Source organism: Cucumis melo, chromosome 7, assembly GCF_025177605.1.
Source record: "Cucumis melo cultivar AY chromosome 7, USDA_Cmelo_AY_1.0, whole genome shotgun sequence".
In the NCBI taxonomy this organism is placed as follows: Eukaryota; Viridiplantae; Streptophyta; class Magnoliopsida; order Cucurbitales; family Cucurbitaceae; genus Cucumis; species Cucumis melo.
Genome location: NC_066863.1, coordinates 25,695,241 through 25,810,109, shown reverse-complemented (window position 1 = coordinate 25,810,109; position 114,869 = coordinate 25,695,241). Strand labels below are relative to the sequence as shown.

The window sequence follows — 114,869 nt, the reverse complement described above, 5'->3', positions numbered from 1 at the left end:
AATAAAATACTATTTTAACATTTTTTCTTTAACATGTCAAAGTGAAAAATTGAATGCTAGTCGGTAAATTTATGATCCTTTTAACATGAATATTGTATTACGTACCTCCATTATCAATATTTTAGTTTTTGGTACAAAATTTTTCAGAAAAAAATAATCATATTTTATCTCTTTTTTTACCTTAAATTGGGAGTGTATGTTGCAATTTTTACTATACAATCACATTTTCTGTCAAAATTACCGCAACCCTTAACAAAAATTTAAAATAATAATGACTAAAATTGATCAAGTTTACCAAGTTGATGGTGAATTATGTGAATTATCACGTTATACAAGTTTACCATTTCATGGTCCAAAAATTGAATTAAAAGAAAAAACTATTATAAAAGTCAAAAAAGAATGAAAAAGAAAAAGAAAAAATAATCATTACCAAAGGGCATAATAGCTTCTTTATTTAGGATTGCAGCACTATTCATGGATTTTTACAAAATCATAAAGTAATTTGAATTTTTTTTTCCTCTCTTTTTTGTTAAGGAAAAAAAAGCAAATAAAGTGAGCGAAGGACTTTTAGGGGTTGGTAGGGCCCAAAGAGTGAGAAGAAAATAAAAAAAAAAGCAAAATAAATAAAACAAGAAGCATGCGTTGAAATGTTTGACCAATAATCCTTCTAATTTGTTATTATTACATGGTATTAAATTTTCCTCCAAATATCAACAATTTCATTAACATTTTCACATTTATTTATATGGATTCTAACAAGTATATGAGACATTAGCAATAAATTTGTCTCTCGTATAAATATAATATAAATAATAAACTATTCTACTTGTAAGCTCGGAATCTTGATAATTTAAACTTTGATTGCTACGATAGTTTTTAGTTGTTTTATTCATAGAATAAGAGTATGTATTTTTATATTTCCTAAATTTTTAATAATCAATTCACTTCTTTTATGAATCTAATTAGTAGGCATATTATTTAGGTAGATTTGCAAATTAAAAATATATTTGGATTTGGTGTGAAAAAGAAAAGAAAATTAAAATTTGAGAGATAGTGATGATGAATCTCCAATGATGACCACCTCCTTAATTATTGGGTCCCATCCCATGTAATCATGGGACAATTTCTAGTGCTTTGGCTCCACTTCCTTCATATCTTCACGCCTAACCTCTTATCTAATCACTCCTTTTCATTATTATCATTTTTTTTTCTCTCTTCAAAATTTAGTGGATGCCTATATATCTATACTTAGCATAGCATATGCATGAGATTGCTTTTTCTTACTTGGAAAATCCATTTTTTATTTTATCGATTTTTTTTACCAAGAAAAAATTGATAAACTATTTACTAGAATTTTTTATGAAATGGTAAATATTCTGTCAAATGTTTTTTTTTTTTTGCAATTCCAATCTCAATCTTCTTGATTTGAATTTATAAATATTTTGAAGAAAAAAAAATATCGATATTGTTCTAACTTCTATGTAAAATTAGACATGACTGAATATGCCGACAGTTTGAAAAAATGTTCAATTTAGACTCAGATAAATTTAAGATTAATTAGTCATTGATTCGATCTAATATAATCTTAACTCGCAGAACAAGAAATTTTTCATTTTGTTCTAATTCTAAAAAGAAAAAGTAAACTCGTATTCTACGGAGCTTTGCCTCATTGTGTTTTTTTTTTTTTCTTTTGTGTTAGGTTTTTTATTTTTTAAATTTTAAAATATTAGCGATATTGTATGAGGTTAAAATTTTGTTTTTCAATTTTAGTATCATCAAGCAACTTAATGGAAGAAAACTTATTTGCAGTGTGAACATTCATTTTTAAAACAATGATTAGAGTGTTGAAATTTGAATTTTAGACATAACTAAAAGAATTACTAACTAATTATTATTATTGAGTTTCCACACTTTTCTGGAGTCAATGTATGGTGTTGAACAGGAAATTTTGACCAATTAAATCACGCCACGTCATCACAGCAAAATTGAGATAATTATAATTTGATTGGATTTGGGTAGTCAAGTTTTCTCATACCCAACCTAGTTCAAGGCCCTAAAAAAAATTGGGCCAAAGAAATAATGGACCCGAGCTTGCGCAAATAAGTGGGCCGAGTTCGAGCCCACCAAGCAAATGGATCCAAGCCCAAATCGATCGAGCAAATGGGTCTGAGCCCAAGCCTGTCAAGAAAACAGGTCCAAGCTCAAAGCCCAACAAGCAGATGGGTCCAAGCCCAAACCCAACAAGCAGATGGGCCCAGGCCTAAGCCCGCCCAACAAGCAAATGGGCCCAAGCCCACCTAAAGCCCATCGAGATTCTCTATAAATAGAGACCTTCTCATTCATCTTGAGGGGGGGACCTTTGATTGAAGAGAAGAATCGAAGCTCTGAAGAATTGAAGACAAAAACTTCTGAAGACTCTCAAGACGCGCAAGTTATCATCAACCTCAAAATCAACCTTCTGAAAGATCGAAGACTTGGAAGATCAAACTTTCCTTGAATTCCAGAAGATTGAAGCTTGAATTGACTTGTAGTTACAACTTCTTGAAGATCGAAGACCACGAAGTTATAAATTTTATTTTTCGTATTCGAGAGAAAGAATCAAAGGAGTAAATATTAGAGATTGTATCCACAATACATAAATCAATACAAAGTTCGATTCCACGAATTAAATTTCTCCTGAAATCTCGTGTGAACAATTTGGCACGCCCGGTGGGACATTCTCTACCTTTCATCTCTTTCTCTTTTCGAAGAACATCCAAAGAAAATCATGACATCTCAAGGCAACACTTCCAAAGCTCTCAGTGACATCGGCAAACGGCCAAACACTCGTAGCCGCTCAAGGGAGATTCAGTCATCTGAAGATATGCCTCCTTTTGACGTTGCAAAGAATATTTGGGAGCAAATCTCTAAGCCACCAAAAGGTGGAATTGTAATCAAAGAGAATCCTGCGATGGACGAACACAACTCGTTGTCTGAGCGCTCAAACGAGGAGGTTCCACAGCCAAATATAATGTCAGTTATGGTAACTGATGTGGATACAAGCGAAGACAGAATGGCAGAGCTCGAAAAAAAGGTTAATATGCTCATGAAGGCGGTTGAAGAAAGGGATTTTGAGATCGCATTGTTGAAGAATCACATTGAAAGTCGTGACGCTGCTGAATCAAGTCACACACACACTATAAAAAATGCTAACAAAGGGAAAGCGATCATGCAAGAAAGCCAACCACAAAATTCGACCTCAATTGCATCGTTGTCTGTTCAACAATTACAGGAGATGATTGCAAGCTCCATCAAAACGCAATATGGTGGACCTGCTCAAACTTTCTCCTTGTACTCCAAACCATATACGAAGAGGATCGACAATCTCAGAATGCCGAATGGATACCAACCTCCCAAGTTCCAACAGTTTGATGGAAAAGGCAACCCAAAACAACATGTTGCTCACTTCATCGAAACATGTGAAACTGCTGGTACGCGAGGAGATTTATTGGTCAAACAGTTCGTTCGAACTCTCAAAGGAAATGCCTTCGACTGGTACATCGATCTGGAACCTGAATCCATTGATAATTGGGAGCAACTTGAGAGGGACTTTCTCAACCGTTTCTATAGCACCCGACGTATCGTCAGCATGATGGAGTTGACAAACACAAGACAACAAAAGGGAGAACTAGTCATCGACTACATCAACCGATGGAGAGCTCTGAGTCTTGACTGTAAGGATCGACTCACCGAACTGTCTGCAGTGGAGATGTGCACCCAAGGCATGCATTGGGGACTTCTTTATATTTTACAGGGAATAAAACCTCGCACGTTTGAAGAGTTGGCGACTCGTGCCCATGATATGGAATTGAGTATCGCCAATAGAGGAGCAAAAGATTTCTTGATTCCAAAATCGAGGAGTGACAAGAATGAACTTGATGACACTAAAAAGATTGCAAATAGTGTCATAAAAGAGTCAATGGTTGTTCATGCAACTCCTTTGAAATCTTTCTCTAAAAGAAAAGAAACAAAAATTGAAAGAAAGCATGATGGCGATGAAAAGCGACAGTCAACTCTTAAAGAAAGACAGGAAAAAGTTTATCCATTTCCTGACTCTGATGTTGCAGACATGTTAGAGCAGTTGCTAGAGAACCAACTTATTCAGCTGCCAGAATGCAAACGACCAGAACAAGCAGGAAAAGTAGATGATCCTAACTACTGCAAGTATCATCGGGTCATTAGTCACCCTGTTGAAAAGTGTTTCGTGTTGAAAGAGCTAATTCTAAAGTTGGCTCGTGAAAAGAAGATCGAGCTAGATATTGATGAAGTAGCTCAGACGAATCATGTTGCGATCGAGATGACTTCAAATGTTCCGCCATTAACACAACTTGATGATAAAAGAAAAAGCTTGATTTAATTTGGGACTTCTGCACCTATACTTGTTCTATTCCAACAAAGGATCGTGGCGATAAACTCCCAAAATAAAGAAGCGCATGGTAAAGATGATGGCGAAGGATGGATAACAGTCACTCGTCAAAAAGGGAGTCAACCAAATTCCATTCAAAAGGAGTCGCGATTCCATCAAAAGTATGCAAAATGAAGCATCTCCTATAAAAAGAAAGGAAGAAGGAACAAGAAGATGTGGAATCCTAAGCCCATAAAAGGAAAAGATGAGGACTTCCTCCAACTTCGACGATCGATAACTTTGGCAGAATTCCTCCCAAGAAGTTTCCTTGAGGATCATCCAGAAGAAATACTTGAAGTCACTGCATGTCATGCTGCCAGCATAGTAGAAGTCGACAACAATTATGGATCTTCTAAAGAAGTCAACAATTCAAATGAAATTAATCAAAGGACCTCTGTCTTTGATCGTATCAAGCCTTCAACTACTCGATCTTCAGTCTTTCAAAGATTAAGTATGGCCACGAAAGAAGAGGAAAACCAATGTCCAACATTTATTTACACTCGAACTTCAACTTTCAAAAGGCTGAGTATCTCCACATCGAAGAAAGATCGACCTTCAACATCTGCTTTTGATCGTCTAAAGATGACAAATGATCAACAACAAAGAGAGATGAAATCTTCGAAGGCAAAACCATTTTGTGAAGAAAATGATGACGATAAGATTCACAGTTGTGCCCCGTCACGCATGAAGAGGAAGTTGTTTGTTGACATAAATACAGAATGTTCCTCGACTGTGAAACCAAGATTTATTATCTTCACCAATCCTACAAACGAAGGAGATGAACAAATTCTTGTTGAAAATAAAAATTGTTAAATATGCAAAGCTCCTTATTGCAAGAGCCTAAACTGCATGGTGCTCCTAGCCCACAAGAGATTAAAAGGTGAATGGAAAAAAAAAAAAAAAAAAAAAAAAATTGAACTACGTTATGACTTGATCCCTATGTTATAAAAAGGGTACGTAGGCAGCTTAAAATTCACTTTAAGTTCAGTCGCACGTAAAAAAAAAATATTATTCTTCATTGTGATGATGTAAGCGCATAGTAAATGATGCGTAAATAGTATAAAATGAAATTTAGGAGCAGTCACACCAGAATAAGAACATTCTCATCACCATTCAACAAATTCTTGTATTTACAAGAATACAACTAAAGAAAAAAAAAAAGAATGGGGGCAAAGGGGGCAAAGTTAAAGCCTCCACTTGAAGTTCTTAAATTCTTCGCGTGTAGCGTTCAGGCTCTTTTGAACCGTAGCTAGCGCCTCTGTGGCCTCTTTTGTGACAACAGAGATGTTTAATTGTTTACTTTCGTAAGGTGCGGTTTCGCCTCTTCTCCAAAATGTTGACCAGCGAACTCTACTCCTCTTTGATATGTTGCAGACAAGGATCTTTCCATGTGTTGTGCCCAAGAGGATCTTCATCTTCATCTTCTCCCATGTGTTGCAGCCGAGAGGATCTTCATCTTCATCATCTCAAATATGTTGCAGCCAAAAAGATTTTTGTCTCAAGTATATTGTAGCCGAGAAAGTCGTCGTCTCATATATATTGCAGCCGAGGATGTCGTCGTCTCAAATATGTTGCCACCGAGGAGGTCGTCCCCTCAAATATGTTGCAGCTGAGAAGATTGTCGTTCTTAAATATGTTGCAGCTAAGAAGATCGTCATCTCAAATACGTTACAACCGAGAAGATCATCATCTCAAATATGTTGCAGCCAAAAAGATTTTTGTCTCAAGTATATTGTAGCCGAGAAAGTCGTCGTCTCATATATATTGTAGCCGAGGATGTCGTCGTCTCAAATATGTTGCCGTCGAGAAGGTCGTCCCCTCAAATATGTTGCAGCTGAGAAGATTGTTGTTCTTAAATATGTTGCAGCAGAGAAGAGCATCGTCTCAAATATGTTACAACCGAGAAGATCGTCGTCTCAAATATGTTGCAGCCAAAAAGATTTTTATCTCAAGTATATTGTAGCTGAGAATGTCGTTGTCTCGTGCAACCCAGAAAGTCGTCGTCTCATATATATTGCAGCCGAGGATGTCGTTGTCTCAAATATGTTGTCGCCGAGGAGGTTGTCCCCTCAAATATGTTGCAGCTGAGAAGATTGTCGTTCTTAAATATGTTGCAGCTGAGAAGATCGTCGTCTCAAATATGTTACAGCCAAAAAGATTTTTGTCTCAAGTATATTGTAGCCGAGAAAGTCGTCGTCTCATATATATTGCAGCCGAGGATGTCGTCGTCTCAAATATGTTGCTGTCGAGAAGGTCGTCCCTTCAAATATGTTGCAGCTGGGAGGATCTTCACCATCATCATCATCTTCAATGTGTTGCAACAGAGAGGATCATCATCTTCATCTTCAATGTGTTGTAGCGGAGGAAATCATCAACTTCATCTTCTCACAAATGTTGCAGCCGAGAAAATCATCGTCTTCATCTTCTCACATATGTTGCAGCCGAGAGGATCATCATCTTCATCTTCTCACATATGTTGCAGCCGAGAGGATCATCATCTTCATCTTCTCATATATGTTGCAGCCAAGAGGATCATCATCATCATTTTCATCTTCTCACATATGTTGCAGTCGAGAGGATCATCATCTCATTTTCATCTTCTCACATATGTTGTAGCCGAGAGGATCTTCACCATCATTTTCATCTTCTCACATATGTTGCAGCCGAGAGGATCTTCATCAGCATGTTCATCTTCTCACATATGTTGCAGCTGAGAGGATCTTCATCATCATCTTCATCTCACAAATGTTGCAGCCGAGAGGATCTTCATCATCATCTTCATCTCACAAATGTTGCAGCCGAGAGGATCTTCATCATCATCTTCATCTCACAAATGTTGCAGCCGAGAGGATCTTCATCATCATCTTCATCTCACATATGTTGCAGCCGAGAGGATCTTCATCATCATCTTCATCTCACATATGTTGCCGAGAGGATAACCATCATCATCTTCATCTTCAAGGCAGCGCAGCGAAATCATCATCAACTCCATCTTCAATGCGGCACACTCGATAAATCATCATCGTCTATAGAACAATCGTCGTCGTCTCCATGCGGTGTAGTCGATAGAACAATCATCTTCGTCTCCATGCGGTGTAGTCGATAGAACAATCATCTTCGTCTCCATGCGGTGTAGTCGGTAGAACAATCATCTTCGTCTCCATGCGGTGTAGTCGATAGAACAATCATCGTCGTCTCCATGCGGTGTAGTCGATAGAACAATCATCGTCGTCTCCATGCGGTGTAGTCGATAGAACAATCATCGTCGTCTCCATGCGGTGTAGTCGATAGAACAATCATCGTCGTCTCCATGCGGTGTAGTCGATAGAACAATCATCGTCGTCTCCATGCGGTGTAGTCGATAGAACAATCATCGTCGTCTCCATGCGGTGTAGTCGATAGAACAATCATCGTCGTCTCCATGCGGTGTAGTCGATAGAACAATCATCGTCGTCTCCATGCGGTGTAGTCGATAGAACAATCATCATCGTCTCCATGCGGTGTAGTCGATAGAACAATCATCGTCGTCTCCATGCGGTGTAGTCGATAGAACAATCATCGTCGTCTCCATGCGGTGTAGTCGATAGAACAATCATCGTCGTCTCCATGCGGTGTAGTCGATAGAACAATCATCATCGTCTCCATGTGGTGTAGTCGATAGAACGATCATCCTCAAATTTGTTCAAGCGGCAATCCATCCTCAAATTTGTTCAAGCGGCATCTCGATCCTCAAATTTGTTCAAGCGCATCATCTACACACTTCACTCTATGAAAAAAGAATTTGTGGAAAAAAAATTGGAGTAAAAGAATTGAAAAAAAAAAAAAAAAAGGTTTAGCTTCACTTCTATGAAAAAGAAGGGTAAGTAAGTAAAAAAAAAATTGTTAAAAAACATTGGGGTAAAAAAAAAATTGCAAAAGAAAAAGTTTGGAAAAATGGGGACAAAATGGTTGAATTTTCTTTTTAACAAAATTGTAGGAAAAAAAAAAAGGAAAGAAAGAAAAAGATAATAAAAAAAGAAAAAATTTGAAAAAATTGAAAAAAAATGAAAAAAAAAAGAACAAGGAAAATATAATAAAAAAAAAAAGGAAAGAAAAATGGAAAAAGAAAAGATAAACGGTAATAAAAGAAAAGGAAAACGATAAAAAAAGAAAAAAGAAAAAAAAGAACTACATCTGCTGCATAAAAAAAAAGAGAGAGAAAAAAAAACAAGAAAAGAAAAAAAAAAGTTTTAAAAAGAAAGTAACTAAAAAAAAAACTTGAAAAAAAATGTTAGAACAAAACGATTTAAAAAAAAAAAGAGAAAAGAAAACTTTTTCTAAAAAAAAAAAAACAAAAACAAAAAAAATCAAAAAAAAAGTAAAAGAAGAAAGGACAGGAAGAAAAAAAAATGAAAATGAAATAAAAGTAAACAAAGAAAAACAAAACTAAACTAAAAGGAGTAAAAATGTAAAAAAAAAAAAAACATATATGTATATAAAAAAAAAAAAAAGATGAAAACGTGAAAAAAAAGAGGGGAAAAAGTAATTGAAAAAAAAAAGAAGTAAGAAAAAAAAACAAAAAAAATGAAAAAGAAAAAAAATAAATATATATATATATATATATAGAGAGAGAGAGAGAGAGAGAGAGAAAAGAAAAGAAAAGAAATAGAAGAAAAGAAAAAAAGAAATAAGAAAAGAAAAAAAAAAAAAAAAGAAAAGGAAAAGAAATCTCTCCAAAATTTAAAAAAAAAAAAGGGGTTTTTTTTCTCTCTTCTCTGTCTCTTTTTTCTTCTTCATCTGTGCTCTTCCTTACCAATTGAATGAAAAAAAATCTGTTTTTTTTTTCATCTATCACCTCTTCTTCCAAATCATGAAAAAAAAAGAGAAGCACATCGGATTTTTTTTTCTCTCCCAAATAAAGAAAAAGAATTGGAGGATCAAACACATATGCAATGAAAAAAAAGTTAGAGAAGATGAATTGGTGTGAATTTTGTTTGCAAGCTTCTTCCCTATTTATAAAGGATGGAAGGTAGCAAATCAAATCTTTTCTCAACAAACTAAATAAAAATCTTCTTAACAAATAGTTAGATTAGGTGAGATTATAGGAGAGAATTCCTAACCTCCCCTATTCTTTTCCTTTATTAAATAAAAAAAAAAAAAAAAAAAAACCTCCTCTATTGTTTTTTTTAAAGATTAATTAAGAAAAAAAAATGACATTCTGTTTTTTTTAAAAGCGTTAAAAAAATTTCAAGTCTTATCCCTCCCATATCCTCTTCATAATTAAACCTTAAAAAAAAAAAAAAAAACCTCAAATCTTGGAAAAAAAAATCCCCCGATTTTCTTTTCTCATCTATTAAAAAAAAAATGTTTAAATTTTATCCCAAATCATAAATGGATTTGAAATGAAGTAAAAAAAAAAATGGCAAACTTTTTAAATTTTATCCCAATTCGCTAAAAATTCAAATTAAGAGAATATGCAAAGGAAAAAAAAAACTTTGACTTAAATTCATATTTTGATGAATTGGCAATATTCCAATTTTATAAATGTTAAGTCTCAATTCTTCCATTAAATTCATTGGTAAAAAAGAAAAAGTTCAATTTCATTCAAGTTTGGCTATATTCCAAAATAAATAAATAAATTGTGAATTAAAATCAAAATTCACTACAAATTTGATATTGGGCTGTATCAAAACTTCATTTTTAATCAAACTTATGTCCAAACGCATAGTTTGATTAATTCGACATATTAACTGGAGCAAAAGTCAAGAACAAGATCACTTGTATTTTTTGTTTCAGCTTATCATTTTCGAGATTCATCCACCCATACACGTGTACAAATCTCGAAAAGGGGGCATTTGTTGAACAGGAAATTTTGACCAATTAAATCACGCCACGTCATCACAGCAAAATTGAGATAATTATAATTTGATTGGATTTGGGTAGTCAAGTTTTCTCATACCCAACCTAGTTCAAGGCCCTAAAAAAAATTGGGCCAAAGAAATAATGGACCCGAGCTTGCGCAAATAAGTGGGCCGAGTTCGAGCCCACCAAGCAAATGGATCCAAGCCCAAATCGATCGAGCAAATGGGTCTGAGCCCAAGCCTGTCAAGAAAACAGGTCCAAGCTCAAAGCCCAACAAGCAGATGGGTCCAAGCCCAAACCCAACAAGCAGATGGGCCCAGGCCTAAGCCCGCCCAACAAGCAAATGGGCCCAAGCCCACCTAAAGCCCATCGAGATTCTCTATAAATAGAGACCTTCTCATTCATCTTGAGGGGGGGACCTTTGATTGAAGAGAAGAATCGAAGCTCTGAAGAATTGAAGACAAAAACTTCTGAAGACTCTCAAGACGCGCAAGTTATCATCAACCTCAAAATCAACCTTCTGAAAGATCGAAGACTTGGAAGATCAAACTTTCCTTGAATTCCAGAAGATTGAAGCTTGAATTGACTTGTAGTTACAACTTCTTGAAGATCGAAGACCACGAAGTTATAAATTTTATTTTTCGTATTCGAGAGAAAGAATCAAAGGAGTAAATATTAGAGATTGTATCCACAATACATAAATCAATACAAAGTTCGATTCCACGAATTAAATTTCTCCTGAAATCTCGTGTGAACATATGGTTTTGATTTCTTATTCAAATCATTGCATTAAATTTATGTCTATGTATATTAATCCAAAACAAAACATGTGACCATACAATTACTATAATTTCTTAATTTGATACATATTGTACAATTAGGATTATTAATCTATAGCATGTATAAAAAGATGTAAATGGAGAAAATTTTTAGTTCCATTTTATCTTTTTATTATAATCTTCTTTTAGTCTTATTTTAGTAGTAATTTTGTCTTTCACATAGATTTAATGTTTGTGGTTATTTTCATAATAACTTTTAATGTTTGCTTTAGGAGAAATGATTTTTTTGAAACTTTTCATCTTCTTATTGTAATTTTTCTCAAAATTTAAAAAATTTCTCTCCAATTAAGTATGTCATTTAAATTTATCCAAATCCATTCATATTTCTTCCTTCCTTTATCTTCTATCTTCCAACTATTCACATTTCTTTCTCTCGTATTAACTCTTTTCTATCTTTTTCAACCTTTCAAATTCTTCATTTTCAAATGTTTGGATATGAATATCTCATTTATTCATGTTCACAAGTCACAACGAAATACTAAAAGTGAAGAAGAATCAAACCATGCTTCTCTTTTCTCTTTTAATTTTTTTCTTTTTTATTTTGTTGTCTATTCTTTTATACAAAAGTATGTTTGTGTATATTCTTTCATTCATAGGTTTCTTATTAGTACACAAAAAAAAAGGTTTTGTTGGGAAAACTTAAACCACCAACTTTTGATATGTATATATGTTTTTTATGTTCTTTTATATTTAAATCATATAATATTGAGAATCTTCTTTTAATGTAACCGTGGGAATCTTGCTCATGTATTTTTTTCATTTAATTTTTTTATTAAAGTTATTTTATTAGTGAAATGTTCGAGTAACTTATACACTGATTTTGTTCAAACAATGTAATTATTATTGTAATTTATTAAGTACACACGAAGATAATAAAATGTGTAGAGCAAGAAATAGTTAAAGTCTTTCCTTTAATTTTTTACCTACAAAATCATTAAAAATTACGATATAATAAGAATTAAGTTGTTCAAGTACTAATTAATGATTTGCCTAATGACATTTTTTAGAAAAAAAAAATAATAATACAATTATGATATTTATTTTATTGAATACTTTGTTTTGACCGTAACTGTGCATAATTGATCGGAAAAAAAAAGTTGTTATTAAGGTTTATGTTAAATGGGAGTGTATGAATATGTTAAATAACTTTTTATTTAATAGTATATAATTAAGTTCACAATTTTGAGGGAATAAAACTTGTCATTGCTTGAGTTGTAAATATATATTAAATCTTTGAAGTGAAAATTTGAAATGAAGAGAAAGAAACTAAAATATTAATATATTTGAAATAAGACATTAATTAAATATTGAGATTGAAATAAAAATGGGAAAGTAACAATTGAAGTTGAAGTTGCCCACTTTTGCATGAATGTTGCTAGCAACCTAAAACCTCCAATTTTTATTTTGTTCTTGATCACATACCACCTTTGGGCTTTCTCTTTAATTTGGGCTCTCTCATTTTTCCAATAATGATCAATTTTGATTGGAATCCTATGAACTTATGGGATCATATAACTGGCAACTATATAAAACATCAAATTTAATATAAGAATGTTACGTTCTACACTCTTTTTTTTTCTCACCATAGGGTGTTCCTCCCTCTTCCACTTAATTAAAAATCAAGTCCACTCAAAATATAAATTAATTAGAGGACATATTTATGTTTAGGGACAAATTTTCCATGGAGGTATAAATAAAATTTCTTTTAGTGAATAATGGGTATATTTGGCAAAAAAAAAAAAATTATTCTCATCTATACTTTTATATATATAGTATAGATTAGTTTTTAATTAATGTTATTGACTTTTATTTAGGTTAGTGCCTCTTAATTAAAAAGAAAGATGGTCTAAGAATATAGTGGGATGATTAAGTAGACTTTATTTTTATAGAAAAGTATACATTTCAAATCGAGCAATTGTTATAGATCGTCAAAAAAAAATTAAAAATTATAAAATATATAAAAAAAATGTTCAAATAGGCTAAAATGAGTTTGATAGATTTTGTAAATATTTTTTATATTTTATTAATTTTATAATATCTTCTTATAATTTTGAATGTTTATTCTAAAATATTTATTTAAATTTTAATTTCATAAATACTTATTTCCAAACTTCATCCTATTCATAAAATAACTCAAGTGAATTATTTTTAATATATCAAAATTTTATTGTCGATATTTATGAAAAACGTAATAAATTACATCTAACAATATTTTACTATATTTATAAGTATTTTTTAAAAACGGTGTCATTTAAAATAAATTTCTAAATAAATATAACAAATACGAGTTAACATCGTCACATAAATAAGCCGGCAATTTATTTATGTATCTAAAATATATGTGTACACACACACACACACACACACACATATATATATTATTGTACGGCCATTGATTTGATGGCTGATTATCCGACAAGTATTATTATATATATATATTCTCATATTTTCTTGTAGAAATAGCTTTCATAATTTTATAAATTATATAATGAAAGACTATTTTGGATATTTGTATATATAATTTCAACTTGCATGAAAAACATTAAATTAAAAACAAAAACAAAATGGAAATAGAGAAAGGCCTGCAATTTTCACCTCTTTATAACAATGAGCATGCCAAATTATAATAAATAAATATATTTGTTGCATTTTCACCAATAAATTAATATCTTTATATATATAATCAATTTCCTTTTTTTTTTTCAATTTATATTTTCAGCGATTGAAATTGCATAGTGGAACATAAATTTCATTCGATGCCAAATGTATGGTTTTCTCAAATATATTGTTTTTCTAAAAACTTGTTATAAATATATAATAGTAATTTAATTAATATGCCTAGTTTTAACGATGAATTTTCTTTAAAATGAAAGAAATATATTATTAAAAACGAGGATAATGCATTAAAACAAGGTAGATCGTCATCTTAATTTTATTAAAACGATAATACATTAAATTTTAGCAATTTGAATTTATACAAATTCTCGTAATTGTGTGCATTTCTTTTACTTTAATCTATGGAGCACTTGTAGTTATTAGTATTAAACTGTTTATCATATACCTTATTGGGGTAATATTTTATCATTAAATTAATTAAACTATGTCTGTGTTGAACTTAAATGATATAATAATTAGTTATAGTACTAATTAATCGCGTATTATTTGACTTTCAAAATTTTCCATCCTTTGTCAACCCTGACCTTTTGTAATTTTAATTTGGAATTATATGAGTTTACAAGAAAAAGAAAAAGGAGGAAAAATCAATATATCAATCTGTACATTATAATATAATTATAATAAATGAAGGAGACAGGGAGGAAGAAACAAATTCAAAGGTTGTTTGGTTATTAATTACTTAAATGATTAAATTAGTACGATTAATATAGATGCTTAAATACTGCCATCTGTCACAAGCCTATTCAACACTAGAATTCACTAGATGTTCTTTTTCGAATTTTTTTTTCTCATACAATGTTTAAATGAATCGGTAATTTGAATAATTTAGATTACTCGTAAAGATTGGATCGAGTTGGTTTTGTTTTCAATTTGTATATGGTTGAACTTTTTCTATTTTTGTTTAGATGATTTGGATTGATTTTGAATAGAGATATTTAAAATCAATAAGTTAGAATTAGATAGATGGATGAATTTGTAACTCTTTTATGTTTTTTTCTATAAAAAACTAACTTGATATCTTTGTTTAAAATTAGTAATAAGTATCATAGGCATTTGATAGGATTTTCTAAAATAATAATAATAAATTATTTACATTTCGTGGCAAAAACCATCGGAAGACAAAAGTCTACTAAATTTGATTTTGAAATAAAGTATAAATATTTTGCTAACTTTGTTAATTTTGATAATTTAATATTTGACTTTTATGAAATTTTAATAACCTCGTAGATAAAATTAGTATTTTGAATTAATTAAAAAAAAATTATAAACCAACAAACCAATCCAAACTAACCCAAAATTTAAGGGTTTGGTTAGTTGGAGACTTTATCTAGGTCTTCCAATTGGTCAGGTTGGCTATGCGAAAGATTCGAGTAAGTTGTTAGATCCATGTATACCCCTAAAATCTACTATTATGAGATTGAAAATAGTCCATCTTCCATAGCATTCTAAATGAAATCTAACATATCTAGTGAAACTTTAAATTTAAGTAGTTTTTGTTTGTGTCTTTGCTAAATAAAACTAAAAAAAATGTGAAGTTAAGCTTAAAAGCAACTAAGTATATAAGAATCTAGAGAAGAGAATAAACAAGTACAAAAGTTTTAAATGATGTTTATCAAACTTATAGTTTGTATGCTTCATTCATAAGGCAAAACTTTTTTAGGTTGACATGAGGCTTTTATCTTTTTTTATAAGAAATTATTGATGTACTTATTTAAAATGTCCTATATTTAAAATAATTTGGTATTTAACTTTACTGAAATTATAGTTTAATGTAGATATATATAACTAATGATGATCAACTTAGAATTATTTGTTTACATTATTATAATAATTTCTATTTGTTACATATAGAACCTTTTTATACCTTTAATTCAACGTTTTAAGTTTAAAATTTTAGTAGCTCATCTCAGATATAAATTATTACACTATAGTTTTTTAAAGTTTAAAGTTCAACCTATATTTCAAATTTGTTAACTTATATTCTCAAAATCTCTTCGTATCGATAATTATTTAGATCAAACGTAAGAAAATGTAAAAATAATAATAATAAAAAACACGTTTAGTTTTTCAAAATTTGAATGTTTATAAAAATCTTAGTTTTTAGATTTAAGTTTTCGACCACTATTTTTATTCTTAAGTTTTTCTACTTTTTTTATCCATATTTTACGCAATATTTTTTAAAATCGAATCAAAATTTGAAACTAAAATATAGTTTTTCTAAAAAAGTTGAAACTTAATTAAGAATTGGAGTTTAAATAGTATGAAAACTATAATGGAATAATATAGGTGAGAAAAGAAGCATACAAACATTTATTAGTAGCTATTGTATTTTCTTTTTTTTTTTTAGGGGTGAAATTAGGACTAAAGCACTAAGGTTCAAAAAGAATCTTAAGAACTTAAAATATAATAATCATAAAAGTTTAGGTAGCTTTTATTTTAATCATCCAACTTTATTAGTAGCTATTGTATTTTTGTTGATGTAATTAAATAATTTTAGATATATTATTTATTAATTTTGTCACAATAATATAAAATTAAAATAAAAAAAGAAAAAGAAAAAGGAAAAGGAAAAGAGAGAAAAGTGAAGTAGAAGTAATTGGGTGAGTGTTTGGTGATCTTTAATTTGTATCCTCCTTTTTTGGACCGTACAAAGTTGATTATACTATTCCATTTCCATTTGGTATTTTATATATATATATATATATATATATATATATATATTATGAAGAAACATTTGGTATAATATAATTTTTATTGTATTCTTTTTCCTTTAGGAAACATTTGGTATATAATATTATTAGTAAACCAAGAGCTTTTCTAAAATATCCCAATGTCTCCAAAAGGACAGAATTAACATGTAAGTATTTTTAAGTACACTCATTATTTCAATTCTCACTCAACATTTCTCTAACCATAAGGTTCCTTTTTGGTATCCCCTTTTTTTAATAAATAAATAAATAGTACATTTTGTTTTTTTAAGATTTGATTTTAGATTTGTTCGTGGTATTTTGTTTTTATTTTCTATTACGAGACTTTTAACTTTGTTTAACTCGTAATGTATTTATATGAAAGTCGAGAATTACAACAAAAAGTTAGTGAACCTGGCAACTCGAGCTCAAGACATAAATAAAATACGAAACTTCAAAAGTTATAAAACAAGACATTATTCTAAAGTATACACCAACATACTAGAAAGATTTTCAAAATAAAACACCAAATTTAACAAAAACTCAAGGGATGAACCTACGTGAATTTTCTCAATATTTAACAAATGAAACACATCAGTGACTAATTATAAACAACTTGACAAATCACTTGTGGAGGACACGAGGTATATAGCACCATGAATCAAAAGATTATATTATTCTTAAACATAATAACAAATGACAACACGTCATGCATGCTACTTTCCAAACATTTCATCTTGTCTTATTTCCAACACTAAAATGATAAATCCAGTTAAAGTGTGTGACATGTTAAAATCTCCTATGAGATCAATTATCCTACAAAAGCATACATCCCAAAGAAACGAACACAATGTCTCTTATATGTTAACACCAAACTCAATTATAAAAGAATGAATGTGATCTTTAGAATATTATTTTCAAATCTAAAGATCGAGATTAACTTAGCTTAACCGACCATAGTGTGCCAAAGGATTCAAATTAAAAAGTGCTTTTTTATATAAAATAAAGATTAAATAGATACAATTATCCCACTAGACAAAATTATCCAAATCCGAACTATATATATTAGAATAATCTTTTTAAAGATTAGATACATACAAATTATCCAAGTTAAAACTTTTTATATATATATATATTTCAATTTAGCATAAAACAATTTCTCTTTTTTTCATCCATATATTTGTTCAATTTTATCGCATGCATTAAACCTACCTTAAATGGAGAAGATTCCTTCTCTAAAAAACAGTCAAAAAAATGATAGAAATCTGAATAACGAAATGCCTAAAATAATAATGTGAAAGAGATAAAGTTATAATATATAATGATAAAAAGAGGAATGGTCATTTCAAACCTTTCGTGTATAAATAATCTCCAATAAATCAAAGGCTAAGAGAACCAATTTTTATATGTTGAATATAAGAATTTTCGGCCCCCACCAATTTGGATGAACCATTTAATTAGATCCATCAAATTTGTCACCTAAACTCATAAAGTGAATAATCCATTTGACATTTCTCTTTTATTTAAACCAAATCTCAACTTGTAGATACACTAACCCGCACCCTATCTATCAACTTTTGATCAATACAACACATCTCCGAGAATGAACTTCGACCTCTAGAGAAGAAGGTCGTGTCAAACTGTTGATAGCGTTAGCAAATGGTCCCACCTATTTTATTTTATTTCAGTACATATTTTGAATTGCTTATTTGGAAGTTAGCTAAGGGATTGGTTAAGATCTTCCCTTCCAAGATGGTCCCACAAGCTGTTAGGATTATGCCTGGTAACATCCTAAGAGAGATGATGGGTGGGTGAGAATATATACCTGTCACTGTAAGTTTTTCTTGATGACGAACGAAAATAAGAAAAACCGATAGAAGAAGATTTCATGTGGTTTTGAGCTTGAGTTGAATACATTCTGATTAGTGCATAAATTAAGGAGAGATTTCTCTGACCTTCTTACATGTTATGATTATTATGTTATTTCATAATTAGTTCTAGGACAGTACGTTGATAATAGTGTAGAGTGTTGTTTCGCTAGTCATAACTATGTATTCAACATCTATTATATTATTGTATTCATAATATACACAATCTTTTATCCTGGACAAACAGCCCCCCAAACCCCAGATGTAGATGCATATTCATCGAACGAGGTTAACAAATGTTGATGTGTTGCTTGTTTCCTTTCATGTTACTCTAGTTTTATTGTTTGTATACAAGCGTAGTTACAACTGTTATGCATCACCAAGAGCCGTTCATTTCTTAGATAGTATTAAATATCAAGGTCCACATTCTGATCTACACAAAAAAGAAAAGGGAAAGTTTTCAATCTCAAACGGTATGTAATGACTTCTTTTTTGTTTAACCAATCATAGAGTTGGGAGATTCAAAGTACTTTTAACCTCTTGATCTTGATTTGATACTACATGTCTACACTAGTTGAGTAATTATATGTTGGTGGCTATTCCAATGCTTAAGTCATTCCAAATATGTCCAAAACCCTAATAAACTTCAATTATAAATAAGTAGACTTTTTTTAGTCTCGCAAACACTCTTACTTAAATAATATTGATATGACACACTTAATAAGATTCAATATAACTTACGATAAGATTGTGGTAATTAGATTAAGTAAAGATAGACCACTTCAAAATTTTGGTAAGTATACGTAGTTTAGTTTGCATCCATTTTAATCTATTGTTTTCAAATTTTAAAGAATTAAAATACATAAACATTTACTAGGATCGAAACATTTAAATAGACTATATAAAAAAAAAAAAAGTGGTACATTCAAATATTTTTCCAAAATAAATGGATGTAATAGTCGTACATCTAAATCATATTGAAAAGTGAAAAGAAATGGGGTTGGAATTTGGAAGAGATAAAGGAGAAATGGACATGCATAGATGAAAGTTTAGTCAAAAGAAAAACCTTTTTATTATTCCACCTTTTACATTATGTTATTTCATTTGTCATTTATGTGACTTCTCTCTTACTTTATTAATTAATCCTTTCATAATAAATCTTTATCACATAATTCTCTTTTCACCTAATTTTATACAATAAAAAGAATTTCTTTTTCTCCTTTTACACTTTGTTTCTCAACAATAAATTACTGTTATCATTCTTTAGTTGATTATAAATTAAAGGAATTTCGCAGTCAATAGTATTAAATACTACCTAACGTTTCTTTATGTATTTGTCTTTAAATCCTTTGTGTATACTCGACATTTATATCACTTCAAAAAAAATGAATGTTTAAAGTTTGTTTGGAATGACTTTTCAAATAGTTCTTGTCTTTAGAAAGTCAATTGAACTTTATTTGGTTGACTTGTTTATATTTGATGAGACGGCCTTATAGTTATTATTCATGAACCTAACATTCAAATTGTGAAAGATCTCATTTCATAATTATTCAAATTTTAAAACCTATGTTATTCGTTTTAATCTTCGTTATTCACAGTAATTCTTCTCCTTATCTTGAAAAAAAAAATTGAAATTCATCCGTTAAATTCTTTTTTTATAATAATTATAAATTAATTGTCGCTATTAATTCTCAAAAATCATAGGGTTAATATAAACTAACTCTTCTTTTTATATAAAAAAAAAACTATATATCTGAAAATGAGTCCATTAAATTTTGTACCCTTTTTATATTTATAGATAGACATCACAAATATAAAGAATGGAATTCTGCAACATACTATTACTTGAAAGGAATAAAGATGTCCTAACTACTACTACTACTTCACTAATAATAGGAACTCCTCCTTCTAACTATACATCTCTTATAAGTGCCCAAAAAATAATTAAAATAAATAAATAATACTCCACTAAACACAATTAAAACATATTAATCCAAACTCAATGTATTAACAAATACAATACAATATAGCAAAATATAGATCATATCGTTGGTTAAGTCGACTAGTGAAGAATGATATAAGTAGTAGTAGGAAGTATTACTATATTTGCAATATTCTTTTAAAATGTTTGTTATGGATGTTAATTAGTATGGCTAAGTTGAGTAGAAATCTTAATTATTAAGGTTAAAAGAGGTATGAATTCCAACCCTTATATCATTTAAGTAAAGAATCAAAGGTGCAAATCACCACACTTTTTCCCTCAAACTCAAAATATGTTCTCCTTATTATTACCAAGATTCCACCTCTTGGAAGACCATTCTTTGCCATTATTCTAATCACCAATAATTTTTTTTGTTTCATTTTCTTTCGGTATATATTTATTTATTTATTTATATTTATTTTCTCTCTTTTTTTGCCCTTTTTTTTTCTGTCAAAATCAAACCGCCTTTCCTCTTTAATATAATTTCTCCTCTCTTCTCCTTTAAATTCCCCACCACATACCCACTTTCCACCACCACCAATCCGCCCACCGGAATTCCCCTACTCCCTCTCCTCCGCCGTCATTTTCCGGCTAAAGCCCTACGCCATGAGCGGTCAGAAACGTAACTTCACGACCACCACCGCCGTCGTGAGCCCCGTTGGAAGCCCTACCTCCGGCAACATCTCCGACAGCTCAACAAAAGAACAAGACAGGTTTCTTCCGATCGCAAACGTGAGCCGAATCATGAAGAAATCTCTTCCGGCTAACGCGAAAATCTCGAAAGATGCTAAAGAAACAGTCCAAGAATGTGTGTCGGAGTTCATCAGCTTCATCACCGGGGAAGCCTCCGACAAGTGTCAAAGGGAAAAACGGAAGACGATCAACGGAGACGATTTGCTGTGGGCTATGACTACTTTAGGGTTCGAGAATTACGTCGGCCCTTTGAAGATTTATCTCAACAAATACAGAGAAACAGAGGAAGAAAAACATTCTTTAGCTAGACAAGAGGATCCTTCTTTGTCTCCGGCAAAATCATCCGCTGAACACATTATTGGAGGGAAATCGGCGAACTCGGTGATGGATTTTCAGAATTTCAATTCTGGGTTTTATTCATTGGGGAATCAAATTCAAAGTCAGGGAAGTCAGAAGAGTTTCAACATAATCGATGGCGTTGGATTTGGGGAAAATTTGAGGGGTTTCAATATAAATGGAGTTCATGAAAATGGAGAAGGGAATCGAGCTCGAGCCATGGCGGCTCATCTTCAACAGAGCTCCGGTTGGTGATTACAAATTTTAATATAGAAACTTAGAATTAAGTTTATAAAACTTCATAGATAGTAGTAAAAAAAAAATTCATAAATAAAGTATTAAATCCTAAATTTCAAATTATAGTCACTAAATTTATCATTTTAACTCATATAAATATATTCTAAACATCAACTTGAAAGATAAGGAGGGAAAAAAATAGATTGGTTTTTTTCTTTCTTTTTTGAGTTAAATTTCGATGTTATTTTTAGATTAAATTAAGGAGGATTTTACCATAGTTTAAGTTTTTTTTTTGGGGGGGGGGGGGGGGGGGGGGGGGGGGGGGGGGGGGGGGGGGGGTTATAAAAGTGATGGGATGTGGGATTTGAATCTAGAATGAATACTTTAAAGTAAGAGTGGTATTTGTCACAATATATTATGCTATTTGACTTTATTCTAAATCACATTTAATTTCTTGGTCTCAAGGTACTTACTTGGTTTCTGCTTAAGTTTTCTTGTTATCGATTATGGGAATATATGGTGGTAGTTTGACCACGTTCTAATTCCCTTTTTTCTTTCCTTCTTTTTTTTGGTTAGAAAATATTTTATTGTGTTTAATCTCATACATTTATAATTGTTTGCTTAACCAATCAAAACATCAATCATTATTTGACTTGTAATATCATTCTAAAATAATGGAAATAAAATAAAATTATTTTTATGTAATTGAACGTCAAACATAGATAAGGGTAAGTTTTGATGAAGTATTGTATAATATTGATGTCGAACATGATGTAACTCGTGAAAGATACTACTTATAAAGCTCAAAGTTTGGACATTTTAATTTCCCATGGACTATCAAACTAAACTAAAATCATTCAAAAATATTGCCATAACATTCATCTACTTATAGTCCGTCCTTGCTTTTTATTCAACCAAAAAATTAGCATGTTCTGTTGTCCTTTCCTTATATATAGTCAATTGATTGAATATTATGATTGAGAAGCAATCTTCTAGCATGTATTTAGATATTGAGAAAATCGATTAGTTTGTAAAAGATACGCAATATAAAAACATTTGCAAATATAGCATAGAACAAAATATATATAAATATATATATATATATCAATAGCAAAATTTAAATATAATTTTAGGAATCTATTATCAATCTAATGAAATAATCTATCGATGATAGACTACTAATATGAGTTTATAAATGATCATAGTTGATTTACAACTCTACAAAAATATTTCTACACTTAATCATGAATTCTAAAAAGTGATGCTAATTGCAATTGTCCTGGAGTACTATATAAATGAGGATTCTCTTCATCATTGGTAATTCTTATATGATTATATAAGAGTTTCAAAAACTTGAAGTGGGTAAACTGGAGCTACCAAAAAACGCCATATCAGTGTTTGACGTTGAAGCTGAGAGAAACATGTTTATAATATATGCATTTGGACGTTTAAGAAGTAACATAGACCGCCCAAATAATATTTGAAAGGGACCACTACAACTAATTTGATAAATAGAACACTAAAATTAATCCTGCCATCTAAGTATACGAGCAAATAAAAGGGCATACTATATCGAGTAACGATAGCTTTCTGGTTGTAAGGAAGGAAACAAAGAAAACAAACACAAACTAATGGAAGAATTTATTCTTGGAGGTTGTAAACAATGTATATATATTTATATCCTTCAAAAACCAATGAACAAGTCTGTTCTTGGAGGTTATAGAGGTCAGACTATGGTTATACAAAACTGAAATGATGGAATAATTAACAGAATTACACCAAGATATTCCAACTAAGAGGTGAGTGAGATTCTAAGTCCTTTTTTTTTTCTGGTAATGGAAATAGGAATTTAAGAAAAGAACGAAAAAAACGATTGAAGACACAAAGCGTGATCCTAATTAGTACAGTAGCCTACCTAAAGAGTTTGGAGGGTATTGCTCTAGATCCCGTCATTTTTTCTTGCAAGATCAATAAAAGAAGTCAATAGGCATTGGCGTCTCATTTTTGGCACAACAGAAGCAATACCTTCGAATGTTGAGCAAGATGTGGACCGAAGTGGAGCTTCATATCAATTCCTATCTTGTGCCGGCCATGGTATGAGATATCACAGAACTTCATGAGCTTTTCCATAGTACCTATTTATAAATGGAGCCTGGAAAGCCCTAAATGTTAGCGTACATTGCAGAAAATGAAGGTAAAACCATGTGAGAGGAAATTACTAATTGAGATTATTGAGAATGTATCATTGAAATATTGGAATTTATGGCTTTAACTCTTTCCTTTTTTAGTCATTTACAATTTGCATTGATATTTATCGACCAGTAGGTCAACCATGCTCGATTGTAAATGTGTATAAGCTTAAATGAGTTTGAAGGCAAAGCAGCTGGATTATTGGTTAAAGAGGTATTAAATTCATAGCTATAGGCTTATGATGTACGCTGGATGAGCTAGAAAGAGTACTTAAAGAATGTCAGCTGATAAGGAGTGAGCTTCAAAAATCGTAAATAAGTTCGGGTTTGGAAAGGATGAGAAGCTCTCTAATATTTTGTAATAGTTGATAGTTTGAACGCATTGTTGGTAAATTGAAATGAGGTTTATAAAAAGATGCAGTTCAAGATCAAACTTCTTTCACTTGTTGTTAGCCAAGAGGACTTAAAGCAGAGTTAATCTTACCTTAACGTTGGATATATCGGGTGTATCAGGTGTTTGTACAGGGTAGAACTTGTAAAATTTCATCTTCTCGAATGCTTCTTTAGTTTCATTGCTCATTTCCTCAATGGCCTTTTTCCGTGCTTCCCTAGCCTGAAAGATAATTGAATAAGATCTGTATGCAATTGTAACTTTATTACAAAACAGGTATAACAATATGACTACAACATTTACCTCTCTATTAGCTTTCTTGGTCTCTCTAACTTTCTCCCTTACAAAATCCTATTAATCGAGAACAGTCATCAGGTAAGCTTTTATAAAGATAAATGGCAGTAACGTGGCTACAACACTTGACAAACTATTACCTTGAAGGCATCCTTTTGACTTTCAGATAATTCTTCATTCTCAATCAACTTATCCGTGAACTCCTGAAGACACATGGAAAGAAAACATAAAGATAAAACTCTAGGGAAATTTCCTGTGATAGAGAACTTTCAGAAACGATCGGCAACCTAAGCTATTAATAGGTAATAATTAAGACAGTCATTTGAATCAATAACTTGTACCTCGAGTTCATCTAATTCCCAATCAAACTCACAGAAAACCTGCAGATAACAAAAATGTTAAACTTACATATAGATTTTGCAGTACTCCTGCATGATCATCCTAATCCAAATGGGCATCAAAATCTGAAAATATAAGCATATAAATTTCAGATTGTGAAAAAGATGCTCATGCTCAACTAATCTTATTCCCTACATACTATGCATTCATGAGCCTTTTTTTAAAAACAGCAAGGATTAAAAGCTTACTGGCTTTGGGTCTACTGGGAAAATAATTGGAACCTCAGTGCTTTGTTCAAATTCATCATCCTTAAAGGGTTGGTAAAAGTCTGCCAGAAAAGGAAGGTAAAAATCAGCATGAGGCATGTACATGACAAACTTATATAGACTTAAATGATAACCATTAGTCAGATTATCTAGATGACATTAAAAATCAGCAGAATGCCTGGGTGTAAAATTACAGCTAGAGATCAGTTTTTCTAATCAAGGAGATATTCACTTTCTCTTCACAAAAACTTTCAGCTCTTCCCCTCTCATGCAAAAAGATTATCGATCATTAAATTAGCAACCAAAAATGGTTGAAGAACTTACAGGGTAAGCAATACTCATATTTCTTGACACGATCTATTTTTAAATGCTTCAAAGCAGCTCTGCAAAAAAATTTACACAAGCATCAGGCCATTTATAAATAAGAACTAAAGGTTAGCAATAAACAAACTTTTGTCGAAGTAGTATTTCAAAAATAATAACTACATCAAAAAAGATGTAGTCATATTTGTACCTTCTCTGAGTGCAGCTGAGGATGAATATTTGAGATTTCAATTTATCAACTCTTCTATCTCTGAAGAAAAATTAGATTGCATGATCAATAATAAAACTTATTTAGAATCTAAAAGATGCTATGAAAAATCACAAATTAAGACCTCTTCTCCAGAGGAATATAAGGAACCCAGTCCATTTTCATCTGCTTCATGGGAACTATCTCTTCAGCTTCTCTTTGAACAGAATTGATGCCAATTTTATCAGAAGGTGGGAAAGGAGATGCAACCTGTAGAACCATAAAACAAATAGCTGTAGGATTTAAATTCCATGGCAATACAGTGGATGTAACAACTGAGAAAAGTAAAAACTAATTGATAATTTCTTTCAGTCTGGTATTGTATTTGTTATACGGTTGTTGGTGAATTAACACGGCTATTATCAGAAACTAACTTGACATGACAGAGTGCAAAAGGCAAGAGACATTGCATAAAGGAAAAGATTTCTAGGAAATCTCAGTATTAATCCTGCCATCTAAATATATGAAAAGATAAAAGGACATATGAAAAGGAAAAAGTTCCAAGGCCTTCTTACCACCTAGATCAAAACCCCACTAACTAGACATTTCAAGAAGCATTCACGTATGGATTATGTATAAAAATAATAAACAACAGACACCATAAAAATATAATAGAAATATAATGACTTACGGCCACCACAACAGGTATGATTGTAAGTTTATTTTCTCCTTTGAAAGGAACCAATTGAGCTGCACAAACAGTAATCAACATAAATAGACTACAAAAAAGAAAGGTAAGGAGAGAACTTTTGAATGGGGTTGGAATAACATAGTAGATCTTGATAAAGTTATCTTGTATATATTTGTAACATATAAAATAAAATTCTTAGTCAAGCTACTTACGCTCTGTACAACCAAATAGATAAACCTTCTCGCCGTACAACTTTCCTCCCTCTTCAAATGCATCCTGACATTAATTGCAAATGTTATATCACCTATTATAGTAAATTCACCCAAAGAAAGAAAAAAAAAACAATATTGGACTGAGAGATTATCAAGCTCACTTCCAGATTTGAGAAATTCCAGTTGAATTTATAAACCGAGTCCAATTGATCCCACTGAAATAAAAAGAACAAGTAAACGTATAAGCAACCAAACAATGCGACTTCTGACAAGAAGAAACAAGCACCATCGTTTACACCAGACCTCTGTCCCAACAGGAAATGCTGCTTTCCACAAATCTTCCTGCATTCAGTAATTGCTATTCGTAAATCAAGAGAAAATATCAATTCGCAAACCACATACAGTCAAATTTTCCAAAAAGAACCCCAATGCAGGTAACTTCCAAACTACTGAAAACAACCATCTGGATCCAAAAGCCTGCTAAAAACATTTTTTTAAAAAATCCAAACTTTGTTTCCAAGTTCAAGCAAATCATTAACAAAGCAAAATACAGAAGTTTATTGAAGCTCGTACTTTCTAACACTATATCATTCAAGAAACCCAGAAGAGCAAATGAAACTATCCCAACAAACAATTTGCCACCTACCACCATCCATTTCAGTACTTAGACACAACCAACATTATCCCCTGCTCAATTTTCTACTAAAAAAAAAAAGAAAAAAAAAAGTGGAGAATAGAATAATTCATAACATTGGAAACCCAAGACCCATTAAAGAAATTAAAGAAACCCCAACAAAATAACAACCAAAACCAGCTAAAGACTCAAAAGAGACTGCAATACAAAATCTTATAGTAAGAACAGCAGAATATAGAATACCATGTTACGCTTATCCTCAAAATACTCGGGTTCGGATTCGGGTTTGGGAAGCTTAGTCCGCTTGGCTCGAGGTGGAGATTTCTCGGGCTTAGGTTCCGCAGGTTTATCCTCTTCCTTTCTAGTTGCTTTTCTTTTAGTACCCTTCCTCATTGTGTTCGGAAACTGAGTAAGAAAATGAACGAGAATGCGAATAAGAAGGAGAAGAGGATGGTGCGGCGGATTGAAACCGAAGGATCCGGATTAAAAATTACGAATGTAGAGGGAAAAAGGATGGAGATGATAAGTGAAAGAGAGAGAGAGAGAGAGAGAGAGAGAGAGAGAGTTAGGGTTTTTGTAATTGGGGATTTTGAGCGTAAGATCAACGCCAATGCTTCTTTCCTTCTACCACAGAGGCGGGACGTCTTTTGCTTGAAATCCAAAATAATTTCAAATTTTCTTTATTATTTTATTGTTACACAGTCACGCTGTCTAAATTATTTTTGTTATTATTATTTCCTTTTTTCCTTTTCCTTTGTATTCGGTAACTAAGTATATATTTTGTCAATAAATCACTTTTGTCCCTTTCGAGGTATTTCCTTAAATTTGAATTCGGTGTTCCGTTACTAATTTTCATTAGAATTGATTAAATAACAATAATGAGATTTGGTCTCAATTTTATAAATTTTTTTAATAAATCTTAAATTTAGTTAATTGGTTTATTGTTTATTTTAGGTATAACAATACATTTTTATTGTAGATTTTCAAAATATATTCATATATTGTAATTTTCTTACGTCAAAATCATTGTTATTTAATAAGTTTCGGTAAAAATTTAATTTGATGGACTAAATTTAAGATTTATTTATAATATAATGATTAAAATTAGATAATTGAAAATATAAAAACTAAAATTGGATAAATTTCAATGCTTGGACTAAAGTGATGTTTTAGCGTAATAATAATTTTCATGTAAGAAAATACGAATAGGTTAATGTATTCTTAAAACCGATGAAAGAAGTGTTTTTTTTAGTACAACGGATAAGGAGATTTTATCTCAATATCTCATGTCCAACTGTCAATTGAACTAAGTTCATGTTGACAATAAAAATGATATTTTAACATATTTATTTTTAAATTTTTCTATACGGAACTCAAACTTTAAAACACGGATATATCATAGCACGCATTGCAAAATTTATTTTTAAGTCGAGTTTGAGTTTATAATAACACCCATAGAGGCTGCTACAAAGTTATTACAAATTATAAAAGTAAAAAGATGATTGTTAGGGGGGTGATTTTGGAGCAAGGAAAGAAGATCCAGGGCCAAGTTGAGACAAGTCTGGCTAGATACTATGAAGCTCAAGGCCCAAACTTAGAATGGCCTTCATGAAACCCAAGGCTCAATTAAGAACTTAGAGGGCACCCATTTCCATGTAAGATTTCTCCTCCTGTAACTATAACTCCCCCAGTTCTGTTATGTCTAAGATGAAATCCATTCACTGTGTGTATTCTTACTCTCTTCCAAACTGTTTTTCTCTCATATCTTCCCATTATCAGTAACAAAGTAAAGGCTTTCATCTTCCATGATTATGGTTACATCTCCTTTCTAATTGGTTTTATTGCTTTTATTTCAAGTGCGACTTTATCTCGCCTTACCTTATTTTTAAATAAATCTATTATTAGAAAAGTTAGAATACGTTGAAGTATAAATGTAAGAAAGTAGGTGCAATTAAAGTTATTGGATAAATGTAAAAAAGTGAAGAAATAGTAAAAAATAAATTTATCTAGTCAATGTGAATACGTAAAGTAAGAATATATACAGTGGTAAATATGCAGAATGCCTTGAGATTGTATTCAACATTGATCATACATTTGATAGACACATCTAAGACTACTAAAATTCGTTGATATCTTACTGAGTTGGGTTTAAGATTCAAGAAAGTTTAACAAGTAAATTATGAGTTAAATTAAAATGTTTATGAAATACCGTGTAATTTAAAAATGTGTTTAGAATACATTATCGATTGTTTAATTAATAAATTAGGGTATTTGATAACTATTTAAAATAACTTTTAAAGTGTATTTTGTAATTTTCTATAAATAATAAATAAATAAATTAGAGTTTTTCAGGTAAGAAAATTGGAGGATAATAAAAAATAGTAAAATAGACAAACAATTTATAACTTACGACAAAATCAAATATAATAAGTCATAAGCGGTTTTTATTTCTTAATGTATAAATAGTTTGTATGTTTTATTACTTATTAAAAAACTCCAACAAATTTTTTCTATTGTCGGAATTCATGTTTTTTGTGTGTATTTAGTTAATCAATGCATTACTAAACTAGAGTTTAATTTATTAAGTATGATATTGTTAAATTATGTAATAATAAGTATAATATCATAATTCTTATGATGACAATACGATTTGAGAGTTTAATTATATATAACTAATTAACTATAATATATATATATATATATATATATATATATATATATATATATATATATATATATATATATATATATATATAAATAAAAACAGAATCTTAGAAAAACATTTTAGACAAATTAAATTTGCCCTCTCATATCTCTATTAATTAATCTATGTTCTCTTGTAATTTAAATGTAATAAATTATGCTTTTTGCATTTTTTTTTTAAAATAAAGCTAACAGCTTATAATTAAAATTAGATTAATTATTTAATCTTAAAATTAATTCAATTATAGACATTTATACTATAAAATTGAAACCAACTGCAATGTACTGTTTTATGTTTGCAATTAATTGACGGGAGTAATTTGGTGAGTAAATTTTTGGTATTTACTAATTAAGTTATAGTTATAAATTAAGAATGAATTTAGAAAAGCAAAACGTTTGTATAGTCTAAAACTTAATTTATAAATACATAATATTTGTTAATTCTTCTATTGTATGTCAATTTATTATCTCTTGAAATTTAAAGATTGACGAATGTATTATATGTTTATTAATTTTTATAGTGTAGTCAATATATAGTTTTTTTTTTTTTTTTGCAATAATAATAATTCCATTGTTCAAACTATTTTATTAATTTAAGATACACAATTTTACTCGTGTGAACTTAAAAATGCGTATTATTAAAAAAAAAAAAAACTTAATGAAAGTTAAAATAACAAGAAAAAATTGGAGATAAAATAGTTACTTTCACTTTTGATTTTAGAAATCCTATCTTTGATGTTGTCATTAATTATTTAATAGAAAAGCTAGAGACAAACTGAATGATTTTCTAAACTTGAGTCTTTTAAAATCAAGCCATGAACATTATTCCAATTTATTGCTTTCTATATTTTGGTGTTTTCAAAATCAAAACAAAATAATTTTGAACCACAAAATAGTTTTCGAAACTTTTTTTTTCTTTTGAAGAATAGCTTAGAAATCAAATGCCGGTCTATATAGAAAATGTGAAGATCGAGAAAATAATCACAATTTACAATAACCAAAAATAAAAAAATATATATTAAGGTTTTATTTTATAATTATTTTATTTTTAAATTTAAAAAATAAATGTAATTTGTCTCGATTCAATCTCTTTATCGTATTTGCATATTTTTTCGATACACAGAGTTGAATTCTCAATTAAATTATTAAAAAAAGACAAGCTTAACCATTTTTTCTATTAAAAAATATCTTTTAAAAACGATTTCTTTTAAGGTTTGTTCTGTAACTCTTCATTTTATTTTATTGTTTTTGTTAGTTTTTAAAATATGAGTTTGTTTAATAACTAATTTACGATATTTGTTTTTAAAATAAAAAAAAATTATTCTTTTAAATTGGAAGAAAACTGAAAATGAAAAAAATAAGAGATTTGTTTTTAAATCGGTTACCAAATGTATATGGTTTTTTATTTTAACGAACACGAATTTAAAAACAAAATAAAAAATAAAAAAAGAATTGAGATGATCGAAAACTAGCTTTTAATTTTGGTGTGATTTTCTAAAGTCATCCTTAAAAATTTTGATAACTGAACATTAGAAAAATTGTAGTAGATATTTAAGGTTATTTAAAAAAGAAAATAATGGGACAGAAGTTTTATATTTATAATTTGATTTATCGAATTTAAGATAAATAGATAAGCGAAGTGTAAACCCCAAGCTTCAACCTGTCTATATGTTAATAAAACAAATCTCAAAGTATTATAATATTGTGATTCAGGGTGTTTAAAAAATAATTGAAAATCGAACCAAACCGCAAATCGAACTGCAATTGAAACGAAATCGAATGCATATGGTTTGGTTCGGTTTTGTTTAAACTAAAATCGGTTTTTATGGGTTTGGTTCGAGTTAAGAAATTAAACCAATTTTAAAATTGAACTGCTTTATTTAAAGAATTATATATATATAACATAACTAAAAGCATAAGCTTTCATCCCGTTGGCACTCGTGTCACTAAGGCCCGAGATCCAATAACTAAAGGCAGAACAATATTTATGTATTCGATTTCAATTATAATATTTATACTTTCTCCCTCCTTTCCCCTTCTCTCTCACTCGCTTGTCTTCTTCGTCATCCTCAAAATCCCCACTCTTCCTATCTCTCAATTTTCATTTCTCTAAAATGAAGCAAAAAAACCCTATCTTATGAGATACCCATCTCACTGATCCACAGCCATCTTCTTGTCCTAACCCTAACAACGTCAAAATCAAGGACGACAGACCCCTTCGGAAACCCAAGTCATCTTCCAAAGAAAAGGCTCCACCGTCCCATGGTTCCCAATTACATCATCAATTTTTTTCCTACCAATTTCTTAATAATAATTCAATATATTAGAGAAATATTTATCATTCAGCTTTAAATCGATGAATCTCAACTTTATGAAATAGCCAAATCTAAACGATCGTGAAAAAAAATAAATGATCGTGTACCAGAAGAATTAAAAAAAAAATCGTTTAGCCAAATTTAAACGATTGTACTAAAAAAATCTTGAAAAAATAAACGATTGTGTAAACAAATTTAAACAACCGTGAACCAAAAGAATCTTGAAAAAATCCATTTAACCAAATCTAAACGAACGTGTAACCAAATTAAACGATAGAATTGAAAAAATAAATTGTTTCCAAATCTAAACGATCGTGTACTAAACAATAGTTAAATCTAAACAATCGTGTACAATCGTGTACTACAGTTAAATCTAAACAATCGTGTACAATCGTGTACTACCAAATATATTACGCGCGTTGTTGACAGTGGTTGACAGAGCATTTTTGGTATTTTCCATTATGAGTCTGTGGACTTTTTTCGTTTTCGAAATTGTTCTAGTGTAAATATTTTGCCGCTTTGTTATATTTTTTAAAACACTCCTATTCTTTATATTTATATATGAGGAGATCTTTGAAGAAAATATTTTGGTGTTCGGGTTGTTCTTCTTCTCCAAAAATTTGATTTCTTCTGAGACAATATTTTCTTCAATTCCATTTCTTACTCCAGTGAGTTCATACATGAGTTGTTGGCACCCCAACTGGCACGAAAGTCGCTCAAGGCAGCGGTTCGTACGACAATGATTGACATTTATTTTTTCAATCACAATAATTGAAATTTGTTTTTCCAACGCAATAATTGACATTTGTTTTTTTCTAATCACAATAATAGACATTTGTTTCTCACTATTCATGAGCTTTCTTTCTCTTTGAATCAATTGATAACTATTTCTCTTTGAAACTTAATGAGAAAGGAGAGCATACACCATAGCAGTTTCCAAAATACCACCAAAGAGCTTAAAAGAGTTGCAATTCACCCAAGACATCATCGCAATTTGGTTTTGTAAAATCTGTCCTAGTTTGAGAACAAACAAAATAGCTATTCCAATACGATTGTTTGCAAATACGAAATATTTGTTTAGTCGATATGTCCATATCTTTTACTGAAATGCAAATACAAATGATTTCTTTGAATATAACATATACATACGTTTTTATTAAAATTTGTTTCTTATTCTTTCGAATACAATATTTTTTAGGATAATATATTTGGTGGAACAATAATTATTTTGAAAACAAATTATTTGTTTGTATTTTTTATGCTTAAATATATATATTTTTTTTTGTAGGAAAGAAACGTAGGTTTAGATCGTAGAAATTAAAGTAGATTTTTAAATACTTAATAGAATATTAAGTGTATTTTCATCTTTTAACCATTGGTTGTTATGATTTGAATTTTAGATTTGGTATTTTTAGACTAATTAGTTTAGTTTTTAGTGTATTTTCATCTTTCAACTATTAGTAACTAATGACCTAGAAATTGTTTTGCTATTTTTCTAATTTAAAAACATTTTTTTTCTATCTATCAAAACTAATCTTCAAATTTTGCTATTTTTCTAGTTACTTAGAAGTATTTCAACTCGTGGTATGAACAATCTTAATAATTACAAAAATCCAATCAAATCATCCTATTTAAATAACATTGGATTTAAGAGAATATCGAAGAATTATGCATTTATCTTCGTAATACAAATAGAATTGAAGAAAGAATCTCATAACTATGAGTATCTATAATTGAGCATGGCATAAAATTAAGTAGTCCACTAATATTAAAATAATATGAACAAAAACAAAGACTTAATTTAATTTAATTTAATTTAATTTAATTTAATTTAATGAGACGATAATGTGGGAGTGGTGCAAACTTTTTTACAAATATAATATAATTGGGCAGCTTTTACTTAAAAATATTATTAAATTACAATTGCCCAGCCGTTGTCCTCTTCGTTGACCGCCTGACCGCATTTTCAAAGTGTTATATTCCCAAAATTTTATATCTTCTTTCTTTTCAATATTACGGAACTTTGGAGCAACAAAAGTGGGGCCAATTTTCCAAAAAGGTATCCCCAATTTTGTCCATTTAAATCTTCATATTCTCATCTTATTTTAATTCGAAAAATACACTCCATTCATTATAATAATCAACTCAGTTCAGTTCTCTACAAAGTTCAAAATTTTGTAATTGAGTGGTACAGATTTTGAGAAGTTATGTAGTTAAGTGTTAGAAATAAATAATTTTAAAAGTTCAAGATAGTTTGTACATCAAAGTGGAAGGAAGTTTAAAAATATGAAGACCAAAATCGATATTTAAGCCACCATTAATATTTTATTAGGAGTTAGTTTGACCTATTAACTTAGTAAATAGTTCAATTACTTCACTAATAAGTGTGATACATTTATCGAGTTACTTCATCTTTCAATTTTTCTTTTAATATGTGTTTTTTACCATTATCGAAAAACTTAATTTTATAACTCTACATCCTAAACACTAATTTACTATAATTTCAATATATTAATCCAAAACTCGTTAACTTAGCTCACTGGATCTAAAGTCGCACGTAATTCTTCAAATGTTCCTCGGCTTTTTTTGTCTTTTCACATCTTACCTCTTATCCTACGTGATGTAAAATACATTACACGTTGTTCAATTCTCCCTAGCACATGAAAGACACCCACAAAAACCCTCCTCTAAAACAAACAAACACAACCAAAAACCAAAAACACAACTACCTCATTTCATAAGTGCCTACGTCTTTGACGTATAAAGAGATAGATTTACGTGAACCACATATTTTTAGGAATAACAAACTTTTACATATCTTTGCAACTATAAATACTATAATTTCCATTTTACGGATAATTCTCGTGACTTTTCTTTTTCAGCCAAAAAGCCTAGTATCTAGCCAATGTGGAACTCTAGTTACGCTGTAACATCAAACCATTTAATTCATAGACCCACCATGAACCCTACAATGTATAAAATCAACTCCTCCACAGATTTCTTTAATCGTTGCTGTATCCTCTAGTTTTGTGAAATTGTATGCTTTTAACTTGAAATTTTAGTTTATATTTTGTTGGGAGAAAACTAGGGTGACGATTGGATGGATACATTATACACACAAAAAAATGAGTAGTATTAACTTGAAGTTTCTATGCATTTTTTATTTTTTAACTTGATGATATTTTTACAACTTTTGAAGATTTAGAGATACAGACATTTGTGGCGTTGAATTGGTTATTATAGTTTGTAAGTTATGATAATCTATATATATTTTGAGTGTAAATTATTTTAATTTAGACAATAATAGTTTGCGTTTGAGTGTAGATACAAAACAATAAAAATTGTAACAAATAGGAAAATAGAAGATGGGTAGAAAATAATTAATACTACAACAAATAGTAAGTATCGTAACAAATACAAAAGTTGAAATATTAATCATTGTAATTAATTAATGATTACAATAGCTAGAATCACCAACTATTATAATCGAAGCCTCGAACATAAAGTGAGTTCCAACAAAAACCACTTCACTCATATGAAGTTGATGCATGTATCAAACACTTCTTAATCGTTTCTATCCAAGATTAGCTGTAATAGTATCTTTAAACACGTAATAGCACTTTTTACCCTTTAAAAAAATTCAATGATATTTTAAAGGAATCGAAAATTTTGGATTCTATCAGTGATAAACACTTAGATTTCTGTTTATCAATATAATTGATAAGAGCATATCAGTATCTATCATTGATAAAATCTAAAATTTTGCTCTATTTTGTCAATACCACAAGAAATCTACTCTTTATTAGAATTCATACACGATCAATTAGGAACAGTTCAGGGAATATAACTCCGGCTTCTCTACCTACCACCACGACAACGCCACCACTACTAATATTATAATTATTACTTAAGGTTCTGTGTACTTACCTAAAACCACAATAAAACAAATTCTCTTTATCACATTGCGTTAGGTTTTCACTCTCAATTCAAAATCTTCTAATTAAATTTTAACTATATATTTTATAAGTTTATTGATCACATGTATAACCAGTTTCTTTTTCTAATTTTTTTAAACATTATTATATTTGTCGTTTCTGATCTCCTTCACCTTTTTTCAGAAAACCAATTAGAAAGTAAGTAATAATTATATATGAAGGTATCGAGGTTATATCTGTCCAAATGAGAGAATATACTACTAAACATTGAAATTGAGATTCACATTATTGTCTGCTGCTCAATGCTCAATGCTTAATGAATTACACTATCTACCACAGTACTATTTTGAGTTTGTAGATGCCACGAAACTGACTCTCCTCCCCTCACTGCACTCCCTGATATGGTCATAATAATGTTCTTCACCTCAAGTTTTACTGAGGCTAACATTTACTCTTCCTCTCCAGTACTCAAATAGTCTTTGTTAGTATACTGTCATGTTATTTTACTACATTTCCTTGTTTGCTTCTTTAACTTCATCTCCTCTCTCTCCTCTCGCTTCTTTTGTAAGTAAAGATCTATGGTTAAGAATGGATAATAATACTACTCCCTATATTTCCTTTTTGTTTCCCTTCATCTTTTCACACATTTTCTCTATTTTGTTTTTAAATACTTTGTTGATTTCCTTCCAACGTAGACGAAGTTCTTACGACACAAATTTGATACTTACCTAAGAAAGTGTTAACAAAAAGTTAAATGGCAGAAACCAACCGAAAACCCAACTCACATGAACTTTGTCTTTGGGGTCTAAAAGAACCAATTCCTTCAAAAGTTTTGTTGATGATTTTGTATAATATCTGGATATTATGACATTATTCCTTTAAAAGATGAGATAATTAAAGGATAAAAAGATATTATCTAAAAGATATTATGAGATTATTGTTTTAAAAGATAAGATAATTAAAGGATAAAATATCATCCTTTATTTTAGGAATCTTGCTAATTATCTTTGAAGAAATAAGATCTATACATATAAATTTTATATGTATAAATAGGACTTTCAAATACAGGGTTCGGTAGCGGATAAATATTAAAAAGATTATTCACGGCGGAAGGTTAATGAAGAACTATTTGCAGCAGAAGCTGCAGGAACGAAAAGACAGTATGATCTTATGAGACATAAGATATCGTCAAAGGCATGTTGATCTAAGTTGATATCGTTGATGAGTAATGAAAAGAACGAGACAGTGGTTTGCGTGATCACAGTAATCTTTAGAAGTATATAAAGATATCGTCAAAGATATTCACTTATGCATTCAAGGGAGCACGAAGTCAGACATCATTGAGGAGAGTTACTCATGCATTCAGGGGGAGCCTGAAGTTCGAAGTCGAGACACATGTTATATAGTCATATTGTTGAATAGAGTACAGATATATCGATGTATATTGACTAAAGTTAATCTTAATAAAATTACTCATCAGGGCTGTGCGCAGCTCCCCAGACGTAGGCAATATTGGCCGAACTGGATTACAAAATCTCTTATGTTATTCACTTCTGCTGTCCCTCTAGCTATTACAGCTATTATTAGCTTTAATTAGCATTAACCGAAGGTTTAATTGACTATCTCATATTGTTTTTTCAAGCTTTTAACATTATTCAGGCCTTTTCATAAATGAATCTAAACTAATATGGGAATAATATATAAATCAACTAGAATATCGAATTTTAGAATTACAAAAAATGGGAATGCAAATTGAACACTCACATTATTCCATAGTTCCATTCCCACCCACATATTTTAAATCTCAAATTGGTACAATAAAATGTAGATACGCTTCAAGGAATCAAAGTATTTTTAAAACAAATTATAAAGTTTGGCAATTATTTATATATCATTTATAATTTCCCAAAAAACCAATAAAATAGTTTAACTGATTTTCTTTTCCCTCTTTGAATATATATCAAATTAAGCAGTAAATTATGATTAAATAATTTGGTAAGGTGCATAAAACTAAATATCAAAACGTCTTAAATTTATATTTTGCTACTTCTAACAAATAAATACAAAGACCTTACTCTACTTGTAGACATAGTTAATAGTACGTTGTTAATAAACGACGTAGATCTTATCAATTTTCATTTGCTTAAAATTTATTTATTTATTTTTATTGAATTTCTTTGAATTCACTACGTGACATTACCTACAATCTAGTAGTTTAAAAAAATGCAATATAAAACTCTCTAATCTAATTACATCCGTATTGTATGAATTATATATTATTATCCTCATGTTTCATTGATGTATCTAATACATCAGTAACGATCTTTATACATTTTTTTAGTATTGTTTGATTGGTGATTTCGCTAAGATATTTAATTTCATAACAATTTTTTTTTTCCAATTGCGTCTAAGTAATTTTTTTATTCGATTTAGCCTCAATCATCGCAGGCTTGGACATCGCCCAAGGCTATATATATACCATATATTCATAGACAGTGAATATACAACAAAGTCACACCCATAGCCTCTTGCTTCTAATTATTACTCATTTCTCAGTTCTTCCTCTCTCCATGGAATCCGCAGCTCACGTTGCTCTTATTTCCAGCCCCGGAATGGGCCATCTTTTTCCCGCACTCGAGCTCGCCACGCGCCTCTCCACGCACCACCGTCTCACCGTCACTGTTTTCATCGTCCCCTCCCACTCCTCCTCCGCCGAAAACAAAGTCATCGCCACCGCCCAAGCAGCCGGTCTCTTCACCGTCGTCGAACTTCCTCCCGCCGACATGTCTGATGTCACTGAATCTTCCATTGTCGGCCGCCTCGCCATCACCATGCGCCGCCATGTCCCAATATTCCGCTCCGCGGTCTCCGCCATGACCTCCCCTCCCTCCGTCCTCATTGCCGACATCTTCGCCGTCGAATCCTTCGCCGTCGCCGACGAGTTCGACATGGCGAAATATACGTTCGTTGCCTCTAATGCATGGTTCTTAGCCGTCATGGTTTACGCCCAGGTGTGGGACAGGGAGATCGTTGGGCAGTACGTGGACCAGAAAGAACCGCTTCAAATCCCAGGATGCGAACCGGTTCGTCCATGCGACGTTATCGACCCGCTTCTGGACCGGACCGAACTACAGTATTCCGAAATATTGAAATTGGGGATGGGGATAGCATCGAGCGACGGCGTTTTGGTTAACACGTGGGATGAGTTGCAACACCGCACGCTCGCGTCTTTAAACGACCGGTATCTGTTGGGTAAAATCTCACCGCCGGTTTACTCTATTGGACCAATCGTGAGGCAGCCCGGTTCGAAGAAAGGCGGTTCGAGTGAGTTGTTTAACTGGTTGAGTAAGCAACCCAGTGAGTCGGTGATCTACGTGTCGTTTGGTAGCGGTGGAACGCTGTCGTTTGAGCAAATGACAGAAGTGGCTCACGGTTTGGAGATGAGTAAGCAGAGATTTGTTTGGGTGGTACGCGCCCCAAAGGTAAAATATAATTAACTAACAAATCATGTTTAATTATGGGTTATTTTTAAAAATATAGTTGTTTGCAAAATATAATAAAATATCACTTGTCAGACAAATATAATAATCTATCCATATAATTTTACAATATTTAAGTAATTTTGTTGTTTAAAGTATTTTTTTTATTAATTATTTATTTTTTTAAAAGTTAAATTATTATTTGAGAAATATTGCACATTTATCTCTTCTTTGATTGCAAATTTTAACTACAAAAGGAAAATGTTTGAATAAAATAAATTATTTTTATCATAAAAACAAATTTTATCACATATAAATTTGTGGTTGGAACATATCTGAATTGCACAGATATGGACATAATCGAAAAAAATGTTACATCTATTTTGTGCAACTTAACGAACTATTTTTAAAAAAAGAAAATGAAATGGTTAGTTTGAAAGAAGTGAAAAGGTGGGATCAAAAGCTACGTAGTTTTGTTTTTATCTTTGACTTGGTAAAAAAGTAGGGATATGAATTGGTGTGGCTAGGTCTAGGTTCGTCTAATTTTGATATTTTATTCTCACTTCCACGTGATGGGTTTGAATTAATTAACCATATATCTTTTTAACTTTTGTTCCATTTTAATTTACGGAAAAAAATCATTTTATATCCTACAAATTTGAAGTTGTATAAATTTAAAGCTTAAACTAATAATTATATCCCTTTGGACTTTGAATTAATAATTATTTTAATTTAAATTATAAACTTTTATAAATATACTAATTTAATTCATAAATATATTAATTTAAGTTTTAAATTTTTTAAATTGATCAAAGTAGAGTATTTGAAAATTGATAAAATCTATAAATCAAACCTATAAAAATTCAAGTTTAAATTATACCTTTATTAGTTTAGAGTTTAAAAGGATATATAACGAAGTATAGTATAGTTTGATAATTGACCTCTAATTTATGTAATTCGTGTAATTAAATAAATCTTGATTTTAGAGTTTTTTGTGATTTTATTTTTAAAAAGTATTAGTTAAAATACTATTTTGAACATTAGAGTGTATTTAAATTTAATACTCTCAAATATTTAAATTAAGGTTTTGTAATATTATAGGTAAGGTCGGACGGTGCGTACTTTACGACGGGGGACGGGAGTGAGGAGCAATCATCGGCGAAGTTTTTGCCAGAGGGATTTTTGGAACGCACGAGCGAGGTGGGGTTCGTGGTATCAATGTGGGCGGACCAGACGGCAGTGCTGGGGAGTCCAGCGGTGGGAGGTTTTTTCACGCACAGCGGATGGAACTCGGCGTTGGAAGGGATTACGAACGGAGTACCAATGGTGGTGTGGCCATTGTACGCGGAGCAACGACTGAATGCCACAATGCTAGCTGAGGAGATCGGAGTGGCTGTCCGGTCAAAGGAGCTGCCAACGAAGGCATTGATTGAAAGGGAAGAGATCGCGGCGATGGTAAGGAAGATAATGGTGGAGGAAGATGATGAAGGGAAAGCCATTAGAGCAAAGGCTAAGGAACTTCAAAGGAGTGCTGAGAAAGCGTTGGCAGAAGGTGGCTCGTCGTACCACAACTTTGCTCGTGTTGTGAAATTGTTTGGTTGTTAAGGAAATATATATATATATATATATATATATATATATATATATATATATATATATATATATATATATATATATATATATATATATATATATATATATTGTCTCGTGAATTATATTTCACTGTTTCATTGCTTGTCAAAAAGTATATATATGTGGTAGTGGGAGTAATGTTTTAGAGTGATTTTTCTTCTTTCTTTGGCTTCTTTGGTTTAATAATGTCGGATAAAATTTCATATCATTTTTGTAAATTATATTAAATATTTTTACTAACCTTCCCAAAACTTAGCTTTTCCAATCTTAGATTTCTTAATTTCTGTATTTCTGGTTTCTTTGGTTTGGGTTGTTTATGTTTTTCTTTGGTGGTTGCTTGTTTTTTTTTTTTTTTTTTTTTTTTATGGTTATTGGTCATATTGTAATGTAGCAATGCTTTCTTGTGAAAAAAGATAGAAGTATAATTAAGAAACATGGTTTAAAATGTTAAAGATGTATTATCAACGCTTTCAAAGTTGTCAAACTGAAAAGAGAAAAGTTAAATTATACAATACTTTGAACAACTTTAGGATAAGTTTCAATTATACCCGCCAAGACTAAAACAAAAATTTCATTTTCTTATAATATGGAACTTTAGAATTATAAATGTATTACTAATTAGAAGAGTGGAAATTTTATTTTTGTTTTTAGATGAAACTTGACACAACAATTTATGTTTAGAATAAAAAGATCACATAATGATACTATTTACAAAACTATATACAAAAATTTAAACCATTGATACGAATTATTCCCTTATTAATTGTCTCTACCATTTCAATAACTTAAAAAACATTGTTGTGATCTTTTATTTCATTTTAAAACCTTTATATTTTTAAAATTTATTTATATGCACGTTTTTTTAGGAAACACAAAGTCGTGATTAGAAGTGCATACAAAATCTCACGTTGATTAGAAGATAAAGTGATCATAGGTATACAATTAATACCTCTATTTTTAGATAGTATACTAGAAGTAAAGTCACAAGAACTTATAATATACTAGAAGTAAAGTCACAGGAATTTATACCCAAAACGATCAATATCATACTATTTGTGTAGAGATATGCCGAGAGTTTGATTTCTTATCAAAAGACAAGAAACTAATTAAAAGAATTATATCACTAGAACCTGCTGAGGGTAAAGGAAAAGAAGAAAACCAAAAGCTTATTCTTTGATGCCTTCTTTCAAATAATGGAAAGAAAACAATATAATGTCCATGTCTATTCAACCAAAATATATTCCAAACAATATAATGTCCATGTGCCTATTCAACCAAAATATATTCCTGTTTATATCCCCACCAGAGCATCCAAATTATTTGAAATTTTCATTACTTCAAGAATTTTCACCCCAAATGATCTTTCAAGGATACAACGTAACCCACCAGAAGAAGAGGAATAAGTTGTTATCACGACTTAGCTTTCTCGCCAAGCTTCAAGCCAACGAAATACTCGATCGATATAAGCTTTTCAATTGAAACACTAATATATATTGTCGTTGTCACCAAATACTCGGAACAACACATGTTATTTAAAAACTCTTAAATTTGTCGCGTAATAATTACAAACTTCTCTAGATTTTAAAGAATATCTCTTTCGACGATTTAGAAATAGAAGTCCATGTCACTCCACTCATTCTTATCGTAAGTTACAAGACATAAAGTCAGCCCAAAAATTTCGTGTTATTGACACTCCCAATTAAGCAGGGAGATAGTTTTAATTTCTTACACATTGATTATTACATCTCTATTTTATTTTAAGAGTGAAGTATTTTCTTTTTCAAAATTTAGAGACATAATTAAAATCGACAACTAAACTGGTAATTATTTTGTGTAATTTAAAAATAAATAGAAGAGATCGAGACCAACTACGAGATATTAAAAAAACGAAAGAAAGAGAACCAATGTAAGAAGACAATAATTTTGATGTGTCCAAGAGGATAAAAGAAAATCTTAGCCAACTTGTGTTTCTAAGTTTAATTTAATTCATCATCTTATTTTCAGAAACAAGTTGCCAATATTTTATTTCATCCTCTTGGACACATCAAAATTATTGTCTTTATATATATATATATTATTAAAAAGTTACAGTAAAATTTTAAAATTTATCAATTTTTATCAAAATTAATATCTATTATTTATAAATTTCTAAAATTTTGTTTATTTATTTTTTAATAAAATATCGATCTATATATATTACTAAATTTTGAAATTTATATTAATAAAATTTTAGGATAATAATCCTATCAATTTAATTATAAACCAAAATTTTAATTTAAATTGCTTAATAATGATTTACAGCTACTTTTACTTAGTTGTATATAAAACCAAGCTAATAAAATTGTTGTTTTGAAAAAAATATATTAGGGGAAGTAGCAAGAACAAGTCTTATGTCATTCTTTCTGAATAGGCTGAGAAAAATAGAGGAAAACAAGTAGATGAAATGTCTTCCAAGTTTTTCTTTTTTCTTTAAACATCACTAAAAGTGTAATTTGCACTTTTTTTCTAAAAAAAAAGAAGGGTATGTATTTTAAATTTTTTAGAATAATGAAAAACTCTACTTTTGAAGCTTACTTCCTCATCTAAATTTTTTCCATGTAGGTTTATCAACAAACTAGTATTAATTAACCATTATTTAAATTTAGAAAAATAAATAAATAAATAAAATTGAAAGCAATAAGAAAATTAAGGAATTTTTTTAAAATAGAAGAATTTGACAAACTAAACTTTATATAACAAAATCGGTAGAAGGACAAAATTTATTACATTTTTTCTATAGAGTGTGAATATTTGGTTAAATGTTCTATTTTTTATAATGTTCTAAATTTAAAGGACTAAAAATATCTAAAAATATCCAAAGAGGAGGTAAAACATATATTTAAAATCAAGTTGTATATCTTCAAATTTCAAATATTCAATTTTCATTCATATAATTTCAAGAAATCTTAAGATTTTATATAATGAACCAGAATCGTAAACATTAATACATTTGTTATATTAGATAATTATCATTTTTATAAGGAAACTGCATCCACAACAAAATTTAGAAAAAAACAGAATATAACATCCATTTTTTGATATCGTGAATATGACAACTACGACAATTAATTAAACATATTATATGGCTATCAAAGGGATATCAGAGAGTTATCCCCTTTTAATTTTATTACTTTGTCAATTTAAAAAATATAGTGACATAAATCCTATTATCATAAATTTCTTTACTATTAATAATCTCTATTGACAATCTCTTTGTAAGTTGTAAAGAAAAAAACAATCTTTTCTTTTCTTAAAATTATTGTAATAAACTTTATTACAAACACATATCGAAGGATTAAATTTAAATTTTAAGTTAAGATGGACATAATTCAACTTACTGGAAACTTCAAATCCAGATACTCGATTTCACCGTCTTAGATATTGTAATAAAAATTTGAAAAGAAAAAACAAATTTAAGATTTATTAAGAAATTAAGCTCAAAGTTTATTGAAAATAGGGTAATTATAATAGGTAGCAATTTTTAGAATAATTATTAAGTATGTAGCAATATTTTAAAAAAATTGCAAATATAGCAAAATCTATCAGTGATACACTTCTATCGTTGATAGACTCTTATGGTTTATCGTTGATAGACTCCTATCATTGATATATTTTGACAGATTTTGCTATGTTTGCAATTTTTTTAAAATGTTGCTAGATAATTAATTATTTTGAATATAATTGCTAAATTTGCAACTATCCCTTGAAAATACCCACTAAAATTCAGAAAAAAAGGTACAAAACTAAAATAAAACCCAAAGCATGAAGAGCTACATGATCTTTCCTCTTGACTTTATCCATAATTTTAGTTTTTTTATTTATACAAATTTTATTCTTTTAATGATTCCTTTTGGTTCCATTTTGCCTTTTCCAAAGCATTACAAGAAGAAGGAAAAAACAGCAAATAAAGAATTACTTGATTTTATCACATTATCAATGAGGATCCTTTCGCTTTTTCATTCATGCTGAACTTGCAATATTTTACAAGCAAAATAGATATACATATAAAAGGTAGTAATCATAACCCTCATATAGATACAAACCTCACATATTTCACCCAATTGAAAAACAAAAAAAAAACTATATTTAAATAAATACACCCAAAAAGCCAATCCAATGAATGACACAAGAAAAAAACACCCCTTCAGGGAGTTTCCATGTTTTCCCCATCCCTTGTCATGAAAAAGACAAGACTTCCCTTGACACCTGAGTTTGTTAGTTTTCTTTTCCCTGTTAAAAGCCTTTCAATTTTGTGTTTGAAACCTAAAAATGGAGAAGCCATCACTCATATCGATTATTATGTACGCCTTCTTATGGGTGAATCCTTAGACACAGCCTTCATGTTCTGTGAGTCTCTAAAGCATACGAAGTGCACAAGTGTTTTCCCATTTGGATAGACAGCGAAAACGCTCGTCCCTATTTTCTTCTTGCAGAGAGAGCACATGCTATCACTGGTTATTTTTATAGCAGGTTTCCGTTGGTTATAGAGCTCGTCTCTCACCTGTTCCACATCAAAATAATCATAGTATATGAGATGATATCGTGGTTTCACATGCAAGTATCATAAGAATAGATCAATCTCAGATATTTATTATAATGAAGCTCAAATAGTGTAAGGATGAAGACAATTCAGCAGACGAGTTACGAGTTGTGAGGAAGAAACTTGATTTAGTTTGGCTGATGCTGACAATAATGTCATGTCACTTAGTAAAATGGTTAATAGATCACCATGTGAATGACAATAAGAAGTTGAGGCTAATATCTTCCCAACTTCAAAATAAAAGCATATACCATGTTACAATAAGGTTGCGATCAAATTCAATGGATCACCATATGATTTGGAGGGTAGTAAGTCAATCAAATAATGCAAGGACAGACAAATGATGAAATCAAGAAATCCAATGTGGAATAAAAATTGTGATTTGCAATGGAATCACTTATGAACTTATTTTGATTTTTGTTCAGTGCATACCTGTAAGTTTTCACTTTGTCGCAAACTCTTTATCACTGAAGAGTTCCTATACGCCTCACTGGATTTCCTTAAAAGTGGTCCAATAAATTGTAGCAAGTTCTGCATTTTAGGATTAAAGAAGATGCTAGTGATGAAACTAGAAAGAGATTTACAAGCATAACTATCTATACAAGATATCTATATGCATATATAAGTTCAAGGAGAGAATTTGGATCTCTATTAGATCTTTTAGTTTCAATCAATTACATTTTTGCTATTTAATTAATTCAAATTATTCAAAACTTTGTATGAAGTTTAGGAAAAAATACTAACAATCTACATCTACAGTCTATAGTCTATAGTCTAGATATTAAAGAAGGCTTAAATGGTTCGATTTAAATCAGAGACAGGAACATCCAAAGATAATTTGAGACAAGATTAGATAATTTAGGAGTGCACGCATAAGCATGGGGTGAGTTCTAGTGTTTTCTATCAATCTTTATTTTAAGACGTCTAATGAAAATAGCGATTACCTGTAACTTTGTTTCCTTAGGTAAAAGTTTGAGTGCCTGTGCTCCATTAATTCTGTCCCACCTTTGGCTCAACAGATTCAGAGCTTCATCAAGCATAATTGAAGAGCTTCCTTCTTCGCCAGGTTCATCAGTGTCACCATCACTCCTGCTACTGTCAGTGTTACTAAGACTAACTTTTGTGTCTTCTGCACCTTCTATTGCAGCAATTTTCTTAGCTGAACGACCTCCTTTAACCTTGAATGAAGGACCTGACCCAAGTTTTGGAGTCCCCATATTTTGAGGAGATGTTAAGTTTGTAATTCTCTTCTCAAAATTTTTTGTTGTTCTGCGGGGATTAAGGTATATTTGTAAAAGAGTCAGGTATATATTGCCAGAAGATTTTGTTGGTTGCTGGTTAGCTACAGATTCATAAACCCGGTCACAGTAGGATAGTGCCAACTCAGGAACATGAATCTACAAGAAATGAAGAAAAATACTTCATTGCTTTGAATTAGTATAAAAATGGAAGCTAGTGGCAACTGTTGTCAACTGAAACAAAGAGAAGGTTGACGGTGCAAATCTAGTTCAAACAGTCAAAGGTTACCTTATGAACGTAGAGAGATAAGGCAAGCTCATGCTGGTTCATCTTCCCCAATAAAATTGCTCGTTCTTCAGATAATGCATCTGAAGGAAGGCGTTTTAATAGAACCTCCGGCTGATACCCTGAGATTGACTCCAAAGCAGACAACAACTTCTTTCTTGTGGAGGAGTAAATTTTTTCATCCCATTTGTTTTGAGCACTTAAATCTGCATACCACTCAAGAACTTCCGAAAGATATATTTGAAGCTGCAAGAAGTAGTTTTATTGATCAGTACCATTTGGAATTAATGAAAGGACACCATGATCAGTCCAAATCAACAGTAAGTACAAAAAATTCAGCTAGGGTAGTTTGCACATACTATTGTGGAAATTCTTATATCATGAAAAATAAGTAAATGTCATGTAAAAGGACATGAAATAGAGCCCTATCAAACTCAGCAAAGCAGGTTCTATGCCTCTGTATGCATTTACCATTTCATTTTGGAGATTTCCAGAAATTGAACTCTCGTTCATTGCAAGCATAAGTTCCAAATATGTTGCCTGCAAGTTTGGAGCATGTTGCTTCAAATAGGAATTAACCAAGTCTGCTGGAATATTCCCTGAAAGAAAGAGCTCAATAGTTTGCGTGGGACAGCTTTCAAGAACGGTCATCGAGAATTCCAGGACCAGCATGGGATCAGTTCCACAAAGAGGCTGTATGAAAAATTATGTCAAAACTATAGAATAATTTAAGTTCTTGAGCTTATGAGATTAAAAACAACCCCCCCCCCAAGAAAAAAAAGGAAGCAAAACATTTGCTAATTTTCATTTGGATGTCGATACCCTTACCGTACCCATATTAGATATGAAATCACTGTCGCACCAGAGGCTCACAACTGGAACCTTAAATTTAAAATTATTAATCAAATGATATTATTCTATGTCACTAAAGTGTACACCTGAAATGGGTAAATGGTGGAAAACCCATAAGCTAGGAGTAATGTGTTTAATGGGCCTGATAGTTTTTGGCTAGTTAGAAGGGCTACAGTCACAAAGGGTGGAGGGAAGGTTTTTTATTTATTTCTTTGTGAAGAAAACATGAGCTCCTTGATGAGAAGAAATTACAAAAGAAGGCCAGCTATGTACCAAAGGAATTACAAAAAATAAATATTTCTATTAAACAATGGAAGAAGAGAGACTATAATCACAGAAATAAAAGAATACTTTACACCAAGAGAAGTTAAATGTTAAGAAAAGAGTTGAATTCAATGGCTTTATCCTAAAAAATATGAGGATTATGCTCCAACTAAGCAATCCAAAGGAAGAGTTTGTTATGGGAAAGGTTATGTAGCAAAAGAGTAGTGAGGGGGGCTGGGTATTATCTTTTTGGCAATTCTGAAAAGTGTGGAAGCACTCAAATCTCCTCTTGTCTTGTGCTTTGTTAACAAATAAAATTGATTAAATCTTATCAAGCCATATCCTATCCTGAAAACATTTAAATAATCTACAGTCTAAAGCCAGCCATTACAGTTATCATGCAGTGAACACAAAAAAATCCATCAAGAGTAAGTTTCTTCTTCAAGTGGTTGTGAAAACTTACCTTAAGATAGTCAATGATCATTTCAGGTTTGAACTTTTGGAGTTCAGTTTGAGACTCGTTGGCTTTTGACTCTTCTACTAATTGATGCAGAAGTTTTAGAGCTTCACGATGCATAGAATTGCACCTATACAACTCTAACAGAGCCGAATAATGTTTATTTTTCTGAAGGATCTCTTCACATATTTTTACGTCACAATAATTCAGGCCTTTCAATAATTCCAAGGCCGCAAATGATTGTCCAGTAAAAAGCAGAGCTTGAAGTAATGCTGTATCCAGTATAGCTGCCATCTCCCTAGCACCAGAGCTGATGGGAATATTCCCTCGTCCCTGTAGACGAAAGATAATTTATGATCAATTGATTAAAAAAATTGAGTAATCAATATGGACTTTATTAAACATGTCAATCACTACAGACAAAGATGTACTGGTTCCTTCCAAGTTACCCCAACTCATTGTGAGTAATATTTTGGGGGGAATTGTGCCGATGATCCCCTTTTCGAATGTTCTACTGCCAATAAAGTTGGAACCTGATAGAACACCAGTATGGTGATTCTACTTTATTGATATTTAAACTTAATTACAATAGGAAATTAAAAAAGAAAATCAAAGAACACTACTAGGATAGCAATCCTTCCCTAACCAGAACACAAGACTTTCAACAAGCAAGGAAAACAAGACCAAAACAGAAACATAATTATATAAAAAATAAATCAGAACAGTGGAACCTGATACTACTACTCCTATCTTTCAAGGAGTGAGATAGTCTTGTTTTTCCTCCACAAAATCCTCCCCTTTCTCTCTGAATCTTCCCTGTTAAAACTCCCCCCAATCCTAACTGCTGGGCCCACCATTCAGTTCACCTATATTCTGCATTTCCCTCCTTCATTTCACGTGCCAACTTCCCCTTATTTCTACAGTTATATGTGAAAAGTATTGGTGGCTTAAACGAAACCTATCATGGAGTTCGGGTCTTGTACAACTTGGAAACTGGATTTGAATGATTACCTTCATGGCAGAGTGCGACCCCCATCTTAAGGAGGTCAGATTTCTATCAGAAACCTCTACCCTGAATGTTTCCTTCTCTAACTTCTCTAAGCTCTTTGATCAAACTGGATCTCAAAACAATTTCGTGGAAAATTGTAGGTGCAGTCAACAACAGATGGAACTTGGGCTTTAGGAGGCATCTTAATCAAAAGGAGATCCCTGAACGGCAAACCTTTCCTGTGTCTTACGTAAGAGAAATAATTAATTTTTCTGGCAGTTGGTAAATGCAGGAGATTCCTATTCAAAATTGTTTTTCAAGCATTTCTAACCTTCTAGGACAACCAACAAATCCATCCTACCCACATTTTCTAGCAAGTTTATTTGTCCAATTTTATTTGATGTACTGAAAGGGTCATCCTACCCACATTTTCTAGCAAGTTTATTTGTCCAATTTTATTTGATGTACTGAAAGGGAGTCTAGTTAGGTGATTTGCAGGGCGAATGTTCTAAAAAAGGGTGAAAACTTTATTTATGGACTGTCTCTCCAAGATGGCGGCAGTGCAATTTCAATGAAGAAACTGCAATATAACAAGTAATTCGAGGTGCTAGCACCAACCCTCTTGAGATCTCACCCGATCCAAATTCACTCACCAAATGCCCAAGTTCATCCCTACCCAGTCTCTCAATTTATAGCCACTCCTCCAAATTACTTCCCAAACTAATTACTAATATACCCATATAATATCCCTAATTTCATTCCTAACATTATCGACGCCTGACAAATGCATTTCGTCCTCAAGGTGTGGGTTGTATAACAACCATTGAATTGCAAGCACTAAACAAAATACCCACTCCCAAATCCAATTTGAACATTACAATACCAGCAAACCCGCTACTAAAAAATATCCAGCCCTTGTTCTTTTGCACTGGGCCAAGCCCACATTCTTGCAATCCCAGCTTAAACGATGACACACCCATTTGCCCTGAATGTTTTCCCCTTTTCGACTACATCTTCCTCATTTGATTTCCTCTTCCCCCACCAAGACTCCTTTGGGCCTTTGACATCAAAAATCTTGTAACAACCATTGACCTCAACCTCAGTCACTAACTCAATATTCTCCGCACAATTTTGTCTTCCTTTCAGTGTTTTGATTTAAATCCTTGATCTCCCTCTATACCTCCAACAAATTCTTGACCACAAGATTGAGCATATCTCGATCCAAATCCATAGCCAGAATGGATACTCCCAAGTTAAACATGCTCCAATGCCAGTTTGTCCGGTATCCAAATACAGAAAATACACAATAACATTAAGAAACTACAATAAAGTAACTTGAGTTACTTGAATCCTCCCTCTTGAGATCTCTCCCAAGCTCTAATTCACTCTCCAAATACCTAAGTTTATCACTACCCACTCTCTCTATTGATAACCAACTCTCTCTAATCATAACCAATCTCCTTGACAACTTTCTTAACTAATTACTAATCTTTAATTGCATTCCTAACACCTAGGGATGAGGACCACCCCAGGGATTGGGATATTCTCCTATAATCTGGTCTAACATTGCGGAAACTACTTTATGGACTTATTGCCTCGATGAGTCTCGCCAATCCAAGCATCTTTTCATAATTTCCTAAGCCCACAATTCCTCCCTCAAGGGGAAATGGTGTTCTCTACCAAAAAATTCGAATTTATTTTGTACATATGTATGTATGTTCTACAAAAGCTAAGATAGTAGTAGTTTCAAGGAATCTCTTTCCCATTCATACTTGGGTAGTTAACACAAAATAACTATAGTTTAACTGAAGCTTGGGAGCAGCCACCCTGGTATACTCTTACTCCCTTCACTGGAGTCAAATAAATGATAGTTCTGTAGGGGTATAAAGGTTCCTTAAAATAAACAGAGTAATCTTACGATGAAGTAAAAGACTTAACTATGCAATGAATAACACCACGCACTAATATACATGCTATATCGATATTATATTCATACAAATCTTACTCATGATGATTTTATCTAAATCACCAGTTTATAGGGCCAACATACTTTGTTTCTCTCAACATCCATCATAGTCAAAGATAATGACGTAAATATAAGATCCAAACATTTGAAATTATCTTATATTCAAAAGAATGTTGACCACTTTCCAGGAGTAAGAAATGGAATCCTTCACAATCAAAACTCATACAAGAACATGGTGTCACTGTCAGAAAAATAGATAAATAAAGAGACTACAATACTACATGAGAGAGGCAAAGATGCAAAGCACAGACGCAAAGAAACAAATATGTCAGGACTTTACCTTATAAGATTTCTTATACCGGTCTCCAACAGCATCTAAAACTACCTCTTCTGTCCCTTCAGCAGTGGCCTTTTCAATAATGCTGTGCCTTTTCTTCTGCAAAAACTTGATTAGAGCCATGAGAGTATTATGGTTCACTTTTTTTGACTCCAATGATGTGTTCTCATCAGATTCCAGTAGCTGGTGTACAGGCGACTCCATGTCATCTGAAAAACCTGAAGAACCTCTTGAAAGATGAGGATCATCCAAATCCACCAATTTCTCTGTTTCAGTAACCAAAGTTGTCTTTGGAAGGACAATTGAAGGATAAAAGGGAAGCACATAGGTTATATCCACTTGCGATGCCAAAAAGTGTTCCATTGCCTCTTCATAGCTCCCATTATCAAAAAGATAGTGAGCATATCTGAAATATAAGAGAGAACATATTTTGAAATAATTTCTAACAGAAGTTGTTGGAAAGAAAATAAAGGTCTTGCAAAATTCTCCTAGTATTAACTGTGATCAACCCATGCAACATGTTCCAAAGATCTTCACTGTGAGCAAATGCAGGGAGGATGATGGCTGCAGGCTACTGCAGGCTTGAAAAATTTTGAATAGCGAAGGAAGATGATTTGTGATCTTCACCCTAACCACAAAAGAAGAATTGGAAGATGGAGTTCACAAGGGGTCCAACATCTTCTTCTACCAATAGTAAGATATCCGCACCCAACTGCCACAATAATGTCTCTTGAAGTTGAAGCTACTTGACTGAGGCTAGTTGGAAAGTTGGAAACAAGAAAACCCTAAACAGATCAAATTCTCTTGAAGTTGAAGCTACTTGCCCAGGAAACTTGTGGGATATTTAATCCTATATAAATGGCATCATGGCTTGAACCCACTCTCTAAACCCCATTTTTATTTATATTGATCCTTGATGACCATTAGGTCAATCCATGACAATTCAAAATTCCCCTGAACTATAGCAGTAAATGGCTGTATTTCGAGAAATTTGGTTAGGTAGAAATCAGAGAAGTTTTAATGTTAAATATAGAGAATTCAGAATGGTGATTGAGAGAACATTGCAGAAACAACTTAACTTTTACTTTCTACTTGCATACTCTGTCTATAAGTGGTGACTGTGATTCTTTATTGGTTTCGGTTTGTATCAATTTGAGCTCCTGTAAGCTCGTGGAAAAAAAATGGATTTTTTGGGGAGATAAAACTAAGTTGTTTCTACTTTTCATATCTGGAATAAAAATTATATGACTTCCTATTTTTTCAAAAAATAAGAATGATAATAATTAAATGGATACTAAGTGATGCTTAACAAACAATGAGCACTGCTAAATTGGAAAGAAGAAAAACCACAGCCACAGGAGTAGGAGTAGGTTTCATGGTACGACAACCCACCTGATATGGATTGAACTCTCCTTTGCAGATCGAAGACTTGAATCTTCAGGTGGAAGCAACTTGCACAGAGCCAACGCTTCCTCGAAGTTACCAGATGCTGTTAGTTGTACTATCTGCAACCCAAAAAACGGTTTCTTACATGTATGTGACATTGTAGTATGTTTGTGCTGTTTCCAGATTTTGAACCATATAACCAAATAATCCTTCAAATTTATTTAATAACACAGGATAGATGGAATTGGAAGTACCAAAAATACTGAAACTATTACTTTCGTATTCAAATCATAAAATAATCTAATTTTGTAAATATTTCCCTTTTGACAATCAACAATGTGAACACAGACAACCCAAACTACAACCACCCACAATTAACATGCTCTTGTAAATGGGCTGAAGATCACCTGTGCACCAAGAGGAACAGGAAAGAGGCCATAAGCAGAATTGTCTAATCCAACAACCAGAGCATGCTTACTGTCAATAAGATGCCGGCCATTTCGAAGGACAATCGTTTGTATCAATGCATATGGAGACCGGAGAGACCGAATCTGCAAATTTAAATGATGGAAGTATGTGTAGAAATTTCAACAATGAAGTGTTTTAAATTGCTTACAATGGATCAAGAATACCTCAATATATCTTGGCAACAAAGCAACTGCATAAGGATTTTGTATGACAACGACAGAAGGAGCCTCCGACCAACAAATCCGGCCTTCTTGAAGCAGTTTCCCATTTTGGTCCACGAAAACACCAATGTTATCCTAAAAGTGAGACATAAGGTGTCCATTACTTATACATGAAAGAGAATGAGTACAACTGGTATTCAATATTGTTTCGTCTTTGGAAAGAAAGAAATAGTAGGGTGTTTGAATACAAGTGCTCCTTTTCTTTTCCTGTTTTTGGTGCAACACACGGCTTCTTGGTGATGAGAAAATTACACAGTAATCTTTTGTCATTATAAAATTTTGATTATTATTAACCATTGGAAGGCTCTCCTTGTCTAACTCTTTGGAAGGGGTAATCTCAACCCCTTGCCCTTAGGTTTTTTGTTGGTGCTTTTGATGAATGTACACACCATTGTTTCTTATCCCAAAAAAAGAAAGATAATGAAGTAAAAATTTGTCATATTATGTTGCCTGTTGTTTTTGTTTCTAAACTGAACAAATTTTGAAAAATGAGCCAACTGCCGGGTCTAGAATTAAGATACCGGCAAAAAAGTCCAGCTGTCTACTACATAAAGTGCCTAATCATGCATGAATAATCTCATATACAACTATCATTTGGTAGAGCGCTGTAGTATACCTATTCTGACATCCAAATTCTAAAACTTTCACTCTCCACTGACCACTATCTCTCATTCTATGGTTTAAACGCTTATTTATTGTAGGAGTTTTCTGTAATCTTACTTGATTTGGGTTGAGCCTCCTCACCCCTTTGCAATTTCATATGTTCGGTGAAATCCGTTTACTACAAAAGAATGTACTTTTGGCCCATATCAGTTCCATTCACAAATGCACCTCCACTGACGCTTACACAGTCATTATGACATTACACAATTTTTATCGTCTCCTCTTCTCTTCCACATGTTAGCAAAGCTCTCCCTCGGCATACTAACTAAACCAAGGAGTTCAAAAAATAAAATTTATTTTAGTAAATGCAAACAATGAAGTAACACTACCTACACTTTATATGTGAGGGGCTGACATGGCAACATATCGTTAGGGAGTAAGAGAAACCCATAATTCAAGGGATTTTTAAAGTTAGAGTATCAACTTCAAAACCATACTACTAAGAGGGTATGAATGTCCATGTTTCATCCCTTTTTCTGTAAGAAAAACAAAAGATAATTTTCCAAAAAAAGCAACAGGCTAGTGGGGGGGATGGTTCATGTTTCATCCCTTAAACTGATTATTTACATTCCATAGTTACCAATGATTTAATTCTATGCTCTGCGTTAGAATGAAACTCTTTGTTCTTTTTCAAAAGCAAACAGACGAGCAGAAGAATGTAAAAAGTAAATTACATGATGGATACATACCTTTCCAAGAAGAAGTTCTCCAGAAGGTAAGGAGACTACCAAAGGCGGGGCTAGCCTCCCAGAAGGAAATACATCAGTCAATGCGCCACTGGTAGCATTTAATATCACGTATTCTCTTTTAATTCCTAAACATATATTTTCTCCACACCAAGACATTGACTTCACTGTGTCAGGGACGCCAAACTCCTTAACCTCCACGAATCCTCGTCCCCCTACATTGCCAAAAACATCTTAAATTCCTTGCCGCAAATTATAACATATCTCGAAGATGGGTAACATTTATACTAAAATTTTTTGCAAATGTTCCTTCAAATTGCCGAGTGACTGAACAAGATTAAAAGGGCAAGAATTTAGACTCCATAACTAGATACTGCTACAGGTTACATCTATTCCACGAAATAGAATCCAAGCTAAGCTAAACTATTTCTAAATCGAACCAAATTTAAATTCGAAGTATACGAACTGACTAAGAGAAAAAGAAAAAAACGGTGATTGAATAGATAATTACCGTCATGTCTGAAAATACAGACCCTCTTTTGCCTAGCGAAGCACAAGAAGCCTCGGCGATCATCCCAGGAATAGGCATTAGCACCCTTGGCCTTGGTAATTACAGCGAGAGTCTCCAAATTGGGAAGTTTGTGAAAGGCGATTGATTCAGAGAGAGTCAAAAGGAGCTCCCTCGAATCAATGACCTCCATTGACACCAAAGATCGCCGGGAGAACCCGGACACGTTCTTCTCCAGTACATATGGTTCCTTTTGCAGCTCCGTCGACCTGGGGTGGAAATCGGAGGAAGAAGAGCGGTCGGAAGCGGAGGAATTCGGGGAGTAAATACGAAGGGATCCATCGGAACAACCGATTAAAAGTTTGGAGCCATAAGATTCAATGGATTCGATTTTGGAAGGATTATCCTTGAGTAGCTCGAAGGAATCGTAAGCACTGTGCACCATTTCGTCTTCTCAATTAGAACATCTTCAATTGTTGTAGGATCAAATACATCTGACTTCTTCATTTTCCTATTGCGACAATGGCCCCTTTTCAAATAACGGAGTTGAACCCTACTCGATCACCCATTATTTTAGTTTCTATTTTACTTAATTGGTCACTCCTAATCTCATAAAGTTATTACCTATTTGGAGTTGGTTGTTGTTACATTCATACATTGTTTGGATGTGATGTAAAGGTTTAGGAAAATTGCTCTTTTTACCCCCAAAAAGCCTTGTTTTTTAAAATTGATTTTAAGAAAAAATAATTCAACTTTTCGAGAAGCATTCCGAGGTGAATGTACAAGTTTGTCCATCGTATGTATTCAAACATCATCCTTGCTTCACCTTTCTAATAAGCTAGGGTTTTCTCGTTTTCTTCTTGTCGTTAAATTAGTTTTTTTCGATCAAGGTAGACCATCTATTCTCTCAATGATTCCCCTTTATAAGACTCGTCAACCTCTCTAGAATCTTCGTTCATGTTTTTTGGACTTTGTTAGCTTCCATTTGTGTTTAACTTTTATTCCATTTTGAAAAAGGCATGCAAATACCTTTCCATTTTATTTCCTTATCGACAATTGTGGACTATGTTGTTTTATAGGTGTATGTGTGATTTGTGGTAGGAATGAAGTGAAGACACCCAAAAACATATTTGATACTAATTTTAACGAATTAGAGATTTCACACGCTTCCATAGTTTTCAAAAAGTTAAAAAGAAGTTGTAAAATACGTCTTCAAGAAAACGAGGGAAAGGATTTCGCATCCGCCTAAGTTTTGATTTCACGTTTGTTGGATATAATATTGTATTGTATCAAATGTCTCGTAAAATTGTCGTGAATATTTTACATAATAATTGATAAAATAACTTTACGAGAACCCAAAGTTTATGATCCAAACCCCCAATGTCTCATAAAATTATGTTGTCATTTGTCTCTCATGTTTAAAACTCCTATGTTACCGCTTGTGTAGTTTCGTTCATCCTCATTCCAAAATAACGTTGTAGCAAATAAACAAGCAAAACGTTTCGCAAATGAAGATAAAACTTATTGTTGGGAATATATATATATGTATGTATGTATGTATGAGTTTGCAAGAAAGTTGACCAAGTAAGCTTTTATGACAAAAACCTCGGTTTTATGGGATTTGTCCAACTAATTAGGTGAAATTTACGAGACACTTGTATTTTTGTCCCTTGTCTCACGTAGTTTACTTAGTTTAATTTACGGAACAAATCATATAAAACCATGGTTCCCACATTGAATCATCTTTCTTTTTCTTTTTCCAAAACTTTGATAACTCATTCAAAATTCTCAGAGGAGCATAAAGATTTCGTAGGTTATTGAAAACTCTCCATGAAAAGTAAATTATTTACTCTATACGTTGGGACCTTAAAGTAAAGCTTTTTTTATGTAGGTTGTTTGAATTATAAAAGGGAATCAACTGTTCTTATTAAGTTAGAACCCTGAAAATTCAATAATTCTTCTAAAGTTGGGACCTTAAAGTATAGGTTTTTTTAGGTAAACAAAATGTAAACCTAAGTTCGAAATTTCTAACTCAATATATGTGTGTGCAAGATTGAGTTAGATAAGTATAAGTTAAGTTCATATTGAAGTTATTCGAATGACCGTTAACAAACTTGTACTTTCGCTCCGTGAGTCCCTTCACTCAAAGTCCGAAAAGATGTTAAAAAATTTTATTTAAAAATTTTCGCCACAGTAATTATATATTTTTTTTGTTTTATATTTATTTAAATTAAACTTAACATATGCAATATGAGTTAAACTTTTAGTTAAATTCCAAATTCAATAACAAAACTTCAAAATTTGATATGATTTCGTTTAAGTATTAATAGGAAGCTAAGCGTCAAACTAAGAAATTCATGTTTATCAACTTACTTTTTAAAAACCAACAAACTATGCATCAATAATTGGCAAACCATAGCTAAATATATGTATTATTTCATCAAATTCGTATATATATAAAAGGTAGCTTCCATAGTTGATATGAAATTCAATCCTACTATAATACTCAAGATATAAATAAATGAATGTGTTTTTATGTTAATTATTTAAAACTTAATCTATTACGGATTTACTAGTTAAAACTCATTAAGTTTAAATAATATATCTTGGCGATTTTAACTATTATAATAGATTAAAAATACATCGTGTATCAATTGTTATTGATATTTTATATCAAAATAAACAAATATTTTACAAGAGATTACAAGAAAACAATTAATTTATATCAAAAGGATAAAAATTCTCTATAGTTTAGAGGATGATTTTTTTTATCACTCCCATTAGAATTTTGGACTTTACTATAGTTTTAAAATATTTTAAAGAGTTTCACATTTACAACAATTTATTTATATATTGAAAAAGAAAAAAGGCGCTACTTGTACGATTTCTGCTTTTATCTCCCTCCTTTTATTTCTTCTCTTTCCCATTTGCCACACAGCATTTTCATTTTTCACAACCCGATTTAAAACCTACGCCGGCACAACCTCGTCGCCACAGTCGAACCTTCGAAAGTCCACACTCTTTCTTCTCCAACTCCACCCTATCTCAGTTGCCGGGTTCAGTTTCTTCTTCTTCTGTCGGGTTACTTTTCCTTTCTTCAATTCCCCATTTGAAAATACGGTGAAATTGGGATGTGTTTAATCAACAATCCTCCCAAATCTAACCTATTTTGGGCGGGGTTTTTGTTTTCTGTCTGAGACGATACAGATTTCAAATCAGATTCAATTTCATTTGTACCTCCTCACTCGTTATCTCTTCCTCGCCCAATCAAGCTCTCTCTCTCTCTCTCTAGGGCTTTCAACGGTTTAAGGTCAAGTGTTCTTTCAAGGTAATTACGCATCTTTAATATTTGGATTCTGGATTTTTTTTATCATTAATTCGCTGCATATTACGGTTTAATTGCCTGCCTGTCTCTATGATTTGATAGCACTTTCATTTGGTCGCTCATGACTGTCGTATCGCCTTCGATTTGTGCCTTGAGGTGTTATTGATTTCCACTTAGAGACTGTTTTTTTTTCTCCCCTTGAAGCTTGGGTGTTAGTCACGTTGATTTTATAGCTCTTAATATTGGATATTTTTATATTTTATTTCTGGGTTTAATTTGTGGCATGCCTTAAGTTCCGAGATTTGTACGAACACGGGTCTTGATCTCCTGTCCTGTGCTCTAATTTTAAAAATGTTGATAACATTCTTGTTTGGTACTGTGTTTTTTATTGTATACCCTGGGCAGGTAGGGGTTGTGCCGATGTTTTTCATCGTTGTCATTGATGAAGTTTCGAGATTTGTAATGACCATCATATTGATTGTGTAGGAGACATTAATTTATAAATCTTAAACTAGGCGAAAATTAGCTTCCAGAGCGATGATTTTACAGGTTCAAGTCCAACATATCTTATAAACGCCTGATCTGACTCAACCTAAGTGGATCCAGTTTGTTGGGGCCTGGGGGTAATGTGGAGGTTTTATAATCCTTGCGCTAGTTTTATGAGATCATCTCATATTTGCTTTTACTTTTTTTTTTTCTTATAATCTTAACTTCGGACACCCACTGCTGTCAAATGGCTTTCATCTTTCTTTTACTAGGATCAACAAGAAAAAAATAGACATAAAGGGATTGGTAAAGATTGATCTGCTTAGGTTTCAGGGCTTAGTGACATTTCAATTTTTGGGTGCAATGCCATCTCATACAAGAATAATTTTAAAATGTCAAGATTGGTGGAATGAAACCACTTTACCTGTGTGGCTATGTCAGTTAGAGGTTGAGGGTCCAGTAGTGGACGACGCTGCTGTCCTTTTACCTCTTTTGGATTATGATGACTGAAGTTGTAATGGCTTCCTAGGAGTTTTGACAATATATAATATCACGTTTGACATCAAAAGTAGTCATATAAGTTAGTTTAAGTATTACAAAATTGTGGAGGTAGCTATTGTCAGTAAGTAGAGTGCAAACTATGAGTACGAGAGAGGAGTTTGTTCTGTTAGCCTTGGGCAGGAGGTTATGTATACGAATATGGTAAGGTCATGAGAAATTTAGGAGATTTTGAGATTAGTTTATGGCAGAGAGATAGCCTCCTAAATTTTTAGTACCCACGTTCTGATTCACCCCAACCATTGTTCTATTGGAATTGACTGACTATTTATTGAACTATTCATTGATTTCTGACTTGAGTAACCTTGAGGAGGGGGATATTTCGCATAACTTCTGATGAGATTCTACTGCCAATCTTAACCAGCTGTTCCGTTTCCAGTTTTAAATTGTAGTTTCTCGGTAGTCGGTTTTATTATCTTTATTTTATTTTTTCTGGTGATGTATATTGTATGTGTTTCATTTGAATTGAGATGTGAAAAGATGTCTTATGTTTCCTTGGAACATCTTGATTCATTCTCTGATTTGCAAGTTGCTGACTATAGTTTTACTATTTTTTCAGGACAGGAGGGCAAGTCAAAGAAGTCACAGATTTTGGTGTTTGAGGCTGTAAAACATGGCAGATTTAGAAAATTTACTTCTTGAAGCTGCTGGAAGAACTAATGCAGGAGGGAGAAATAGACACTCTCATCCACCATCGCGAAGGCAACGTGAAGGTTCATATTCTGATGGTGGAAGTGACTCTAGGGATGATGACTCAGATGATGAGCGTGGTTATGCAAGCAGGAAGCCCTCTGGATCTCAGGTTCCTCTGAAGAAGAGGTTAGATCCTACTGAAAGGGATGATGATGGGGGGAGCCCAGAAGAAGGGGAAGACGAAGATGTTGGTTCAGAACATGAGGGTGACAGCAGTGATGAATCTGATGTTGGGGATGATCTTTACAAAGATGACGATGATAGGCGCAAGCTTGCTGGTATGTCTGAACTTCAAAGGGAGATGATTCTGTCAGACAGAGCATCTAAGAAGAACGATAAGCATTTATATGAAAGTTTGAGAGCTAAAATGGATAAAGGGAAGACTGCCCCATCTCGGAAAGAGACTCCACCTCTCCCATCATCTCGTATTAGATCGTCGGCCAGATCAGCTGATAGAGCAGCTGCAAAAGATGATGCCTTAAATGAATTGCGTGCAAAAAGGTTGAAGCAGCAGGACCCAGAGGCCCATCGCAAGCTGAGAGATGCATCTAGAGGAAATTCAAATAATCGACGGTTCTCGCCGACAAAACGAAAGCCCTTCACTGCTCCTAGTTTGAGTAGCTCAAGCCAAAGTGAAAGTGAAAGTAGGTTTCAAAGTGATGATGAAGGGTCTACAGGAGATGGTGGAATGATTGACAGTGATGATGAGAGATCCATGCCTGGGTCAGATGGGCCAACATTTGAAGATATCAAGGAAATTACTATTCGTAGATCAAAGCTTGCAAAATGGTTAATGGAGCCATTCTTTGAGGAGTTGATAGTTGGATGCTTTGTGAGAGTTGGAATTGGGAGATCAAGATCTGGGCCTATCTATAGGCTCTGCTTGGTGCGCAATGTTGATGCTACAGAACCTGACCGTCAGTATAAACTAGAGAACAAAATCACGCATAAATATCTTAATGTTATTTGGGGAAATGAAAATTCTGCCGCCAGGTGGCAGATGGCCATGGTTTCAGACTCTGCTCCACTCGAGGATGAATATAAACAATGGGTTAAGGAGGTAGAGCGAACTGGCGGTCGGATGCTGAGCAAGCAGGATGTATTGGAAAAGAAGGATGCTATACAGAAAGTCAACAACTTTGTCTACTCAGCAGCCACAGTGAAGCAGATGTTGCAGGATAAAAAATCTGCCTCAGCAAGGCCGTTAAATATTGCAGCTGAGAAGGACCGGTTGAGGAGAGAGATGGACGTAGCAGTAAGCAAGAACGATGAAGCTGAGGTGGAAAGGATCAAAGGAAGACTGCAGCAACTAGAGGCATCCAGGAGGTTGCAGATGAAAGATGCCAAAGCTATTCGGTTAGCTGAGATGAACAGGAAGAATAGGGTGGAGAACTTCAAAAATGCATCAGAATTAAGGCCTCTGAAAGATTTGAAAGCTGGAGAGGCTGGTTACGATCCCTTCTCAAGGAGATGGACCAGGTCAAGGAATTATTATGTTTCCAATGCTGGTGAAGCCAATGGAGCTGCTGAAGCAGCTGGAAACAGTGACACTGTAACACCTGCATTGGAGAGTACTAGAACTGGAGCTGGTGGTACTTCAGATGCTGGAATGGCAGCTACCGCAGCGGCTTTGGAAGCTGCTGCTGGTGCTGGAAAGTTGGTCGATACTAACGCTCCTGTAGATGGAGGGACGGAGTCAAACTCGCTGCACAACTTCGAGCTGCCTATATCGCTGGCGATGCTTCAGAAATTCGGTGGTGCCCTCGGAGCGCAGGCTGGGTTCTTAGCAAGGAAACAAAGGATAGAAGCCACGGTTGGACGTCAAGTCCCTGAGAATGATGGTAGGCGGCATGCACTGACACTAACTGTTAGCGACTACAAGAGAAGACGAGGGCTTCTTTGAAATTGAATACTCAGATCTTCTCTTTCGAGGATTTGGCATATGAATGTAATTCAGCCAGGAAGGTAACTGCTATAAACGCTTCCTTAATTTTAGCTTTAGCAAAATGCTGCTTGATTCTGGGAAAGATTGAGCTCTGGAGTCCTGTGTTTTGCCTGTTGGTACGAATTTGCCTTTCGTGTCGATGAAATCAGTACATGTTTAAAGATTTCCGTGTGAAGATTATATCCAGTTCTGTAATGGTAAACACTCCTCTGTTACTTATTTAGGTAATTTAATACACGATTTTAATAATAGTTTTATCTTAAATCTACCCTTAGAGATCAGATCTTGTGTACTACGTAACAATGATAATTTTAGATGTGTATGGAAACAATTTGCTCTCGTACCATAATAATTATACACGCGTCATTAAGAGAAGTAAATACTATTGTAAAGTTGATTAATCTGTCGGTAAATCTAATTAATACATGCGTTAATATTTGTTGAAGAGTTATTTGCCGCTAATTCGAATTTTTGAAAAACAGTTTGATCTTTTAATGTGGAAATTAGGAAACTTTTCATGTTTGGACTAACTTTCTAAGGGGATTAAAGAAAGTATCTATAAACACTCGGTTTCATTGTTTTCTACTTATTTTGCTTTTCTTTTTTTAGCATTGTTTTCTATTTATTTTTTGCTCTTTTTTAAATAAAAAACGCAAAGAATTTTATTTACTATCTAATTTAACGTTTTCCAAAAAAGAAAAAGAAAAATGGCTTCTCAATTGGGCATATTGGTATCGAATTTTCTTATGACATGGACACGTGGAGTCAATTAATAATTTCATTAGAACATTTACGAAAATAAAGAACAGAATACAAGTGATAAACAAACATCTCAACGTGTTAACAAAATATAAATTGTTTATTTATTTGTTTAAATAAAGTTGGAACTCTACCTTTCTGTCAAATAAATTTAAGATTTGAAATTTCGTTGCCGTATAATTTTACTAAAAAAATTACCTAATAAGATTACTTTTTTTCAATAAATTACATAATAAGATTAATTTTGAAGGAACAAATTCAAGATTTTAAAAAATACATAAAATCAAAAAGAGAAAATATCATAGATAGTAAAAAAAAAAAAAGAATATATACAAAATTAAATAATCAGTTTCTTTCTGATTTTTTTTTAAGTGGAATGAAAATCATTAAAAGCACACGGAATACAAGAACCAACATTTTTTTCTAATAAAAAAATAGTAAATAAAGAAAGATGCGAAATGGAAATTAAATATTAAGAATAAATAATAAAGAAAGAAACAAAGATAATCCCTTTAAATAAAAAAAAGGATTATGGGAAGAGAGTAATGAGTAATGAAGGGGGAGTCACGGGCATACATTATTACATTACACAATCAGCGGGAAACAATAGGGCGGCGAAATTAGAACCTTTTACTGAACAGTCATATACCATTACGTCACCCATTATACTAATCACCATTACGTGCTTCTCTCTTACTGGATTGTCACGCGCTATTTCCAGCGGTCACGGACATGTTTAAAGTTTAAACTTGTTTAGTTTATATAGTTTATACCCACTAGTCTGTCATTAGAAGTTCACCGAAACACCAAGAAGGAAGAAAAAGAAGAAGAAGAAGATGACGCTGGGGCTTATCAATGCGAATCCGGTGGTTCACGCCAAGAAGGAGCGGATCGCTCGCTCGGAAGACTTCCACGGTGACGACGCTGTTGATCCTCTTGAAATCTACGATATCCTTTTCTTAATTTTTTGTGTTTTGACTCAATTTTGAGTTCTCCTTTCATTTTCTTTGAACTTCAATTTTCGCTGTGGTTTCTTGCTTAATTCCGATTACGAAGTTAATTAGATTCCGTTTTGTCTGTATGTTTTTTTGGAGGATTCTCTTGTTTTCTTTTAGAATGTTCTAGCGCTTTCTTTGTGACCGAACGGGTAATTTTTTGGATGATTTTGTGGAAATTGAGCTTTTGGAATCTGGTATTGATTGTCAATTTGTAAATTTCTTGTCCTTGACTTTAATTTTGACACACTTCGTGAGGGATATTAGAGATCCGGAGCATCCGTATTCGTTAGAGCAGCTTAGTGTTCTCTCGGAGGAATCGATCACTGTCGATGAGAAGTTAGGGCGTATCCTGTAAGCTAAACTGAAACAACTCCTTTACTTCCTCTGCCTCTTTGATTTTGAGAGACAATCTGAGATTATTGATTAATAATCGTATGGCTTGCACAGACACACTCCTCGAGGATCTGTAGTGTAGCTTAAGTTTGATCGATATGCCGTCCGCTTTGAATTCCTAAATTGTTTGCTGAATTAGTGTTTTTCTCACAGGATAACTTTTACTCCGACTATTCAGCATTGTAGTATGGCGACTGTGATTGGACTCTGTCTGAGAGTGAAACTTAAACATTTCTTTCCTCCACATTACAAGGTCAATTCACATTCCTTTCTCTAGCTATAGACTTGAAACTTTGAAGTACTGCTTCTTAATTTCATTTCTCCACTCTACTTGATGCAATGCAATCACCAGATACTGATGGAATTGTGGCTTCTAAATTAATGTTCTCTGCATTCTCGATTTTAGGTGCCTGAACTTTGAAATTAATGTCTGATTCTGCGGATTTTCGGTCTTGAATCTTTTAAGTACTCCTTAAATTTAGGTCCTTAACCAACCTGTTTTAAAATTTACTAACTTATGAACATAAAATTTAAAATTTAATGACTCAAGGGTATGTTTGGGGTGGGGTTTTAGGGAGAAAAGGGTTAGGGAATTGGGCCAAACCGTGTTTGATCCAAGGGTTATGATAAATGGGTATGAGAGTTATCCTAATCCCCAAATAACCTTGTATTATTCTCTCTTTTACTTTCTTACAACCCTACATTACCCTACCCAAATAACTCAATCCAAATTCTATTATTAATTTTTAAATTACTACAATCATAACTCTTCCCCAAATATATATTATTATAACACTACTATCACAATCTCTTCCTCAAACACATACTGTCATAATACTACATTTCATATTTCTCCTCCCAAGCACATATTACCATAACACATATATAATAACCTTTCACCCAAACACATATTATTATAACACTAGAATTATCATAACACTAGGATTATTATAATCCTTTTCCTCCATACTTGTACATCTTATATACTTGTACATTTTAATAAAAGAATTATTGAATAGGTTAAAGATTTGTTAGACATATAATTGAAAGTTTAGGGGATAAATTTAAGGACTGCTTGGGTGTAAATTTTAGGTGATTTCTTTTGGGGCTTATTTTATAGACTTGATGGATTATATCAGTTACCATTTAACAAAACTAAGGAGAAGCTTATTGTTCTTGGTTGTTAATGAAAGCACATAAAAGAAATCTCCGGGATGTCTATATTTTACCCATGTTTTCAAAAACCAAAGTCAAAAATTGAAATCTAAAAACTTGTTTTCTGTTTTTGAAATTTGGCTAATAATGCAATTCTTCTACTTAAGTTTGATAAACCACGGTAAGAAAGAAAGAAAATAGGCATCATTTTCTAAAATCAAGAACAAAGGGCAAATGGTTAGGAGTTTCTATATTAAGGATTAGTTGTATCGTTGAGTTTTCTAGAATATATATATATATATAATATATATATGTTTTGTCCACCACATTCTTTTTTATCATGGATTTTGCAGGTTGACATCAAAGTGTCTCCAGGATCACACGCAAATGAAGACTCAGGTGAGATCAAAACATTCTAAAGTGTTATTAGACCAAAATACCACTAGGAGAAAAGATCATGATATCAGTGATCAACTTTTTAGAAGCCTTAAATATTTGATAATTATTACTTCTTATTAACGGTATTAATAATCTATTCGTTTTATTACCCAACTGGTTGGATTGAACCGATAGTTAAGCAGTTACATTTTAGTTATTATTTTATTTTTTTGGAAAGAAATAGAAATTTGATTTAAATTATTAATGTCATGCTTGGTAAGTCTGTTAATCATTTAGTTTTTTGTTTTTGGTAATTAAGCTTGTAAAAACATCATTGCCTCTATTTTCTACTAATGTTATTAAAGAAAAAAACTAAGCATAAATTTAAAAAACATCAAACTGAAAATGAAAGAGTCACCTAATGTAGCTTAAGTAAACTTATATGAATAATATAATTAGAACCAAAACGAATAACCGTTTGTTTTTTTTTTTTTTGGTGGGAAAGAACAGTTAATAAGCAGCTAAATGACAAAGAAAGAGTTGCAGCTGCAATGGAAAATCCAAATCTGCGTCAGCTTGTAGATGAATGCCTTTATTCCAGTGAGCTCTGAATCAAATCAATTATCATCGTCCAACGGGCCAAAATGAAGGTAGTCTCCCAATATAATGAAATATAATTAGAAGCTAAATTATATAAAAATACATTTCAATTATGTCTTCTAGCTTAATTTTTTTTTCAAATAGAATACACATTGGTCCCGTAGTTAATAATTTTTTCTTAAAGTTCAGGAACATAATTAAAATCAATTCCAAAGTAGAGATATTCATATAGTTTAACATAAAATATATATGATTGTTTACTCACATATTTTTTTGTTCTTTTGTTCTTGGCTCTCGCTCTCTGGAAATGAAACTCTTCATTGTGCAAAAAAATCAAGTTCAATACACTATTGGGTACTTCAATTTTGATCCAAACAAACCATCTTCTCATCAAATGGGGAGGTACATGAGTTAATATACCTATCCATTTATTTGCTATTTCTCCCTGTATATGTGAATGAACTTATCTGAATTACTAATATATTATAGTTTAACGTTTCTTCTTCAAATTTCTGTGTTTGTACTAAAAAAGGTCTTTAATTTAAAAAAAATATGGGGAAGATTTTTTTACCAACTCATCTCTCCATAAGAATTTTAGATTTATAGGTTGAGCCTTTACAACTTGAAGTGGGTTTGTGTTTATCAACAAATCCATTTGCTATGGGTTTTATTATTTGGTTCTAGCTGTGTTTTTCGGCTTGAAGAAATTTGAATGATGACTTGAGAATTTTATTGAACTAAGGAGATGGTATTTTTAAATTGAAAGAGAAAAATAAAGTGTTGTCCATATGTAGGAAAAACTGACAATTAGCAAAAGAGTGCTTTATCAGCTATTTTGAGCAATTTCCATATTCAAATTCTCTAGAAAACTAGTAAAAAATAAGTACCTTCTTTCATTATTAGAATTAGTATGCACATGTAAAAAAAGATAATATATATATATATATATATATATATATATATATAGTTTTCAAGATTTGAATGTAAAACATTCATTCATGATTACAAGAAGAATTGTAAATTGGGATAAATCGAATTGTAAAATGGGATAAATTGATCAAAGGTAGAATCGTTCCATGTTAAATCTTATATTAAAAATAAAAATTTATATCAAATAAAGGTAGCAGTCTAATTGACCATAAATTTACACGTAAATTAATCCGTGTCTAATATAGATTAGTTTTTTCCCCTTCAAAAATATGAAAAGAAAAACAATCAAATTGTTATGGAAACTTTAATCTAAAAATTTCACTCAATTTCTTCTTTCCCTTTCTATCTTTTATTTTTATTTTTATATTATTATTATTATTTTAAAATATATCAATAATTAATTAACATATAGGCCGTTTCGGTTGTAGCCTATTGAAATGGTTTCAAGAGCTATATCAGTCTATGGCATCACTTTTCATAGAGCGTTTGATGTACGGAGTTAAGTAGAGTGATAATTACAATAATAATAATAATAATAATAACAACAACAATAACAAGTCCAAGTTGGAAGGTGACTCTGACATTTTAATAGGTAAAGTTAGGCCAGAAAAATCTGACTTGGAATTTAAGATATATGAAGTTGGCTGTAATTGGAAGCCAAAACTTAAAGATATGGGTCCCCTCTATAGTCTTATTATAAATGATAGATGGAGAAATATGGAACAAAGTGAACAAATTATGGTAAGTTTCTTCTATTCTACAGAGAGAGACATATACAAGAGAGAAATCAACATATTTTCTTTTAAATAAATTATTGGGCTCTCTTGATAATTCTACTTTATAAGTTAACACAACATAACAATAGTCTCTCATGGTTGGTTGGGAGAGACTATTACTTACGGATGACCAAACATCTTCTCCTTTGCATTAAAGAGAAGTTGATTGTTTATTTAACTTTCAAAATGGCTGTAAAGGGAAGGCAGGAGAGATACACCGGTTAGTTAGTTAGTTAGTTGAAGTAACGGGCTCAGGTCCAACTTCTGGGCCAGAGGAATGCCCATTAACACTGTGGTGGGCCTTCTCATCAAAGCCCCAAAATTGGGCAGCTTTGAGCTCGTCTTGGCCCATCATCTGGGAGAACTGCTGATGATCATATTCTAGTGTGGCTTTACCTCCGAACACACTGGGAAGATTTTCCATGTCGAAGTGTGATTTCATCAGCTCCACACTTCCTTTGTCTTTCGGGTTTACAAACTTTACCTTTTGAGATGTCTTTGGATCTAAGAAGTACTTTATAGCCTATACAAATTGGAAGAATCTCTCAGCTCAACAACAACATACCGGTTATTTTATTCATGAAAAATTTGCAATACAACTATATTAAATTTGATGATACTTGAAAAGAAAATTATGGAAATTAACTGACTATTTGAATTAATAAAGGGTAAATGATGAAAAAAACACACTTGAACTTTATCCCTAGTGTAAATACTATTACTTTTTGTACGTATTCAGATGCATATAGATTGTGTTGAAGTATTACGAAACTTTTGAGAGAAAGTAGTAATATTTCAATGTATGAATGCATGTATGTGATTGGCATTAAAGAGCACATACCTTCCAGAAGGCTTGAAAAAACTTGGGGGGATTGTAGAGGAAAGCAAAGGCGAGTCTCTCGGGGTAATGGTTCTGCAAGACATTGATAATATCTGCGGCTATTTTGACGGAGACATTGGTTTTCATTGTAAATCCGGTGAAATCTATTAACCAACACATTTGTTCCTGACCCTCACCAAGGTTCAGAATTGCATTCTCTAAAAGATAGACCAAATGCCGCACACTAGCTTCTGATGGAGTTGTGTTCTGAAAGATTTCAATAATAGCAACTGTCAATTAAATCAGAAAGTTAATGCAAAAGAAAATTTGCAAATGAATGGACCACTTCTATACTTGTACTTTTTATTTTTCTAAAAAAAAATGTCTAGTTATTGTTTCTTTCTTAAATTCGATGAGTGGTGGGAGGATTTGAGATGCCTTAGTTTAGTCATGAAAAATTTGATAAATATCTTATTTCTTTCTCTATTCCAATTTTCACACTGTCCTTTTTATTGCTATAACAAAAAAGATTAAACAAATCAAAGTTTTTCGGTTTAAGATCTCAAAAATTTGGATCCGGTGATTTGACATTTATTATATATAAAGGAAAATGAATTTTCAAAAGTAGTAATAATGGAAATACGAGTTCCATTAACATTGATGGATGGTCCAGCGCATACCTGCATTCCTGGTCTCATTATGAGCACAGATCTTCCATGACGATCGTAAAAATTTGCTCTCGACACTTTCCCAGTCTCGCCTTCAAATGCTACTTCATCCTGTACGATAATTAAAATTACTTCTTAAACAATCTTTGATTCCATACAATGTAGCCGTGTTTCAATATAAATTTTTTTGGTACATGCACTATTTAAATGTTCATTTTTTTTCTCCAAAACTTCTAAAAATGGACTATTTTGGTTCTTTCATTGTCATTTTGAAGGAACCACGATGATATTCTATTCAATAACAAGGACAAAAATCAACATTTTAAAAAATTGATTGTCCTCTTATTTTCACTTTAAGGGACCAAAAAGCTATTCTTTTCAATTACAAGGACCAAAATCAACATACTAAAAGTATGTCACAGATGTATGAGGGATCCAAAATTATATAATTAATAATTTAACTTACCCAACGGATTTCTTCGGGCTTGTAAGCTGCCCTCCATTTGAGCGTCTCTTCAAGCATTTTTCTAGACTTCTCAACGTTCCAGTTTCGAGCTATCAAGTATCTCCTCAGACATGCATCGGTGCAATACTTTGAACTTCGACTAGACAGAGGCCCTAGAGCAGCTCTAAGTTCATTGATCTGTACGAGAAACATATATATAATTAGTCACCTTTCTTCCAAAAAACATAGAATTAAATTACTTCAACCCTTAACTGATCCGGCCCTAATCTGTTCCTGGCGTCCTAAAGTTCAAGTCATTAACCTTTTTTTTTTTTTTTTTTTTTTTTTATCTTCAACTAAATGATCTCAGTTAAAAATTTGGCAATCTTCTAATGAAAAAGCTCTTTATATCTGAAAACTTGTCGTATTAACGTCTCATTAAAAGAAAAACGGTGATGCAGGACAGAAATTAAGAAACGTACATATAGCATCAATAATTCAAGAAAATTACTAGTTTGGGTGGGGTAGGTGGCATTATTTGTTCTGTCATTTAGGCATCAAGCTAAAAATCAAGATGCTTTTGGTCTTTATATATTCAGAGCTACATGCCTAAAGTTCTAAATATTTCCTTGTAGACGTTGTAGGCTCAAGTGTGAAGGCATGGCCCTAATTTATCTGAATTCGGTCCAGGACTTCATAAATGAGAATTGGTTCTAAAATTTCCTTCAAGATAGCACGAAAATTAAGTTTGAGATGGGATATATTTTTTCAATGGAACGGAATTATTTTAACCGACCCCAAGACTTTAGGAATTTTAATTTTCCCTGAAAATATCACCCAAACTATAGTTTGACTTCAATAGATAGAGTTCCAAAGATATGCGAGAGACTAGGAAGAATATATATATACCGAGCCACTATCTAACAAAATGAAAGCTGTTGTCTATAAGAATTGAATTAACTAGTACCTTCCCTTCTTCTTGTGTAGAATCGTTGTCCTGACCGTTATTATGACTTTGAGAATGTTTTTTTGAACGAAACATATCAATCAGCAACGGAGCACAATGTGCAGCAAGATAATCTACAAACAAAGTAATTATTTAAACATTTCACTGGCTATTTGAGCGACAGATATCAAAGAAAATCTGTAGTCAGACTAGATATTATGGAGAACACCATTACCGTATACTGATCATAATAGAATAAATAAAAACAAGATGCTAATGTTGAACGAAACCTTTAACCATTAAAATAGTTTGCTACATTGAGTTTAAATAGGAACAAACAATAGCAAAATTATTCGAATTGGCCACATTGTCTAACTATTTTACACTGTTGGATGACGAAAAGCAAGACTACCTAGAATTTGTATCGATTGGTTATCTGAGAACATGTAAATCATTTCCAAAAAATGAGAAGCATTTGAAATCCTCAAATTAAAAGCACATGGCTTGGATATTTCTCTATTGTCTCCACAAATAAGTTGGAAAAAAGTTTTTTAAAAAATATACATTTTATATATTTAAAATTAAGAAGAGAAAAAAAGTTATCCACAATATAAATTTTTCGTAAAAAAATTATAAATTATTTGAAGCCACGGCCCACCACAATGTTAAGATGATATATAATTAATTTCTCTTTAAACTTCTGGGTCAGGAGTGATTTAACATATAACAAATTTGTTCCCTTGGGTATAAGAGTGAAAAACTGCTAAGAATTGGTTATTGGAGGACATGTCTGTCTGATTGAATCATTTTTCCACGACTGCTCTTGTTACGATTCTATTCAGTAAAAGAGGAAAACTAAATTCTCATTGATTTCATGATTCGATTTTAAGTGTGAAGAAAACAATTATTTGTTTGTCAGCTCAATTTCTGGAGGCTGCTATAAGTTTTATCCTCCTTAGGTTAGGATTCAGAAAAGGCAATAAACAATCCATTCCATCGATGGTATAAATCGTATCCTAAACAACTAGAAACTCTAAGACTGCAAAATTAGCTTCCGGTATGTTGATAAATCGATTGGCATTCCCTATCTAAATTCAATCAGCCAATACCAATGAAAAATCTAACTATCTAACGAACAAAATCAACGAGATCAATCCAAATCCTTCAACTCACTCAATCGAATACCAAACTAGAATCACAGGATCAGAGTTTAACACAAATGTCCAAAATCCAAACAACAAAACCAACGCCGTTGACCGGAAGATTAAAGAACGAACAAACAGATAAAACAGGAAAAGTTAAGAGAAAGGCAGTAACCTAGGGTCAAAACCGATAAAATTCAACAATCACCAACGCAAAAGTCGGAACGATCCGATCTACTCCAAAGCACTCAGACAAGATGACACTAAAGCTTAATCATCCAAAAACACACACAGAAGTAGAGTGGAAGCAAGAAATCGCAAGATTCCAACACAAAAACAGAAAAATAGAAGAAAATTTTGCAGAAAACTCACCTGATCAAGCAAGTAAAGGGATGAAGAAACCGAAAGTGAAAACTTCTTCAGGAAAAAACAAAGACGGATTTAATAAAAATAGTAATGATTAAGAGAATCCATTGCTTCAATGCTTTGTTACTTCATTTCGAAAAATGAAGCAGGTGAAGAACGGTGGGTGCAACCACAAACCTCAGAAGGCCACGATTTTTCTCGCCAGCGAAAAAGAGGCTGAATTTCCGTTTGGGGTTTATATAGAATTCTCAACGGGTGGGGTCCACTTTCTCTTTATTATTATGTGTTTAGTGAAAGCAACGGAACATGAATGAGTTTCACGCAAAACTTGTGCGCTTCAGTCCAATTTACTTTTTGTTTTCCGCTGTAATTATTCTTGTTAAACTGTAATCTTCGTCCACGTCGAGTAAGAGAAGCGATGCACAAAACAACTGAAAACCATTCCCATGAATCAAACATATATAAACGAGAGATCAACAAGATTATAACAATGTATTTATTGAAAAAATTATTAACTTTATGCTCTTTCTCCTCTAATCATAGGATGAGTTTTTTTATTTATTAGTTAATTGATTTTGGATTTGAATCTAGAACCTCGTGCTTCTCATGAAATAAATGCAGCTAAGCCCCAAGTAACAATAACATAGAAATATTATCGGTTTCTCTTCATTGACAAAGAAATTAAATGGTTCAAAATAACTTACTGACGCCATATCAATATTTTTAAGCTCACGAGTCAATATCGAAACATTTTCAACTCTTTTGAGAAAAGAAAAAGCGTACATAGATCACTTCGCTGCAAGATTGAGATTTGAGAGCAATGAGTAGTATGAACATTTAAAGTCAAAGAAAGAGATTCGATCGGACTTGGCTTCTTCCATTTTGGCTGCCTTTGGTAGACCACGACTGGTCAAAATAAGTTTATATTTTTTTAAAATGCTTTGGAACAGCATTACTATTATTGTTATTAAATCAATTTTAAGAGTGGGAATGAAAAGAAGAGCATGAAACAGCATGAAGTAATTGACCCCGTGGCTCTTGCTAATGGAAAAGAAATGAATTTGGACTGTGTGGCTCCCATCTATACATTATCCTAATTAAAGGTTTTCATCTTTCAAACTTAGAATATGTTAAAATAGTTCTCTGGATTTAAATTTTGTTGATTTTTTCCGATATTTGAATAAATTATCCATTTTTATTCCTTTTTACTTTCTAACTGAAATATAAATCAAGATGAGTTATCCCAATTTGGTTGAATCTTTTTCAAATCTTATGTGAAGTCTTATGAGAATATATTCAAAAAGATCAAGTAAGATTTTTAAAAGATAAATGATCTCAATTCTCATCGTTGAGATTCCACCAAACACAAACTTACTAATATTAGGACTTCTTAACTTAACTCGATGGATCAAACACTTCTAAAGTTAAAAAGTTCAAAACATAATGTAATGATAAGCTATTTTCTTATTCACACAGTGTCTTAATAAAACTTCTTTGAAAATATGTTGGGTGTTTGCAGTGAAAGCATGATCTATGGACCAATTTTGTATGTCATAATATTTTATATTCATGTCCAATAAATAGCTTGATAAACAACCGACTCTATTTATATCTACAAAATCTTTTAAAGAAAATTAGTGATTCAAGTAAAATGTTCTTCAAATTAAGAAAAAAAAAAAGTTACTTAAAAATCATCATGTCAACATCTAAAACAAAAATGGATGCACGCAAATACATATATACTGAAATCCAAAAAAAAAAATATATAATGAGTAACTCTTGGTTACACAAACTTTAGCATTGGAGAATTGAAAACCAATGTTCACGAAAAAATATAATGAGCAACTCTTGGAGAGAATTGAAAACCAATGTTCACGAATACAACAACAGAGAACCAAGTGACAATGACCCAAGCAAACACTAAAACTTCGATCTTCATGTATCAAAGGAAGAATCAGATTCAGCAAAACAACATACATTAGAAAAATAACAATAATAGTAATTAGTATTATGCTGAGCATTAACACAAAAGACTTGCATGATGAATAAATACAATCAAAGTAACAAAGTAAAAAGAAAAAAAAAAAAAAAAAAGAATACAACTTTTGGAAGACGTTTGAGATAGCCAGATCTGGATGGATTCGAACCATCACCCTCTCAAATCCCGTAAAGGATATTGAGCGCTCTCCCATGTTTGAGCTTACAGATCTATTCTTTACCAAGTGCTATTCCATCTCAACACACAATAGCTAAATAAAAAAATCCGTTCTTTTTCTGCAAGTTTAGACGGCAAGATTTGTGCAACCGAAAATAAATATAGTATAAACTAAACTATAGTAGGGTCATCTAAGTACTTCCTTCCGTAAAATAACAGAACCATATAATGACAATCTTATGTATTGTTAGTAAATAACAAGATTTTAAATCCATAATGCAACAAGCTAGACTTTGTTAATTAATAGTTTTACAAGAATAGAGAAGAGATGATTAACCTAACCTAACTTAACTTACATCTAACCTAACTTAACACACACATGACGAAATTCATAGAGGTTCGAAACCATTTGTCTGAAGTTCAAAACCCTAGACAATGAAATTTGAATACCTTCCCAGAGAAAAATCTCCCACAAACTCGATGTCATATTAATTGCAATGTTAGTCTCCTCTCTAAAATTAAGCTATCTCTGTTTCGTTTGTAACAGTAATTTTTATTGTTTTTTTTTCCATTTCCAGAGCAGTTAATGGTAATGTTTAGTCTAATAAAGCTAATTTAATGATGTAATATCTCAAAAGATACAGAAAATATTACAATGATAGGTAAATAAACAAAGCTCATACCTAACCAGCCCTACTTCTAAAGTCTACAACCAAAACTATTTCAAAATCCTTCAATATACAACCTCTACGTAATTTTACAAGATTCCAAAGTCCCTACTTGTATAATTTGGTATTTGCTACAGCTTTACTAATTTACAATCTATACTTGTCAATCATGCCCTGCCCAACTAAAATAGTTTATATCTTTACAACCCCCAACTACAATATTTTTAATGGCAAAAAGTTGATCATGTAGCTGATGGTAAAATTATCATGCACAGTTCTAATGCCAAGAATTTCGTTGCATAACGGATGGTAAAATCAGAAACTTTCACAACAAAACATACGATACCAAAAGCATAAATGAAAAACCAAACTTTCAAAAAAAAAAAAGGGACTTCTATAGAATATGGAGTAGCAAAACACAGTATTCCTCGGTAGGACAAATCAGTAAAGAAAACTGGCACCAGTGTACCTCTTCCCTACTTAAACAGGGAATTGGTCCAACCACGTAATCATACTAATAAATTTCTAGTATTTCATTAGAGATACTTGGAATTAGTGAAAAATTGCTGAATTCAAAAGCACGTAAAGAACAGAAATAATATAAGACCTTTCATTAATCAAAGACAGTCAGAAACCAGTTGAAGCTTGTTCCAGATTCTATCTTCCATTCACCCGCGAGCAATAAACTTTCCCCACCGCCGAGTAGCTTGTATATCCGCATCTAACCTTGGGTAGCGAGCATGCAGTGCCGATGTCTCCCCCATCTAATAACAAAGATCTAGCAAAGCTAAACTACAGACGAATACAAATTCAAACTTACTACTATACTGAAAAATCTTACAGGACTTCCACACCACTGGAACATCTGAAGTACAAACCAAATCTTTTACATCAAATTGTTCTCAAGAAAGTTCTCCATACTTGGCAAGAAAAAGAATAGGAAAGTCAAATGCGCCAAATTGAAAGCTATATGTCGATTTGGGTAGAAGAGTCGTATTGTCTAGTAAGTAGTCGCGAATGGACGCACCCACGAACGGTGATTTAAATAATATATTACTTAGAATCGCTATTAGATTATATATTTTAACTCACTACAATATTCTTGTACTTATTACTTTTAAGCTTTAAAATATCAAGATGACGTGCAATGTTATCTGAAGGAACATATAATTTGAGGAAGAGAAAAATACAAATGTGCATCGTTATGAATATATTATTAAAGAGAATCTATGAGGCAAAATGATCTTGCACATCAAAATCACTGTCGAAAGAGTTCAATAAACAATTTGGGAAACTTTTGAAATAATTTCGGCACCAGGCCTAAAATCTTTGAAATGAAAACAGATAATTCGAAACGATACGTGTTGATAAGAAAACAGGACGATAGTTGTGTTTGTTATTTCGATAAGAAAACATATGAAATTGTGGAGATAAATAACCAGAATACTTAAGAATCGATGCAGATGATTGTTTAAGTATTGATGCAGATGTGAGAATAAATTATCTTTCTCGTGTGGTTGTTTAATCATGCAAGAAAATCGTCAGGAATTACCTCGGCTTAAACGGCGCGAAATCAGAGAAATCCAAGAAGCAGTTGATGGCGGTTGAAGATAGACGAACTGAGAGTAAGAGAGAACGAGAAGAAAACACACAGCAGCGAGGAAGAAACCCCGGGCAAACCCCGTGCGGCTTCTTCCTCAAAACAAAAACGATGCTATTTTATTTTTTTTCGATGACCTGCCATGCAAGCGCACCTGTCATGGCAAAGGTCGGATGACAAAGAAACATAAAGATTCATCCCCCACAAAGAGGAAGTCCTCCCGATACCTTTCACATCCAGAGCAACACTAATCTAATCCTTTCCGATGCGCTCTATATTAAAATACAGAGTTTATGCTTCAATCGAATACGAAAAAGGTCTCATCAGACTCTTTAATCGCATCTTCCACAACGATAAACAAACTCATGATTGTATAGATATCAAACAAGTCGACGATAACAAGCGACAACGGCTCCAGAAGGAGATCAGAATGGAAGAGATCCAAGATCCGACTTCATATCGTTTCCTCCTGCGTGAAAAAATCAGATTGCTTAAAAAAAGAGCGAGCACATGAATACAGAAACCTAGATCTAAGACGTGGTTCCGAATCAAGAAAACAGATCGGGACGAAGAACAAGAAAAAGAAGAAGAAAGAAAAAAAGAATCGATCGGGATGTTGTACCTGGCAGATCTGGATCATCAGACAGGCTCCACCAGCCAAACTCGCCCAACAAAATAGCTATAGGAACGATCATCGGCCTCAGACGTCCGCAGATCCATTCTCTGGCTACGTTGAACAGAAATCAACAAGATCTCCGTTGACCCCCGATCATAAACACGAATCCAAGATTAGGAACCCTAACGAAGTCCGCGCCGATGCAAAGAGAATGGAGGAGGCGTTGTCCTTTTATGGAGGGAAGGTACGGGATAGACGGCCAAGATAAAAGTTTGTTAGAAAGATCAACGGTAGAGAGAGAACGACGTGGATCAATTATCATCGCTAAAACGTAAGGAATAAATGCGATAATTTGTTGGCTTAATTTAGAAGGGAAGCTTCGTCGTGTCATCACGGCCATTACTTTATCCGAAAGGGAAGGAAAAGACCAATTTGAACACGATATTTGGAGACGTTATATTCCGAATAAAAGATATAAACATTTTAAATATTATCGCTCCGTTATCTTTTATTATTTTTTAAAATTCGAATAACCGACTTTCCACAAATTTCTTTTGGAATATAAATATAATTCTCCCCATTTAAATTTCAGATTTTATTAACTAAATCTGAAATCTTAATTAAATATATATATTTTAAATTAGTTTCCAAAATTTTGTGAGAAAGTTCTCCATCTTCTAAATCTAATAATCTTCTAAATCTAATGAATTAACTGTTATGAGAACAACAATAATAAAATAAAAAAAAGACTAAACAATAGTGAGAAAAGAAAGGATTCTTATACGAGTTCTTTAATATATAAATAAAAATTATGTTAAGATACATACAGTGATTCTTATAAGCTACTCGTATTGGAATATTTAAAGATAAATAAATAAAAGAACATCATTCTAGAGAGTCGATCAGTGGACCGTTCAATCAGTGGACCACCCTTCAATTTTGAATTACAGAACCGTTCGATCAGTGGACCGCCCTCCTTGATCAGGCCCGTCAGTGGACCGCCCTTCATGGTCGGTTTCGGCAGGGGATTCAAATCCAAAGATCAAAAGAGAGGGCAGAAATAAAGGATAATACTTAAAATAAAAACTAATCGATGGTAAAAATAACTAAAGTTAATTAGAATGGCATCGGAATATTTTAAGAAAATACCAATCAATATAAAAGGGCCATCAAGTTGATGATGGTCTACGCTATACTTGCCGTTTTAATAAATAACTATATTCCAACAAATTATACTACATAAAAAATTCAGATCTGGACGGATTCGAACCATCAGCCTCTCATATTTCCGAAGAAATTGAGCGCTCTGCCTGTCTGAGCTTACAGATCTATTAATAAAATTCAGACAACAGAACGGTTGGGAAATTATGATTGGGAACTGTTAAAATCCTATTGGGTTTAACAATACAAGGAGGTTTAGAATTGGTCAAAAATAGAAAATTTTATTTAAAAAAACACACAGCATGGAAAAAGTGTGCGACAAATATTTTATATTTAGTGGGTTTTTCAATACTGTAAACATATAATGCGATAAATATTTTGCATTTAGTGATTTTTTCAATAGACTGTAAATAAATTTTCTTGTTATTCTTAAAAAAGAAACATTTTTGAAGTAGACAAATACATCAAAACCTTTACAGGAAAATTATTGGATCCGATAGGACTTCAACAACCATAGAGAGAATTCTGAAATTTTACCATACGACTTGTAGATATTTGATCAAATTTATAATTTTTGACAATTCCCCTGATTAAAAATATCACTATAGAGAGAATTCAGAAGTTTTACCATATATATTGTAAAAATTTAATCAAATTTAGAATTTCTAACACTTCTAAATAAAAATATCACTAGATATAACATGTTAAAATACAGAATTTGACAATTCTCCTAATTAAAAATATCACTAGAAATAACATTATCAAAATACATTCTACTTTAAAGATAGGAAACAAATTTCAATTTTTATGGCAATCAAATTTTATTTTTGTGTGGACCCATTTGGGACCACCTCATAAACAGTAGTTTATCATCGGAAAACAGAACAAATTAGTCTTATGGTAAAAAGTTGACCGTTCAAGGTAGAAATATCAACTAATACAAAAGAAGATAATTCGTGAAATAAATGAAAACTGTACACATCTCCCTCTCCAAACACATTTGGGTCTTATGTTCACAAAGTACAATAGGAAAAACCGAAGGCGAAAAACGATGACCGAGTGAACAAGACTAGCCATTAACAATCATAATGTGTTAGAACTTGTTCCAACATATCAAAATTATAGTATCATGAAATTATGTTATAACCACGAGAGAGCACCTTCAATCATGAACACGAAACAATAAAAGGAAACGGAAAGAATAAATCCCTCACAATTAGAAATACAAGAAATTCCAGAGCTCCTCTTCATAGCAAAATTAGTTAAGACTCGCAACGTGAGAATATAATTCAAACTACAAATTCTGACAAATTTCCATCATGTATAAATCTTCCAGGGAATGATTCTGAATTAGTTCTATGTAAAAAAAAAAAAGAGATATTGAAACTGGTAAACCATAAGACTGTTACAAGACGAGGCTCTCTTGAAAAAAGATACTTCGCACAATTATTACCAACACTGTAACGTGACTTCATACCAATTGATCAAAGCTTCAAAAGGAAATTCCAAACAAAACCTAGGACTGTTTCTTCAACACTTAGAAATAGAAGTACACAACAAGATATCTCAAAACACGAAGGCAAAACAATATAGCAGTGCGTGGAAGGAATCCAAAGTAAGCAAAAAATATAGTAAAATACCATAAGATCATAGCTTCTTCCCAAGCCGAGCCGCTTAAATTGCCCCCACCAACCGTGGTCTCCATCTCTTGCTGTCGCCGTTGCAAGGCATGGGTTACTCTACGTTGCCGGCATTAGAAGTTGTCTTCCACACAATCTACTAACAACGACATAGCCGGGAATACGAATACATGAACCAAGTATATAACCCCCACCAAGTTGGATAGTACATATAAATGATATTAACAGACGGTACATAGTATCACATATCAAAACGATACAAAAGAGAGATCGCTACCACCTATACTAGTTGAGAAGCCTTCAATTATATAGTGCAGAATAGAGGAATAAATGATTAAGATTGAATATACTGTTAATCAAGTACGTTTTATTGGTAGGGAAAAAATATAGAGCAATATTATGAAGTTCTGTAAAAAAGTATCGTAAATAATTACTTAAATTAAACATAATATGAATATGGCGGGGTGCGCTACAGTTCACAATGTATAAATTGTTGCATGTAAACTTTTACTTTACCTTTGCTAAGATTGTAGAAATGACATGTACTCCTCATATTGCAAAAACTGTCATTCGAAAATTCCCAAAAGTTACCATTACTACTGATTTAAAACAAGTTCGAAAAACGATACTAGGACCGAAAACGTTTCTGTTAATGATAAACTTGAGAGTTCAGTAATATGATGATAAGTACGAACTATTCGAACTAGAATCTTCTTTTTTTTCTCTCCATAACGGCTTTTTTGCTTAACGAATTTAAATTGTAGGATTGCTTTTTTTTTCTTACGAGCCTGAAATGAAAAGTCGAGTACCTTTGTGTGTCGCGGGTTTGATCAGGTCAAACGCTATGACCATAGAAGTGATTCTGTCGGTTGAAGTTGCACGAGAGAAAGAGAGCAAGAAGGAAAACAGACCACAGTGAGGGGAGACCCCGGGCAATCCCCGTGCAATCTCCCCTCAAAACCAAAACATACTATTTTTTTATTATGAATGACCTGCCATGCAAGCGCACCTGTCATGGCAAAGGCCGGATGACAAAGAGCTACCAGAATTCATCCACCTCAAAAAAAGAGGATAAATCCCGATATCTTTTACATCCACAATCACTCATCTACTCTTTCCCATGCTTTCATAACTATGATACAAGATGATACAGCTTCCATCGAATGTTTGTCCACATATCTGCTACATCTAACCAACGGACAAGTTCCAGATGAAATCCGCTACATCTACAGCACCGAGCCGCTTCATCTCCAGCATAAACGCCACGCGTAATCGCCTCCACTAGCATCCACCACCGATCTGATTCCAAACCTGTTCGAACAGATCGAGACGCCTTTCGTTGCATAATAATTAAGCAAATAACCAATATCAAGAAACAAACCCGAATTTATCCGTACTAGAACGATACTTCCTCAATCGTCGTAGAAATGGATGTAGCACCATGAATAAAGATAAAGAACAATATAACAATCCAAAAAATCGTCGTCAGAACATGATCCAATAAGAAGAGTAGTCAGATCTGGTGTTGAACCTGTCAGAACAACAAAAGAAATGACCAAAATCCGTCACCAGAGGCTAGATCGGAAAGAAACCGCAATCACCGTGCAGATCTTCGATCTACGACCATAAAACAACCGAGAACCGCAGTCAGAAGAGGAACGGAAAAGATAAATCAGACGATGTTGAACTGGTTTGAATCGGAATAAACAACCGCAACCTATCAACATAGACCGAATAGACAAGAAAACACGATCAACGTGTAGATCTACACCAGATCTATCGATCTACGAACTTCAAAACGTCGACAGAGAAGAAGACGGAGCTAGATCTGCGAAAAATTAAATCAAAGAAGCTTGGAAAGATAGGGTTTCCAATGGAGAAAGATGGAAAAACAGATGGGATTCTTATCGTTTTAAAGGAGAAACAGATGAAATGGACGGCCAGGATTGAGAAGTGCCGGAAACGATCAACGGCTAAGATTAATTTACGTGTTTGATTTAGTAATCGTTAAGGCGGTGGAATCAATGGGAAAGTACCGATACGTTGGTAAAGGGTTGGATGGGAAATTTCAGACCTAAATACGTATTTTTCTTTTTTCTTTTTTCTTTTTTTATTTTTATAATAACTACAGCTTTTTTTTATCTGTTTTTGGAAGGGAAATTCTAATTTGCTTTGTTGTCAAGAAAACGAGCGACGAAATTTAAGAAGCCATTGGGAAATAATAATTTTATATCATCCAACATATATATGTTATTTTATTATTTAATAAAGAGATTTGTTTCAAAGTTTAATATGGTTTGAAAAGTATTTGTGTATTAGGTTGAATTATTCAAAATCTTACGATGGAACAGGGTTTGGTGGGATTTGTCTATGGTTTCGTTTCGCAAAAGATTTGATTTTTTTTTTCCTTTGAATGTACTTGAAATAATTAATAGTCTTTTGTATGTAGAAAACATGTTGGTACAAATTCTCAAAAAAAAAACCCAAAAAATAGAAGGAAAAGAAAGAAAAATGATAGTACAAAGCATTTCGATTTGTATTTTATAATTGGTAAGGGGTTTGTTTTATAAGAATCATAATAGGCAAGCTAGGTTTGTTTTTATTTTTTATATTTTGGAAAAACTTAACTTTGATTTAAATTAGAGAGTACGTGAAAATTTCGCATTTTATGGTCGATAAATTTTTATCATTTATTAATGTACGGATAAAATATGAAATTTTGATATACTTTATAAATATGTTTTTATTCAATTTTATTGTATTTAAGAATGTTCTATATTTAGATGTTGATCATAGTTTATTTGATTTTAATTTGTTTTATACAAAAAAATAATTGTCCCTCTAGTTCTAATAACCAAACTTTATGTATGTATTATCAATCAATTACAAATATATCTAATAGGTTTGTTTACGTTTATTGTGGGTAAATATTTGCCCACTTAAGAGAATCTATGAAAGAGTCTAAGTGAGCCGATTAGAACTTGGCGAACCCATGAAGTGAGCCTAAGCGTGCTTCGTGGTAGCTTAATGGTCCCATGAGACGAGCACTAATTGAGCTTAGTGGTAGCTTGATGGTCTTATGAAGTTAGCCTAAGAGAGCCTAATAAGAATTTGGTGGGTCCACAAAGTGAGCCTAAACAAGCATAATGGTAGTTCGGTGGTCCCATGAGGTGAGCCTAAACAAACCTAATAAAGGCTCGAAAGACCCATGAAGTGAGCCTAAGCGAGCTTAGTGAAAGGTCGTTAGACTCATAAAGTAAGCGCAAATGAATCTAGGAGACATCTCTAGCACCGCTTATACAACTCCATGGAATCCATGAGGTAGACTAAAGAGAAACTCAAATTAGCCTAGGAGAGAGCTTAATAAAAGCACCCATGTATGATAACTTAAATAGCTCAGTAGGACTCATGAAAATACTCAATAGAAACTTAAACAATGAGCATAACGAAAGCTCAATAGATCCGTAAGATGAGCTAAAGGGAAACTCTTAGCATAGACAAGCCTTTATGTGGGGCGAGTTTATACAGCTCTATGAGACCCATGAGATAAGCTCAAGAGAAGTAAGCTCAATAGAGCTAGAAGATAGCTCAACAAAACCTACGATAGACCCTCTTGAGAGAAGCTATAGGAGAAGGACCCACTAGGGATAACTTAGCTTCTTAGAGAAGCTCATAAAAGGAGAACCCAAAACAGAGAGCTTAACCTTCTAAGAGGGGAAGACTCACTACAAAGAATCCATAGAAGGACCCACTAGAGAAAGCACTCTTAGGACAGTACCAAGGAGAATTAAAGGAAACAAGGAGGAAGACCTTAGAGCCATTGAACGTGAAATCGTTCAAAATATGAAGGGACAAGTGTTAAACCGAAAGCTGTTAGGAGCATTCATGGGCTTGTCTTAATGGTAGTGTAATTGTCCTTGATCATCAGCTCATTAGTTTTAAGAGTCTAAAGGATGCAATTATGATACAAAAGTCGCTTACGAATCATCATATTATATAAAACAATCAAGTTATTGGTCCACGGTATGTCCAAATACATCATAATATTCTACTATCTTCTCTATTCTCTAGTCACTCGGAAGCAAAAAACTAACTTAAGCGCTAGAGTGTATGCGGCTGACTCAATACTCGCATTTATCTTCTTTTGTCTTGCAAGCACTTAGACAATTCCCCCCTCAAAACAAATTTTACAGTTTTGTTCATTTTTTTTCTTTTGCTTCGACCAATTTTAAATACATTTATTTTGAATTTGATAAAATAATATTGAGCATAAACATATTTAAACATGCTTAAGAAGCATTAAAAATTAATTGACATAATGTTTCGTTTGTTTAAATGTCCTATTAAAACCATATTAGAATTAATGGAAGAGTTTAATAATAGCACTAGGGGTGAGCATGGTGGGTTGAAAAACCGAAACGAACGACCGAAACCGAACAAACCGAAGTTGGGCGGTCGGAATAATAAGGTTCGCGGTCGGTTTTCAGTTCTAGGAATTAAAAACCCGAGAGGTCGGTCGATCGGTTTTGAACCGACCCATGTAATTTTTTTTAAATAATATATATATTATATTATATAATTATAAGTTTAGGTTTAAAAAGAGAAATAAAATAAAATAATGCAATTCTTAATTTTTAAAATAGTCTATCAAAGAAAATTTTGCTCCAACCATAAACCATATAATATTTGTAAAAGAAAATTCAAAGGACAAAGAAAAAAATAAATTGAATTTATATATTTCACATTTAAAAAAACAAAGAAAGAAAGAAAGGGAGGAAAAGAAAAAAAGAAAAGGAGGAAAAGAAAAGAAAGTTAGAAACATAGGAGGAGGAGAGAAGAAGAAGAAGGAAGGAAGGAAGGAAGGAAAAAAAAAACCGACCGAACCGACAGACGGTTGGACCGGTCGTTTTTCTCAGAACCAACGGCTGAAGCCGGTTTTCCAACTTTCGTGCCGACAAGGTGTCGGTTTGGGGGCGGTTTGGTCGAAAAACCGACCCCGACCACCCGATTCTCACCCCTAAATAGCACCTTTATTTTTTAATTGATTATGGTGTAAATTTTTTCCTTCGTTACTATTTTTCTAATAAATAATTATCTCAATAAGGATATGGATGATCAGCCTTCTTGTATATACAACATTTGACGGTAGCAAGTTTGCCCTCTAAGACAGTAGACGAAGGATTGGGGGAGGTCGAATTGATATTTATTATGATCCTTAAATTCATCGAGATTATTTTGCACCTAAGTTTCTCTTGTTGTTGCATCTCTTTACGGTGACTACGATCGATAGTCTTATCTCGTGAGAGGCATTGGACCATGTCTCTTCTTTTCTAGTTCTCCAGCCCTTTGTTTCTTTCTTTTTTTATGAAAAGAAATATAATGGTAAAAGTTGGTACAATTTGTTTAGAGTGTTGTCTTCGAATTAATGAGCTCTTTCTATCATGTGAAAGATAACATTTTTTTTAGGCGTGCTTGTCTCAACTCTATCTCAATACGTAGTGCAATTATGGAGATAGACCATTATATCATCGTGTTGCTAATACCTCATAAGAAAGAAGATAGAAAATCATTTTTAGGTTAGTTGGCATTGAATAATTAGGCTCTTTATCATTTTTTATGTAACTTATTCTCAACTTGTCGTAAAGTTAAGTAAAAAAAATTTGTGTTGTGGTCTATATCTTTTGTCTCGTAGAATTATTTGTACGTCTTCTAAAGCAACTTCACGAGACAAATGAACAACTTTATGAGATAAAAGGCAGTGAACACAACACAAGCTATTTCACTTCACTTTACGAGACAAAGCTTTCAGATGTTTGTCTCGTGAAGTTGTGGGTTCTGTAAAACTCTATAGGACGTAACTTTCTTATTTTAAAGACATACTTTACGAAAACAACATCAGTCTTCTGTCTTGCAAAAGTCACGCACAAGGTTCTACCACGTGTCATGTAAAGTCAACTCTATGAGACATAAGACACAACATTAGAATGTTACGAGACAAAAGATAAACTTTTGGTCTTATAAGTCTTATCTTTGGCTTATTTCTCATAATTTTTTTTCCTTTTTAGGTTTTTTCCTTTCATAGGAGATTAATTAATACCAGATCATGTTTGTAACTTGTCATGAACAAGTAATTATTATAGAGTCGAGGATCAAGAGGTAGCATGATCATCAAGAAAAAGTCGATGATACAAGACATGTTTTATGTCTTTTTTCTCGTACAATACACTTTACAGGACAAATCACGAAGTTCACCGAGTACTTCCCCAAGTACCTTTGATGATTTTCATCTTTTAATTTTTTTTCCCACCCTTTTCTCATAAAATGTAAGAATTTTTTTTATAAGGAATAATTAAGAATTTCATTGGTCACTGAAAACCTAAAAAAAGTAAACTTTTGGCTACATATTGTGATCCTGAACAAATATAAAACTACTTTTCAACCACAGTTATAATACAACAACAAAAGTATTTTTCAAACACCAACAATAACCTAGAGTATTTCAAGAGATTCAAGATTGGATTGGTTTTTAACTACGTTGAATTTGTAAATGATTTATTGACGAGATATTCAATATTCGTGAACTTTGTATAAGCTACATCGCTCATGCTTGTTATTGTATTTTGTTTTCACTAACACGTATTTTTAGTAAGCTATATTATATTTTAAAAAATATTTTTTTTTTTAATTTTGACACTTGTTTCCAAAATAATTATATTCTTAGGATTGATCTTTCATAAATGTTTCAAATTATATTAGTGTTATCTTTCATAAAAATCCAAAACTATCTTTGGACTAAAACGTCAATTTAGTTCCCATTTTTATCCATCATTTTAACAAATCTCCAATCTTTGGAAAAAGATTTCATTAAACTTGAAGTATTTGAGTTGATTAAAATATGGTTTTAAATTAGTTATCGATGCCAACTATCGAATACGAAAAACACACACAACCTTCATACAATAACAATGATGAACTTGTAACTCATGAAAGAAATGACGATGAATTTGGACACCAATCTCTTGCTAATTAAAACACCTCTTATAAGCCAATGAAAGGCTCTTAATCGTAGAGTAATAGTAATTAGATAGCAGAAGTCCAACTTAGGGGGTACAAATGAGTGTTTCATAAACATACTGTGGTAATTGTTGTAATAGAGCCATCACTTTTCAAAAATAGAGAGAAGTGGAAGAGTTTCAAAATCTTTGTGTTGGATAAGACGTGGGCTTGGCATGCATTTGGTTGGCTAAGCCCACTCCTTATTTGGGCCTTGAATTTAGCTTCATGAGTTCTCCCCCACATTTAGAAAATAATAAAAATAATTTGGATATATAACTATAAACACAAATTTCAATAATGAAAAGTGAGTAAAGTGACAATGAATTTGCAAATATAAATGGTACGATCTTGGAGAGGTGAATCGAGATGCTGTGTGAATTTATGTCGCGTATTTGGGAAGATTTTAAAGCAGTTTGTAAATAACAATTGAATTGAACCCTTTTTAGTAATTATTATCTCCGACAATCTTTACGGTTTCAACAAAACATATGAACAATGAGTTTTAACTCTTGATTTATTGGACAATGATTGTTAACGTATTTTCTCATATTGGTAATCTCAATAATTTATAGTCGAAGAAGGATCATCGTATATACTCACGAGTCACGATTGTCTCTTCGTCCATATACTAAGAGGGTTTTATTACTGATTTTCACATTAAAACATGTATTAACATTTGTTCTCCCAAACGGAACTATTGAATTAAATACTTTAAGAAATACAATAATATCTTAACCAATATCCAATTCTTAAAAGTTCCAAGATAATTTGGTTTTAATAAATTTAATCGTTGAATTCTTCCTACAGCATTTGTTTTAGAATATAAGTGTCCTAAATCAACAAGTTTCATCTTTCACTATACAACAAGTTTCTTTATAAATACAACTTACACCAGAGAGGACATAGGAGAAAAGTAGGTTGAAACATCATTTTATATTAATAGAACCATTTATAATATTAATACCGACTTGAACGATAGGTATCGTGAGTCCAAATTTTAATATAAAAATCTAACAAGTGCCAATTCTTTCTTTATAACTATTTTTTTTCGTCCATCAAACAACTTATATGTACTCTTTTCTTGATATCTATTAGGGAAGTAACACATTTATTTTCTTTTGTTCACACCATAAACATTATTACTTACATCCACATTAATATTAGTTAACCTCAATCTATTACTTAAAAAATAAATACAAGTATGGTTAATCATTAGATTAAAAAAAATACAGGAATCCCCACCAGGTAATATTTATAATTAAATAAATGAAATATAAAAAGCGCATAGTTCTTGGCGCCTACAATTTTCTTCCCCTAAATTCATAGATGGTTCAAAATTTACAATATAATAATACCAATCGGAAAGCAACTTAGAGAGAGAATTACAAAAATATGGACCAAACCAAACGAAATCTGAAACCCGGAAATGGGTCTATCAACAGGTTGGTAATGGCGCCCAATGAATAATCCTTCTGATTGCGACAAATTAAGGTTTGAAATCAAAAGATTAAGCGGCCATTGTTGTCTTTCATTTTTTTTTTTTTAAGATTTTGAACAGATGAGCTTTGAAATTTGATGTTTGATTCACTGTTTTACAGTTCCATTCCACACCAGTGAAAAAGATCTGGTTGATTGAAACTGATTACTACCATCAATACAACGAGAAGAAGAAGAAGAAGAAGAAGAAGAAAATTGTAAAGGAAGATCAACGCCAGGAAGATACAGTTAAGAGAGGAACGTCGTTCCATGCCAGAGAAAGAAATTCCGGCGCCGATTCGATCAGAGTGTAGAGAGAACTGTAATTGTAATTCCATAGAAGTATTTTCGCCTGACTAATGGCGTAATGGCTGAGTGCTACAGGTTCGAATCCGGTGTTTTCCATCAAATTCTTCCATTGTTCTTTATCTTCCATGCGTACTCTTCTTTCGCGTCTTGAATCTTCTACGGTTCCAACCACGCCGGCGATTCGACGGCCGAGTAATAGTTTTTCTAATTGAAGTCTTTCTGGTGAGTCTCGAGGCAAGTTCGGCTCTAGCGATTCGAAAATGGAGGAGTAGAATTTGAGAGCGTTCTTGAAACGACTGTAGAATCCGTTCCGGTTCAAACTCGCTTCATACTCACCGAGAGTCACTATTTGAGGACTCAACGATTTTGCTAATCGGAGAGCATTATGAACTCCGGTTGAATTCTCATCCAGGAGATTGTACAATTGAAGCATGAAATTCACGGCCAATACCTCGTCTGATTGAACGCTGAAGCTCGATTCCTTCAGGTTTTCAATCGGCGTTAGAATCGGTTGGAACTCGAAATTCAATTCCAGAATCTTTGCGAACTCGGAGAGTCTGTTACCAGTGGCGTATAGAGACGCTGCCGGTGAGTCTCCGAGCGACGGCGCTGGTATTCCGGAGATACGAACCCTGACAGGTTTTCCGGTGGCGCGCGTTGCCAAAGCCTGCAGAAGGGCCGCCCATTGGACACCTTGAACGATTCCGAAGTCGACAATGTGAATTTTACTTGCTCTCTGTGTAACTTCCAGAATTGCTTGGTTGGCCGTGAGATGGGCGAACTTGGAGTAAGGACAGGCATCGTTAAGAGCTTTGTATGAGAGCAAGAAATCTTCAGAATTAGCATCGCTCTCAGTTGAATCCAAGCAATTCTTCATCGCCGTCAAGGACAATCTCTTCCGAAGAGCCTCACCAAAGTAAAACCCCACTCGCTCAATCGGATCTCCATCCTCTCGTAACGATTTACTAATCCGATTAAGAGTTTTCGCTGCACGGTTAGGCTCAGAATCACACAGCCGCGCACAATCAAGCAACACTTTCAGAACCGGCGACGATGACTCGACTTCTAATGCACTCGATGAGCCTTCAACAACATCATTCTTCAACGGCCTCTCCGCCGGTGGATTCGTTACTCTCTCCTCCTTCACCAATGGAGGACATGACGGCCATGGAGGCGGAACACTATTAATCTTGTACGAGTTTTCCAAGACAACAACTGACGGCGGAGAGCCATCAAACGGATCTGCACCATAAAGACCAAACTCACCATAACCTTCACAACCAGACGGCAAAGTGGAGCTATCCGTGGAATCTCCACCACCGACTAAACTATCCATCCACTCATCAGATTCAAACTCTCCACCAGCGCCACTAAAATTAGGGAAGAATCGAAATCCGGCAGAAGGGTGGTCCAAATTAGGGAAATGAAAAGAAGGGTCGGAGGAATCAGGAGGTGCGGCGACATGAAAAGGGTCAGAGAAGGAAGAGGAAGAAATCCCAAAAGAGAAGTTAGGAGAAGAAGAAGAAGAAGAAGCCATAGTTGAGGAAGGATTGATGTTATTAGTCCAAGGAAGAATAGAAAAAGGGGAAAGTGGAGAAAGATGGTGTTGCTGTTGGTCTTGCTGTTGTTTTTGGTTGATGAGTTGTTGAGCAATAGCCATTAGATTACCACTGTCTGCGCACATATACGCCATTAAATCAGAAGAAGCAGAGAGAAAAAGGTGGGATGCGACTCACATTACCAGAAGAAGAAAGATGAAGAAGAAAATGGGGAAACAAAGAGAGAGTATGGACAAAGGGAGGAAATAAATGGAGGAAACAAAAGAACAGAGTGTGGACCAGAGGTTTGAAGGAGAAGGAGGAGAAGAGAAGGAGAAGGAGAAGGAGAAGAAGAGAGGGAGTGTGGAAATGAGATTTGGAATGGTAGAAATAATAAAAAGGTGTGAGTGAGTGTAGAGGATTGGAGTCAAGGCCGTTGAAGGACGAAAGGGAGTGGACCCCACTTTTCCCATTTAGAACAAAATTGTAAGAGGACAGAGAGTGTGTGAGAAAGAGATTTTTGGGTACTCTTTTAGGCCCCAATTTTTGCTTTTCTTTCTCTCTCTCTCTCTCTCTCTCTTTCTTTCTTTCTTTTTCTTCCTCTAAAATCCAAAAACTACTATTTGCGAAATTACACTACCCTTTCAATTTCAAATATCATTTCACATGAATTATGTTGTTTGTTACTTACCATCATTGTTCCTTGAATGGTGAAACTGATATTTTTATTATTGGGTAAAAATTATAAAACATGTAAATTGGGATCTATTTTTGCTGTGGATGAATTTTAACTTGAGAAACAAGTAAAGCAAAAAAAAAAAAAAAAAAAAAAAAACTAGAGAAAAAAAGGACTGGTAACAAGGAGAAACCAGTCCAAGGCCAATCTAAGTTCAATTAGGGCTACAAGAAAGTTTGTTGAAGAATTAAAAGCTCTAAATCTTACCACTATTGTGTCTTAGAATGTAAAGGCTCGAGTGAGCATTTGTTAGGAGTGTCCTTAACATGTCCTTCAACCCAAGAAGATTTATGCAAAATCACGTCAATCTCTTCAACTTTATTTATGAGAGATTAGAACTTTTGGATCAACCAACAAACTTAAATTTAAAATTATAGTCATTTTGTTTTGCATGTGATTTGGCTAGGAATAAATCTATAGTCAAAGCAAGTACAAGTTTTAAACATTTTCTGAACTAAATCTATGGTTTGACGAGTTAATTGACAAGGTGATTTTTGTGTAGAAGGAATTCGGTTTTATCGTGTTAGGAGGAGCCGTAAATAATAAATAAAACAAATGGATAATTATAAATACATTAATTAGATTCCAACTAACTAAGCATATAACAATATTTAAAAAAAATCATAAAACATTGCAAATACTAATTTATCATCAATAAACTTTACTATATTTATAATTTTTCAAAAGTATTATCCTATACTTCGTTAATATTCCTAAAATTATTATTCATTGGGATTACTATCTATTATAATTACGGTAGAATAAATATCTATCTTTGTTCGATTACTGTCTATTATAATTAACATATAATAAATATCTAGCATTAAAAAGAGAAAAAATAGGTAGTCCAATCCTTGTCAGGGCAAGCTGTGTGTGCGGCTTGGTTACGTGGCAATGATGCGATGGTGGGCCTTTGATTGGCCGATATGACAACACCAACTCATCAACGTCCACTTTCCACTTTTTTCACTCTTTCTTTCTTTTTATTATTATCTTTCGTTTAATTTTTCTTTCTCAAAAAACATTTTATTATTATTATAATTATCATCATCTTACATATTCATAATAAACCAAATTAGAGTATAGAGTTGTGTTAATGTAGGGTTGTTTTCAATTTAGATATGTTCTTTTCTACTTGTATCTTTGTCATGATTATAAATATATTTAGTGATGAATTATTATATTTTACTATAATTATATAATTTTTAACAACTTTATAATTTATATTTAAATTTTAATAAAAGTAAGACCTAATATTTGAATTCGGATTTGTTATTTTGTATGCACTGAAGTTGCAAACTAACAATTTAATTATAGAATTTTGTTATATATCAACAATTTCTTTATGTTTACATACTTTTATATATGTAACAATTTAGTCTTTGTATGTCTTTCAAAACATTGTTAAATCTTAATAATACGTCTTTTTATGATAGAAAACAAACTATTGTAAATGATAAAATATAATTATTAAATTAATATTCGACTAAATTATTATAAGCTAAAATTTGATGTCAAAGATGATTTTTAACCTAATTTTTATAATTTGATTTCCCTATTGGTGGGATCCATGATGCCGACCTAAGACCGTGGGCCCAATTCTTTACCATATTTACGACATGTCGATTTAGGGGGAAATGGTGTCCGCTTCTTCTTGATGTTGACCTTCTTCTTTCCCTCACACTAAACGACATCAAATCTTCACCATCCATTTCTAATCTTTTTATGCAATAGTTCGAAAGATAAAAAAGCCGACAATCTCACTTCAGATATGGTTTCATTGGCTAAAACTTAAAGGCATTTGGCATTTTTTTCCTATAAGGAATTCTATTTCAACTTCTTTACTTATCTACGTAGGTGAAGGTAATTGATTTTTACTACAAACTTTTCGTTTTATAAAACTCAACTTTAGACTTTTAAAACGTTCAGTAAACTTCATTTTTATGTTCCTTTATGCTACTTTATCTTTGATAAGTCATGTTTTACCAAATGTATTGTAGAATCTATCTTTACTTCAAACCTTAAACTCACTAATTGTACATAACAATAATAAAAAAAGTAGTTTATCCATACATAGATCAAATTTAGATATTTCAAATAAAATAAAAATTATAATTTTATCCTTGAAATACAATCAATTTCACGCTCTATATATATTTATTTTATAATTACAGATATATAAGAATAGTTAATAAAAATGACCATTAAAAAACTTTCATTCTAACACTAAACAACGTCAAATGTTCACCATTTCTTTACAATATTTTTATGTACATGAAATCTAACAACGAGGAATCACAAATAAACCTAAATATAGTTTGATTGATAACGACGTTAATAATATTTTTTAACCTGGAATATCTATCCTTTTAACTGTTGAAAAAGAAAAGTTGAAATTTGTAGTAAAAAGATTGGAGGAAGGGAAAAGAAATGGTTGTAAAGTTGGAAAGAAGTTTAATTATATATTACATTATTTATTTCTTTTTGGGAAGAAGGATAAAAAAGGGAGGGGGAGAGAAAACTTTAAGGGCGGTAAGTGGGCCTTGGTGGGCCATGAAATGGGCCGGGAAGGATGGGAAAAGGGCCGATATGGGTGGGGCCACATGAGTGATCATCGACCAACCGAAATGGGACAGCTCGAAAAAGCAACGGTGGAGGGCACTCCCCACAGTCGCACTTTGACGGGTGCTCAACCAAAGTGAACCCTAATTCCACGTCGGCAAATTAACACAAATATTTCTCTTTCCTTGAAGAAAAAAGAAAAATGTCCATTTTCTATTCAGAGTGGCTCTCCCACCCACCTTCAGTCAACTCGTCATATCAACACAATTGCCAAAACTTACTCCTAAAATATTGAAATTGATGGAATTATAGTACGAGTTTGAAAATATTATAAAGTTAGTTTAACCAAACGTTAAGGGCATATTTGAGGGGAATGAGTAATTTATGATGGAGTAAGTGTTATGATAATCCTAGCATTATAATAGTTATAATGTTATGATAGTATGCAATTGGGATAAATGATTATAATAATAATGTTATGATAGCATGTATTTACGAAAAGAATCATGGTAATAGTGTTATGATAGTATGTGCTTAGGGAAGGATTGGAGAAGAAGTGAGAAGGATTGAGGAAGAAGTGAGAAGGACCGGGGAATGAATGAAATAATGAAAAAGAGAGAAATGAAGGATATGGAAGTTTATGGTTTATTTTTCTTTTTCAATTAATGTAAAGGTAGGTATTACTAATAAAGTTGTGTTCTTGTTGACTTGATAACTCCATCGAAACTTTGAAAGCATCATAAAACAATCGCTGTTTAAAGGTAATATTGCAATTTTCAAAACAACCAACCAAATGGGTTTTAGAAACATGGGTGGAGTCGAGAGTTTTCTTAAGTTTGAATAAGTATTTACTAAGTTTGACTGGTTGTAAAATGATTAAAATCACCTCACAAGCATCCTCTTAATAGTTCAAATTCACCAAATAAAAGTTCCATTTAAAAGTGTAAAAATTAAACAAAACAACAACAACAATAATAATAATAATAAACAGGCCTTGAAAGTTTGGAACTTGGATGGTAGAGTATTTGCAATTGTAGTTCAAAATACTTCTCAATTTTTTTTAAAAAAAAATATTTCCCTTTTAATTACTTACCACTATGTTTGGCTGCTGAATATTGCCTATCCAATTTGGGATCTCCTCCACTTAGTGCTACACACTATAACCATATCAAAGCTTCAGAAATCTCAATAAAGAAAAAAAAGAAAAGAAAAAAGCTCCAATTGCTTGTAATAATTGTTTGCTAAATAATTGAATTTTGGGAGATGGGGTTCCAATTAAAGCCTTATTTAATTAATCAACAATATTAGAAAAGACCGGTAAATGTGAAGAGAGGTTTGAGATTTGTTAAAGAAAAAAAAGAAGAAGAGTGGTTTAGTGTAATAGGGAAATTTAAAATGTAAAAAAATGGCAGAAAAAGAGGAGAGATTAGACAAGAAATCAAAGCAATCAATTCAAAGGTGGTCTTTACTTTGTTATTAAATTTAGGAAGACCCCACTTTTGTACACCTTATCTAAAGAAACTTTTTTCTCCATTCTTCTTTTTCTCCTCTTTCTTTACTCTTGATGTTTCAATTTTGGGTTTCCAATCAACTTTGGAGCCCTTCTGTTCGGTGTTCATGCATTGGGTTGATTTAACGTTACAAATTTAGTCTTTAAACTTTTAGATTTGTGTCTATTAAAAATTTCATAAAAACTATTAAACACGAACATATTAAGTAACTTTTAAGAGTTTAAAGATCAAAGAAACGAAGTTCAAAGATAACTTGTAACACAAAACTAAGACTTGAATCTTAATAGTCTAATCTTGCTTTCCTTTTATCTTTTTTTTTTTTTTTTAACTTTCAAGATTTGAAGTTGCAAGTTCAAACCATCTCTTAATTTTATAACAAGTTATATGTTTGATGCTTTGCAAATGTCAATACAAAACTTCATCTTTAAAATTGTATATATGTTTTTCTTCGAGCACATTTCTATTGCCCTTAGTTCACAACGTTGGGTTTATGCAAAGGCAAACATAAATAGATTCAAGACAGTTCAAATGAACAAGAGAAGTAGATAAAAATTGAAAAACAATTATCAATTTGATCGTTTAGATTAATAATGATTGATACAAAGGATAGGTTATTTGTCAATTCAATTTCAATTTACCTAATTGATAATTGTTAACCTATTCGACTGATTATTTATCAACTCAGTCAATTCTACAGAGTTCCGAAGTCGATTCTCTAGAAAAACAATCAACCTTCCATTTTTACTATCTGAAATCTCGTCCTACGATTTTAGCTATACCAAATTTGAGATTTATTTAGTTCCCAGAGTACTTTTAATTATTTAAAAGACATTTGAAACCAATTTTAATCAATTTAGTGTTTGATTTCATACCGTAGAATTTTGAACACCCAATTATCACACCATTAAAAATGGGTATATTGCGATGTAATGTTTAATTTAAAAATAAATTATTTTAAAAATTAGGTGCTTTATTTACCTTTGAAAACACTTTCAAAGACTATTTTAAACTATATCTATCAAAAGAATTCAAATAAAAACAACATTTTTGAAGAAAAAAGAATTCCATAATCAATCCAAACGAGCCTTTATCTATTAATTTACTTTTATAAATCAATTAAAAATCAGCTCTAAAAATTTGCCTCAAGCTCAACAATTTATAGAGAAGCTCGCTAAAGATCATCCACAGAACTTGAGATATTATGAAGCCAATTGAGCCTTTACTAACCATATCAAATCTATAACACAGAAAACTCGAACGCTAATGTGACATAAAGGACTCGGATTCGTGTGGTTCAACATAAATATCTACAACTCATCAATGAGTGGTTCACATCAAACCATAGGCATAATAATGTGGAAGGGATTGGTATTTCGAGTCAAATCTTCAATGGAAATGGCTATAGGAGAGAAGCAACGACTACTTCGTTGGAATTTAGTACTAAAATATAAAACCCAAAGTGGGAAAAACTGTCACTCCATAAGATCAAATAAACCACTCATAACCTTTCTTTCTTTTCTTTTTTCTCCCCCTTCTAAATTCATCAATGCAATCAAATGATAATTTTTTCTCATCATTGTAGCAGAAGAAAAAAAATGATAAACAAGACACCCCAACTTGGCAGATTTGATAAATCCAACTATAAATCAATCAGAAACAGTGGTGCTGAAAACTATTGGTGTTTGACATTTGGGTTTAGGTACTTATGAGTTAGGACTTGAACCGACGATTAAGGACTAGGATTGATTGATACTTCACAAACCAACTACGATATCGTTGGTATATTTGTAGTCGCTATTAATGAAAATTTTCAATAAAGAATTAACTAGATTCGGGAAAACTCGAAAATGTTTACCTCATAACACTTTATTGGGTAAAAAAAGAGAAATCTCCTACTTGAATTTGATACATGGTTGCAGCTCATAAACGTCCATCTGCTTTCAAATCAGTAATATCATGTGGTAGGCTATGGCAAAGAACAAGACAGAATATATAAAAAGACAAGGGCATCTTTGTCCCGCAGATCGAATTTATGCTTGAGCTCAATGATATAATTTACTTGTAAGCATAAAAACGACCTGCTTAAAATTGGAGATACAACTGAATTTAAATAATTACCGTCCTCATAGCTTACCTATTGTGAATATTACTGTAGTCTTCATCCATCCATTATTGTAAATTAAATCACCTGAAGCTTTGATGATAAAATCATCAGTATACACGAGCCTTGGGAGGGAATGTTTCGACCTCATCGTCCAACGTGTTCATGTGCACAGGCCTATAGTCCAGTCTGACCTTCTCATTTTCCCAGAATCTGCAAATTCAATCACAAACATACAGCAGATGTTAATTGATTGATGCGCCAAGGGAATAGATAAGTAACAGAGATTTATTTAAGTTAATCTAGTTGAGCTTGAGGGCAATGATGGACCAAAAGCCCCAATATGTTAAAAGGTGACTGAGAATAAGAAGTGGATTTAATAACACTAAAAAGGGAATCTTGAATTATTTTGAAGTGTCAGACACGAGAGTTACCCTAGAGTGTGTTTCATCCAGTTCTCATCGTCTCTTTTCTGCATAATCGGAGCTTACAAAGTTAATATATTGAAGTTATATAGTGTTGTGTTACTATTAATAATAGAAAGAAATAAAACTAACCGTGAAATCTTCACGGGCATGTGCTCCTCTGCTCTCTTTCCTGGCTTCAGCAGAGTGCATAGTAATACATGCATTTATCAAAAGATTTTCCAATTCAATGGTCTCTATCAAATCAGTGTTCCTGTTTGATGAATAACAACCTTGGATCAATCCTTGAAAGAATTCAGTACTCGAACTTTATGAGTATGGTAATACTTATAATAAATAAAGAAAGCAAGTCAGAGAAACACCATGATCCTATTACCATATTAAATTCCTGTCCTTGACCTGAACATCATGGAAACTCTCCCAGGCCTTGTCAATTAGTTTGCAACCTACAGAAGCAGATAACAATGACAAAGTGAAGAAATTGAGGTCGAGTTGTAGACAGTAAGAAAGTCATAATTAAAACTCTCTTTTCAGTTATGCTACCTTCTTCCAAGGTCTCCTGCGTTCGGAAAACAGCAGCATTGTTTTGCATAATTCGTTGCATGTTCAAACGAATCTTTGAGGTGGGCAGTGAACCATTTGCGTTTCTTAACTTGTCTAGCCATGCAATGGTCTTCTCACCAGCATCTTTTTCCAATGGCTTTTGCTTTGCCCCTGAAAATTGCCCAGATATAACTATTTAGTGTAATCAAAGGAATTTATTGTTATTATGGGTTGATTTAGGTTTTGGGTTCATTATTAAGTTGCCTTTCTTTTCTTTTTTCAAAGAATAAAATATCAAACAAACGAACTTGCCTGGTCTACCAATCTCTGCAACCCTGTTGGCACAAGCTCGTCCAAAGACAACAATGTCCAAAAGTGAATTTGCACCAAGCCTATTGGCACCATGAACCGAGGCACAAGCTGCCTCCCCAGCAGCCATCAATCCTGGAATAACGGCATCTGGATCGTTTCCCTTAATTGTAACTACCTGATAAACAACAAATTTCCACGTGAAGATAGAGCAGGAAGAAAAATAGTGGACACTGAAAATTCTAAAAAGAGGGGGAACCTTCCTGACATTTTTTTTAACTCCAAACTTTTTCACTCATCAACCATTTAGTTGTAAATAATTAATTCATAAAAAAGAAAAGAAAAAAAAAATCTTTAGTGGTCTTGTCTGCACACACTGTTCAGATAAAACTAACAGAAATACACCGGTTGAATCTTGCCGTAAAGTATTTAATAGACTAACTGATCCATAATACTGAAACTTTAGGGATGCATTTTCATTCTTCGATAAGAAGAAATGAAAAACATAAAGTGCAGTTTAGGGTTACATTTTCATGCATACCTCTCCATGATGATTCGTGGGAATTCCACCCATATTATAATGCACGGTTGGTAAAACTGGAATGGGTTCTTTGGTGACATCAACGCCAGCAAAAATGGCAGCAGTTTCTGAGATACCCGGAAGCCTCTCCTTCAGTACATCTGGGGGTAAGTGATTTAAATGAAGATAGATGTGGTCCTTCAAAGGTCCTGTTAAAAGCCACAATTTAGTACCAAAGCAGGATATTAAATCTGAAAAATAAAAAATAAATCAGTTTCCTCCCGTGCAGTTATTTGTTATGATGCCTTATTAGGTGTGTGAAAGTTCAATGCATCTACTTAATTCTAGATGGGAAAAAAGGTTCATACCAACGCCACGACCCTCCCGAATTTCCATAGTCATGGATCTAGACACAACATCTCTTGATGCAAGATCCTTTGCTGTTGGGGCATATCGTTCCATAAAGCGCTCACCTTCACTGTTCCTAAGAATGCCACCTTCACCACGAGATCCTAATTTTAACAGAAAAAATAATCGCATTGAAATTAGTATCACCTTCATGTAGAGGGAAAAGGGACAGCCAAAAGAAAATTATTATTCAAACTTGTGGTCCAGACCTTCAGTAATGAGGCACCCAGCACCATAAATTCCCGTTGGATGAAACTGCACAAACTCCAAATCCTGTGCAAGCAAGGGAAAGAAAAGTTGCAAAGGAGACTTGGAAAATTTTCCAAAACCTTACAATATCAAGAAAAGGAGAAAATTAACCTCAAGTGGAAGCCCAGCTCGTGCAACCATGGCATTTCCATCTCCAGTGCAAGTATGAGCAGAGGTTGCTGAGAAATATGCTCTGCCATAACCCTAAAAAACAAGAGTTACATTTACATAATTTATCAGTTCATACAATGTGATCATCATTTGCAAAGAGATATGGTACCCCAGTTGCCAAAATTGTTGATGCAGCTCGGAACCGATGTAGTGTACCATCCTCCATATTTAATGCTATCACTCCCTGGCAGCTACCTGGAATGCCAATATCATGATGGTAAAGGTAGTCAACATAAGAATTATCTTAAAACGGATATGATACTGTGAACCAGATAGGAAGGAAGACATTATGCATCAAATCCCATTACCCTAATGAAAATATTGTATGGAACAACCAAAACCTAATCATTCAACTAAAAACTACGACCGAAGAAATGCAGAAAAAAGCAACTAAAAGAGTTGAGATTTATCTTATGATATGCTAAAGCTTTAGTAAATAATCTGTACTTTAATCATAAAAAATGAGTGGAAAGGTCGCTGATATTAGATAAAATTTAAGTAAAGTGAAGTTAATATACCATCACTATTCATTAATAGATCCAAAGCGAAATATTCCACGAAAAACTGTGTGTTATGCTTCATAGCCTGGCCATAGAGAGTATGTAATAAAGCATGCCCTGTTCGGTCAGCAGCACATGCACAACGATATGCCTGTCCACCTACAAAGATGACAATGCAAATATAAATTTTTGAAGACATGATAATCTCAATGTTCAAGATTCTTTAGACCAACAAGGCCATAGGGACGTATAGTATGAATTTTTACCCTTTCCAAAGTCGAGACTCTGGCCACCAAATGCACGTTGATATATCTTTCCAGTTTCAGTACGAGAAAATGGAAGCCCATAATTCTCAAGCTCAATAACTGCTTTCGGTGCTTCTCTACACATGTATTGAATGGCATCCTGATCACCTATAGAACATGAAAACCATACAGGTCAAGGACTTTAATATACAAACATTGGGGGTCTATGGCTTATAACAGAAATACAATAGATTTGTTTTGTGCACCTACAAGTTTTAAATCATTTAGGATCAGCAAATATACGCAACATGAACACATACAAGTACAAGTGCGCCATATAGAAATCTGTTACTAGCTTTGTATTGGCAGCGTAAGCCACAGGCATTCTGATTCACAACTGTGCTATTTACTAATGACAACGCCAGGGTCACATTGCATGCCAAGAATCACAAGATTTTCATATTATCAAAAATTTTAAATACCTACCTAGCCAATCACTCCCCTTGACAGTGTCGTACATGTGCCACCTCCAATCATCCTCAGTCATGTTTCCCAGTGCAGCATTTATACCTCCCTATAAATCAATTGAACTTCATATTAAGTCACATTATGACAGAAGAGAGTAAACAGCATATCGTTATACATATATGGATACGAAACAGGAAGTGCATAATGCACAAAAAGCACAAAACCAAACAGTAAAGACAAGGGGAAAGAGAGAACCCCCTCCCAACAAAAGACACCTACATTAGAGCTTTCCAATTCATCTGAATCATAAACAAGCAATAATTAGGCAATTCCATGTTCCCGTACAGCACCAAGAAGCAAGGAATTGAGTGTTGAGACAATAAATACAAAAGAACACTTATCCTAAAACATACAATGTCTCCATATAAGCCAAAGATTCCAAAAAAGAGCATTGGCACAATAGACCACTAGATCTTGCCTCTGTTCCTAAAGTACCAACTTCCAACAATCTCAACCAACCAATCAATATTCGCACCTGTATGTGTTAGATATTATATTAAATTTGTCTTTATCCACTAGCTTAAGCTTTTGGGTGAATTTGTGATTTAAGATGGTATCAGAGCAGTAGTCCAAAGAGTTCTTGTGTTCAAGCTCCTGCGATGTCATTTCCTTCTTATTCAATATTGATTTCCACTTATTTAGACCTTTCTCACAAGTCAAGGGAGTGTTAGATATTGTATTAAATTTTCCTTTACCCACTAACTTAAGCTTTTGGGTGAATTGGTGATTTAACAATATGTAATAAAAAAAAGTAAAGAAAAGACATAGCAGCCAATGTTGATAACATGGACAAGTAGATGTCAGGTTTAAGAAAGCACGTGCACGGTGTAAAATATGCTGCTTGTCCTTATACTATATACATGCACTTATTTTCCATCCAAAATAATTTCACCTAGAACCAAGGTCCCAAATTAGGGAGGAGATGTTACAAGAGTTTTAGATGGAGATTTGTTTCTGGTAGAAGCGTGAGAATCCTTGGTATAGTCACATAGAGAGGAGCATTCCAATCCACTGATTGTTTCAAAAAAAACTAGTACAGGTCCCAACAACCAAGCCATTTTTTCCTCATTGAGGTGGATCCCCAAGTCACCCTTAGATAGATTAATATTCTTTAAAGCCAACTCAAAAAGATGTTTCAAAAGCTTCAAATTCAAAATAGTAGAAATCAACAATGTAAACCAACAAATTTCAAGTGATTTAAGTAAAATTGAGAGGCGGCAATGGGATGGGTAGAGATCTTCCCCAACTGAACACCATTAGATGTTAACATGTTAAGATCACGTTTGCTATATTAATATGCCACAAGATAGTCAGAGATCAAAATGAAGAGAAAAGGAGAGCAAATCAACCTGATGATTGCCTCAAGAAATGATTTAACCTCTAAGTCTACCATTAATGGTAATCAACTAGTTCGTGCTTAAGATACAACCAAAAATCCATTTTTTAGAAGTTAAACCAAAACCTTTTGCATGAAGAATAACATCCAGAAAATCTCGATCAACTCCAACAAAAGCATTTTCGAGGTCCAATTTTAGAACCAAACCCTTCTTGAGAGAGATTTCAATCAATCATAAACCAGTATGTTGCCCGCTAAAGAAGCATATCCATAATTTGTTTGTTTTTCTTTTCCTCCTTTTTTTGGAAGTGTACATAATTTGTCTTAGCTACCAATGTCAGTTGGTTCTCAACAATAGTAGAAGACAGAACGAGTTTCAATCATTTGGATAAACACAGGCAATAAGCTTTTATGCACACATATTGAGACTGATCACATATAGTTAGTGACAAATTTGAAATCAATAAACTTTGAAATTAGATAGTCAAGGGTTTCGAGTGCCACATTAATACAAATCCAAAAGAATAAAAACCATGAAGAATCACCACATCACAAATTGTTTTACAGTGTTCCACTCAACATTAGTTGGAAGTGAACGAGGATGGTTATCCTTGGGCACAGATTTTCGAAGAAACCAAAAGAATTCATTTTCAATTTCCTGAGCCGTGAATAAACTGATATCTCTCTACAGAGAACCTCTAACATCAGCTTCTTCCTTTGGCAAACAGCCATATGTTATGGAAAAATTTAGTACTTTCATCACCATCCTCGATCCGTTCCAATTTACAACACTAGTGTCAATAAATGTCTCCTGCTAACTAGTTGTTAATAAAACATTAACGTCAGGGATTGCTCAGTACCAAAACTAGACCAAGCTAAATATCCAACAAAGAGAGATATGCTCATCCATGTTGAATGAGAGACAATGCATAGATCCACAACCCTCAGCCAAGTATATAGATTTTACTTAGTGGGGGTTGAGGGTTCAGCAAGGCTGGCTTGTGCCCCAAAACAAGGTGCTAAACCAGCCTCCGTTCGAAGCGGGTTTCCAGTCTCAATATTCTCTTCTTCAAGGGAGTTGATTTGGGCTGGAAGACCAACCAATGAAAGATGAAAGAAAGTGAACTGTTGGTTAATAGCATAAAGTCGTGCTAGTGGGTCAGGCATCAGCGGGGGAATCAGGGCTTGGGTTGGAGTTCTGGGCAACATCAAAAGAAGTGATCGCCTAAATAATCAAATGTGCCATTCAAACTTCAATTATAAAGTTTATATTTTACCCTACAGGAGGAAACCCAAAATAATCCACATATAGGGAAGGGCCATTCCTAAGTCCGTGAAACAAAGACGTTTTTAACCTAAACAGAGAGAAAAAAGAGCATTCCCACCGTACAGTAAGTTACCATAAGTCCAAATTCTCTGTACCTGAGCTGCAACCGTGTGAGAACGGGTTGGGAAAAGCTTAGTAATGCAAGCAGTATTAAATCCATGCTCTGACAACCCGATAGCAGCTCGAAGCCCTGCACCACCCGCACCTACCACGACCGCATCGTATGTGTGATCAACCACAGTGTATGAGGAGCGACCTGCCGTCTGCCACGAGCCAAAAAATAAATAATTTAGCATTACATAAAACCTATAAGCAGTCACCATTTTTCGGAGAAGTTTAACACAAATACCGGAGACGTATGAAATAAATATGAGATAGTAGCTACGATCAGCACAATCAATGGAACCAATGCAAAAAATAATAACATCACATTCTTCTGAGCACGCAAGTAGCCAAATGAACACAATATTGATCAACACGGTTCACTAACAATCCATGACGATGATATAAAAAACAAAATACAACAGCGAGAGAACGATGAAGTATATATTCTGTCGATCCATTCCACATGCCATCCTCAACAAATAAAAAGGAAGACGAAAAACCACTAGAGACGAGAAAACATAATCAAAAGCAAAGATCCAGACAAATGTTCAAGCTCAAATTCAATAATGAAAGCATGTGATTGGAGGTCATACCGAATCGGCGGAGAAGAATCTAGAAAATTGAGATCTGAGGTGATCATTGGGGGGCGATTTCGTGGAAAAGGAAGAAGAAGCGCGAAGACCACGAGAAACACAGCGCCACATCTTGCTTCGGCACCTCCGTCCAACACCTTGCAATCGTCTGAATAAATGAAATGGAAGAGAAGAGGGCGGTTCCGCCGGTCTTGGAGCTCGCCGGAGGCCGGAAAATAGGGGTTTGGATTGGGGTTTGTTTTTTCCAGGGAACGAGTCTCAGGTGGAGGCGAATGTGAGGGAATAGACTCTGCTAACTATCACTAATAAGTATTAATATTTTCTTTATCGTACTTTTTTAGAAAGTGAAAAAATATATATGTAATTGAGATGGGCCATTTCTTAAAACAACAAAATATATACAAATTATTTACAAAAATATAATAAAATTTATCAAATCCCAATTCTTACATTTTTTTTTGGACATAGTTTCATCTTTTTCTATTTATAACCATTTTTCAACTGAGATATTATCGTGAGTAATAGAATTAACCTTTCAAATAATATATAAACATACATATATATATATAATATTATTAAGATGGTCGATCAAAACTTAAAGTTTTCCCTTTTAGAACATCAAGATAATTATTTCCTTCCTAAGTTTTATCTCTTGTCTTCAAAAGATATCGATGTTTGTTCTTATATTGTTGTATTAGTTTCAATCAATCTTAAATTTAAAAAGAAAAGGTAAAAATCAATTATATATAAAAGGAACGTGTATATAATAATATTTTGAAATTATGAAAAACATTTATAAATACGAAGTCTAAAATATATAAAAAAAAGTAGAAAATCTCAATTATATTACATCGTAAAATTGTTCGTTTTCCTAAATTCAAGATGTTATATCAAATGGTTTTCTATCTCGAGAAGGCATAGGTCAAGAATATTAAAACAAAAAATATGATCAATATTTTTTGAGAACAATGAAAGTAATAACTATTTTTTAAAAAGCAAAGTAAGAAAAAGAGAATGGGTTGGAGATGTCAATTAAAAGGAAGTAATGGTGTATTGTTGCGTTAAAATGGTGGGAAACTATAAGTGGCAGATTCTATATTAACGCGTCGCGGGGGTAATGAGACTACGTGGGCAATGGTTTCAATGGCGGTCACGGAGAAAAAGGTGAAGGGCAGGGCAGTTAAATAGGTAATGGTCCAAATTAATTCACGCAACCATTTTTATTAGCCTGTAACGTGGGTCATTCATCCACCACGTGAGACTCTTCTTCTTTTTCTTTTCCTCTTATTCTCCTCGAAGAGACGTGGGTGGGTGGATTTACAAAATTAATTCAGGATTTGAAGGATTTCTCAAGGATCTTTCATCCTTGGAGAAGCATTTTCAATAGGCAAGAGAGGCTCGCATTCCTATCTAACGATAAAATCAATACTTTTTTTTTATTTGTTTGCAAATTTTAATCTGCTTGAAATGAAATGATTAGAGTTTGAATGACATCAAAATATTATATTAAACTAAATTAAATTTAGATTATCGATCTTACAAACACTACAAACTATAAATTAAAAACGTGTTTTAAAGGAACTTTAAACATGATTATCTATAAATCTCAAATTTAAATTCAACGTACTTTCGAGTCTTCCACCTATAGAAACATATCATTAATAAACTATAATCAACACTGTCGACTAAAACTTCAAATCTTCACACAGTATGGATTTCCAATCAACGGTCAATAAAACAAAAACACGTTGATAGATTTCACATGTAAAGTCTATACTCTCACCAAAGTAACCTAACAACTAAGCAACAATAACAACAAATAATCCATCAGTGACAAAATCATTTGGTTAAACACACACCTTATTCAAACCTATTTTATGTGTGCAAAATAAAACATTAGTGATAAACACAAAAAGTGACACATAGCTTGAAAATAGAGCAAGCAAACTATGAATATGTTATCGGTAAGGGAAAAAAACATTAAGCAGTTTTTACTGGAAACCAATATTCGTGCTTTCAATGCGATTCCACCGTCGATTTCAACATTGTTGGGCTGGAATTTGATTGGAAATTAAACGATTTTGATACGAGAATTGGCACGGGCTTGTGGTATGCCTTCAATAGCAATAGCGTCGAAGGAATGGAAGAATAGCAGAAACAGATGGAGGAAAACAAATGAAAGATTGTGAAGATATAGATAAATCATCGACCGGAAGTACATTCGACAATGGAGAAGAAGGATGAAATATCGCTAGGGTTGGAACATCAGTTTGAGTTGATTGTGGGCGACAATCATAGGCTTTTGAGAGTTAGAGGAGTTTTAGAAAACTGGGTAATCGAAGACGCAACGAAAATAAGATAGGAAAGAGTGAAAACAATAAAAAAGTTGAGGTAAAATGAGTTTTATATTATAAATTTGATCCAACACGATGTTTCTTTATTACATTGTAATACAATCCTATCTCGTTACTGTCTACCAGACATTCTTTTATATGGAGTGAAGTCAAGTTTTGCCATAATTACAATTGTCTTAAACATTTTTTATAGATGCAATTAAGTTGGACCAAATTGTTAAATTTGCAAGCAAGCATTCCAAAATTTGAGGCATCCCATAAGAGTTTTATTGGCTTAAAAGGAAGGAGCCTACTAAAGGAATGGGCTATATTACAAGCAATAAATGATAGGATAATTAAGAAGATGTATTTGGGCCTCTTCAATCGTCGTGGCCCAAAATGTTGGCCCCCATGGATTACGCAACATGAATTAGTGATAATTGTTAATATCATAATTATGTTTTTGTGTAAACCATTGTTGGTTAGCCATTTGTAATTTTCTTTAATTATAAAAATTAGAACAAAATATGACAGAAAATAAATGGTTAATACAACATAATTTTGTGTGTGTATATATATATATATATGTATATTTTAAACCTTATTTCAATATATATATATAGAAAGATATATCAACCCTCCATATAAAAATTTAATGATAAAATAAAAAAAAAATAGATCTTTACCATAATTATTAATTATTCAATCCGGTCACTATCACAGTGTGCACTCTAGGTTCTATTATTATTATTATTATTTTAAAAAAAAGAAGTTAAATTAGAATATATATAAACAAATAAAGTAGAAAATAAGCCTAATGGATTCAAAATCTTTTGAAAATAGTTCTAAAAATAAATTAATGGAAAAGAAAAAGAATCTATCAAGTTGGTAAAGAAGCAATTATAGAACATCATTTCATAGAGATATTACATATTATGTGTGCATACTAATCATAAAAAAGACAAGCATATAAATTTTGAAATAATTTCAAATATGATTTTGAAAGCATATATAGTTTCACAATAAATGATAAGTTGGGTATATTATTTAAATAAGAATGAATTAAGAAATAAGAGATTGTCACCTCAAACAATTAATAGAGAAGTAAAATTGGGTTGGTTTGAGTGTGTATGCAATTATGATTTGATAATAAAAGGCCGAGATTTTCGGCAAATGCATGCTTGAGTTCCCACTAATCATAAGCATTAGACTTGGAGAGTTATTATTATTTTCTTTATTAGTTTGATTTAATTAACTAATCAATTTTAATTTAATTTAATTGTTTTAATTAAGGAAAACATTGTGTGTTAAATGCTGCACATTGGAAATGGGTCCCATCGCCGAAAGTACACTCACATATATTATAGTTAGTATGAAATTTTAATTTTTTAAAAGATTTATGAAAGTAAACAAAAAATTATTCAAATAAAAGTTTAAATGGAATTGCATGGATTCATACCCAAAAAAAAAAAAAAGAAAAAAAAACACACACACAACCTACTAAAAAATATTTACAAATTTAATTTGAAATTATCTTTATACACCTATAGAAGTTTATTAATGTTATCTATCGATAGATTCTAAAATTTAATATATTTATAAATATGATATATTTTGGAAATAGAAACATTTTTAAATACAGTAAAATAAACTAGAAGATCTACGACATATAGCAATAATTTTAATTCTATCAATAATAGAATCTGATAAACTTCTATTATTGTATATCATCGTAACTGATAAAAACATATTAATGTTTATTATTGATATAATATGAAATTTTGTTATATTTTGTAAATAGTTTGTCAATTTTGTTATTTTTAATATTTTTTTCTTTTAAATATAGCAAAAAGTTTACAACTATTTACAAAATATAGTAAAATCTATTTCATTTATATAGGTCATTTAAGTTTTTTTTTGGACTATTTATGGAAATTTTCTATTATTAAAATTATGATTATGACTATGATTGTGATGAACAAATCTATAGAATCTTGGAGAAGAGAGGCTACTATAGATGAAAGAGAAGGAAGCAAGTTTTGTATTAAGAGGCTAATAATAAAACCATGCACAAGAAATTGATGTTGTAACAATAATCTTATCATGATTGAAGTTGGAATGCAAGAGCTTATCTATAATTATTTGATTTTTTTTTTAAATATGTTGTATCAAGAAATTAAACATGATCTGATGTTGATAGTATATGAATGTTTGCTAATTGAGCGGTGTTCATTTTGACAAAATGAAGAGGATATTACGGAGGATTATCAAAATACCCTTTGCAAAAATAAATAAATAAATTATACTTGTTGTTGTAGTCTCTTATAGATTTTACCAAATTAATTCATAAGTTTCAAAATCGATTGAACGTGGAAACTCACATCTAATGTTCCAAAATTTTAAGGTTATGGTTGATACTTGTTTGATTTTTTAGGTTAAATTTATAGACAATACTTATACTAACCAATTTTATTTTGACATTTAAAAGAAAAATTAGTTATGAAATTTTGTTATGTGTTTTTACAAATTCACCCGAAATTCAAATTTAATTTAAGAAAGATGCTAACCATAATACAAAAGTTGAAAATTCAAACATAAATTTAAAATAAAGAAAACTAAAATCAAAATATATCATTATATTTTAATTTTTGAAAAGTTCAATCGTATGAAATGAACGATAATTAATTGACACAACTCGCCATCAATTTAAGAATCTCTATCTCATAAAACAAACATTTTCATCGATATTCAAACACTTAACAATCTTATTCTCATTCAAACAAAAAATTAATCAATCAAAAAAAAGTAACAAAAAAAACCAATATGCAAATAATTTACGAACACGTCTACGAAACAGAATTTAAGAAGCAACACAACAAACATCAATGAACAAATCACAAAAGACAAATGAAGAAGGGGGAGGGGTCTTAAAATTTTATAAACAAGGCCATGAAACTGTAGTAGATTTGTTTGAAATTGGACTAATAAAACACGTCCAATCTTTTAAGTTCATAACATGATTATTGTTAGTGGGCCTTTGATTCCATTCCACCATTATCTAATCTCATCATCTAGCATTTAATTTCGCTTCCATAAAACCAAAGAAAACTAGTCAAAGATTACGACTGATTAGCAGCAAATAAAGACAAAGCCCCCAAATGGGTGTGAGAAATTTGTTTGGAAGAAGGAATGGCCACGTCTAAATCCAAGCGTGAGCAATGATTGTAGGGAAAGGATTGTGATTTTCTTCGTTTACGCATTTTGTCGAACAGGTTGTGGGCAATGGCAGTTTTGGGGCTTTGTAAACTCGACGGAAAAGCAAAGGCAAAGGAATCGAAAGGACAGATAATTGACGTTTGATCATGAAAAGAAAAAGGGGGATTTGGGGCGGATTCCTTTTTTTTTCTTTTTCTTTTTGGGTGTGTTGGCGTTTTGTGTTTATTAAAAGAAGAGTCATACGGCTGCTACTGCTGCTGCGGGTTGAAGATGACTCATAGGCACGGCAGTCAGGGCGCTGCTCTTTTCTTCTTTCTTTTTTTCCTCTCTATTTGCTTTGAATTGGAAGCTTCTATTACGTGTTGTTTATTTTACCTCGTGCTTTGAATTCAACGTTAAGAAACTTGAAAGTAATTGGCATGTTCAATTTGTTTAGTTAGTGAAACAATCTATTTGGTTGGTGATTAGTGATGTATATTACAAAGTTTAAGTGTATTGGTGATCGCTTTTTATATAGAGATGTATATATATATGTCAAAATTTACCTACCATATTTGACATACTTAGTAGGTTATGCCACACGTTATTATAGTATGGCTACGTTTACTCCGAGTTCATAACCGTTTGAATGAATAGTTTAAATACAACTTAGAGGGTTTTTAGGACAATTAGTGATTTATGATAGTTCTAATATTACAATAATCCTATCGTTACGATAATATGCATTTGTGAGAAGGAGTATAATAGGTAGTGTTATGATATTAGTGATTAATTTTTTAATTTTTGATTTTTTTTAATCATAAGTGTTCAAATCCAATTTATGCAACTAAATTTTATAAAACAACCTCTTCACAATTTTTTTTAAAGGAGACTATACAGAGATTTGATGAATAATTTTGCTATATTTTGTAGCTAGTTTAAATATTTTGTTATATTTGAAAATGTCCCAAAAAATAATCCTTTTTTTTTTGTTAATAAATTATAACAATATATACTTTCCATCTCATTAAAATCATTGGTTGATTGGTGTATCATGATTTGCATTTATATTTTTATGCTAACCCATTCTCATAGCAGGAGAATTAAAAAAGAAAAAGAATTACTAAATGATAAACTGTAAATGAACAATTAAGCATGTTGCATAAAGATAAATGCAGTCTAAAAATGCAACTAAACAACTTTTTTCGTAGCGACTTCTTTCCTTTCCATGCAACTTTTTAATAATCATAAATTTTTTTCTTAATTATATTTTGAGAAATAATATATAATAAAAGAGTTTTTGTTTTAGAGTAGCACTATTTGATCTAGTAAAATATATGACATGAAACTTGGGCAAGTAAAATGGTAATAATTGCAATATATATAAGAAAGAATTGCGTAGAAATAGTAATGAAAAATAAGTATGACAAAAATTTATAGGGATTAATTACAAGGAAAATTAAAGTAAATCCCATCCTTGGAATATTTTTTAGTTATCTTGAACATACAAGATGAATTCTATCTATCCATTTTATCCTTGCAATATTTGTTGGTAGTAGATCTTATCATCTGTCCTAAAAACTCTTATAACTCGACTTGTTGAAAATGAAAAGAAAAGTAAAATTGCTTGATTGAAGATCGAAGAAATGAGATTTATGACTTGATTACACGTATACAAAATTTTGATGTTGATTGCTATTGAAAGTTTTTAGCATCAAGATATATATGTTTGTCACATTTTTACGGTAAAAATTTAAAATATATTCACATATTTTATTTTCTTACATTAAAAATATTATTCTTATTTAAACAAATTTGATAGAATATAGGAGACAAAATTTAAGATTTATTTAAAGTACAATTTTAAAATTGGATAGACTAATTATATTGAATAGTACTATTAATAAACTACCTAATTGAACCTTTTTATCTTTATCATTTTGGTTGACTAATTTGATTTTGTATTTTAGAAGGTCTCATTTGTACTACGAAGTCCTTTATAACAATATATAAATAAAACATTATTCTATTTTTTTGTTTTTGCTATTTTTATAAATAGAATAAAATTTTGCTATTTTTCAAAATAAACTTCATCTTTTACTACTTATCTCGTTGCCCCTATATATGTTTACTTGCATACATAGACACCGTGAAGGCTATGTTGACTCAACAGTTTTGTGCTGCGGTATATTGGATTATCTTCCACATTAATACAAATTTACAGTCGATCCATTTTTTGGGCACCAACAACTATCACATATCTACAACAACTGATTTCTACCTGACTTTTTTTTTTTTTTTTTAAAGACATCGGAAAATGTAATAAAATAAATAAAAAAATATTAGTTTTAGATTCTATCATCGATTAAAATGTATAAAAATCAACAAATTTTAAATATATTATTAATAGAATACAAAGTTTTCCTATATTTTATAAAAACTATCTATCAGAGCTCATGTTTATAAGAAAAGTATAGGGGAAAGTGAAAAAAGAGAGAGATAGAATGGAGTCTTATCAAATGGGGCTGTAAAGGGAGTTGTACCAAAGCAGACCAGAAGGCATGGTAGTTGGTTGGTTAGGTTGGGTTGGCCATTCACATTCCCCCACACCTTCAACTCTCTCTTTTCTCTCTCTATTAATACTTTTATTGTATGTCAAAATCCAACACACCACACAAACAAATAAGTTTATTTTTCTCAATGTTTGTATTGATCTTTTAACGAAAAATACAATTATTGTTTAACTAATTCTAATGAAAATTAATTCTGAGACACTAAATTTAAATAGTTGAAAGCAACTAAAATGGAACAAATTGCGTAAAGTGAGAGAGAGGAGTGATATAATAATTTTATAATTGAACAAAATTCGGAATTATATTTATTTTGGTTTGAAAAAGAAGAGGCCACGCCACACGTGTGGGTGCGGTATCTGGCGCTATCCCCCACGCCCTCTGTACCTCTGCCCTCACCCGCACGGGCGCTTCCTCTTTCTCCTTCACTCCTTTTTGCCTCTTCTTTTCTGCTTTCTTTAATAATACATTTTTTCTTTTTATCTTTTTAATTCAATTTCCCTTTTTTTCTTTTGCCAACCCACCGACGTTTTATTTTATTTTATTCCTTCAATTTTATATAATGTATTATTCTAATGTACATATGTCAACTATTCAATCCACCATCTACATTTTGAGAATACGAATTATAATATTTATCAAAATATATAAAAAACTCATGATATGTTATTATGAATTGCTCGTGATTTATAATAAATAGATGGCGATATTTTATCCCACCTTTAAATATATTTTTTTTGTAATTTTTTTCATTTGAAATAGTTTTTTCTTTTTTTTATATAAATTTTCTATAATACTTTATAGTTATTGTTGTCAACCTTTGATCTACGTTGTTTAACGAAAAGGTAAATTTTTATATTTTGAAATAGAGGTAAAAGGAAGCTTTGTTCGAGAAGGCACGTGTGAGA

At 32.4% G+C, this 114,869-nt stretch overlaps 9 protein-coding genes and 1 long non-coding RNA gene across 15 annotated transcripts; 4 read left to right on the top strand and 6 right to left on the bottom strand.

Moving 5' to 3' along the window:
• Positions 1–20,771: 20,771 nt before the first annotated feature.
• On the top strand, positions 20,772–21,725 carry LOC103494392 (nuclear transcription factor Y subunit B-like). The gene has a single exon (XM_008455526.3). It carries the CDS (start codon positions 20,943–20,945, stop codon positions 21,618–21,620), a length of 678 nt encoding a protein of 225 aa, XP_008453748.1. The 5' UTR covers positions 20,772–20,942; the 3' UTR covers positions 21,621–21,725.
• Positions 21,726–23,222: 1,497 nt separating this feature from the next.
• Positions 23,223–27,789, bottom strand: LOC103494391 (protein HEAT INTOLERANT 4). The gene is made up of 14 exons (XM_008455525.3): positions 27,373–27,789; positions 26,799–26,837; positions 26,657–26,710; positions 26,496–26,559; positions 26,284–26,342; positions 25,738–25,862; positions 25,596–25,655; positions 25,406–25,464; positions 25,064–25,143; positions 24,818–24,856; positions 24,617–24,679; positions 24,486–24,533; positions 24,276–24,404; positions 23,223–23,754 (listed from the first exon to the last, which is right to left on the bottom strand). The coding sequence occupies exons 1-14, from the start codon at positions 27,520–27,522 to the stop codon at positions 23,707–23,709; spliced, it is 1,017 nt and encodes a 338-aa protein (XP_008453747.1). The 5' UTR covers positions 27,523–27,789; the 3' UTR covers positions 23,223–23,706.
• Positions 27,790–38,574: 10,785 nt separating this feature from the next.
• Positions 38,575–41,433, top strand: LOC103494390 (anthocyanidin 3-O-glucosyltransferase 5). The gene is made up of 2 exons (XM_008455524.3): positions 38,575–39,564; positions 40,663–41,433. Exons 1-2 carry the CDS (start codon positions 38,653–38,655, stop codon positions 41,164–41,166), a joined length of 1,416 nt encoding a protein of 471 aa, XP_008453746.2. The 5' UTR covers positions 38,575–38,652; the 3' UTR covers positions 41,167–41,433.
• A 3,704-nt stretch (positions 41,434–45,137) lies between these two features.
• On the bottom strand, positions 45,138–56,744 carry LOC103494389 (vacuolar sorting protein 39). The gene is made up of 12 exons (XM_008455523.3): positions 56,096–56,744; positions 55,588–55,799; positions 54,179–54,310; positions 53,954–54,097; positions 53,553–53,665; positions 52,164–52,566; positions 48,876–49,202; positions 47,768–47,989; positions 47,300–47,542; positions 46,717–47,169; positions 46,205–46,303; positions 45,138–45,733 (listed from the first exon to the last, which is right to left on the bottom strand). The coding sequence occupies exons 1-12, from the start codon at positions 56,535–56,537 to the stop codon at positions 45,530–45,532; spliced, it is 2,994 nt and encodes a 997-aa protein (XP_008453745.1). The 5' UTR covers positions 56,538–56,744; the 3' UTR covers positions 45,138–45,529.
• Positions 56,745–58,978: 2,234 nt separating this feature from the next.
• LOC103494388 (protein RTF1 homolog) lies at positions 58,979–63,363 on the top strand. 2 transcript variants are annotated; one of them, XM_008455521.3, is made up of 2 exons: positions 58,979–59,420; positions 61,026–63,363. In XM_008455521.3, the coding sequence occupies exon 2, from the start codon at positions 61,075–61,077 to the stop codon at positions 63,055–63,057; it is 1,983 nt and encodes a 660-aa protein (XP_008453743.2). In that variant the 5' UTR covers positions 58,979–59,420; positions 61,026–61,074; the 3' UTR covers positions 63,058–63,363. The 2 variants fall into 2 exon arrangements, with proteins under 2 accessions (XP_008453743.2, XP_008453742.2); XM_008455520.3 differs by having other exon boundaries at positions 58,980–59,420; positions 61,021–63,363.
• Positions 63,364–64,623: 1,260 nt separating this feature from the next.
• Positions 64,624–67,891, top strand: LOC103494387 (protein AE7-like 1). The gene is made up of 6 exons (XM_051087195.1): positions 64,624–64,807; positions 65,103–65,207; positions 65,403–65,502; positions 66,758–66,803; positions 67,293–67,432; positions 67,721–67,891. The coding sequence occupies exons 1-5, from the start codon at positions 64,695–64,697 to the stop codon at positions 67,391–67,393; spliced, it is 465 nt and encodes a 154-aa protein (XP_050943152.1). The 5' UTR covers positions 64,624–64,694; the 3' UTR covers positions 67,394–67,432; positions 67,721–67,891.
• A 1,085-nt stretch (positions 67,892–68,976) lies between these two features.
• LOC103494385 (uncharacterized) lies at positions 68,977–73,689 on the bottom strand. Of its 2 annotated transcripts, none has more exons than XM_008455518.3 (6): positions 73,482–73,689; positions 71,989–72,101; positions 71,043–71,219; positions 70,589–70,687; positions 69,930–70,175; positions 68,977–69,611 (listed from the first exon to the last, which is right to left on the bottom strand). In XM_008455518.3, exons 2-6 carry the CDS (start codon positions 72,061–72,063, stop codon positions 69,318–69,320), a joined length of 891 nt encoding a protein of 296 aa, XP_008453740.1. In that variant the 5' UTR covers positions 72,064–72,101; positions 73,482–73,689; the 3' UTR covers positions 68,977–69,317. The 2 variants fall into 2 exon arrangements, with proteins under 2 accessions (XP_008453740.1, XP_050943151.1); XM_051087194.1 differs by lacking the exon at positions 73,482–73,689 and adding an exon at positions 73,285–73,304.
• A 2,980-nt stretch (positions 73,690–76,669) lies between these two features.
• On the bottom strand, positions 76,670–83,496 carry LOC103494383 (uncharacterized). Of its 4 annotated transcripts, XR_007822205.1 has the most exons (4): positions 83,033–83,473; positions 82,125–82,932; positions 78,521–81,878; positions 76,670–78,367 (listed from the first exon to the last, which is right to left on the bottom strand). It is a non-coding gene; the product is annotated as an uncharacterized LOC103494383 (long non-coding RNA). The 4 variants fall into 4 exon arrangements; XR_007822204.1 differs by having other exon boundaries at positions 82,125–83,208; XR_538639.3 differs by having other exon boundaries at positions 78,521–82,932; positions 83,033–83,207.
• A 6,367-nt stretch (positions 83,497–89,863) lies between these two features.
• LOC103494382 (SCARECROW-LIKE protein 7-like) lies at positions 89,864–92,206 on the bottom strand. Its single transcript, XM_008455517.3, has one exon. The coding sequence runs from the start codon at positions 91,847–91,849 to the stop codon at positions 90,077–90,079; it is 1,773 nt and encodes a 590-aa protein (XP_008453739.1). The 5' UTR covers positions 91,850–92,206; the 3' UTR covers positions 89,864–90,076.
• A 6,134-nt stretch (positions 92,207–98,340) lies between these two features.
• LOC103494381 (succinate dehydrogenase [ubiquinone] flavoprotein subunit 1, mitochondrial) lies at positions 98,341–106,180 on the bottom strand. The gene is made up of 16 exons (XM_008455516.3): positions 105,864–106,180; positions 105,261–105,428; positions 102,461–102,548; positions 101,996–102,142; positions 101,748–101,888; positions 101,339–101,424; positions 101,170–101,262; positions 101,019–101,082; positions 100,770–100,913; positions 100,423–100,610; positions 99,885–100,059; positions 99,573–99,743; positions 99,406–99,475; positions 99,162–99,282; positions 99,039–99,076; positions 98,341–98,817 (listed from the first exon to the last, which is right to left on the bottom strand). The coding sequence occupies exons 1-16, from the start codon at positions 105,972–105,974 to the stop codon at positions 98,715–98,717; spliced, it is 1,908 nt and encodes a 635-aa protein (XP_008453738.1). The 5' UTR covers positions 105,975–106,180; the 3' UTR covers positions 98,341–98,714.
• Positions 106,181–114,869: the final 8,689 nt, after the last annotated feature.

Coding starts and splice junctions, on each gene's coding strand:
- LOC103494381 (XM_008455516.3), bottom strand. CDS start 105,974: ATGTGGCGCTGTGTTTCTCGTGGTCTTCGCGCTTCTTCTTCCTTTTCC. Junction 102,549..105,260: donor CTCACACGGTTGCAGCTCAG/GTACAGAGAATT, acceptor ATTGATTTATAG/GGAGGTATAAATGCTGCACT. Junction 102,143..102,460: donor CAAGGGGAGTGATTGGCTAG/GTAGGTATTTAA, acceptor CATGTTCTATAG/GTGATCAGGATGCCATTCAA.
- LOC103494382 (XM_008455517.3), bottom strand. CDS start 91,849: ATGGCGTATATGTGCGCAGACAGTGGTAATCTAATGGCTATTGCTCAA.
- LOC103494388 (XM_008455521.3), top strand. CDS start 61,075: ATGGCAGATTTAGAAAATTTACTTCTTGAAGCTGCTGGAAGAACTAAT.
- LOC103494389 (XM_008455523.3), bottom strand. CDS start 56,537: ATGGTGCACAGTGCTTACGATTCCTTCGAGCTACTCAAGGATAATCCT. Junction 54,098..54,178: donor TGTTGCCAAGATATATTGAG/GTATTCTTGATC, acceptor TTAAATTTGCAG/ATTCGGTCTCTCCGGTCTCC. Junction 52,567..53,552: donor GAGAGTTCAATCCATATCAG/GTGGGTTGTCGT, acceptor CTTATATTTCAG/ATATGCTCACTATCTTTTTG.
- LOC103494385 (XM_008455518.3), bottom strand. CDS start 72,063: ATGTTTCGTTCAAAAAAACATTCTCAAAGTCATAATAACGGTCAGGAC. Junction 70,688..71,042: donor AGCCCGAAGAAATCCGTTGG/GTAAGTTAAATT, acceptor ATTATCGTACAG/GATGAAGTAGCATTTGAAGG. Junction 70,176..70,588: donor TAATGAGACCAGGAATGCAG/GTATGCGCTGGA, acceptor GAAATCTTTCAG/AACACAACTCCATCAGAAGC.
- LOC103494390 (XM_008455524.3), top strand. CDS start 38,653: ATGGAATCCGCAGCTCACGTTGCTCTTATTTCCAGCCCCGGAATGGGC. Junction 39,565..40,662: donor GGGTGGTACGCGCCCCAAAG/GTAAAATATAAT, acceptor GTAATATTATAG/GTAAGGTCGGACGGTGCGTA.
- LOC103494387 (XM_051087195.1), top strand. CDS start 64,695: ATGACGCTGGGGCTTATCAATGCGAATCCGGTGGTTCACGCCAAGAAG. Junction 65,503..66,757: donor TCTTTCCTCCACATTACAAG/GTCAATTCACAT, acceptor TGGATTTTGCAG/GTTGACATCAAAGTGTCTCC. Junction 66,804..67,292: donor ACACGCAAATGAAGACTCAG/GTGAGATCAAAA, acceptor GGGAAAGAACAG/TTAATAAGCAGCTAAATGAC.
- LOC103494391 (XM_008455525.3), bottom strand. CDS start 27,522: ATGAGGAAGGGTACTAAAAGAAAAGCAACTAGAAAGGAAGAGGATAAA. Junction 26,560..26,656: donor GGAATTTCTCAAATCTGGAA/GTGAGCTTGATA, acceptor AATTAATGTCAG/GATGCATTTGAAGAGGGAGG. Junction 25,465..25,595: donor CTCAGCTGCACTCAGAGAAG/GTACAAATATGA, acceptor ATTTTTTTGCAG/AGCTGCTTTGAAGCATTTAA.
- LOC103494392 (XM_008455526.3), top strand. CDS start 20,943: ATGAGCGGTCAGAAACGTAACTTCACGACCACCACCGCCGTCGTGAGC.